Source organism: Eptesicus fuscus, chromosome 1 (assembly GCF_027574615.1).
Source record: "Eptesicus fuscus isolate TK198812 chromosome 1, DD_ASM_mEF_20220401, whole genome shotgun sequence".
NCBI classification, from domain to species: Eukaryota; Metazoa; Chordata; class Mammalia; order Chiroptera; family Vespertilionidae; genus Eptesicus; species Eptesicus fuscus.
Genome location: NC_072473.1, coordinates 43,224,331 through 43,346,226, shown reverse-complemented (window position 1 = coordinate 43,346,226; position 121,896 = coordinate 43,224,331). Strand labels below are relative to the sequence as shown.

Here is a 121,896-nt window from a genome sequence, read left to right as displayed (position 1 = left end):
ACATTTTCTTCCAGATTGAGTTGGTGTAGGGTATTCTTGGTTATCAAAATACTCATAGCTTTGGGACTTTGAAATGGTAAATATTCATGATGTGTGAGAAAGCATGATACATAATTGTACCATCTCAATTACATAAAAATGGAAGCTTAGCTGTGTAGATACACAGGACTTAGAAGGACCCGTCAAACTGTAAACAGCTTGTGATTATGGATGGCTTTGTTTTTGCTTGTGTTTTTCAGTTTCCTATATATGCACATGTTAACTTTGAAAAAAATAAATGTTACTTTAAAGGCTAAAAAAACCCCAGAAGTTTTCATCAGTAATTCTGATACACACTAAAATTTGAAAACCATTGTTCAAGATATTTTCAAACTTTTGCAGTGAGGGAGCCACCTGTGTTTTCTTTCCTTATTGAGTTGTAATTTACATACAATGGGGTGTTTTTTACAAGTTTATATCCTGTAACCCCCACACAAACCAAGGCTATTTTCAAGACCCCAGAAGGTTGTCCTGTACCCATTTCCGGTCCATTCCTCCCACCCCAGCTCCAGACAACCATGTCTGCTCTAGAATTCCATATAACTATAATTATAAATGTTCTCTTTTGTGTCTGCTCTTTTTTTGTACAATCTAATGTGTTTGAGATTCACCCATATCATTGTATGCATCAGTAGTTCATTTACTTTCATTACATGAATATACTGTAGTTTGGTCCATTCTCTAGTTGATAGGTATTTTTTTTTTTTTTTAAATATATTTTATTGATTTTTCACAGAGAGGAAGGGAGAGGGACAGAGAGCCAGAAACATCGATGAGAGAGAAACATATACTGGGGATGCGCCCGCAACCAAGTACATTGACCGGAATCGAACCTGGGACCCTTCAGTCCACAGGCCGACGCTCCATCCACTGAGCCAAAGTTGATAGGTATTTTTTTGTTCCCAGATTAGAACTACTGCAAATAGTACTGCTATTTCCTTTGGTGCACAGAAGCACTCATTGCTTGTGGATATATATCCAGGAGCACCTCCCCCTTTTTAATTAAATATATTTTATTTTTAGATCATTATAGATTCACATGAATTCATAATAAATAATAGATCTCATGTACCCTTTACTCAGTTTCCCCCAATGGTAACATCTTGCAAACTATACTCCAATATCACAACCAAGATTGACATTGATACAGTCAAGATAAGAATATCACCACAAGGATCCCTCATATTATTCTTATAGCCACACCTACTTTTCACACTTCACCCCCTTTCCTTAACCACACGCAACCTGTCCTATTCTCCATCTTTATAACACTGTCATTTCAAAAATGGAGAATTTTGAGAAGTGGATAACAATGTTATAGTAGCTTAAAAGAACACAAATTTATTTATTACCTAGAGGTCAGATAGAAGTCCAAATTAGGCTTAAATTTAGCTTAAACAAAGATTTTGGCACTACTGTGTTCCTTCTGGAGATTCTAGGGGAGAATCTATTTCCTTGCTTTTCCCAGTTTATAAAGGCTACTTGCATTCTTGGTTTATGTCCTTGTCCTTCATCTTCAAAGCTAGCAGCATAGCATCTTCAAACCTGATTCTGACCCTCTCTCATCATTTAAAGACTCCTGTGATTGCAATGGGCCCACTTGGATAATCCAGCATCATCTCCCTATCTTAAAATCCGTAATCACATCCCCAAGTCCCTTTTGTCACATAAAGTAATGTATTCACAAGTTTCATTAATTAGAACATGGATACCTTTGTGGAGCCATTATCCTGCTTATCACATTCATCTTCCTGGAAGCAGAAAGTCCCTCTGTCTTCCTCTTTAAAAATATAATTAATTACAGCTATATAGCCCCACATACAAAGCATACAAAAGACATCCTCTGGTTAAAGTTGGAGGGGACTTAAAGCTTCTTCATTACACAATACAACAAAAGTTGGGACAATCATAGTAAAAATTCTTAATCCCCTCTCCTATACTTATGTTCTAGAGCCCTAGAATTCAATTTGCTACCTTAAAATTGAAGTATATCCTATTCCCAGTGCATGCCCATCCTCTGTTGGGAACGGTAGGGAGAAAATATAGCATAGTGGTTAAGAGCACAGGTTCATGAACTAGACTTCCCGTGTTGATCTCCTTACTCTACTATTTCTAATCTCTGTAACCTTGGACAAGTTAATTCATCTTATTGGGCCTCAATTTCTACATCTGTAAAATGGGATAAAATATTCTTATGTTCAGAGCAGTGGGTCCCAAGTTTTTCTGTACCTTGTAACCATCAAATACTATACTGAAGCATGATTATAATTTGATCTGAGGACATGATCTGGGCTTCAGAATCTTTAAGATTCTAATGTGCAGTCAAGTTTGGATCCTCTGCCTCAAAAGGTTATTGCAAGAATTTAGACTTAAAGAATATGTAATTCACTTTTCCTTGTAAGTACTGGCCTATCAAAAATGGCTGGTGAGAGAGTGTGCCAGGTTCAAAATGACCTGGAAGGCTTATCTGAGTCTTAATTTCCTCACCTTCAAAATCAGGATAACCATAGATAGGCAACAAAGTTGACGTGTTTTATAAACCATAAACACTGCCTAGCAACATTTGTACATACATAACAACCCACCCTCACTTTATACCCCACATTACACCACCTTTTGCTCAAGGTAATTTATCTGACCTTCATTCGCACTTCAATAAATGTAGTAGAAGGTCGGCAAGCCTAGAGGCCTTGCTGACAAGGAGGCAGGACAGGGCTTGGCCACAGGAATAGTAGTTCAGTGATACAAACCACCCCTCAAAACAGCCCAAAAGCCTCAATACTAAGTGAGCCCAAGGAACAGTACATTGACCATGTGCAGGGTCCACCTACACAGGAAAAGTTGGCCTGAAGCTGTGAAAAGGACATAGGCTATTAAGCCAGACAGTCCTGTGCCCTTGGGCAGTAATTCCACTTCTTCACGGCCATTCGTTACTCTGTAAAATGAGGATAGTCATATCCATTCCCCGTAGGACTGAAGTGAGAATGAAATGAGACCAGGGATTGTGTTCTACAGAGTAAAAATTACAGTGAAGTGTCTTATAGTCACCCACTCATGCTAGAATGAAACATCAAGTCACAGTGAAGTCTTCCTAAATTTTATTGGCAATGAAATAGAACATGGGTTGAGCATAAACCCCTCCAAAAAAAAAAAAAAACACACACACACAAAAAAACCAAACAAACAAATTTTAAAAACCTCAAAAATACATACCCAAGAACCTGAATACAAAATCTAACTTTTCTCCCCAGCCTCTCTGGGGGTGGGTTACTGATCTTAAGGCAGCTAGATTGCCCCACAATTCCAGGTTTAAATTTAGCCAATCTACGGCATATTACCAAGAAAGTGTCACCATAATTCACAGCAATGCACATAAAACTCCCCAAGGTCAGGCGGAGGTAAGGGAAAGTGGGGAGGGATCAAAGCCATGGGCTCTGGGCTAGGGACACTGTATGCAGGGACAGTATGCCCCTTGTGGACCAAACTCTGGGGAGAAGGAAAAAAAGGAGCAATAATACCAAATGCCAAGTACTTTAAGAAGGATTGTATGACCTACAGTAACAGGTGATATCACTAATACTGAAAGCCCCTTACATTACTGTTTCTGGAAAAATATTCTTTTATAATATAGTATATGCTTCCCAGGTGTGGGAGTGGTAAGGGAATTTGGCCAAAATGACTCTGCTCTGACCTTCAAAGGATTCATTAGCAAGACATGCAGAAATTAATATTGAGTTAGATGCCACTAGAATGTATAATACTGGTAGAATAAAAAAAGGACACTCATGCAAAAGGGAGAAGGAAGAGGCTACTCCTGGTTGAGAGTCAAGGGTAGGACTGTGGAAGGGACCAGGCCAGAGCCCCCAATAGTTCTCTGGTTTACAGCTCTAAGGGACAGCACAGCTGGTAGCAAGATCTGGGTTAGAAGTTTGTTAAACATAGGCAAGTCCCAGTCACCAGCTTGGAGGTAGGTGACAGGAAGGGGCTATTAGGCACATGATGGAGTCAAGTAAACTGGGGTCCAGGCCATGGACTTCTCTTACCACACTCAGCTTCTTCTATCCACTCACCAATTGAGCCAATTGGCATCAACATCCAGGGCTCACCATACCAAGGTCTGGATGGTCCTGAAGCAGAAGCTGTGGCCTAAGTAGCCCTGATAAGAGAAGTGGCCTGGGACCCATGGCAGGGAAAATATGGAAGCCAGGTATGAATATTTCCTCCCTCTGGCAAGTCCTAGATAGGACTGGGTGAGTTTTTGGGTAACTACCCTACTGTTCTAACAGGAGGGGATTTGAATGAGGAGGAGCAAATCCCAAGAAGGGAGGAGGAACCCAGAATAATAAGGGATACTTGGGCCCATGGAGATAACTTGAAACAAGCCTAGGCTCCCATATGACCTTGGGGAAAGGATCTTCTACCCAGCCTTGCCTGGACTGAATGGCAAATAGCCTTCTAAGATGTTAGTAAAGTCCCCTGAAGGCATTGTCTTCCCCATCTCAACCTAGGGAAAAACTGAGTCCCTGAAGTCAAGGACAAGGCTTATTGGGACTGAGTCTGTAACAGGCCTGATCTGGGAGGTAGAAAGAATAACTGAACTTCTTTATAGCCTCCAATCATTATAAAGCCTAAATAACTCTAGAAGGAATGGACAGTTGACATCCTAGAGCATATAGCCAGGGCCCTGCCTCCTTCCCAAAACCCCGTGATGCTACAATTCATCAAATAACAGGACCCTGAAGAGGAAGGGAATGGTGGGAGCTACTACTAGTTTTCAACCTACTCAACAATTGACATCTAGAGAACAACAGTAAATGTAGGGAAGTTTCCCAAATCAAGTGGGAAGTGCCTCTGAGCTGTAGAAGTGGTCTGTTTTAGCAAGATAGATTGAATGGGACAGAGAGGGAAAAGAGGGTCCCATTGGCACCAAGGTGAGCTATTTCTCTGCCCAGGGAAATAAGTGAGGGCTGAGGGGCTAGGTTTCATTCCATGGCTACAGTGAACACTTAGCATGACTCCAGGACTGCTCTAGTTAGTGGCTCCAGCACAGTGTGAGTTAGGCGAGAGTATAAGAGTCTGGGGGCAAGGAAGAAGGGAGGAGGGGTCCCTAGAGGCTAGGTGCCCATTACATGGACTCAAACTCATCTATGCGCTGCTTGGTGTTGCCCTGCCGGATCTGGCGCAGGGTCTTGTATTTGTCTCGGCCCAGTCGCATGTTCTCAGCATGGATCATGTCATTGGCTGTCTTCTTGGACTCATCGAGGGCATTGGCCAGCTCTGAAGTGAGGGCCTATGAGGATGCATGGGAATGAGAGGTTAATGGCTCCCTCTAATTTTACCTCCCTTTATTTAACTAGTTTTTCCCTCTTCCCTCTCCTCTCTCCCCATTCCTCCCTTCCTCTATCTCCCTCCCCCTCTCTCCTGTCTCCTGTCTTCCCTCCTTGTCCCCGCTTTTTACACACACACACACACACACACACGCACACACACACACACACACACACACACACACAGACAGGTTTTTGAGAGACTTTTCTAGCCCTGTTAGGATTGCAGTGGTGCAAGAATAAAAAGGAAAAAACACACACAAACTTAGGGGACCAATTGCAATTAATGACAAATATCCCCCGAGAGTAGAACAATGTACCAAAGATTCAGGTAGAAATTGTGTCAGTTAAGTACTTCTTAAATATAAGAGGTAAACAGAGTATAGGTGGAGGATTAGAAAAAACAAGAGGCAGCTCAGGTTCTGATTAATAAATAAAGAGGTGGACCTGGCTGGCATTGCTAAGTGGTTAGAGCTTCGGCCTGTGCACTGGAAGGTCATGGGTTTAATTCCTCGTCAAGTGTATGTACCTAGGTTGCAGGTTCAATCCCCAACCCAAGTCAGGGTGCATGTGGAAGACAACCAATTGATGTTTCTCTCCCTCTCCCCCCTCCTTTCTTTTTTATTTTTAATCCTCACCAGAGGACATTTTTTTTCCATTGATTTTTTTTTTTTAGAGAGAGAGAGTGGAAAGGGATATAGAGAAAGAAACATCAATGTAACAGAATCACATCAATTGATTGCCTCCCACACCTGACCAGGGATAGGGATTAAATCAGCAACCCAGGTACATGCCCTTGACTGGGAATCGAACCTGCTCTAACCACTAAGCAACTGGCCAATACACTCCCCACCCCCTTCCCTTCCATTCTCTCTAGAAATCAATGGAAAAAATATCCTCACTCCACAGGTGAGGATTATAAACAAACAAGCAAACAAATAAGAGGTACCTCTCACTGAAGCTCTTACTTGAGAAAGGCTCAGGCTCCCATACAGCCTTGAGACAGGCTGCTCCACCTACCCCACCCCTCCCTGCCATGAAAATCTAGGGAAGACCATGGGCTTCTAAATCAATGCACGTAGTCTCCTTGACTCTTTACCTTCAGGTGCTTCTGCACACGCTCATTCTTCTCTGCTTCAGTGGTACGTTCCTCCTCACTGCGGTCCTTGGCCATGGCGTCAGCTCGCAGGTCAGCACTGGCCTCTGCCCCATTCTCATCCTGCTCATCCTGATCATTTTCGGCAGGCTCTGCCACATGAGGAGTACTCATGGCAGTCTTCAGCTCAGCGCGGGTCTTCTCCAAGTCTTCTTGTACCATCTGAGCCTGTACAATAACGGAGGGAGAGACGGACAAGCAATCAGAACAAGCTAACTCACAGCATCCTATGCATGCCTAGAATGGCCTAGCAGAAGGCAGGCATCAGCTAGACCAAGTCATTTTGTCTGCTTGATCCTTAGTTTCCTCAACTATATAGCAGGAGCTATTGTACCAATTTCCCTAGAGCAGTGGTCAGCAATCTCATTAGTCAACAGAGCCAAATATCAACAGTACAACGATTGAAATTTCTTTTGAGAGCCAAATTTTTTAAACTGAAACTTCTTCTAACGCCACTTCTTCAAAATAGACTCGCCCAGGCCGTGGTATTTTGTGAAAGAGCCACACTCAAGGGGCCAAAGAGCCGCATGTGGCTTGTGAGCCTCAGTTTGTCGACCACGGCTCTAGAGTATTGAAGAATTCTGGGAAGTTATTTGAGAAAGCCTTGAGCTCCTTCTCCCATAATGCCTGCTGTCAAGGAAGGCTTGAAATGGGAAGGAACCCAAACCTAAGGAATCTATGGAACTGGAATCTATGCATGTGTTACCCCTTCCCACAATGCTTTGCTCTGGGCACTCTGTCTTACCTTCTGCTGCCATTCTACAGCCTCACTCTCTTTCTTCTGTCGGGCCATCTCCAGCTGGGAGATCCGAGCTGTCAACTCTGCCATTTCCAAGGCCTATGGATAAATTGGAAGCTTATGAGAGCTTGGCTTTCTGGTGTCTCAGGACCCAGGTCCCTTTTACCCCAGTTCTCCTGGGGAATCAATGGGGAACCTGCTGCTCCACCTGGACTTGCTTGCTGTCCTGGAGGCTCTTTTTACCACTCCTTCTCCAGGAATCCCAGACCACTCCTATTCTCAATCTACTATAGCACCCTAATAACTTCAAACCATTTCATTATAAATCAGAGTTCCCAACCTAGAATATAGACCCCCTGAAAACAAATAGCATATCATCTGTCTCTTCCTCACCTTTCCAGCTCTCCATACCTTCTCATCCCTCAGCCCTCCCCCTCTCAGTATTGCCCACAGTGCATTAGAGATCATTGTGTCACTGCCTGAAGTGGCAGACCCTTTCTTGTTATCCTAGAATGCTTAGGGCTCCACTAAGACTCTTCCCAGGTCAAGTATAGGAAAGACACTCAAGTATCACAAGTTGATCTGAACAAGGGGTAAAAGCTTATACATACCCTCATACCTTGAGCAAATCTAGAGAAAGCTTCCCCCTGAGAAGTAGGTCTTAGTTTCCTGCATTCCCACTGCAAATAGCAGCGTGGACAACATATATCAAGGAATTTGGGTCACAGATTGTTAACTTCTGAGTCACAGAACCCTGAAAACTATTAGTAAAGTATTGATTCTCACCTTCTCCTCCTGAAAAAAATGTATAGGCACATAGTATTACATATGATTTTAGGGAGCAAACCCTTCAGAGAGGCCATAAAGGGTTCTCATTGTTAATCACAATTGTGAGACCTTTGGGAAGTCTCTTAAACCTCTCTGAGCCCTAATTTCCTTATCTGGACATATATTCCAATATGGGTTAATGCCATAGGGATTTTTGGAAGAGGAATAAGAAAATAAGGAAAAAGGGAAAGTTGTAACACACATTAGGTAGTCAAGTGGGAATCCCTTCACTTCTTCCTCTCTTTCCTTTGTCAATTCATCAGCTCAGATCCCCAAAGGCTAAGAAAATAGAATAAAAGTAAGGGTTAATTAGGGAAGACTGCTTGCAAAGGTTTCTGGTCCATACCAGTAACTTCTCAGCTTGCTTCTGAATGAACTATTTGCTTGAGGCCCTGCTGGAAAGAGCCGGTAGTCAGAGAGGGAAGAAAACTCAGGTCCTTCAATCCCAGCCCATTTTGTAGTTTTACCAGTTGTTCCTGGGTCTTCTTCTGGTCCCGAGAAGCCTGCAGCAGAGTCAGCTTGGCCTCTTCAGCTTCTTGACGCTCTTTGGCCAGTTTTTCAGCCTCACTCTGGGCACGTTTCCGCTCCTGTTCAAGTTCCAGAGCCCTACGGGTCTGTTCTTCCAGTTCTTGGAAGAGAAAATGGGGGAAAGGAGGTGAAGAGTGCAGAGATAAGAGACACTTATCTTCTTTCTTAGAAATGTTTCATACTAGGGCACAGCTGGAGAAAAGCTCTGGACACTCTTTTCCTATCCCATACTTTATCTATTCTGTAGCCATATATGGATTATGTGGCCTGAGTCTGCAGCTCAGGCAGAAGGGTCTCCAGCTCATAGAGTTAGGCTTTGGAAAAACCCACTCTCCAAGGTGACACCAAGTCTCACCTTGCTGAGCCTTCTTAGTCTGTTCCTCAATCTGCTTCAGCTTCTCCATCAGTTCCTCCTTCTCTCGTTCAATTTTCTCCTTCTCCTTTTCTGCCATCTCACGCTTCTTCTTCTCATTTTCCAGCAGAGCACTAGGAAAGGAGAAAGAAGGGATTAAACAGGATAGCGAGGCCACATGGATGCATTGGGATCCCCCAAATTCCCAGGCCATGGACCCTAAGTCCCCTCCCATTTAACACACTGAGTTTGGATGACTCTTCCTTATCTCCACATCCTTATCTTTACACCATAGCTCCACATGGGCCAGTGCACTCAAAGCCCAATCAGTTTGTCCAAGGCTCAGGAGATCCAACCTGGACTTTCAGTTCTGCCACTAACTAGTTGGTAACCAGTGGTTAACCTTAGCCATGTCACTTCTTTGCACTTGTTTTCAGTACTCCTATATGTAAAATGGCCTATTAAGTTCTGCCTTGGCAACCTCATGGAATTATAAGGAGATAAGGTTTTGTTCTGTTCTGGGCTACTGTGCTTCAAGTGTGCTGAATTCTGTGGCTAGGGCATCAGTCCTCAGGTCTGACCCTGCCAGTTCTCTGAAGCCCAACTCTAGATTCCTTTCCACCAGAATTTGTTGCAAATCTAGAATAAATATTTTCTTTTCTTGCGCCAGCCCTGTTCCACGACATCTTTTTTCTCCTTTGGCTAGATGTCTTTTCTTTCTCTGAGCCCTCAGAATACTTGGATTATCCTTTCTCCCATCCCTCCTCCCTATTATTTTTATCCACAGCACTTCTTACTATGAAAATTAATAAACAGAAACCTCATTTAAAATGGAGTAAGGAGGCTAGAGAGAACTCTCAAATACTTGTCACTCAATGTATACTATTGACCCCAATAGGAAGAGACATACCTTGCATCTCATACAGGAAGTGATACTACTTTACTACCTCAGAGGGAAGAATAAAAGATTCCTCCTGGCCCAGTAACTGCTCAGCCAATGGGAGACTGCCATAACTCAGCCAATGAAAAGTCATTCTTCTTCTAACTTTCAGTTTCCTCTAATGGACTCTTTGTTTAGAACAGCCTATCCAAAAAAAAAGTGTTCCTCCTCTTTGTTTCTCTGGACTTGCATATACTTCACCATTAAACTCCATGTCTTAAATTACAATTCTTGGTATTTCCCAAATAAAGTCATTTTGCTGGAGAAATATCTAGCTGTCTATTCAAAGTCAATATTGCTAGTCCACATACTGCATAATTTTTTTATTCTGTTTCTTCCTACTAGAATGACAAATTCATGAAAGCAGGGATTTTTGTCTACTTTTTCCCACTGCTCAGTAAATATTTATCAAGTGAACGAATGACACAGCATTTATACTTTGAACAGTTAGATGTATACTATTTTTCCTCTTTCTCCAACTAGACTGTGATGTCCTTGAGGAAAGATTTCTGCCAGATCCAGCTCTGTAAACAGTGTCCAATCTCAGCAATATATATATATATATATATATATATATATATATATATATATATATATATATATATATATATATATATATATTGATTGATTTCAGAGAGGAAAGGAGAGGGAGAGTGAGATAGAAACATCAATGATGAGAGAGAATCATTGATCAGCTGCCTCCTGCATGCCCCCTACTAGGGATCAAGCCCACAACCTGTGGATGTGGCTTTGACGGGAATCAAACTTGGAACCCTTCAGTCTACAGGCCAAGGCTCTATACACTGAGCCACACTGGCTAGGGCATCAGCAATTTTTTAAAGAATAAATGTTAACCTTGGTGTTTAACTTCTCATATGTGGTGTCATTTTCCAGCCTACTGGATTAGAAGCCTCCTGAAGTTCCAAGCTCTTTCTTTATGAAATGTATAGGAATCACCTATGATCTTAATTTTTAAATAACTTAATAAGGTGATAGTAACACAAAATAAAATGAACCATTTTAAAGCAAACAATTCAGTGTCATTTAGTACTTTTATAATGGTGTATAATTACTACCTCTATCTAGATCCAAAATATTTTCATCACTCCAAAGTAAAAACCCACACCCATTAAGTAGTTTTTCCCCATTTCCCCTCCCCCAGACCATGAACACCACCTACATTCTGTGTCTGTAGATTTAATTATTTTGGATATTTCATATGAATTGAATCATACAAAATGTGACTTTTTAAAATTTCTTTATTGACTAAGCTATTACATATATGTCCTTATCCCCCCATTATCCCCCTATCCTCCCCACTCATGCCCTCACCCCCCTGTTGTCTGTGTCCATTGGTTGGGATTATATGAATGCATACAAGTCCTTTGGTTGATCTCTCCCCCTTAGTCCACCCTCCCCTACCTTCCCTCTGAGGTTTGACAGTCCGATCGATGTTTCTGTTTCTGGATCTGTTTTTGTTCATCAGTTTATGTTGTTCATTACATTCTATAAATGAGTAAGATAATGTGATATTTATCTTTCTCTGACTGGCTTATGCCACTTAGCACAATGTTCTCCAGTTCCATCCATGCTGTTGCAAATGGTAAGAACTCCTTCTTTTTTACCGCAGCTTAGTATTCCATTGTGTAGATGTACCACAGATTTTTAATCCACTCATCTACTGATGGGCACTTAGGCTGTTTCCAAATCTTAGCTATGGTGAATTGTGCTGCTATGAACATAGGGGTGCATATATCATTTCTAATTGGTGTTTCTAGTTTCTTGGGATATATTCCTAGAAGTGGAATCACTGGGTCAAATGGTAGTTCAATTTTTAGTTTTTTGAGGAAACTCCATACTGTTCTCCACAGTGGCTACACCAGTCTGCATTCCCACCAGCAGTGCACGAGAGTTCCTTTTTCTCTGCATACTTGCCAGCACTTGTCATTTGTTGACAATAGCCATTCTGACAGGTGTGAGATGGTACCACATTGTCGTTTTGATTTGCATCTCTCTGATGATTAGTGACTTTCAGCATATTTTCATATGTCTCTTGGCCTTCCTTCTGTATTCTTTAGAAAAGTATCCAGTTAGGTCCGTTGTCCATTGTTTGGTTGGGTTGTTTATCTTCCTTTTGTTAAGTTGTATGAGTTCCCTATAAATGTTGGAAATTAAACTCTTATCGGAGATAACATTGGCAAATATGTTCTCCCATGCAGTGGGCTTTCTTGTTGTTTTGTAAATGGTTTATTTTGCTGTACAAAAGCTTTTTATTTTTATGTATTCCCATTTGTTTATTTTCTCTTTAGTTTCCATTGCCCTAGGAGCTGTATCGGTGAAGAAACTGCTTCAACAGATGTCTGAGATTTTGCTGCCTGTGGATATCTCTAATATTTTTATGGTTTCCCATCATATGTTTAAGTCCTTTATCCATTTTGAGTCTATTTTTTTCTGTATGTGTAAGTTGGTGGCCTAGTTCCATTTTTTTTGTATGTATCTGTCCAATTTTCCCAATGCCATTTATTAAAGAGACTGTCTTGACTCCATTGTATTTTCTTGCCTCCTATGTCAAATATTAATAAAGCATAGTGCTTTGGGTCAATTTCTGGGTTCTCTATTCTATTCCATTGGTCTATATGTCTGTTCTTGTGCCAGTACCAGGCTGTTTTGAGAACAGTGGCTTTGTAATACAGCTTGATATTTGGTATTGAGATCCTACCTACTTTGTTCTTCTTTCTCAGGATTGCTGCAGCTATTCAGGGTCTTTTTTTAATTCCAGATCAATTTTTGGAAAGTTCATTCTATGTCTGTGAAATATGCCGTTGGTATTTTAATGGGGAGTGCATTGAATCTATAGTTTGCTTTGGGTAGTATGGACATTTTGATGATGTTGATTCTACCAATCCATGAACATGGTATGTTCTTCCATCTGTTTATGTCTTCCTCTATCTCTTTTTTCAGTGTCCTGTAGTTTTCCACATATAGGTGTTTTACCTCCTTAGTTAAGTTTATTCCTAGGTTGTAGAGGGCCGCCTGAGAAGACACATGGGCATTTTCCTTAATTATCGTCAGCTGAACTCAGGGTGTAGGCCAAGTCACGCCCTGGGAACATGCTTCCCCAATGAGGCTGGACATGTTAATCAGTTCTGACTTCATAGCAGCCCAGGTGTTGGCAGGGGCGGGACTAGATATGTAAATCTAGGCCTATAAAGTAAACGCACTGCGTGGCTCGAGTTGTCATCGTTACAGCCTCTCCATCAGACAGGAAAGATGGTGTCCCACCCAGCTCCCAGCTTTATGAATCTATTTCTGTGTCTTGTTCTCTTTATTTCTAATATTTCTCAATCCCTGGCTGTCTCCATTTAGAACTGGTTCGTTCATCTCTCTTTCCACGTGGGACGCGGAAAAGGGAGATCCCTGCCATGTTTGGCCCCCGCCACATTCAGGCCCCCACATTTTGGCGCCCAATGTGGGGTATGAAAAAGGCAACAAGAGGTAAGAGGCTAGGGATCACTCCCAGAATTGCGAGCGCCACAGATTTAAGGAATTGTAAGATAAGGGGAGTGTATTGTTTGTGAATTAAATTGAATTAGCTGGGTGTTAAACATGGTTAATTCTCAAAAATGCTTTAACTATGCTGAGATCTCAAAGATTCTCTGTTAGGCGTAGTCAGATTCTTGATTTCTTTCTTAAGGTTTGTTGATGAAATGTGGGAAAAGGTCAGAAAGCAGTTGTGTGACCAATACTCAGCAAATGTCCAGAGAAAATTCCTATTTTAATTGGTGATGGCCTTGATTCAGCACAGGAGAGTTTAAGAATGTCTATGTGGGGTACAGTGGAAGGGTGCAAGTCTCTAAGAATACCATCTGCACCTCCTCTGCCTCCACGTGTAAACTACTTGTAACCAAGTAGAAAAGAATTAAAGGAACTTCTCAGCAACTGCCAATAATTCTTTATCTTAAAAAAATATTTTCTTTCATTAAAAATATAAAAAATAAATAAAAATTGAAAAAATAAATAAAATAAAAACAGTAAAAGCCAGACCATCACTGAATCTTCCCGCTAAGAAGCAAGAAGGTGGGGGAAGGGAGACACATGGTGATCCAATATGGACGCCACTCCCCAAAAAAGCCACTTTAAGGGGCCTCATCTTCGCCATTTTTAATTTTTTCCAGCTAATGACTTAAATCTTTTATAAATTCCTAAATGCATCCAGAATTTCTGTGCACATGTAAAGGGAAAAGGCCAGTTTAAAAACAAGTGCGCATAGTTTTGAGCTGAACTTGACCTTTTGCTGTATACAGAATAAAAACCCAAGACTGTTTTGGCCTTAAAAATGGCGGATATGAATCAGGCTAGAATTTTGTTGAGGATTTTGGCATCTGTGTTCATGAGGGATATTGGCCTGTAATTCTCTTTCATTGTGTTGTCTTTATCTGGTTTTGGTATTAGGGTGATGCTGGCTTCATAGAATGAGCTTTGAAGTGTTCCTTCCTCTTGAATTTTTTGGAATAGTCAGAGGATGATAAGTTTTAGTTCTTCCTTGAATGTTTGGTAAAACTCCCCTGTGAAAAATGTGACCTATTATGTCTGGTTTCTTTCACCTAGCATAATGTTTTAGAGGTTCATCTATATTTATAGTTTCAATCAGTACTTCATACCTTTTTATGGCTGAATTATATTCCATTTTCTGGGCATATAATTTATCCATTCATCCACTGATAGACATTTGGGCTGATTTCACCATATGGCTAGTGTAAATGACACTACTATGAACATGGGTACATGTAGTTGTTTGAAAACCTGTTTTTTATTCTTTTGAATAGGAGTGGAATTGTGGGATTATATGGAAATTCTATGTTTAACTTATTGAAAAATCACCAAACTCTTTTTTCACAGAAGCTGAACCATTTTACATTCCCACCAGCAATGTATATGAGTTCCAATTTTTCTACTTCCTTGCCAGCAGCTGTTATCTTCTGTTTTTATTATATCTATATTAGTGAGTATGAAGTGGTACCTCACTGTGGTTTTGATTTACAATTCCCTAATGGCTAAAGATGTTTTCATGTGCCTATTGGCCATTTTCATATCTTCATTGGAGAAATGATTACCTAGGATCTCAAGATGCAGATTTTGAATCAATAGGTGTGGGATAAAGTCTCAGATTCTGCCTTTCTAACAGGTTCCCAAGTTGATGCTGATGGTGGCTCTACCAAATTACACTAAAAAAAAACACCTATATAGTCTAGGTTTAAATGTGTATAGAGCCTTCTGCTATCGTCACTTTATTGGTCAGATAGCCTGGAAAAACCCAGAATTTGCCTAGAAGAGCAATGGCATGAGGATCATAGATAATGGAGGACTATGAAATGACCCCCCTTCCTATGAGCCTCTGAAATCCTAAGCTTCTGATGCCTGCTTCTTGGAGGGGGTGTCATCATTGTACAATAGAGCTCACTCTCGTTTTCTCTCTCTCTCTCTCTCTCTCTCTCTCTCTCTCTCTCTCAGCCCTCCCCCAGTTCCAGGATGGCTTCATGTCTATGCTGCTTTTAGCAGACTTGGCAACTTAGATAGGTTTCTTTGCCCTGGTTCTGGTCCCACTCCATATCCACATAACTTACCGCTCCATCTGCTTCTGGTGCTTCTCCTCCCGGGCCTGTGCCTTCATCTGCTGCACCTCAATGGTGTCTGGCTTGCGACGGCGCATGTATAGTTCATGGTTCCCCATGCACAGGGCCAAGATCCGTTTATTAATCCGCAGCCGGGGAGCATAGAAGACAAAGTCCTAGTGGGAAACCAGAAATTAGAAAAAGTTTGGAGGGATAGATAAAGGTGAACTTCTCTAAGTCCAAAAGCACTGGAAAGATAATTAACTAAATTTTATATTATATATGGTGAGGCTAGTTATCAGAGTGGTGATGTTACTTGCGCAGGGTCAAAGGGCAGTTTAGTAGCAAACCCAGAACTACAACCAAGGCTTGACTCTGAAATCAGTGCTCTTTGAACTAACCACAATTTCTTTCAAACTTTGCATCCTAAAATACCCTCAATCTAGTTCTAAGTCAGGAATTGATTTTATCTTCTAATTAGGGATCCTTCTGGTTATCATGGGCCTCTCTTTGAGGCCCAATAATCCATGCAAAATACACTGATGAGTGTAGCATGTATGGGTGGCTTGACTGTTTCTGTTAAGCATATTCTAGACCTAACCCCTTAAGTATTTTTTTGGAATAACAGGTTGTAAATACATACATGAATACATTAATCTCCTAAACATCAATTGTTTTGATTGTTATTGTTTTTTAAATAAACCCTGGATCTCAGCTGGCTTTATTACTTACTTTTTCTGGTAAAAGTTTTACATAGCAGCAATAAACACACAGAGAGAGAGAGAGAGAGAGAGAGAGAGAGAGAGAGAGAGAGAGAAAGAAAGAGAGAGAGAGAGAGAAATCCAGTGAGTTTGTGTTTGTTACCACAAATACCACTGGACCAAGCTGATGAGCTAACCACCAGGTCCTTTGCCACTGAACCTAAACTGCTACCATCTCACACAGCTTAGTATGCAGAGAAAGGAGCACAAGCTTTAGAGGTCAAATGATCTAGGTCAGTGGTTGGCAAACCGCGGCTCGCGGGCCACATGCGGCTCTTTGGCCCCTTGAATGTGGCTCTTCCACAAAATACCATGTGCGGGCGCGCATGTACAGTGCGATTGAAACTTCGTGGCCCATGCGCAGAAATCGGTTTTTGGCTTGGGAAAGTCTATTTTGAAGAAGTGGTTCTAATGCCAAGCCACACTCAAGAGGCCAAAGAGCCGCATGTGGCTCGCGAGCCGCGGTTTGCCGACCACTGATCTAGGTATTAATCACAGCTCTACCCTTTTTGGCTGTGTGATCTTAGGCAAATCATTCCATCTCTCTGACCTCAATTTTGTCAGTTATAAAATGGCTATGCTACTCTCTACCAGATAGTGTTGCTGAAGGTTTAGGGAGACAATATATTGTATATAAAGTGTCTAGCAGGATGAATTCAGAGACCTCAAGGCTGGAGAAGAATAGTTGAAGCCTCATGAGAGTGTCTGGCTCAGCATGGTTTTCCTACCCTACTCCCAATCACCAGCTTTCCAGTCTTGTTAGCCACAGGCAACTGAGTGTGTAAGACGTGTTTAGCAAGCACATTAAAGAAATGACTAGACCTAAATCACTTTTTTATTCTTGGATTGCTTTGGAGAGAAGTCTTTTTTTTTAAGATATGATTTTATTGATTTTAGAGAGACAGAAAGGTCGAGGTAGGGAGAGAGACATCGATGAGAGAGAAACACTAACATCAACTGGCTGCTTCCTGCATGCCTCCCCCCCCCCCACTGGGGATCAAGCCAGCTACCTGGGCATGTGCCCTGACCAGGAACCAAACTGGTGACCTTTTGGTACACGAGTTGACACTCAACCACTGAGCCACACCAGCTGGGCTGGAGAGAAGTCTTGAGAGGACATCAGCAAAGTTATACCAAAAAGCAAGTTTGGAGGATCATCTTTGGATCTGTACTTCTCCTGGCTCTGTCCTTTCTCCACAATTAAAGATAAATCAAGCATAGTGTGGGGCAAAAGTAGGTTTATAGTTGTGAGTACTCAAAACAAAGTTTATTCTTGAATTTTTATTAATTATTGTATTATTTTTCATATGAACAACTGTAAACCCACTTTTGCCACCTATATATGAACAGTTTCCACTTTCTGTGGCCTAGAGGCTTTAAAATATAAGATAGAATATACTCTTTGTTTCCACCCTGAGCCCCAGGGCAGCAGAAGACAGTGTCTAAGAGGCAGCATTTAGACTGCCTATGGCTCTCCACTCATGTTTCTCCTGAAACATAGGTAGCAGGATGGCCCAAGGCACAGGATGCCTCCTAACCATTTCTTGGCATCAACATCCCTTCCCATCACCAACCTCCTTTTGTGCCTCCTGTACACACACATACACACACACACACACCAGAAAAGGGAGAGGAAACTATAATTACATGATTACTTCTAGCATTATCCCTTGGCAAGTACGTGTTTTGGCCAGTTGGAGGAATCACTTACCGGGGCTTTTTTGTCAATGGGCTTGATGACAAATTTCTTGTCATTGAAAGAGATGTTCCTGATTTCACTCCAAGGGAAGCCTATCTTGGGAGTCAGTCTGTAGAAATGGAGACCAAGAACATCAGGACAAGGGCAAAACAAGAAGGACATAGAGGGTTGGTGCCTTGCCAACTTCTCCTTTCAGGAGGTAGATTCATTGCCTGCTCAGCTAGTGTTATGACATGCCACCAGGTCAGTTTGTCAGCATTGAGGCTGCACAAAGGACCTCCCAACATATTACTCTTTGTCCCAATCTCTCAGATTTGTTTTATTATATGTTTTGTGTGACATGGACATTGTAATAGAACCTCCTCTCCTATTTAATTGGGACTCTTCCATCCAGATTGTAAAAGTTGGGGAGAAAGTAAATAATGAGATCCAAGATTCAGAAGTTACATGGAACAATAATCTATTGATCTGCATCCTCACCAAGAGCAGACCAAAGGGGAAAAAATAAGCAAATGAGAGAAGGTTGTAGAGAGAGAGTTTATAGGCCAAAAGGCACTTACTCATTATACAAGGGTTGGATTAATTATAAATCCTGACAAGGTAGGTTCTAGGCCAGTGTTGTCCAACAGAAATATAATAAGAGCCACATGTTCTAGTAGCCAGTTAAAAATAGGTAAAAATAAACCAGTGAAATTAACTGTTATAATAGTTCATTTAACTCAGTATATCAAAAATACTATCATTTACAAATGCAAAGCAATATTTCAAAAAAATATTAATGAGACATTTTACATTCTGCTTTTGATACCAAGTTTTCAAAGTCTGGTGTGTAGTTTATGCTTATAGCACATCTCAATTCAGAGTAACCACATTTCAAATGCTCAGTAGCCACATGTATTCATAGTAGATAGTGCAAGTCTAGTCAATGCAAGATTTAAAGGCCCGAGGGAGGTTATGCAAATAACTGGGCTGGTCTAAACTAGGTAGAAAAAGAACTATCGAGGTAGGACCTAGGAGATACAGTCTTACTCTCTGGTAATCGCTAAGTGCCAGAGTGGCCCAAATAATCTAAGAGACTTCTGAGATATACCTGTCATTCTGCTCATAGATGTTGAGACCCAGAGCATCCACTCCCAGCCACAGTTCTGAGCCTTTCTTGTTTTTGATGCTGAAGTAGTTCACACCATACATCTCCAGGTCCTGGGCAATCTTCAGATACTCCAGGACAGCATCCTCCCTAAACAACAGAGTGGGAGGTTACAGAGGGAAGCCTGTGAATCAGGCCTAGGAAGAGAGAAAGCCTATCTGCTCTGCATTTTTGACAAGTATCTTGCCAATAGGGATGCAAAAGGGGATGGAAGGTAAGCAGATGATGGTAAACAGAGCACAACATGAAGCCTGAGGTCTGAAGTTCCCAATGGAAATAAGGGTAGGCTGAACCTTGCTATTTCCTAGCATGTTAGCTGCCATAGAAGCCTCTTTTACAGGCATGTTCTTAGCAGAGCCCAGATGGAATGCTGTTGGCAAAACAACAAAATTTGTTCCTCAACTAGAGCCTCCAAGTGGTTTGCCATGAAAGAGCTCATTTTGTTGCTTTCTTGGGGAGGAGCCCCTGGTGGCCCACATGCTCCCTAAGGACTCCAAGGGCCCCTCCATTTCGTTATGGTCAAAACTACTTGGGCTATCAGTTGCTATCGTTCACAAAATAATATAACTTTATACTATAGCTTTATACTGGTTCTGATTAGCCTTCTATTTCTAAATAACCCTGTATACTGTATTTCTCTCTCAATTTCCTCTCTCTCTCTCTCTCTCTCTCCCCACAACATCCTCCTGTGTTCCCCCAGTTCTCTGCCTCTTATGCCCCCAGAGCCATTCTCCCTGCAGGGGCAGTGGAAGCTCACAGTTGCTAGGTCAGGCTTACCTGAGCATGCCCCGATGTTCTTCATGCCACACCTGGATCCGTTCTTCCCACTGGTCCTTGTTGAGCTTGTGTTGTTCCAGGACCCTGGAAAGAAGATGGGTATTGAGTAGTTTAAAGCACAAAGCCCAAATTACAGGTGTTAAGGAAAGCCCACTTATCTCTCTAAGGGTTTGATACAAAGGGGTTGTAGTGTCAGCAAACTGAGGTCACACTGGAAGACTGAAATTATAGCAGGAGGTATTAATTAGACATAAGGAACTGCCTGAAAGGTAGAAAAGATACGAGAATGAACGACCAAGAAAAAACAATTGGAACACTTTCCTTCATACCTTTAACAGAAAATCCAATAATGTGCTGTGGTCCCCAAGCAGAGCAGTAATGTATCAAGAGTCTGTGCTGGTTTATGGGGCTAAAAGTAGGGATGGGCCTCACAGAGGCATGCACACTCTCTTCTAGATCCTTGTGGAACCAATAGTGTGTTTGTGAGAATATTGCTCACGGATGAAATTACAGTCTGTGGCTTTAGAACAGAGAACTGAGCCCAAATGGCTTTGAAAAAAAAACTAACAGGCTCAACCTCTCAGATCTACTAGATCATAAACAAGGTTTGTTTCAAACATACCACCTCCAACATCATGGCAGCGACTCATGGAGTCGCTGAGCACACAGGTGGAGTCTTCCTTCCAATCCAAAAAAGCCTATGAAAATGGTTATTGAATACAGTGGGGAGAAAATCCAGGGTTTAAAAATCAAGAGACTAAGATTCCAGGTCCAGCTCTGCCTCAAATGAGCTGTGAGATATTGAGCAAGTCTGAGCAAGTACCTTTGCACCTCTATTTCCTTAACAAGGAAATAAGGATAATGCCTACCTTACTTATTTTGTGTATTGTTGTGATGCTAAAACAAACATAATGAATTTTTAGATCATTCAACTTTGAAGTTTATAAAAGCAAAAAGCTCTGGACACTGGTTATCAATATTAAAAGACTGTTTGAGCTACCATATCCCTGGCTTGCATAGTTCTCTCTCTCTCCCTCTATGAACCTGATATAAGAGGTTTAAATCAGTGAAAAGGATTGAGAAAAATGGAACCAGGGACAATAGAAAATCAATCCATCTCTGGTTCTCAATAAAAGAACCAGTTTCCAGGGTAATGAAGTTCTATAATCAGGCAAATGGAGTAGGGGGAGCTTTTTATTTTGAGAGCCCAAGACACAACAACAGGGTATGGTGCTATATGCAAATGTCTCTCTCTGACTACCATAATGTCATGGTCTTCAGATAGACCCTAGTTGGGAGGAACAGATCTGACAGCCCCTGTGCAATAGGAATTGGTCAGCCTTAGGCCACAGGCCCTCTGGCCAGGGCAGATAGCCAGACACAACCTTACCTCTGTGGAAGCAACTTGTCCCCTGCCAAGTAACCAGACTTGTGAACTTCTTTATTGAAGTCACCATACTTGGATTGGACAGCATAGGAGGCCAGCAGCACGGCAGTCTCAGGTGGGCAGTAAATATCATCATTGAGAATGCCCTCCTTTACTTGCAGGAAGAACAGGCGCTGTGTGATATCCTGGATCAGTTCTTCAGATACATCCTCAGGGTAGAACTTGGCCCGGAACTTAAAGAGCAGGGGGCTTTCCTTCCGCACATCCTGAGCAGTCACCTGGGAGCAGCAAGAAGTTATGGATTCTCAAAAAAGAGACTGGAGTGGCTGTAGGGTGGGGAGAAGACACTGAAAGGCCATAAATTTGGGTAATCCCAAAGAGCCAGAGGGAAACTCTCCTGTTAATTCAGAAAAGAGACACATTATTTTCATTGGGGACACAATCCCATGTCCACAATTGCTTTCTGATGGGGATTGGTACCTGAAATAAAGATGGTCAAGGGGGGATGGGGGCGGGCTGGAAGGGGTCAATGGGGGAAAAGAGGGGACATACTTTCAACAATAAAGAATTATTTTTTAAAAAGATGGTCATAAGCCCCAAAGCCACCATCATCTGACAATATATCCAACTGTATGCAAATTCTAAGGGGATACCTAAGAAAGCACCTCTTTTAAAGCTCTCCCAACTCCATAAATTAGCAAACTAAAGACCAGGATGCATGAATAAGGCCTGGGAGTTGGCTAGGTAAGAGAACACATTAGGTTGCCTTTTAAAGACTGAAATTGGCTCCCAAGTGTTCTACAATTGTCCAGCGAAAGTCTCCACTTTTTGGGAAAACAAAACACTGCCAGCCAAAAGTTGAGGCACCTATCTCCTAGATCAGTGATGGCGAACCTATGACACGCGTGTCAGCACTGACACGCATAGCCATTTCTGATGACACGCGGCCACAAGCCAAGGATGAAACATTTGCTGCTCCTGAGGATGAAACATTTGCGACTAGAGTCTTGGAGTTAGTTTTTTCCTCAAAGTGACACACTACCTGAGTTATGCTCAGTTTTTTGGCGAAGTTTGACACACCAAGCTCAAAAGGTTGCCCATCACTGTCCTAGATACAATTAGACAAACAAGTCACAGGACAGAATGGAGACCTCCAAGGATAAAGGCAGACTGAGGATATTGAGTTGAAGAACTGCCATGTTCCTGCAGAGATGCTACTTAAAAGTAGAGAGCAGATCATCCCATTTGGAGAACAATTGAGATAGAAAATGAAGAAAGAACATCTATATGGAGTTAAGGCATCAGTTGACAGGTTGGAAAAAAGACAAGATAGGTTATGAGACCTTTGAGATTCCAGTTCAAGAGTATATGACTCTCTTTTTAACAAATTCCTAAACCCCTTGACTTTGAAAACAAAAACAAAAAGATACCAATCTCCTCCTGAAGAACCACTAATGATTAAGGTCTAGAAACAAGTCAAAATTCAAGACAGAGCGTCCAGTAGGAAGGGAAAGATACCTTCTTCCTTGGACCCTGGCCATTCTTGCTATGAGAAATTATAGTGGGAACAGAACAAGATTACATTGGCTGAATCTTCTGCCTTTATTCTGATCCTATAGTCAACAGACTTCCCAGTGGAAAACACAGATCTAGGTATTCTGGATTTGCCAGCTAGCATATGTTACCATCCCTTGAGCAAGATCTGGAAAGGAATGAATTCCAAACCCAAGAGTGGGGTAAGCAGTTACCTTCTTATTGAGTTTCAGCCAAGTGGAGAAACCCTTAGTGTCCTGGTATTGCAGACCAAAGAACCAAACTTCCCTCAGGCCAATAGTTTTCACCACCTGGAAGAGAAAACACAAACAACCACTGATTGAATGCCTAGTCTGTACCAGACACAGAGGACACAAAAGTGGAGCTCATTTGGTCCCTAACCTTAGAGAATATAAGGTACCCAGGCTCTGGCAGGAAAATACACTTGAACAACAGTCAAGAAGTGAGGTTAGCATCTATTTGCCCAAAGTGTTTCTGAGGTAGGGAATGGATCTATTATAAGCACTACCACACCCCAATAACTTTATATATATATCATCCCCTTTAATTTTCCCAAGAGCTCTCTCATATAATTATAATTAGGCCCATTTTACAAATAGTGAAAGTAAAGTTCAGAAAAGTAAAGTTTCAGTTAGTCAGTAGTAGAGTCAGGTCTGTTTGACTCCAAACCTATTCAAATCTAGTGCTTTCTTTTACTTCCCTCCCTCTATTACGCCATGCAGCTTTCCACTCCCATGATGGATTAAAAACTGAAGGTAGAGATTGTTGGCTTAACTCCTGCATCTTATTCCCCAGAGTTGCTCTTTTATCCTTAGCAACTAGGAATAATGCCCACACCCTTCAGACTGAGTCTTATTTACAATGCACTAAGAAAGAATGCTTGAGGAGACAAAGCAGGGACTGTGATAGCTATACACCCAAAGCTGTGATGTGTCTGGGAGCTGAGATGCTTCTTTACAGCCCTGATTAGAGCCCAGCCACAATTTACATTACCATTCTCACAGTGGGAATGAGGGTGGAAACAGGGTGAGTACCTCAGTATAGTAGCTGAGGAGTCCCCTGATGTTCTGGGCCTCTTGGCTGAGCAGTGGGAAGGAAAGGGAAGTGAACTAGGAGAAGACAGGTGGGATATGTTTTCAAGTCCCTGACATTAGCATGTTAATGGTTCTGGCAGGCAGCTGCACACCAGCATGTCTATCACTGGGGGTGAAGGTAATGAAGCCTAGCCACATCCTAATGAGGTCTTGCTGGCATCAGCCAGTCTTCTCTCTCTCTCTCTCTCTCTCTCTCTCTCTCTCTCTCTCTCTCTCTCCCTCTCTCTCTCTCTTTTGCAAGGGCAGAGGGAGGGTTGAAGGCAGTAGAGGGGTGAGATGAAGAAACTTACTTGGAGATAGAAACAGGAAACAAGGACACAGTGTTGCTGATGTCCTTCCCCATGAATAAATCACTATCTCCCCTCAAAACACACACATACCCTTCCACTGTATCCACAAAGTTTCTACTATGCCTCAAAAGACAGGTCCCCCAGTCACTCTCATAGCTTATAATCTAGAGCATCAGAGGCCCCAAGGAAAAAGTAGCTCACATGTATTAAGTACCTATTACATGCCACTGAAAAGCCTATTATCTCCATTTTATAAATGAAGAAGCTAAGGTTTAGAGAGGCAATCTTTCTAAAACCGTAGAGCCTAGACTAGAATCCTGATGTGTATGACTCCAAAACATGTACCCATTCTACTCTACTATGCTTTCTCTTTTAAAAAAAATATATGTTTTTATTGATTTTAGAGAAGAAGGGAGAAGGGGAGAGATATAGAAACATCAATGATGAGAGAGAATCATTGATCAGCTCCTCCTGAACGCCCCCTACTGGGGATGAAGCCTGAAACCTGGGCATGTGCTCCAACAGGGAATGGAACCTTGACCTCCTGGTTCATAGGTCGACTCTCAACCACTGAGCAACACCGCTGGGCTCTACTATGCTTTCTCTTAATGCCAAAGGCTCACAGGAACTTAAGAGCCCTAGGGTTCTCTAGTGAGTAACTACTTTGTCTCTTTTAATCCATATATCCTAGCCAGATAATGAAATTTGACCACCTCTGTGTATAGATATGGTTTCCGGCTTTCCCACCAGGCTCAGTCAACAACCACTTTGGAGAGAAGTCACATTCCCATGTCATCAGCCTTCACTGCTCACTGGGGCAGTGAAAGTTGATCGTCTTACCTTTCATATCTTAAATCAGGTGTCAGAAAACCTGAAAATCTCACTTCTGTCTCCACTTTGCTGTGTGATCTCAAGGCAGCACATTTCCTTCTCTAGCCTCATCTTCCCAATCGATCCTGCTTCCCCATCTACAATAAGTTGTGTTGCTTAAATGGGCTCTTTCTTCTCTTGAGCTTTATCATTCTATTGATTAGGTTTTCATAAATGGCTAAGAAATACAATCCCATTTACCTCTTGCTGACTTGTGTAACTAGGAGCATGTTTAGAAAAGATAAGTTGGGGGTAGGGGTATAAGACAAGATCAAAAGACTTCCAGGATGCAATGGCAAGGTGAGTCTAAGTCAATAAGCAATAAGAATTACCACCAGGTTTTAGATGGAAAATACAAAATGTTCATGTTGAAATGTGACATTGGCTTTTTTTTTGTTCAGAGGATAGAGGGAGAGTGTGTGGATAGGAAAGATTGTTTAAAGCACCTCTTATCTCACCCTAGGTATAATAGGGATCAATTAACAATCCTAATTATTTTCCACATGGTTGCAGAAGAATAGTGTGTCCAGATACAATCAGTGAGAAGTAAGTTCTAAGGAACAATTCAGCCCCAGGAGAGAAAGAGACCTACCAAAGATGCTGAAGATCAACAAATATGGCCAGGATACTAGGTGGGGGTGAGGTGGGGGGAGAAGACTCGGAACAGAGCTGGTAGAACAGCAACTGGCCTTTGCCTGTATCAAAAGCCCCACTGTAGAGGCTCAGAGACCCCAGAATTAAAAGGGAGTTCGGCAGGTACAGACTACACAACCAGTCCCAGAGGTCCCAGGAGTGAACTCTTTAGCCTCTTTTTGCACCAGGTTGTCTGGTTCACTAGTGAGATGGGTAAAAGTGTGATGAGAGGCAGATTATGGGTGCCAAAATAGTTCCAGGATCTGCAAGTATCTCTGAGGAAAAGTTGGACAAAGTAATAATTAAGTGCTATAAAAATAGATTTCAGAATCAGTAGAGAATTTTTAATCTCTGTAAGCAGTGTCTTCCCTTATGAACACTGAGAAATGAGATGTATAAACATTTTCTACTTCTTTAGGCTCCAGCGCTTGAAGAGATGAGCAATGTCTCTCAGCCTACTGAAGTCCCAAAGTGAGGTAGTAAGGTGTGTGTGTGCGGGGGGTGGGAGGGGAGGAAGGGAAGGAAATATGGTCTTAAATCAGAATTGAGGCTAAAAAAAAATAACAAAAGTATAAAACAGATGACCCTTGGACTGCAGCCTATAAGGAAATCTCAAGACTTGGAAATGAGGCCAAGCTTTGCTTGCTTTCAGGTGAGATGTCAACTCCAGAGGAAAGAGAAACCTCATTTTCTAGTGGAAGAGCATATCTAGATCCTGATTCCAGGAATAATATCTGTAACTAGGATCCTATCCTTCTACTCTGAGAAGTGGCTCCACCCCTGAGGAAAAAAAAATTCTTTCTTGGCTCCCTTTGACCCCAGTCTGCCAGCTCATCTGGCCTGAGCTAGTATTTCTCAAAGATGCCATGCAATAAAGCCTTAAGCAGCATTCAAATAAAGGATACACATACCCAGGGACCAAAAGGAGGGAGCAAAGCAGGGGATGATACAAGTAGATGACTGCAAGCCAGAATTTCTTTAAAGCCTCAGGTTTAGTCTTAATCATTTGTTGTAAATTTTACAGTCTACTATTTAAATAATGTTTTAAAAACTAAATAGATAGCATCTACAAGTAAAATTGGTGCTCCCAGATACTAAATCCCATTCATCCCACAGCCATGTGTACCTCCTAGATTCTGACACATACTGTAGGGAGTAGGGTTTCAGTTTGTAAGACATGGGTTGTGGATTATATTCAGCCCCACAATACAAATCCCTCAAAGAAACTCTGGTGTACTGTAAGGTTCAAGCAGAATAAACTGGAAAACTGGGACCCAGTGAGGGGGAGAGATTTGCCTCTGAGAAAATCTTCCCTAATTATCAGAAGTATTTGGATGTAAGAAAGAACCCCCTTTTGCCTCTCTTTCTTATGTGGAGGTTGCCTATATCTGAGGTCTGTGGAGGAAAGGGGAGATAAGGTCAATTCTGAAGCCTAGAGCACCTCCTCCCTACATACCCAATGCATCTGATTAAACAAATTAGTGACAGAATCAGCCACTTCAGAAGCCCAGAACAGTGTCAGAAAGCAAGGCTGAAGCTTCAAGAGGAAAAGTGTATGAGGAATTACTTGCAAAACTGCGTCAATGCCCAAACACCTGAAGCCCATTGAGATCCCATTACAGGCTTGGCAGCGGCTACATCAGCCACCCACCTAAAAGCAAATCAATGTACAACTGTAAAGTCCAGGAGGGGCTACTGCCATTACTACTTATGCTACTCCACACTGCCTGTGCTCAAATGGCTACCCACTCTATAGCACAAAACACACTTGGCTAGAGTTCTAAGTTTAGGGACCAAACTTTCCTCTCCTCACAATGGGAACAGGCAAAGAAAAGGGAGGTCACAGATGACACAGCTGACAAAAGATGCTGGGAAACAAAATGGTATGTGGCTTGATTCAAGGCATTATACTACTTCCTAGCTATCTGACCTTAAACAGGCCATTTTCCCCCCTCTCTAAGCCTCAGTTCCTCATCTAAAAGATGGAGACATTACAATTGCAATAATAGATATCCGTTATTTTATAAAATAAAATGCAAGGAAAAAAAAAAAAGAAAGGGCTGCTGCCTTCAATGTAGAGTCCACAAATCTTAAGTACTTTACTGAGACAGAAAAGCTACCTGGTTTCATGGCTCTCTTATCTGAACTTCCAGGGCAATTTTCACCTACTTATTTAGCCCTTAATAAGAATAACCAACATTAGAATGCCTGCTATGTACAAGGTACTTTGCTTATTTGGGGATTAAATAAACCACAAAAATCTCTGAGATTAGTGTGATTACCATTTTACTGAGGAAAGTAAAGTCCTAAGAGGTTAAATGAGCCATCCAAGTTCATACAGCTAAATAGAGCAGCAATTTTCAACCAGTGTGCTGCAAGAATTTTTAAAATATGCAAACCTGACTATTTGGTCAGGGGCACTGACCACTTTTCCCTTAGATTGTCAAATTAAAAAAATGACAACAGCCAACACAACAATGCCATCCTGTGTGAATGACTCAAAGCTATACCTATTTTTGCCCTAGCTGGTTTGGCTCAGTGGATAGAGCATCGGCCTGTGGACTGAAGGATCCCGGGTTCAATTCTGGTCAAGGGCACATGCCTGGGTTTTGGGCTCAATCCCCAGTAGGTGTCATGCAGGAGGAAGCTGGTCAATGATTCTCTCTCATCATTCTATCTCCCTCTCTCTCCCTCCCTGAAATCAATAAAAATATATCTAAAAACAAAACAACAAGAAACTACCTATTTTTCTCAGATTGGCAAAAAATATAGTGTGTGGTTTGTTTGTTTTTTTGCTGTGCTGCAGAATTTTAGTAATGAGTTTATGTGTGCCATGAGATGAAAAAGGTTGAAAATCACTGAAATAAGGAACAGAATTTGAACCCAGGGCCAACACCAAATCCCATGCTCTATACACCATCTCTATATACAACCTGAGCTTCAAAGATGTTTCCTTCATTCTAAGTGGGGGCAGAGTTGCATTTACTTTCCTTAAGGGCAGAGATGGTGTTTGATGGGTCTAGAGATCCTCCCTGAGACACACTAGACTTTCAGTCAGTATTGAGTCAGTCAATGAATAAATGAATGAATGGATGCTCTGAGATCTCACCTTTTTTCAAGAGCTTACAATCTTGAGGGAAGGGGGCAGGGCAGGTAAAGTTAGACTAGAGGCCCAGCTGGTGTGGCTCCATGGTTGAGCATCAATCTATGAACCAGGTGGTCATGGTTTGATTCCCAGTGAGGGTGCATGCCCAGGTTGCAGGCTTGATCCCCGGTAGGGGGATGTGCAGAAGGCGAGATCAATGATTCTCTCTCATCATTGATGTTTCTATCTCTCTCTCCCTTTCCCTTCCTCTCTGAAACCAATTTATATATATATATATATATATATATATATATATATATATATATATATATACACACACACACACACACACATTTTTTTTAAAGACAATTGCATTCTTAAAAAAAATGTTAGAGTAGTGCTAGAGCTAGAGCCCCTGGCTGGGAAGGAGCCAAGCAGAGGTTTCTCAAAGTGGAATTCATGGTGGTAGCACTGCCCCCTAATGTCACCTAGGTAATCAAGAGCCATCTGAAGAACTCTAGGCTTTAGACATAGAGGTAAGTGACAGAATGTTGTTATAAAACATGCTCTCTCCCCTCCTTACCTGTGAGCACATTCATAAGAAGAAACAAAGGTAAAGTGGAGGAACTATGAACCTCAATTCCATTTCCCAGCAGTCCTTAGGCCTCCTCAAGCTATGGCTTCCCATAATTGCCTGTTATTTATTGCTGGTACCAACATGGTGCTTCCTCTCCAGTTGTCTTCCTCTCTGGTCATCAGCTAGATAATTGCTTGGTTTCAGGATGGCCCCAGAGCTTTTGTCAACCCTCCCAAGGAGTCCAACTCCTTCCTCCTAGACCCAGTTCCATAGGGAGGACCTCCTTGAATGATAGGTCTCAAAGGCCAGACAGAATGAACTTCCTCCCTTATACCTCATCAATTTAGTGGGAAGAGATTATACCCCCAATAGCCTGTGAACACATACTTCTGTGGATTCCTGCCTAGACTTGTCTTGGCCCCAAAAGTGTCATATGCTCAATTCCTTCTCTGAGTTCAAATCTTTTTCCTGGAAGATTTTTTAAATAGATTTTAGAGAGAGGAAGGGAGATAGATAGATGATAGATGATAGATAGATAGATAGATAGATAGATAGATAGATAAGAGAGAAACTTCAATCAGTTGCCTCCCACACATGCCCTGACCAGGAATTGAAAATGCAACCTGGGTATGTACCCTGAGGGAATCAAACCCACCACATTTTGGTGTATGGGGCAATACTCCAACCAACTGAGCCACACCAGTCAGGGTTTCCTTGTAGTTTTACCTATGGGTTTCCTTCTGATCTCAGAGAATGACTGCCTCCCTCCTTCCTACAAGAGCTTCTCAGAGACCCCAACAAGAGAATACATCTTCTCTTGATTGTTCTCCAAGCCAAACAGCCTCATTTACCCTAAGCAGATTAGTGCGGTGAGGAAAAGCTTAAATATTGTGGTCAAATCTTTATTTTTTGGAACTCCATATTACAACTTAAAGACTAAATGGCATAGGGTGTGTTCTTCACTTATCTTAGGAAAGATCATGTGAGAATTAAAGCACTTAGCCAGGGCTACTTCATAGTAGGTGCTCAATAAGTGATATTTCTCAAAACATCACTCATCTTCCAGATGGGAAGTCATGAACTTCTTGGCTTTCTGCCTTTCCTTTCCTCAACCAGTATGAAAGATTCAAGTCTCTCAAAGGCTTTCTTTGGGAAGTAGTAGCTTTCAGAAGTAGCATATCAATCTGGCCAGGGCTCCTTACCAGCTGGGCTTCCCTCAGAACCACACCCACAGTACACAAACCAAACCAACATTAAACAAAGAATTTCTGGTCTTGTGGCTTTCTGAAATTAATAAACTTTTTTGTTTAAGGATTTTCCTGCTTTAGGCTCTAAATTATGCCTTTCTCACCCTCCACATCTATCCCCCTCCAATGCAAATGAACAAAGCCTCCAGTGTTGAGGGCAGGCAATGGCTTGAGAGGGGTAGGGTATAAAACCAGGGCTCTGGGAAGATGTTTGGGTAAAGTCTGAAGAAGCCTCTGGTTCCCAACTGCACCATAAAATCCACACTAACTGATACTCTCCCCTCTATAGCAGCTGCTCAGAATGATATTGCTTTCTGAAGCAAAGGTCCAAACAGCCTTCTAGTGTATGGACACTTTCTCCCTTTTGTTCCAGAGACACTAAGAAGCCTGTCCAGGAAGAAATATCCCACATTCCAGGTAGCTTCTCCTCCCCCACACATATGCCAACTGCTAATCATACTCAAGTGAGGCATTCCCCTCCTTTTTATATAAAAGGGCCATATGAACTCCAAACAGTGGGTTAGAAATGGGAAAGATATGAAATGCAGAAACAAATGATGGAGATAAATTTTTGAAAGATAACCAGACTTGAGAGATCAATTAGACATTGTACAGATGGGTAAACTGAGGCCCAAAGAAGGAAGAGGTTTGTGTAAGGTATCAGGGGAACTAGCAGTACAGCCAGCCCTAGGGACCAATATTTATAACTTACTATCCAGTGCCCTTTCAATTACACCAGATTGTTCCTTTAAAAGCTTTCCAATAGAAAACCTTCAGACAAGGGGAGAATGCAAAGCCAGCCTTAATATAATCAAAATGCATTCAGTAATTCCAGACTAGCACTGTAATCACTTGTGAGCTACATGAATGTCAGCATATTACTTTAATTGTAGTAAATGTGTGTTTAAATGTTCCTCTGACTAGTTTGTAATTTTACAAATTAAATATTAATGATGACCTTTCACTATTCAAAACAAAACAAACTCCAGAGAAGAAGCAAATTACAGCTAAATTCAAAGTTATATACTCTGAGGATCTTCAAGCCCCAAATCTATGTGATTAACAAGACAAGAAGTTTCATGGCATTTGGGAGTTATCATTTATTACATCTCTGCTAACCCTGGCTGGTTTAGCTCAGCTGGTTAGAGCATCATCCCGATACACCAAGATTGCAGGTTCAATCCCCAGTCAGGGCACATACAAGAATCAACCAATGACAACAACAAATTAATGTGTCTCTCCCTTCATCTCTCACTCTCTCTTCCCTATTTGTATTTCCTTATTGTTATTCACAGCTATTTCTAATTTATCCTTTTGAATTTTATGTATCATCATAAACCACTATAACAAGTTTTTGGCTAACAAGTGAGATATAAACAATATACTCTTTTCATAACCTCAAAAAGCCTTTTAGTTAGGTATTAGACCAACTTTTTTGGGGGGTGGGGGGGGGGATGAAAATACTAACCAGAAGAGGTTTAATAATTTCCACAAGTCTTAGCTAGGAAAATGAAGATTCTGTTTCCTCATCTGTAAAATGGGGCCAGTACTAATTTCTATACTCAAGGGCTTTGTGATAGTCAAATGATATAGTATACAAAATGCCTGTCACAGTACCTGGCATACAGTAAGCCCTGAACAAACATTATCTCTCATCTGTATTCATCATAAACAACAATTTTTCAGTCTACCATGTGACATCAGGGACTTGGAGGGGCATGCCCAACCAAGCTTTCCTCAGATTTCCAGCCATCCCTTCCTTCCTTTTACAAGGAGAGCTTGATAGAAACAGCCTCTTACCATCACCTTGCTCTCCTTGTCTTTCCCCTCACCACTCAGAGATATTCATAGGAATAGAATCATCTCTTTTAAATATAACCTATTTTGCCGAAACCGGTTTGGCTCAGTGGATAGAGCGTCGGCCTGCGGACTCAAGGGTCCCTGGTTCGATTCCGGTCAAGGGCATGTGCCTTGGTTGCAGGCATATCCCCAGTGGGGGGTGTGCAGGAGGCAGCTGATTGATGTTTCTCTCTCATCGATGTTTCTAACTCTCTATCCCTCTCTCTTCCTCTCTGTAAAAAATCAATAAAATATATTTTAAAAAATTAAAATAAAATAAATATAACCTATTTTGTCTTTCTTCTTTCCCTTCCCAACTCTAGGGAAGTTCTCAGACTATAGAGGGACTCTGTGGGCAAAGGAGAAAGAAAAGCAAGAGTGCTTGGAAAATGCATCAAGGTAATATATAGTCCTAACATCCTGGACAATGTCAGACCTCCACCTCACCAGAAGCTGGTGAGGAAAAGGAATAATAGCTTATCTAGAAGAATCCCAGCCACTGGAAAAGGGGACCACATTTTCACTCCTGAAAGTCTGGTCACAGGTGAGACATTCCCTTGGCCCTTGGAGAGTCTTTGAATGTTGAAAGATTCTGTGGCCCCCTACTAGCTATTATATAGTACATTCCTTCTGATAATGATGATTTGTAGCAAAGGGATACCACTTGGATTGGAAACAGGAATAACCACATCAATATCATCTCCATGGCATAACTACAGGAGATGAAACACCTTCCTATTGCATTCATCATCTTCAAGAGTGTCCTAAGTTCCAATATTCCTTTGAGGGAAATGTACATAGAGCATACAACCTCAGCAGTAATAAGTTAGTTTCTGTGTACAAGGAAACAACAATGAATATGTGACCGAAGCCATGTGGTGCAGCAACAAGACTGGAGTTTAAATCCCAGCTAGATACCAGCTGGATACAATTAAGTTATTTAATTTCTTAGCCTCATTATTAAAATGGAGAAGAGATCACTTACATTCTTCAGAGTGTGCTAACATATTTATTTTCTTAATTTCATTTTTCAATTGTAGATTACATTCTATATTATTTTGCATTAGTTTCAGTTGTACGACATAGTGGTTAGACAATCATATACTTTACAAAATGTTCCCTTGATATTTCAAGTTCCCATCTACTTACCTGGCACCACAGATAGTTACTACAATATTATTGACTATATTTCCTATGCTGTACTTTACATCCCTGTAACTATTTTGTAACTACCAATTTCTACTTTATCCCTTCACCTTTTTCACCCAGTACCCCCCAAACCCTCTTCCTTCATTTTTAGAGCATCTAGCACAGAATAATACCCCACTCGCTTCTCCATTCTGCCATGTTCATGAACAAGAATAGAATTAATCAGAGCCATCCAAGGTGCAGGTTGGCAAAGTTAAACTTTGTCTCCTTTGTTGTTATTAAGGCTGGGGTTAGCCTTTGTCTTGATCCATCTTAGAGGAGTGAGTAGGAAAAGAAATTCCCAAGAAGCAGGCATTGTAGTGGGAGCAATTAAGAGAAGTGAAAGAGACTTAAGGGCAACAGATCTGTCCGTCCCTTACCTGGTCAAACAACTGCTTGCCAGTGGTATTGGGCTGGATGGCAAACTCCAGTTCTGCATCCATGGTGGTCACACGTACATTGATCTAGGATGGATCAAAGGAGGCAAGTTAGTTGTCTGGGACTGTGCTCAGCAGAGCCTCGGACAAGTGTCTCTGCTCAACCACAGAAGAGGGATCTGGGTGCTAAGAACCTGAGCAATGTATTTTATTTGAAATATTTTTTATTGATTTTTAGAAAGAAAGAGGAAGGAAGAGGAATAGAAAGATAGAAACATTGATGAGAGAGGAACATCATTGATCGGCTGCCTCCTGCATGCCCCCTACTGGGGATTGAGCTCACAACCCTAGCGTATGCCCTGACCAGAAATTGAACCAATGACCTCTTGGTTCCTGGGTCAATACTTAACCACTGAGCAACACCAGGCGGGCAGAACCTGAGCAATTTAGATATTGGTGGCAAGGAAGGGAGAATATTGGAGGAAATAAACAATAATACAGTCCCTGCTTCCAACCAGCTTACTACTAAAGACAAAACAACATAGAAACAGAGCAATGCTTACCAAGGGGCAAACAAATTTACAGCTTACTATCAAGAGGAAGCAAGTGCTGACTGTATTTCTTCCAGGAAGCCTTCCCCACCTACTCTAGCCAGCCCCTACTCTCGTCTGCAGCATCCTCTTTACAACTCTGATTTATAGCCTAGATTATCTGAAGCACTGGTCTTTGCAACATGAAATTAAGGATAGGATAAAGAACACTGCGTTCCAGGCCTAGCACTACAACTGACTTAATCTATAACCTTGGATATATCTTATGCCCTTCCTGTACTTTAGTTCCCCTCATCTGTTCTAGGGCAGGAATGGGGATAGCGATCAGTCAAAAACACTGGGTGATATCCAAGGACCATTTTGGTACTGATACTAACTTGCATTGTTAATGCTTCTTGTATTGATGTCTCACTGGTCTCCTTAGGTGAAAGACAGGAAAGAAGCCTCAGCAGAGGTAGGTGTATTATAGAGGTGCTACCAAAGCCAAGTCAGCAGACAGAAAAGGAACAGAGAGAGGCCCAGATTTAAAACAAAAACAAAAAGAGGCAGCCAATCACAGGATTTCACAGTGAAAGGAATTTTAGGGACAAAATAAGCAGGTTTAGAGAATCTTGGGAATAAAGAGAGTTTATGGGGGAAGAATGCATAGATGAGGGCTTGGAGCCACCAAGAAGCATACATTCACAGAGAATAGAAAAGCGCCACAGGATAAGGGGAGAGGAAGACATACTTTGACAGAGAATAGAGAAATGTTGACAAATACTGGAAAGAGGGAAACATAAGTTCACAGGAGATAGAGGAATGTTGCAAGATAAGGGGGAGAGAAAGAGGAGGGTGCCACATGGGTTTTGGACTTTGAAGCTGATATTCTGCAAAAGAGTGACCAATTAGAAAAACACAGGGTCATAAAATGGGGAAAGGGTCCAATTAGAAGGGAGCATGAAGAGACAAAGAACTACAGCAATTATAAACCTTAGAAAAAGGGGCTTAGTTGGTTACCCCCTTGGGAACTCTTCCCTACATGGGAGTCTGTATTTGCTTGCAATAAATTTCCACCCTTTTACTAACAAGTCCTTTTAATCCACGAATTTTATTCTTCAAACTTTGTGAGGCAAGAACCTACAAGGGGGAGATCCACTCCCCAAACCCCACTTTCAATAGGCGCTAGCAAAAGTACCCTCTTCCTTTATGAATAGATCCCTTAGCCCAAGTCAATGATAGCTGAAATTTCATCAGTACAGATTTGTTCCTTTGGCTGAAAACTTGGTAGTTTTCAGGTAGTAATAATAGTAATAGCAACAATAAGTAGCAGCTTTCATGTATGGAGACTTACTAGTCACTATGCACTTCATATACACCACCCAATTTAATATCAACAATCACCCTGTGTAGTAGAGAGTATCATCTCCACATTGAGGATGAAAAAGTAGATATTTGTCTAAAGTCACATTACTATTGAGAAAGACATGGTTTGAATTTAGATTGAGGTCCAAACTTCAAATTTAAACCAATATGCTAAACACCTCTTACATAAAAATGTAAAATGTCTCCCACTAAAAGAAATCAAAGATCTTTTAAAAATTGTTGGACATTTTACTTAAGTAATCTATATGGCACAATGACAAGATAGCTTGTTATATAATCATATAAAATGTTTATGAAGAGTATTTCATACCCAGAGAAAATACCTCAGTAATATTAAGTGAGGAAGAGTAAGTATCAAGATTGCATGAGCTCAATTTTGTAAAATCTATGCAAAGAAAGAAGATTGGAATCATGTCTAAGTGTTAGTTAGGGTTGGTTTTGGGGTGGTGATCTTCTCCATTTTTTAGGATGCTGACTTACTATTTATACCATCTGGGGGGGTGGGGTAGAGACTAGAATTGTCAAATATGCAAATCCCCATGGAATGGGTAACACATTAAGCCTTATCAGTCTTTGACACCTCTAGGCCTTTCCTGAGCACAGGGGTCAGTTAGTGGGGGAAGTGGAGGCCAGACAGCCATTTTGCTAGCTAAACAATTCAATGAGGACCAGGTCTGGGGAACAACTTTGTAAATAAATCTCACCAGAGATCCAGGGAGGAAATCTATTTTAGGAATGACAATAGGACAGGAAAGGCCCTGAACGCAGGAACAAGTAAGGCAAGTACCCTAGTGGGAGGCAATGGGCAAGGTTAGCCACCTAGACTCAGTGTTACCCTAGGTTTCTTGCCAATCCAGTGACCTCCTTAAAAGAGGGCCTCATAAGGTAGGGGGAATGAGGCCCAATGTGTTGAAATTTGGCCTCAGCATCTAGCCTCAAATCACCATTGAGCTGGGTCAGGAGAGACCTCAAAACACCAATGACTGAAGGAATAGAAAAAAGCAGAAATGGGACAGTGAGTCTTTTAGTACATTGGACTTCATTCTCACCTCAAGGTTTCTGTCTTACTTAGAGTTACCACTCCAATACCCAAGGCTATGTTAACATATAAGATGTTGGCTAAGTGAGCAGTACTAAGCAAGAAGATATAAAAGACACATATAGCATAGCATACAGATTCATAAGTGGGAACATTTTACATCTTGACCTTTTTGTGACATGGACAGTATGGGCAGTATGGTGAATTCTATGGAAACCTTCTCAGAATATTTGTAAATATATGAAATAAAGAAGCCAATTATATTGAAATGGTTATCAAAACTTAGTATGTCCTTTATTATAATTTTAAGTAATTACCTAGGACTTGACCTTATTAGTTATTACTGCTATAATTTCAACTTTGTATTGAGCATAAATAATATTTTGAGAAATCTACAATAACTAAATTGTGATATAAAAGTACCTTTAATTTCCATTGGTGACAAAGTCACAGAAATTGCCATTACTACTTTTTTTTGGTCTACATTCGTAATTGAAAGAAGGGCTACATTTCAGTGAGAAGTTAGTGAAAACCAATATGTAATTTTCCTCCTTCCAAATCAGATACATCTGATAAGAGCTTAATATCCTTCACACTTCATATTATATCCGTGGATCCCATGGAGACCCAAGGACCCCAGGTTAAAGAGCTTCCTATAAATTTCAGTTTATCCAGTATTAATGGAACACTATGTTTAAGGAACTATGGTTTAGAGTAGAGATGTAGGACCAATTCCTGACCCCAACACACTTACTGAATAACAGAAAACTGTTATATAAAAGAAAAACATTCTGAGAAGTACTGTAGTAGAACAGAAGAAAACCTTTTGTGGAAATAAAATACCATAGTTCAGTGGTATTTGCACTGGTCTCTAAGGAAAAGATGGATTCTGAAAAAGGGAGACAGTGGGAATGGGGGTAAAAGTACCCAAATGTCCTAGGTAGAGATGTGTGATGCCCCACAGGAGACAGAGATGCAATGGCCTGCTTAAAAGCAGGCATGCAGGCTTACTCCGGGGTGAATGAGGCCGACAGAGTGAAGAGTAGGCAAGAAACTGGGAAGGTAAGTAGGTAGAGGACCTAAAAGACTATTCTAGAAAGCTTGGCCTTAATCCTGTTAGCAATGGCCAGGTAGTCTGGAGGTCCTGAGCAGAGTGGGGCTGAATCTGAATAGGAATTTTTGGAAAAAAGCCCCAAGAGAAGAAAATGAGGAAAGGGATAGGACTCCAGGGCCACATTCCACAGCATACGAGTTCCTTTAATAAACACTATTGGGAAGGTTTTTTCAAAGAAAATAAGCCAGTGTCTCTTGCATATCATGTCAGTCAGGGGTTATGTCAATTTAGCATCTTCAGGGCTTAGGTTATATGCCCAAATATTGAACAAAAATATTTGTTAAAGTAAAGGAATTAAGAAGTACAAATTGGCAGTTACAAAATAGCCATGGGGATGTAAAGTACAACATAGGGAATAAAGTCTCTTCAATAAATGGTGTTGGGAAAATTAGATAGGTACATGAAAAAAAAAAAAGAAACTAGAAAACCAATGACACCACACTCAAGAATAAACTCAAGATGGATAAAAGACTTAAATGTAAGTTGTGAAACCATAAAAATCCTAGAAGAAACCATCTCAGACATCTTCAATAGCAATGGTTGCTGATATTTCTCCTAGGGCAAGGGAAACTAAGGAGAAAATAAACAAATGGGACTAAATCAAAATAAAAAGCTTCTACAAAGCAAAAGAAGCCATCAACAAAACAACAAGAAAGCCCACTGCATGGGAGAACATATTTGTCAATGATACATCTGATAAGGGGTTACTATTTAAAATATGTAAGGAACTCATACAATTTAACAAAGGAAGACAATCCAATTTAAAAATGTGCAGAGGACCTAAATAGATACATCTCCAAAGTGGACATACAGATGGCCAAGAGAGATGAAAAAATGCTCAAAGTCACTAACCATCAGAGAGATGCAAATTAAAATGACAATGAGGTATCACCTCACCCTGTCAGAATGGCTACCATCAACAAAGGACAAGTGCTGGCGAGGATGTGGAGAAAAGGGAACCCTAGTACACTGCTGTTGGGAATGCAGATTGGCACAGCCACTATGGAAAACAGTACGGAGTTTGCTCAAAAAATTAAACATGGACCTTTCATTTGACCCAGTAATCCCACTTCTAGGAATATATGCTAAGAAACCCAAAACACCAATCAGAAAGAATATATGCAACTCTATGTTCATAGCAGCACAATTTACAATAGCTAAGATCTGGGAACAGCCTAAGTACCCACCAGTAGATGAGTGGAGAAAAACGCTGTGGTACATTTACACAATGGAATACTATGCAGCTGTAAAAAAAGAAGGATCTTGGGGGAAGAAACCAAGATGGTGGCATAGGTAAACACCTAAACTGCTGCCTCCCACAACAATTTCAAAACTACAACTAAAAGACAAAACGGACATCATCCAGAACCACAGGAAGGCTGGCTGAGTGGAAATTCTACAACTAGAAGGAAAGAGAAAAGCACACTGAGACTCACAGGAGCTGTGGACAGCAGAGGTACGGAGGTGCACGTTCGGAGAGGGCTGGCAACTGAGTACGCGGCTGACTTTCTCAATTGGGAGGGAGACAAAAGCTCCCAACTGCTCTGAACTCCAGTTCTGGGCAAGACTCTGGGGACCCAGACTCATACGGGGAGAAACTGGACTGTCTGGCAGCGGGCGAAACTCGAGGGGGGCTTTATCTCAGGGAAACTAAGGAGATGCTTAGAGGTGCTTGCAGCAATTACCACAGGACACTGAAAGGTGCTTGCAGCAATCACTGTAGGACACTGAGACCCAGGGGCCTCTTGGGCAGGGCTGACGGGAAGCCATAGCTATTTGCTCCGCCCTGAGACCCCGCCCCATGAAGCCATTGCTGATTGCTCCGCCCTGAGACTCTGCCCCATCCAAGCTGAGCGCAGAGGCTTTTGCATAGAATTGCCTTGTTCTTTTGAATTCTTAACTTACCTAACAAACTGCAGCTGAGTCAGTGAGACCCAGAACATCCAAAAAAAGGCCCAAGGCCCCGCAATAGCTTGCAGTGCTTCACAGCTGGGCCTCATCTGGGCACCTCCAAACCCCAAACAAAGAAAAGGAATCTGCAGATCTCTCCATAGCTCCTGCTGGGTGGCCTCAGGCAGAGGCTAAATTAGCACCTCCTTAGAGATCCAAGAGCCAGTGTACACAGGGGTCAGAGTGGGACCATCCAGATTACAACTCCTACACTCAGGGAGCAGACTCAGTGAGCTCCAAAGCCCCACTGAAGCAAGTCTTGCCCCATAAAGGTGTCTCCAGCACAGAAGTTCTCCCATCATAGACACAGCTGATCCTCACAGCCAATTGGCCTGGAGGTCAATTCCTCCCAGTGATACCAACAACAATCAAGACTTAACTACAACAAGACTGTGCACACAGCCCACAAAAGAGTGCACTAAGAGTGTCCACCTCAGGTAACTGGGGAGGCTGAGCAACTGGGCCCTATAGGACACCTAGCCCACAAAGCCACTCTATCAACTCAGGGAAGAAGCCAAAATGTGGAGACAAAGAAACAGGTCACAAATGAAAGAAATGGAGGAAAGCAAACAACTGGATATAGAGTTTAAAACCAGTTATAAGGTTTTTCAAGAATTTTCTAGAAAAGGCCAATAAATTTAGCAAGATCCTCGAGGATATGTAAAAGGACCAACTAGAAATTAAGCATACACTGACTGAAATAAAAAATAATATACAGAGATCCAACAGCAGACCAGAGGGTCACAAGAATCAAGTCAAAGATTTGAAATACAAAGAAGCAAAAAACACCCAACTGGAAAAGAAAAAAGAATCCAAAAATATGAAGATAGTGTAAGGAACCTCTGGGACAACTTCAAACGTACCAACATCTGAATTATGGGGTGCCAGAAGAAGAGAGAGAGCAAGATACTGAAAACCTATTTGAAAAAATAATGACAGAAAACTTCCCCTACCTGGTGAAAGAAATAGACTTACAAGTCCAGGAAGCTCAGAGAACCCCAAACAAAAGGAATCCAAAGAGGACCACACCAAGACACATCATAATTAAAATTCCAAGAGCAAAAGACAAAGAGAGAATATTAAAAGCAGCAAGAGAAAAACAGTTAGTTACCTACAAGGGAGCACCCATACGATTGTCAGCTGATTTCTCAACAGAAACTATGCAGGCCAGACAGGAGTGGCAAGAAATTTCAAAGTGATGAATAGCAAGAACCTACAACCAAGATTACTCTACCCAGCAAAGCTATCATTCAGAATTGAAGGTCAGATAAAGAGCTTCACAGATAAGAAAAAGCTAAAGGAGTTCATCACCACCAAACCAGTATTATATGAAATGCTGAAAGGTATTCTTTAAGAAGAAGAAGAAGAAAAAGGTAAAGATAAAAATTATGAACAACAAATACAAATCTATCAACAAGTGAATCTAAAAATCAAGTGAATAAAAAATCTGATGATCAGAATGAACTGGTGAATATAATAGAATCAGGGGCATAGAAAGGGAGTGGACTGACAATTCTTGGGGAAAAGGGGTGTGGGGGGTGCGGGAAGAGACTGGACAAAAATCGTACACCTATGGATGAGGACAGTGAGGGGGGGTAAGGGCAGAGGGTGGGGTGGGAACCGGGTGGAGGAGACCTATGGAGGGAAAAAAGAGGAACAGTTGTAATAATCTGAACAATAAAGATTTATTATAAAAAAGAAGAAGAAGGATCTCTTATCCTTTGAGAAAGCGTGGAGTGACCTGGACAGTATTATGTTAAGTGAAATAAGCCAGTCAGAGAAAGACAGCTATCACATGATCTCATTCATATGTGGACTCTATTGAACAAAATAAACCAATGAACAAAATAGATCCAGAGATATAGAAGCATAGAACAGACTAATGAATCTCAGAGAGAAGGCAGATGTGGGTGGGTGGGGAGAGATTAACCAAAGAACTTATATGCATATATGCATAACCCATGGACAAAGAAAATAGAGTGGTGAAAGCCTGGGGGTGGGGAACCGGTACAGGGTTGAAAGGGTCAATGGGAAAAAAAGGGGACATCTGTAATACTTTCATCAATAAAATTTTTTTAAATTGAAGTCAATAATATTGTAATAACTGTATTATAATAATTGTATGTATGGTGCCAAGTGGGTACTAGACTTATTGGGGGGTTCATCTGTAAGTTATATTAATGTCTAACCACTATGCTGTACACCTGAAACTAATATAATAATGAAGGTCAATTGTAAACCTATCTAATAAGGAGGGAATATGCTAATTGTCTGCCACACCCTCAAAGATGGCAGCACCCACAGCCACAAGATGGCGGCACCCAATCCCCTCAGCCTCACCAGGGCAGCAGTCACACAGCACCGCCGGGCCTGCCCCCAGGCGGGTCCAGCCGCTCCGCGCGCCTGCCTCCAGAGTCCACCAGTCCCCTCTGCCTCCCAGCTGCCCAGGCCGACCCGAAGTGCAGGCAAGGCTTGGATGGCGGCTGCCCAGCTTCCTACGGCCAGCCCCAGGTGCAGGCAAGCCTCAGATGACAGCTGCCCAGCCACCCAGGGCTGCTTGAGGCTCAGGTAACCAGGGCTGATTGAGGCTTGCCCTGCCAGCAGTGGCAGCAGCAGAGGTGTGATGGGGGTATCACCTTCCTCTGATCACTGGGTCGCCTCCTGCCCCTGAGGGCTCCCAGACTGTGAGAGGGGCATGTTGGGCTGAGGGACTTCCCATCCAGTGTATGAATTTTCATGCACCGGGCCTCCAGTTGAAAAATAAATAAATAAATAAATAAATAAATAATAAAAAGAATGTTTCTTAAATAAATCAATTGATAGAATAGAACCCAGCCTAAGTTAGGAATAAGCATGTCAGAGAGGCTAGTATTGTCCACATGTCATCCCACAGAACAAGGGCTCTTCTAAAGTTTTCAGTAGAGAACTAAATCTGAAGATGTCCAGCTGAATCCAAACTGGAATCTACTTTCCCAGAATTCCTCCTCAGGGTGTTTGCCATTCCACTGTGGCTACTTCTCCAGAGAGAGCAGCCTGAGGTTTCCTAAATTTCACTGTGAAGACAAATAATCTTACATTAAAAAAAGAAAAAAAAAAACAGAAAGAAAAGCAAACATAAAGGGACTTCTATTATTGCCACCACTTAACTCAAAAGAAAATGTGAGTCATGAGGACAGGGTCATGGGTCTGTGCTCCCTGGTTTTCTGTATGTCAGAGGTAAGGGGAGTGAGGGTAATAACATAACTGGAGCTTGGAGGTGATAGGGCAAAAGTTTTGATCAAAGAAGATCCCTTGTTCTCCCTTAGACTAATCTCCCTTAGACTAAGCTGCAGGCCACAAAGGGCCCACTAGATGCTCACCCAAGTGGGTACCTACTAACTTTTTGGGTCTGGCCTCTGCAATTTCAAGGAGAAGAGTTGGGAGGCAAAAACCTGAAAATAAAGCCTCTGAAGTCAGCAGAAGTTTTCAGCAGCTCCTCAGCTTGTTAAGAGTGGAGGGTCTGGACTCGGTGGGGTAACATTTCAAGATAGTCCCCAGCAGAGAACTTGTCTCTGAAGACCTAGCCACAGACTGAGGTTAAAGACTGTCTCTGGAGAACATTAAGGGTTTAAGAAACAAACAAACAAAAAGTCTGGGTGTGGTTGTAGGGGGTGTCACCCTTTCAAGCACACTTAGCCCTCTCACCCCCAGCCCAAGAACAATAAATCCACTGTTATTTATTAAACAATTGAACAAAGACACTTCCCACACCAAGCCCTTCACTGGACTAACAAGACCATCTCAGTGATTTACCATTCAAATTTCTCAACAAACTGGGATCTCTCTTGTGTCCCCAGTTTGATGGCCTAAGAAACAAAAATAATCAGGCCAGATGCTACCGCTGCCTTGGTTGCAGTAGCTGGGGTACTTTGGTCCATGAGCCTGGACAGCTTCAAATAATGGACCCTTTTTTTCCCTAGAGCTAGGAGCACCCAAATGAGCAGTACCTAGGCCACAGTGAAAAGATCAGGGCAATGTTTCCCCTCACTTGCTCCATGTCACTGAACATCAGGATGGCTCTTTCCTGGAGAAGAGTTTGGGCAAGACAGAGGAGAAAGGAGAGGGCAAGCTCAATAATGAAAAGTAACCTGCCTGAAGCACGGACCTGTGAGCCAGAGAGAATTGGTATTACTGGTGTCATCATGGGTGAGGAAACTGAAGTATATAGAGGCAGGTGACATAAGGATGGAAATGAATACTTACTGAATACCAACTATATCCTAAGCCCCATCACCCACTGTCTCAATATCACTGAAGCCACATTTACTCAGCCAGCAAGTAGTAAAGACAAAGATGGGTCTTCTGAACATTCCTGAGCTCCTTCCATGACTCCACCCACCTCTCTGATCATGTGGATTTCACTGTTTCCTTCAGATACCACCTTGGCAGCTATTTTGGCCAAGGCCCAAACATTATAACATAGGAAGCCTGGGCACATCTGGGAAGCACTGCTTGGAAGGCCCCTCTCTAAAGCAGAGCTTCTGAGTCAGCCCAGTTGGATCTGAGCTCAATGACCTCACACCCACCCCCGACCCGCCCCTGCCCCATCTGCCACCTCCTCATTCTCCCTGAGGGTCCACCAGCTCTAAGTTTTCAGTGGAGCTGCTGGTATAGAGAAAGCAAAAGTAAGTGGGTGAGAGGGGCCAGGAGCAGGACAAGTCCTACCAGGGCAATCCCAAAACTTCAGTCTCTTCACTGGACAGAGAGTAGCTACTACAGTGTCATTCAAATTGCCTATCCCAATTATTTATACTCCAGCAGCCACAATTTCCTGCTACCAGAACTGGATCAGGGCAGGGGCTGGTCTGTCTTGCCTCTTGGGATGACTGCCCTGCTTCAAGCAGCTGTTTTCCATAAGGGTGAAAACAAGGACTGCTTTGAATTTCTAGCCTAGGAAACATTCTCCTCCCCCTCCTCCTCCACTGACTCACTCACTTCCCAACAATTTAGCCTCTTCCTTTTGACTTGGAAGTGGTACCTGGCACAAAAGTTATCTGTTCTGACCTCTTCCTAACAATTTCCAGACCCCTTACAATTAGCAAGATCTGCCTGGGGTTAACTCATCCTAGGCCTGTGCCTTTTCCCAGTCATTTCTAAAAAAGAGAGCCATACCCAACCCATGTACACCCATACCTTAATGGGTCAGCAATTATCTTCAATCACTCCAACTGCTGCAAAGGGCATGGGAGACAAGGGCCCCCTTTCACTTGCTTTAGCCCAGTCCTGCCCTCCAAAAGCTCTCCAAAAATCATTTCAACTTGGAGACAAAGGCATATCGGAGACTGAGTGTTACTCCTCCAATTACCATATATTTAAAGGAGTAATCACAAACATAACTATTCCCTCTTAGAAATGAGATCATAACTACTTTGTCATTGTGGGAGGAGAGCTCAGGGCAGAGGCCAAAGCTGTAAAGGTCATAAACAGTGAGGTTACCTTAGCAAGTCGTATCTTCCCCTTTAAACCAACTTTAATCGCATGGTCTTTTGCTAAATCTCAGACCGAGGCAGGTTCCCACTCTTCCTCTCAACACAGGAAGGTCAGGGAGGAAACTAGCTCCTCATCATTTGTATTGAAGTCCAGGACATACTTTCAAAATCAGCTCGGCCAAACCATACCCCAGGGGCAAACAACATCCACATCCCTACCCCCTCACCCCAGCTCATATCTCCTTTCTAGGCACAGGGGCAGTCCCACCACCTCCTTAGCATAGCCATTCCTCCTATTTATATTTCCTCAAGATTTTAATCCATTCATCCTAGACTCCCATCTGGCTCCTCCAGAATAACACCCTTCTGAACATTTCATCCCTATTTTCCAAGAAAATAAACAGTCCAGAATCCTAAACTGTCAGATCTGAAGTTACCTCTCCTAGGTCATTTGATTCAAACTGCAATATACTACAAAAGAAACTGAGGTCTAATGAAAGAGGCACTAGCCTAAGGTAACATAGCTCCTAGGTAGTGTGAGAGCAGGGATGAAAAACTTGGCTCTTGATGGATTGGCCTATTTAATAAGCCATAGAATCACCCTGGCACTTAGAAAACATTTCAGGCTAACTACTGTTGATCTGGAAAGACTATGTGGAAGAGTCTGGATCAGCTTGCTTCCATGAAAAACTCTAAACTAACAATGCTTGGAAATCCAGACTTCAACAAAGAGCAGGCCTAACTATCAGGGGCTGAGATATTCACTACCATCTATTCTAGGGAGACTAAACCTTTTGTAACAACATAGAAGGAAACCCAAAGATCTCTTGTTTCTAGGACAGCTTCTTTTGCCAAAACTTGGGTAGCAACTCCTTGGAAAGGTCCAAGGCATAGCCAAGACCTAAGTTGGAGGTTAGGGAAGATAGGGCCGGGGTGAGAAAAGGGGGCACAGCAGGGAAAGAGGCAGAACATTTGAGGAACAGATTTATATGCAGGCAGCCAAGAACAACAGATTCATCAATTCCCATAAAAATGTGAAGCTGCTGAAATAAAAGGGAAGAGGGCCTGTCATTAAAGTAAGTCTCCTAAATGAGTGAAACTTCTCAGGGGCCACACCCAGCTGGGCTTCAGTCTCAGTTTCCTGCTTGACCCAGCTTCCTGCTTGCAAGTTTCACAGGAAGTATTTGTAGACTAGAAACAGACCATTTATAGCTGCCTGAAATGCCAGTTCTGCCTAGAGCACCAGAAGAGGGCTCCATTCTCTCTTGCTCAGTAACACACCACAGCAATCTCCAGCATCGCAGCTCTGAAGCACACTGGAGTTGATGTACACCTCGGCTTGGGTTGCACCCACTGTTCATGGAACTTCTACCCTGTCCTGTGTTCCTGAGTGTTAAAATTGCTGAAGCCATGATCAGTAAAGTATGCAGGGGCAGGGGGAGGCTTCCAGACCAAGTCAAGAAGTTCTGTTTTCAGTCCCAAAACTAGGCTAAGGCCAGCTTCCTGCAAATATTGCTGGTCAGCCAACAGCCAAACACAGTATCTGAGGAACCCACAGAAATGGAGCTTCCATCTCAGAAATAATGATCTCTGCTCTTTGAGGAGCAAAACATGTAATAGTAGAAAGAAACTTTGGAGCCTCTTTGAATTTCTTTCTGAAACACTGTTTCCTAGTCTATAAAATGGGTCTAAGAATATCAACCTTACAATAGGGTTATTACAAAATTTAAGTTAAAAATAATAGCATATGCGCCTAACCAGCGGTTGGGGACAACAGGGGTGTGGGGGCATGTGTGGGGCGGGGTGTGGGATGGGAATGGGGGGATGAGGACAAATATGTGATACCTTAATCAATAAAGAAATTTAAAAAATAATAATAAATAAATAAATAAATATATTGAATAATCAAAAAAATAAAAATAAAAATAATAGACATGTCCCTATCTGGTTTGGCTCAGTGGAGAGAGCATTGGCCTGTGGACTGAAGGGTCCTGGGTTCGATTCTGGTCAAGGGCACATGCCTGGGTTGTGGGCTCGATCCCCAGTCTCTCATCATTGATGTTTCTCTCTCTCTCTCTCCCTCTCCCTTCCTCTCTGAAATCAATAAAAATATATTTAAAAAATAATAGACATGAAGGTACTTGGCACATTATAAGTAGAATGTGATGATTACTAACCCTTCATTTTTCAGACATATTATTATAAATGTCCTACTTCTCAGGAATGATTTTAAGCAAAAACTTGTTCTACTGCAGAGGGGGCTAAGGCTGCCCAAGAAGACCTCCAGAGAGCCCTTCTAGCATAAAGGACTCATTCTCTTTGAGGGCAAACTCTAAGATGTAATTGGAATTCTAGTTGCTTAGACCATGCACATCAAATACACATACACATACCCTTACAGTATTTTTTTTCTATTAGATAATCTTTTTATAAATTTTTTTTTAATTCTTTATTGTTGAAAGTATTACTTATGCACCCTTTTTCCCCCATTGACCTCTCCCACCCTGCCCTGACCTCAATTGAGAGGGATGAGAATTTCCCCTGAAAAGCAGAGCCCTGAGGGGAGGCATAACACAATGGAACACATAGGCTACTTAGTCCTTTTTCAAAGCTGCCTTATCTTCTTTCCTTATTCTTGGCTCTGCCTTGCATTTTCTCCAATCCTACAAAAGTCCCCACCCTCTCAACACAACCCACCAGGACCTCCAGTCTCCTTCAGCTGGTATCCAGAAAAATCACAAACTGGGTATGCAAACTGGCTCATCAGATTCACTTGAGGAAATTTTAAAAATACAGATCCCTTGGCCTCACTCAGAAATTCTAATTTATTATATAAGAAGCAGGGCCCAGGCACCAGAAGTTAAGAGCCTCAGATAATTCTAAGATACAGCCAGATTTGGGAACCTCTGGCACAGAATATAGCTCCCTGAACCAACCAGCCTCTTCTGGGATGGTATTCATATGGCTGAAGGAATTCTTGTTGGAAGGGAAACACAGAAAGTAGAGAGCAACTATGGAGACATCTGGGCTGCTGGGCCTGGAAAAATAGCTCTCCAAAGTTGAACATAATCAATCTCAACAAAAGTTCAGGAATGCAATCAGTTCTGCTACTTTACCCAAACCCCTCTGGAATATTGTCCCCCTATTTGTAAAGTAGGGCAAGGATTATCTTTGTCCCTCCCTACCTAGCATCATGACTCCCACCACCACAGATATTACTGTACACTAAAACAATGTCTCTGTTGTAGGAGAAACATAACTCTGTATTCTGAAAACATGGGTGTGAGGTCCAGCTTCACCAATAACAACTTCTCGACCTTCCCACCTATAAAATGGGCATAATTATGCCAACCTGGCAGAAATTTGTACAGTGCTAATGCACTGTTTCCAAAAATTAAGAATCATTTGGAGTACTAATTTAAAAATCCAGATTCCTAAACCCCCTCCAAAATTACTGAAACAGGCTTTCCAGAGAAGCTTGGGAACTAGTAGTTTTGCCCCAGGTGATTCTTATCCTCTGGGAAGTTTATAGAAACATCACCTAGCACAGATGTTGCTGAGATGAGATAAGGGGTAGGACCAGAGGTCTGGTCTTCTAAAATTTTTCCTGGTCCACAAATCCTCATTACAGGGACCTTGAGATTAGGAGTGGGCTCTGTAAGCAGAGAGGGAGGAGAAGACTTTGGAATTCCAATCAGAAAGCTAAGTGCTTTCAGGAATGGTCAAACCCTCAGGACACTGTCCAGAGCCTTCCAATATCATCCCATGTAGTTAAGAATCAGACAGTTGGAGGAAACAGCCAGTATAGATACCTCAGAAGCCAAATATATTGATCAAAATGTTCTACTTAGGGCCCCAACCAAAGCCATTTTGAGTTTTCTGCCCATTAAACACTTCACATTCACTCTTTCACAGGAGAGCTTTCAGGCAAAGAACATATTTTAAATGCCACTTTCCCTTTCCTGGATGCTTTGGGAACCTGGGCAAGAGACATGGTGAGAGGGTCCTGCATTCGCATACAGATATGAGCAGGTTGGGGTGGGGATGATGGTGGGAGTCCAAGATAGATGTGATTAATAATGATGCACTGGAACTAGCTCACACTGGAGCTGATCACATGCATCTCTTCACAACTCCTCCTTCAAAGATGTATTGGTAGCTTGAAATCGGCCACAATAAGAGTATTTACACTGTGGAATCAGTAAACCATGGCTTCACCAGAGTTTATTATTAAATATTTATCAGCATATGAGACATATGTGAGATAAACATTGTAATGAAAAAAAACTGAGTCTCAATAAAGAGAAGCAACTGCCATCTTCTAGTTGCATGACCTTGTCCAAGAGCCAGGTCTGTCTTACTAGCAAGAAATCTGTGGCTCTGTATCAGTTCTCCAGGGGATTAGGAAGCCCCTCTTGTCAAAGAAAAAGTGGCTGACCCAAAGGGATTCTCCATCAACTAAAGGCAAAACAAGGGCACCTGGTGTGCCTGGTGTACTACCAAGGAAAGCTGGGGGTAAAGAGCCCTGAACTGAAACATGAAGGCAACAAGACGTGAAGGCAATATCCCCACCAGAGGAAAGAGACTGGAGTGGGGCAAGGAATGGTTTGGAAAGCCTCAATGGAAACCATAGCACATCCTTAAGGTCTCTTCACAAATATGTGAAAGAGCCCTAGCCAGTTTGGCTCAGTGGATAGTGTCGGCCTGCTGATTGAAGGGTCTCGGGTTCAATTCCAGTCAAGGGCATGTACCTTGGTTGCAGGCTCCTCCCCTCAGCTTCTAAAGGTCCTTTCAGCATTGTGATTCCAAGAAAAGGGAGCCTGACAATTCCCATGGTGCGGAACTGTGAAGAAAGACCAACACAAGCAAAGCCCCAGCCCTAAACCCCGGAGAGCCCCACAGCCTCTGGTGACTGAATTCAACTCTTCAGAGGCTCGTGGAAGAGGCAACCAATCAATGTGTTTCTCTCACATCGACATTTCTCTGTTTTTCCCTCTCTCTCTAAAAATCAATGGAAAAATATATTGGGTGAGGATTAAAAACAAAACAAAAAACAAATATGTGACAGAGATTGTGGGTTCTGGAGGGAAGCCCTGGAGCACTTCATGACCTAGATCTCTTTAAGTCTCAGTTTCCCTAAAAGTAAATGGGAGTAACAATGCCTACCTCACCAGATTGTTGTGAGGACAACCTTAGTTTTACTTATAGGAAAGGACCTAGCTTGGCACTTAGCATGTATTAGATGTTTGATAAAATTTTGTTCCTTTCTCCTGCAACTTCATTATCCAACTCAGATGCTTACAGAGCCTCTGGCTTGTTGTTACACAAAAATAATCCTAGCCTCATGTGCACTGTTCTTTGTAATTTAAAAGGTATTTGTCCACATGCGTTCTCTCACTAAATCCAACTCTGTATGGAAGGCAAGGCAGAGATAAGCACCATTTTATAAAAAGGTTAAATAGAGGCTCAATGAGGTAAACAGCAAATTGCTCAAGTATAAAGGAGACAAGACTAGAATCCAGGTCTCCCCAGCTACCAGTACACTGTTGTTTGCCTTTCCAGGTTCCTTTATTAAGGTTACAAGAGGGTTCTTCCAAAGGCTTACCTATTATTTATTTTATTCAAGAAATCTAGTGGCCTCTGGCTTTTAGCTCTGTTTCAGGGTACCATAAGAGGGTCTCTCCTTGGGATGGGAGATCAGACAGCACAGGGTGGGAATAGTCTTTTTGTGGTGGAGGGAGCGATAGCATTAGCTGAGAACAACCAGCCAAGAAACAGTAGGCCATAAATTTGTTCTGGTTTGGTCCCAGTCACCTAGTTCATAGTGTCCCCAACTATTGTCTTGCTCAGTGGTTTTAAATTTTGTTACTTTTCCAGCAGCTCCTTGCCTCTTCACTCTCAAAAAAACAAAAGCAAAAACAACCCCCCCCAAAAAAAACTTGCAAGACACTTCAAAACATGGAGTACATAAAAGTAGAACTGTTCTATTTGAAGGAGGGGCTACAGCTCCCGAGGTAGTTCTGCCAAATACAGTTTGCAAATCAGCTTGGGGGAAGGGGAAAGTTCCAAGTCTAAATTTCCAGAATTCTACTTATCTAATTCTGCCACTGATTCCTTATAGGGCCTCTGTTTCCCCATTTGTAATCTGAGATGGTTGTACCAATCAGCTTCTAAAGGCCAGCATTGTGATTCCAGGAAAAGGGAGCCTGGAAATTCCAAAGGTGGGGAACTGTGAAGAGAGACCAACACAAGCAAAGCTCCAGTCCTAAGCCCTGGAGAGCCCCACAGCCTCTGGTGACTGAACTCAACTCTTCAGGCAGTTACTCAACTACTGAGCAAATGGTGTCTGGGCGGGTGGGCAGACAGGCAGGAAGACAGGCGCCACACCCTCCCTTGCACAGGAAGCCAGCTACATCCTCTTTTCCCCACCCCAGGCAGAACATCTCCAAAGGTCCCCAGAAGAAGTAGTGGGGGCAGGGAGAAGAAGAGGATGGGGCCTAAAAGGAAACTGAACATGCAAATCACCTCAGTGTGCTAGGAAGCCATCTGGGGGGAGAGGAATGACTAGGACCCTAGGAAAGAACAACAAAGTAACCCCATTCTATACTGGGGCCCAGCTCCCTGGACAAAACCTAGTCAAAATGGCTATGGCTTCAGGAGTCATAAGGCATAGGCTGGTACAGTGGGTACTGGGCCCACTCACTCCTTGCACTGAGTTTCTGTAGTCTGAAGAGCTGAGCCTCATTCACAGGTACATACAGTTCTTTCTTAAGGTAAGAACACAGACAAGCCGTGGGTGGGTTGGGTGTATACATGAGTGAACACTAGAAAATACAGGGACTCTTCACGCCTCTCAAAGCCAAGGAGGCAGGTATCAATTCACATGACCACACCACCAGCCCATTTTCCCCGTACCCGCCCCCATACCCTGTGACTGGGGCCCAGCCCTCCCCACATCCTGTTCTCAAAGAACACATGACTGCCTAGGGAAAGATATTGTCATTTACCACACTTCCCCTCTCTGAAGGAGGCTTTGGTTGACTGAGGAGAGGGCTGGAGTTATTTAGGCTGAATAATCTGCAGTAAATCTCCCAGTTTCACAGACAGGGACAGGAAGGGTAACCAGTTAACACTCGGAACACCTTTCACAATCTGACGATCCATGCATAGAGACAGAGGGTGATGGTCCAAAGTACTTCTGGAAAAACGAATTTTTTGGAAAAACACAAATTGGCAACTTGTCCGACATTTGGAAACTGGAAGACAACATGCCAATGCTCTTCCTTGATTAATGAGGCAGAAGATGCAAAAATACAATAAACTTATTTTTTTAAAGGTTCCCAGGTCCTGGCCGGTTTCTCAGTGGTTAGTGCATTGGCCTGCAGACCAAAGGGTCGCAGGTTTGATTCCAGAGTTAAGAGCACGTACCTGTACCTCGGTTGCAGTTTCCCCAGCCCCAGTGGGAACACATGTAGGAGACAACCAATTAATGTGTCTCTCTGATGTTGATGTTTCTCTTTCCTCCTGCTCCCTCCCTTCCAATCTCTCTGGAAATCAATGGAAAAAATATCCTCGGATGAGGATTAAATAATAAAAATAAAAGGTTCCCACCATCACAAGTCTCACTACTCATAGTTTTAAAATGGCAGTGTCAGCATTTCTGTTAAAGCAGCATGATTTTCAGTTTTAATGGGCCTAGAGTGACTTTGGCTACTCGGCAAAAGAAAATGATGTCAATCCCATATGAACAGCTCCCCCCAAAATATCAGAGGAAGGGATGGTGAGGTGGTATCACAGCCTGAGCCCACTCATTGTTCGGTTTCCCTTCACTCCTCTTTGAAGAGCTGACTCTCTGACTCCCCTTTGTCTTCCCTTCCCAAACTATAAGCAGCTGATCATTCATCTGAATGTGGCTGAACATTCATGAATATTCAGGAGGGCCTCCTTAGTCATCCATGGTGAGAAGTCAGAAGGCAGATGCCATTCCACAGTGCTGACTAACTAAGTGCAGACCTTCAATGCAGCATGATACTTGGCTAGGCTTGTATAGAGGACCTTGGCTGACCACCCTGAAACAGGATGACTCCAGTCCCACTCAGCCTGTTGCTAATCTTGCAGTCCAATCTAACTCTTGGCCTCATCAATGACAATCTTTATTACATAGACCTTAACAAAATACCGACAATTAGCAACTGCCTCTGGTGAACATGCTGAAGACTGAAAGAGTGGCCTTATAACTATCCTAAGTATTTCTGTTCATAGCTACTAATTCAGTCTTCATTTTTGTCATGATCATCTTTCATAGGAACAGAGGTATAGAGAGCCCAAATAATGCCTGTGAGCCCTGTGGGTTCATGATTGTTTTGGAAAAGTCCTGGGATAGAACACTAAGAGAACAGGAACATGATACCCAGCTTATTAGTTTTGGTCCCTATGTAGATTGCTATAACTTCTCTAAAAGATAGATTTGCATATTTTGAGTTGATGAAGCCACATCTTGCCCTTCCAGCCACAAACTAAGTTACCAATTTACTAAGACTGGCAAAAATTGCCTGGTCGGCATGGCTTAGTGGCTGAGCAATGACCTATGAACCAGGAGGTCACAATTCAATTCCCCGTCGGGGCACACGCCCAGGGTTGCAGGCTCGATCCCTGATGTGGGGCATGCAGGAGGCAGTAGATCAATGATTATCTCTCATCATTGATGTTTCTATCTCTCTCTTCCTCTCCCTTCTACCATAAACACAATTTTTGCACTCCCTAATGCTGAGGTGAGCATTCATGAAACCACTCCCACTCCCACACACATACATGTATCAAATAGCAGCAGGAAAGATGCACACCATATCTCAGCAGCCTCCCTAATGGCCCAGGCAACAGATATTGCTCCATAATCTAAAACAAGCCCTACAATTTTACCTACAATTCTAGTAAGGCCTAGAAAAGCAAATAGGGCCACCTCTTATCTACCTTATGTGCTTTAGAAAGTACCTGCATCCCTGACACAGTCATGCTGGTTCATATAGCACCAAGTTATCAGACACCCAATATAAAGCAGGCCTTGAGGTGATTCTAATCCTTACACATGCACCTGTGTAAAAGCGAGTGTGTGAGAATATTTGTTGTTTGGAGCAAGCAAAAAGCAGACAAATGAATGTGGAATTAACCATTCCATATAGCAAGGGCCATGATAGAGGTAATCAGAGGAAACTGGAAACATAAAGGGGGTCCCAGGAAATAATGGAAAAGACAGAAAGGCAGAAGGTTTCTAGAGGAAGAACCAACCTGTCCTGAAGGATAAATATTTATACAAGAAAAAGGTATTAAAGGGAAAGAGAAGCTCATGGTGTTCAGGGAAGAGAAATATCATGTACAAAGACTCAGAGGCAAGAAACACAATGCATGCCCTCCAAATGCCATAGGGAAATATACAGTACAGTAGGTCCTTGAGTTACATCAGAGATCCTTTCCTACAGCGCGATGTAACACGATTTTCACCGTTAAGTTGCAACCCACTTACATAAGCACCTACATCACGCACATGGAGCACATACACAGCAGTAATGAAGTGAAACAGTAAAAAAAAAATTAAAATAAAGATAACAATTCCTGACCTTTACTTGTGGTAAAAAAAAATAATAAAAAACATAAAGCACATATGTACATATGTCGAAATGATGAAACTTTTTTTTTATAAATAAATGGGAGATGGCAGCATAACCTCGCAATGACGTACGTCGAGTGGGACGTAACCCGAGGGCTGCCTGTATGCAAAAACCCTCCTTTCCCAGCTCCCTAGGCCTTTCCCCAGAGTCTATCAGAAGAGAATAAAGTTGAGACATTTCTGCCATCGTATTAGGCACTAGCTCAGATATGGGGAAGAGGTGTGTCACAGACAGAGACAGAAACCCCTGAAGACCAAGCCTAACAAGGTGGTCTAATATACAAGATATAGGTAGGAAGCTGGTTGTTTTACACAGAGCCACTGAGGCACCAGCTTAACTTAATGAGCACTCCCTACCCTAGCTCCCACAAAGCTTGGAGGAACCATTCTCCAGATTTCAAGGGAAGTCTATCACAACCTACTTTCAGTCCATATGGAAAACCTGTCTACCTACAGATAGACCTAGAAGAGTGACCAGACTAAGAGAGCTCCCCTGCACCCACACCCCATCACACACACACACACACACACACACACACACACACACACACACACAGAGACAGAGAGAGAGAGAGAGAGAGAGAGAGAGAGAGAGAAAGAAAGAGAGAGAGAGAGAGAGAGAGAGAGAGAGAGAGAGAGAGAGAGAGAGGAAGTGAAAACTACCAGTACAGCAAGGGCTTGGGGTGGATCTCAGACAGTGCTGCCTGGCTTCTTCAAAGGGGCATGATTTCACAAATTGTTTTGCCCTTTAGAGTAAAAGTTCCTCTAATCATTTTTCTTCTCTGCACATCCTCTATTCTTCACACACTATAACCATTTTGTCTAACCCAGGTCTCATATACCTCTTTTTCTTTTCCCCATTCGCTCCCCAGAGCTGGGGTTCCTCTTCACAAAACGAGAGAGAGAGAGAGATATTCTCAGACTATTTCTCCCTGATTAACTGCAGCAGAAGGCACAGTGAGGTTTGTTACAAACTAAGCCAGTCATTGGTATCACTGTTTTGAATATTGGTTTCCTCGTCTATTAAAAAGTCATACAGAGATGGTGCAATATAGGGAGCACACTTACAAATTATAGGCAAAGCCTAACTATGGTCCTAAAGTGCTTTGATTTAAAATACTTAGAGGAGGAAAATATGATGAAAGAAATTAGGAGAAATTTATTAAGCACCTTCATTCAATATGCCAGGTACCCTTCAAGGTGTACTTTCACAGTCATGAGCTCTTTTCTCTCTCGTAAATCCCAAAGAAGTGAGTATCATTATTATCCCTATTTTAAAGATGGAAAACTAAGGTTCAAAAAGGTTAAATGCCTTACCCACGGTCATGAAGCTATAAATAATGGTTGAAAATAATTGTACATAACTCGCCTACTTCATTTATCTCATGGCTGCTACTGTCCTTTCTCTCAAGTCAGGCTGATCAATGCTGACCAGATTCCCACCCCAAAAAGTCACAGGAAAACCTAAGGCATCTCTATTTGGAATGCTCACCATTAATTGTCACCTTAAAACTATTTAAGCTAATCTTACTCACTGACTCTCCACAAATAATGCTTCAGTCCTTAAGGGTCAGAAATATTTGTGCATATTCAACAAGTCATCAAGTCTTCTACACAGTTGGGGTCAGAGGGACAGGGCTTTGTGGACATTAGGGAAGGGAAGAGGAGGAACAGCCCTGGTGAGTTCTGTTTACACCCTTGTGTCCTGGTTACCCCAGGTCAGAAAGCTCAATGGTTGAGTCTCCCAGACCTAGTAGCCTGAAGTTAGGTGGCCATCCACTATCCTAGGTATGTTTGGGGCAGGGTAGGCATTGCAAAAAGAAGAGAAGGCATTCCAGAGCAGGTATCATGTAATTCCTCTTAGATCCCTATCTTTCCAGGAGAGTGACACTCTCTTGATTCCAGTATTCCCAAAGACTTGACATTAATAGGCATAGGTGCCTGAAAAGGCATGTACCCACACAAACACACAACATCTAAGATACCCCCTTTCCAAACACTGGGTGTAAGGGCTACATATTGAGCTGGGAATGCCTCCCTGTCTGGGTAAGCTTATCACTAGAACTATGGTATAGTATCACCCCCCCCCCCCCCCGCCACTACTCCAAACAGTCTCAGTATCTTGCTCCAAAAGTACCCAGGATTCCTTCTGTTCAGGCATGGTCTCACAAGAACACAAAGGAGGGACCTTCTCAAAAAGCCAGGTTTGATTTTGGGATGTTCAGCAAATCCAGGGATGAAGTGTGGGGGGAGGAAAAGAAGAGCTAACCTCAGCTCCAGAATCCCTTGGTGAGTGCAGCTTTGGACTGTTGTATTTTTGTTTTCAAATCTCCCTAATTACTATCAACAACAGCTGCATACTTATCAGATTTGGGGCTGTAGGGGATGAAAGCTAATCTTACTGAGGAAGAGTGAGCTAGAGAAAAGCATCATCCATCAGGTTCTTTCCACTCAGGGAAGAATACAATTCTAATTCTAATCCCCAGTGACTATGACTCCAAATGTACATGAGGAGGAAGAGTGGTTTGGTTAGCTAATAACCAACATGGAAGGGAATGGCTACAAGCAGCTCAATCATAAATTAGAATTCAAAGGCCTAACATGTGCCTGGCTCAGAAAAGATGTGACTATAAAGGAGTCATGAATTTATAAGAAGTTGGTATACAATAAGTTGGGAATATAAAGACTACCAGAGGTTAAACTGTTTTTGTGTGCTACATATGATCTCTGTTGCATATTCCTCTTTTTTTCTTTAAAAAATGCTTTTTAAATTTTGACTGTTCTAATACTTTAAACAATAAATATTTAAAAAATAAAAAAAAATGTGACTGTTCCAAGAAAACACCAAATGGTAGATGACACTAATGCGGCTAGAGGGCCCAGAAGCCTGATAGGCCCTGCTGTGGCTTCCATAGAGGATTCGGAAGCCTCATCTGGGGCTGAGGTTGGGGCCAGGCCAAGGATGTGGAGCTCACAGAGGCAAGGCAGAGAACAAGGAGTGGATCCCCATCACTAAGCTGGGCCACCTTATCAAAGACATGAATATCAAGTCTCTGGAGGAAACTTATCTCTTCTCCCTCCCTACCTATCAAAGAATCTGAGATCATTGACTTTTTTCCTGGGGGCATTGAAATTATACCAGCATAAATCCACACTGGCCAGAGGACCCAGTTCAAGGCATTTGTCATCATGGGCGACTATAATGGACACATCCATCTGGGTGTTAAGTGTTCCAAGGAGGTAGTTACTGCCATCCTTGGAGCCATCATCCTGGCCACACTCTCCATTGTCCCTGTCTCTGTGCAGCAGGGCTATTTTTTTTGGGGAAAAATCCACAAACCTCACACCATCCTTTGCAAGGTTAACTGGCTGCTGTGGTTCTAAGCCAGTGTGCCTCATCCCAGCCCTCGGAGCACTGACATTGTCTCAACCCCCATGCCCAAGAAGCTGCTGCTGATGGCTGGTATTGCTGACTGCTACACCTCATCCAGGGGCTGCACTGCCATCCTGGGCAACTTCCCCAAGGAGACCTTTGGTGCCATCTCCAAGACCTACAGCTCTCATCCCGACCTCTGGAAAAAGACCATGCTCAGCTAGTCTCCCTACCAGGAATTCACTGACCATCTTATGAAGACCTACACCAGTTTCTGCAGAGGACCCAGGCTCCAGCTGTGGCCACCACATAATCTTATACAATAAAAATAAAAATAAAGTGAATTAAGCCCGTTTGAAAAAATATGAAACTTATTCTTACAATGCATACAAAAACAGGTCTAGGAAGCAAGTTTGCCAATTGCTAGACCAAATACTGGCAGGCTAGTTAACTCTACTCACTCTCTGCAAGGCCTCAAACCCAGACATTCTACTTTCCATAGAAGCAAGGGTCTTACCTAAAAGTTAGCCAGATAACTGGCCCAGACAATCAAACACAGTAGCCTTGTCCCTACCTAAGTAAAGGCATTGGTAGGAAAAGTAAGTGAAAAGCTTAGACCACTAGACATCTTCTCCAAAGACTCCTTCTCATACCAGAAGCCCCTGTGCCAATCTGATCCCCTCAATAGTAGGCCCCAGGCCAGGGGCTGATCTCTAGGCCTCTGGCTCCAACCTCTGGCCTTGAAGAGCAAGAGGCACACACTAAGAAGAAAAAAAAATCAAAAGAAAACCATCCTATCTAGCTTATTAAGGATTTAGGAAATAAAGGGATGGACAGATGTGCCTGTTTCCCTCTCTATTCCCTTAAAAGGGTTTGTAGAATAAAAGGAAATCAAGTTGGAGATGCAAAACTCAATGGTAGGGAGAGTGGAGAATGAAACTAATGCCAATCATAAAGCTCCAAGGTTAAAGACTTCCATTAATATCCAAAACTGCACACAAGCCTTTCTCTCCTCTGGACTAGGTCTAGGATCCTCAGGGTCCAGTTAGCACTTCTCTTATAAGGAAGTGATAAGAAAAAAAAACAAACATTCAGGAATGCCCACCTTCTAACCTCCCACACCAGACCGCTGCTCCTCATACTTTCCCCTCTAGTAGAAAAAAAAAAAGAAAAACATGTACATGTGAAAGTATGTGTACCCTAAAAGTCAACTACTAATTAAGAGGTATGGGCTTCTGGATACAAGGCACAGATGGCCAGTGCTCACATGCAGCCCTTTCCACCCTATTAGCTTCCAGATTCTTCCTGCTGGAGACAGACGGCCTCTAGGAAATTTAGTCTGACTCAAGGGAGGGTATAGGAGAAAAATGCCTTCAAACCAATTCAGCAGCTACTGAGCACCTTCACACCGTGGGGCAGGGCATTGGGCACTGAGAATAGAGAGATTATAACAAGCCCCTATTTCAAGGGGTTCCCCATCTAGTAGTGAAAAGATGTAATTATTGGATCCCACAGAATGCATTGTGTGCCAAATCTACCCTAAAACTCCAAGTCACCTTTCTCCCCAAATAAAAATTTCTTTTGGAGGCTGGTGGGAGAAAGAAACCAAGATGTGCCTGGCCGGCGTGGCTCAGTGGTTGAAACAAGAGGTCAAGGTTCGATAACCGGTCAGGGCACATGCCCGGGTTGCACGCTCAATCCCCAGTGTGGGGCATGCAGGAGGCAGCTGATCAATGATTCTCTCTCATCATTGATGTTTCTCTCTCTCTCTCCCTCTTCCTTCCTCTCTGAAATATATAAACCAAGGTGTCCCCCTGGTGCTGCCTGGTTCTCCACACTAAGTACGTTCTTGTGCCTCTGGGAGAACTTGGAAAAAGTCTTTTTTCCTACCATAAAAGGAGCTTATTCTCTAATTGGGGTGCCACAAATAAAACAGTGGGGGGGGGGCAATAAAACAGTGGGAAAATAATCAAATACCTCACTTTGATATGTGCCAGGGCTTGTGGGAGAGCTTGGTGCACTGTGAAAAGTATAGAAGCACCAGGGGCTGGGCCTAGTCAGGTGCAAAGGCCATCCAGCTGAAGCAGGAAGCAGAGAACAAACAGTCTTCATTTCCCAAGCACCTTTCCTTGAATACAGAGCAGCATCCCAGCCCAGCACTTCATATAGAGCTGAGGAATGCCATCACTAGGTCCTTGGGATCTTACTTACCAACTCCCTGTAATGTTTCCACTAAGTGAATGCCTTGTTGCTCACAGCATTACTCACTTCCCATCCTGTCCTATCTCTCCCCACCACCACCACCTCTGATCTGCACATGCCCAGATAGTGAATTTATGCTCTAAAGAGAGGTGCTTACCTCCCTTAAATCCAGTTAGTTACTTTGAACCCTACCCCTTCCTCCAGCACTTGGTGCAGGGGATGTATAGCTCATCTAAGCCCAATGACCAAGTTTCAAGGCTGCCCAATTGAGTTCTCAAGGCCATCATTACCTCCAGCTATTATAGTGAAGTAGAAAGAGCCTTGAGTAGAGACTCAGCTGAGCTCAGCTGTAACCATTCTGTGTTGCCATGGGCATAGGCCTCCCCTTTATCAGACTCAGTTTTCTTGGATGTAATATGGAGAGGCTTCGATTAGGAATGTAGTTATCAATCCTGGCCCAACATCAGAATACTCTAGGCCCAGTGGTCAGCAAACTCATTAGTCAACAGAGCCAAATATCAACAGTACAACGATTGAAATTTCTTTTGAGAGCCAAATTTTTTACAACTTTAACTTCTTCTAACGTCACTTCTTCAAATAGACTCACCCAGACCGTGGTAGTTTGTGGAAGAGCCACACTCAAGGGGCCAAAGAGCCGCATGTGGCTCGCGAGCTGCAGTTTGCTGACCACGGACCTAGGGGAATACTTAAAAAATAGTGATGCCCAAAGCCAAAACAATTATCAGAATCTACCTGTCCTTCCACAAGCTAGCTAAGACCAACTGCATAGGCAAGCTGGACTTCCCCAGTAGATGACAAGACTAGGAGCCTAACTGGCTCAATGCAAAACTCAGCCCCCTATTATAAGAAAGGAAGCTCTAACAGTTAAACTCGACCTTCATTCTGGCCCACAGGGTCACTAGAGTCATAAGTTCCAATTTCCTCCTTTTCCCAATATTGCTTCAAATGCACAAGAAATAAAATATATCAGCACTAGTAAATTCAACTTCAAATCCTTTGACATCAAGCAAGCTTTATAACTTTTCCCTCTTCTAAAGGACCAGGCTTATTGGCCATTCTGAACTGTGTCTATCCCTTTGCCATATCTGATCTCTATGGCCCAACTATAAGGATCTCACACCCCACTCAGAGAGGATGATGACAAGGAAAAACTGCCCTTCCTGCTTCCATAGCCTTTGGCTGCTCTAGTGACAAATTCCCATGTGACTTTGACACATTCCTGAGGGCTTAGCAACTACTTGACCAGAGACTATCTGGCCAGGAACTACACTTAAACTGTCTATCTCATGATGTCATCCTATTGCCTATTTCTGGCGGGTTCCCTAAGAACTGCCTTTCCAGAGCACTTCTTCCCTCCTCACCCAAGTCAGGCCTGGACTGATTCTTGCCACCCTAACCTGCATATCCCTCCACCCAGTTATGCTCCTGAACATTCCAAAGCTCTGTCTCCCCTCCAAAAGCCAGACATAGATGACAACTCCCAATCTCTTAGAGTTGGTGGAGTTGCCATTTGGCCCAGTTCCCCACAGAATTAGAACATTTGTGAGATGTATACCACCACTCCCTACCCATGGTGGGGTAGACCAGCCTCCACTGTTGGGGGAATGTAACATTTCTGAATAAATCACAGACTCTCAGAATAGTAATGGCCCTCAGAGATTAGCCAAGCCAATTCCTTATAGAACAGACCATGGTCACAGAAGTGGCAAGGGATTGGCCAATATTGCCCTGGAAAGCTAGCAGCAGAGCCCAGACTAAACTTCAGCTCTTCAACATAGAAGAGTGCTCTTCTATGATTCCCCAATACCTCCTCCACTCAACAACAAATTTGGACCAATGCCCATGCTCCCACCAAGGTACAAACAAGACCCTACATTAGCTAGGTCTAAGTAATCCCCAAACAATTCTCACTTCATAACAAGCAACATTTATGTGTCCAGGAGCAAGGCAAAGCCAAGTAAGTTATTGGCTCAACCAGGTGGAAATCTCATCTAGCCTTGAAGGCAATGGTATGACCCCAGCAAGAAGGGTCAGCTTCAAAACAAGAGTCAGACCAGCCCCCAAACAGGCAGAACACAAACATGACATCGACACACAGCCTCAACTACTAAAATTCTACCTAAACTTTATTCTTGGCTCATGATATTTTTGAAGAAAACTAAAAGGAGGTTGGGGAACTATTGGAGCAGGGGAAAGGACAAATGTTTAAAGTTGAAATATCCCTTCTAGCCTCAGAATCCTGGACTAGCATGTCTAGACCTTAAGTCCAGGCCTTTGTGAAACAACATGTCTCCTTTCTAAACCCCACCTTATGTGGAGTCTAAAACCAAAGTATTCTGTTTCCCACTCAAATCCTATCTCCCTTATTCATTGGCTGAGCAATTTTTGCAGAGTCACTTAACTTCTTTGAGTCTCAGTTTCCCCATTATTAAAAAAAATGGGTATAATAATTCCTAACCTGCCAACTGGAGTTAATATCAAATGACACAATATTAGGGGTAAAAGGACTTTGACAACTATAATGAATATCACAAATGTAGAGAATTATCTGTTTTGGGATTTTTTTTTTTTTGTCCTGACATAGGGTGAGAAAAGCTAGAAACACTGGAAAATCATTGCAATGTCAGCCAACCTGCAAAGTGATTCCTTCAATTCACATCGAACAGGACTGTTTTAAATAGAGAACTACTTGGAAAGCAGGAAGCCATCCCCTAAACTTATACCTCTATCCTAGCTTCCTAACCTTAGCATCCCATTTTCTGGGCTGTTCAACAGAAGAACTTGTCCAGAGAGGTATCTAATAGCTCTTTCAATATTTCTTCAGTCTTGGCTCTTCCTGACAAAAGCTGAATCCCAGTGGAGTCAGGGGAAGAGAAAACTGTTCAAACCCTCCCTGGAATAGTAGTCCATATAGAGCAATCTCATACATGGGCTTTTCTGCCTCCACTCTTTGAAGGGTTGACTCCCTCCCACTCCCAGTATCATAAATGTGTTACCCCTGCTTGAGTTTACACCTAGAGGGATGATCAGTGGGGGTATAAAGAAGCCATCACTTTCTTTGCTCCAGAGGCCAAAGTTAACCATTTTCCTTCTGGTTAAGGTCAATTATCCGCATCACTTATTGATAACTCAGCTGTAGCAATATACCCACTTTATTTTGCAAACATTTAGAAATATTTATATAACTAATTAAATATTATTTGGACTATGAGAATTCAAAGGAAATTTGCATTCCCTGGACTCACATGGCATAGAACAGGCTGTCCACACGTAGTTGAGAGTAAAGAAAATTTTGTTATAGATAGTTGAAAGATGCTAATATAACAATGCATAATTGATCCCAAATCCTATATAATAAAAGGCTAATATGCAAATAGACCAAACAGCAGAACAACTGAACAACTGATCACTATGACGTGCGCTGACCACCAGGGAGTGCGCACAGAACATGGCAGGTGGGCATCAGCCACGGTGGGATGGTGGAGCAGATGAGCAGGGGTGCCAGACCAAGGCTGGGCGCTGGTTGCTGTCATCAGGGCGAGCCTCTGGTGGTTACTGAAAATTCTTTGTTCCCGTGTGCTGCAGTCCTACCTGGTGCTCGCACCTGCTGTCAGCGCCGGCCCTGCTCCCACCTGCTACCAGTGCCTGGTGCCGGTCCCTATCGCTCAGCACGGGCCCGATCACCCCTGAGGGATTCTCCACCTCCCCCTCCCCCTGAAGGGTGATCAGGGCAGCAGCCACCTCGCACACCTGCTTTAGGTGTGGGCCCCACTCGCACCCACTGCTGACACCGGCCCCAATCGATCCGTGCCGTCAGCAGGTGCAAGTGGGGTGGCACTGTCAGGGAGTGGGAGTGGGGCTGCTGGAAGACAGGGGACCAGGGGCCGTGGCGGGAGGGAACAGGCCGGGGCACAGAGGATGGAACTGAGACCCGCCCCTGTGCCCACCGCAGCCTCAGGGCCCACAGTTCCTTTCAAGGTAGATGAATTCATGCACTGGGCCCCTAGTTGTCCATAAATGAGCTATTACACAGAAGTGAACTTTTCCTGATAACTAAGTCTTACTCTTTTTAAGAATCATATCTATCCTTAATGTTGAGGTGGAAGTCTTTCATCCATTGACACACTCTACTGGCTTCATCAACAGAGGCTATTAAATCATGATTTAAGCTTCTCTGAGCACCTGAATACTGTATGTTTAATTTTCTACAGAACTAACATTTGAGGGCTTTCCAATGCTCTCTCATCCAAGTTTCCCACCAACTCTGAGGCCAGCATTATCATCCCTCCTTTACCAATGAAGAATAGGAGGCTCAGAAAGGTTAAGGGACTTCCCTAATGTCACAGAGCCCATCAGCATTAAAACACAGAACTTCTTACAAGCCTGGTCTAAAATAAATCTGGAGATACTTTGGACAAAAGCCTTCTGAAGTAGCCTGATGTAAAGCATGGACCTTACAATCAATATTACTGTACCCAGCAAAGTTGTGATTTAGAATCAAAGGACAGATAAAGAGCTTCCCAGACAATAACCAGTATACCATGAAATGTTAAAGGGTCTTCTTTAAGAAGACAAAAAAAGATTAAAACTATGAATAATAAAATAGCAATAAATACATATGTATCAACAATTAAATCTAAAATAAATAAATAAATAAATAAATGAATGAACAGAATAGAAACAGACTCATAGATACAGGGAACAGACTGTTGGTAGCCAGATGGGAGGAGGGTTGGGGGGCTGGGTGAAAAAGGTGAAGGGATTAAGAAGTACAAATTGGCCCAGCTGGTGTGGCTCAGTGATTGAGCTTTGACCCATGAACCAGGAAGTCATGGTTTGATTTCCAGTCAGGGCACATGCCCGGTCGCAAGCTCGATCCCCAGTGAATGGATGATTCTCTCTCATCATTGATGTTTTTATCTCTCACTCCCTCTCCCTTCCTCTCTGAAATCAATTTTTAAAAAAGCACACATCTTTTTAAAGTACAAATTAGTTGTTACAGAACAGTCATGGGGATGTAAAGTCACAGCATAGGGAATATAATCAACAATATTCTAATAACTATGTATGGTGTCAGATGGGTATGAGATTTATTGGGATGATCACTTAATAACACAATTGCTACTCACTAGGGTGTACATCCTGAAACTAATATAATATTGCATGTCAACTGTAATTGAAAATAAAAATTATTTTCCAAAACGAATGTCAACCTGGCCAGTGTGGCTCAGTTAATTGGAGCATCATCTCATGTGTAAAAGAGTCACGGGTTTAATTCCCAGTCAGGGCACATGACCAGATTGTGGGTTCAATCCCTGGTCACAATGCATGCTAGAAGCAACCGATTGGTGTTTCTCTCTCACATCAATGTTTTTCTCTCACATCAATCTCTCTCTCTCTCTCTCTCTCTCTCTCTCTCTCTCTCTCTCTCTCTCCTCTCTCTCTCTAAAAAAAGAATGTCTTTCCCTTTTGCTTTTTGGGGTCTGATCTCAGAGCCTTTCTCTCCCTGACCTACAAGGATTCAGAAAGCTCCAATTGCTCAAAACCTGTTTGTCCGAAGCTTCCTGTTTGTCTAAAGGGGAAGGCAATAATGCCCAAGTGGGCAGTAGGCCTGGCAGAGTCAAGATCAATCTCTGGTGGTGGGAGGCTCCAGGATTAAAGGCTGGGCAAGCAAAAGCTCTGCTCCACCCACTGTGAAAATATGAGAACTAAGAAGACAAGAGAAGGGTGGGGCATGCCCTGAGTGAGCAGAAGAGAGCCGGCATTACTGGTAATACTGCTTCTCCTTGCCGGGGCCTGGCTCTTTTAACACAATCAATATCCTCAAGCTATCAAGCGTCTAAGGAGCAGCCACTAGGCTAGATTTTTTTCTTCATATTATATTGTACGGTTATTTGTACATCACAAGTTTCTATCTTCTTCAACTGTTCGACTGGATGACTCAGCTATAGCTGAGTGTTTTGCAATATTCTACTTTCCTGCCACCTGGACTAGATTCCTGGTGAGTATGGTAGGGGATTGAATATAATACAGCTCCAACACTCTTCTTTGGGGAAGACTGGAAAGCTTCATTCTTTAACCTCAGATAGCTATGACAGCCAAAGATCTTTTGAGATCTCAGTCAGGTACTGTTTGGAATCAAACTATCCCAAACTGGCAAAACCACAGAAGAGGGAGGAAGCCATGTTAAGCACAAAAAAAGTGGTATACCCTACTTCCAATGACTCCACTAAGATCTTTTAGGCACAGTGAAATAAAAGCAATCTCTAGATGTGGGGCCTACTGAGCTTAGAAAGGGGGACAGTTTTCATCCTACCATGCTTTATCCTAACAGAAGTGTTATGACTCCCATCTTCTCCAGAAAGGCTTATCTTTCAGGCAGGCAAGCACCTTATAACATCTTCTTTATTTTCCACTTGATGAAGAATATGGGCCCTTTTCATTAAGTGTTCCATGCATTTGACAATTTGCTTATTGTTCCATTTAGACATTAAAATATGATTTGACATGAAAAGATGGCCACCACATAGTAGAAAAAAAAAAGTTTCAGAACAGTATGGATTTGTCTTTTATGTGTGTTTAAAGTTATCTATATATATTCTATATATATAAAAGCTTAAGTGACCGGATTATTGGATGGTAGCTATGACACATACTGACCACCAGGGGGCAGACGCTCAATGAAGGAGCTGCCCCATGGTGGTCAGTGTGCTCCCAGAGTGGGAGCAATGCTCAGCTGACAGACAGGCGCCAGACGCTGGGCTCACTGCTGGCGAGCATAGCTGTGGTGGTACAAGCCTCTCCCAGGGACACTCCCCTGTGTGTCCTGGCAGCAGCAGGTGCTGCGGGGTCGGCAGGCGCAATGGGGCTAGGATGAGCGAGAGCAGCGCGGCGCCCAGCATGGGCTCGGGATCCTACCTGGCCACCTGCCACTTCCCACACTACTTTGTGTTGTGTGGGATCAACGTGGACAGCAGGCTGGAACCCAACAAGCTGGCAGGTAAGATCAGGCTGTGGTGGCACAGAGGTCCACTGAACCCCACAGGCCAGGCCAAGGGACCACACCAGTGCATGAATCCATGCACCGGGCCTCTAGTATGTATATAAATGCATTTAAAAATAGTTCAGTCCAGCCAGTGTGGCTCAGTCTATGAACCAGGAGGCGGAGGTTTGATTCCTGGTCAGCGCACATGCCTGGGTTGTAGGCTCAATCTCCAATAGAAGGCATGCAGAAGGCAACTTATCAATGATTCTCTCTCATCACTGATGTTTCCATCTCTCTCCCCTTCTCTCTTCCTCTCTGAAATCAATAAAAATAAATAAAAATAAAAAAAGAAGTTCACCATAGAGGGGATACATGATGATGGGGGAAAATTTAAATTCAATTTCATTTAAAAATAAAAAGTTTACATAACTGGTTAATAATGATGATTCTCCCTGGAGAATACAGTCACAGGCAGAAGACAAGGGATTTTATATTTTCCAGTGCTGTTTCATTTCTTACAGCAAATATGTATTTGTTCCATAATGAAAGAAAATTACAAATCAAAAATTGTAAAATAAAGTCTGCCTGTATTTAAGTCTGCCCTACCAAACAGCACAGACTACCTACTAACATTCCTTGTATGGTGTCTAGCTCAGCACTGTAATAACAGGAAAAAAATCCTTTAAAGACAAGATGACCATCACAGGGAATATAGTCAATAATATTCTTTTTTGTGTGTAAAACAATGTTTATTGAGCACCTTTTTGTGTGTGAAACAATGTTTATTGAGCATTTATCTGGGAGGCTGGCACATCTGAGAACTCAACTGATTATCTAGGCAAGTAGCTATGGTATCTATATATATAAAAAGAGGTAATATGCAAATTAGCCAGGACGCCTTAAGGCATCACAACCGGCTCAGGAGGAGGCTGTATCACGACTGGCTCAGGAGGAGCTATGCATGCAGATGGATGGGAGGGGTCTGTGTGACGCCCCCAATCCCAGCGGCGGTGGGGAGGCTGGGGCTGGGGGCGGGCCGGAGCGGAGACACAACACCAGGGCTGGGAGTGTGATCCCAGCATCTGCAGCACGGCTCGGAACATGCCCCCACCCCAGCAGACACAACACCAGGGCTGGGGGCGTGCTCCGAATGTCCGCGGCGCAGCTTGGAGCATGCCCTCACCTCAGGGGACCCAACACCAGGGCGACCTGTGTGTGTGAGCTGCAGAAGAAACACCTTTTCTGACTGCTCATTGACTAAACTCCCTGTACGCCACCACTCGCAGTATTCTTGGTAACCTGGGTAATAAGAATCCAAGAAGGTGATCTAGGGTTTTTCCACCTCACTCCTGGAGGAAAAAATGAAGATCCACTGCTAGAGGGGCTAAGAAATGTCATATCCTTCCCTATCCAGTTTTGCTCAGTGGATACAGCCTTGGCCTGATGACCACAGGGTCCGGGTTCGATTCTGATCAAGGGCATGTAGCTAGGGTGCAGGCTCCTCCCTGGCTGAGGCCCAGGTCAGGGCTCATGCAGGAGGCAACCAATCAAAGTGTCCCTCTCACACTGATGTTTTGTCCCTCTCACACTGATGTTTCTCTTTGTCTTTCCTCTCTCTTCCCCACTCTAAAAATCAATGGAAACATATCCTCAGGTGAGGATAAAAAAAAAAAAGAAATAAATGTCATATCCTATGAAAGACAAATCTTGAAAATGCCTAAAGAAAGTTGTCATTTTTTTGTGGTGAAGGAACTGGAATCCATGTTGATGAAAACACCTTGGCGGCTGTGGTAGCTGGCAGTGGCAGCAGCAGCAGGGTGATGGGGGTGGTGCCTTCCCCTGATCAGCCGGGTCACCTCCCACAGAGGGAGGCCAGAGTGCAGCTTAGGGAGCAGGCCTAAGCCATCAGTAGGACATTCCCTGAGGGCTCCTGGACTATGAGAGGAGGCAGGCTGGGCTGAGGGACACCCCACCCCAGTGCACAAATTTGATGCACTGGACCTCTAGTAGTCAATAAAATTCTAATAACTGCTAGTGGTGCCAGGTGGGTACTAGGGAGTTTACTTCTTAAGTTATATAAATGTCTAACCACTATGTTGTACACCTAAAACTAATATAATACTGAATGTCAACTGTAATTTAAAAATAAAACATTTTTAAATAAATTAAAATAAATACAGACAAAATGACCTTCAGAGGCCCTTGCTATTTTAGGGCACAGAACCCATCTAGTGGGCCTGAAACCTATACCTCTCAAATGCTGGCCACACCCCTCTCTCAGAAATGGGTGGGAGGAAGAGTACCTCCTATTGCTCCCAAAATTTGCCTACTTTGACTAAAACATGCCCAAATCTGCAAAGATATGCAGCTCTGGTTCCTAAGGCAGTCTGGGTGATGGTGGCAATAGCAACAACTGCAGGAGAACACAGCTGCTGAGTGCCCCAACCTGAGACCTACAGGACTTACCTGCTGTCCTCCCCTGATCTGTGCCTGGCCCTGCCCATCCCTGAGCACAGTAGCCAACTCAATCCCTAAACCTCAGGAGCACAGAACTCTCAAGATTAGGTTAAACAAAGTAGCTCTACCTCCTGGCCATGCCAGAATGAGCAAGTCACATACAAAAAAAAAAATTGAAAACTGGGTAATGCTTCAAATATGCACTCTAGGGCCAAACTCTAGGTTGCTTCACAAAGGCAGATAGAAATGCTTGCACAGCTGCCTGTTAGAATCCACTGAAATGTTTGATTCCAATATTGCTCCTTGGCTTCAACACTACTGTATTGTGTAAAGACATGGGAAAAGGGACTGGAAACTGGCTGTGAACAAGCTGGACACTTACAGGTAAACAGGCTTTCCAAGGTGCATAAGAGAGATAACTCCTCCCCATTCCTTGGCACTACTCAACTCCATTCTGCCAGGGCCCAGCTGGGTCCACATTAGGTAATTTCTAGTGGGCCACTAGAATTGTTGTTTGGCTTTCTAGAAGACCTAGCCAAAGGAATCTGTTAAAGACAATTACAACTTGGCAATAGTAGCTATTAATGTATCTATTCAACCAATATTTGTTGAACACCTCTTCTACACTAGGCACTGTACTAGGTACTTAGGATACAATGGGTAGTAAGAAATCATCCCTGTTATCAGGAAGCTTACATTCTCTGTGGGCTAGGCTGATAGAATGAAAAGCATAAACACTTGAGAGTCTTGAAGCCCAGACCTGCTTCTGCCCCGATTCATAAGTGATCTTGAGCCAGTCCCTTCCCCTGGTTGTGTCTTATAGTTCACTAACAGATATTCCATAGATTCAGGTAATTTGTTTCCTTTATCCTGTCCAATAAAAGAGTAATATGCAAATTGACCATACCCCACTATACCCACAAGCCACGCCACCAGCCAATCAGGAGCGAGTATGCAAATTAACCCAACCAAGATGGCTGCAGGCACGGAGCGAGCAGGAGGTTTGGGTTTCCCTGGCAATGGAGGAAGCCAAGCTTCCTGCACTCCCTGGCCAGCCCAGGCCTCAGCTCAAGGCTACAAATTTTCAATTATCCTATCTAATAATAGAGTAGTATGCAAATTAACCGTACCTCCGCGACAAAATGGCGGTCCCCATAGCCACAAGATGGCGGCGACCAGTACGCTCAGCCCTGCTGGAGTTCCCCAGTCCCAGGGAGGGCTGCTGCTGAGAGCCGGGCAGCCCGGGTGTCCGGCTGGGAGGTGTCCGCGCCCCCACACTGCCATCGCCTCCTGGAGGCCGCCCGGGGTGTCCAGCTGGGAGGCGTCCGTGCCCCCATGCGGCCATCGCCTCCCAGAGGCAGCCCGGGGTGTCCGGCTGGGAGGCGTCCACGCCCCCATGCCGCCAACCCCTCCCGGAGGCCGCCCGGGGTGTCTGGATGGGAGGCGTCCACGCCCCCACGCCGCCAACCCATCCCGGAGGCCGCCCAGGGTGTCCGGCTGGGAGGCGTCCACGCCCCCACGCCGCTAACCCCTCCCGGAGGCCGCCCGGGTGTCCGGATGGGAGGCGTCCGCGCCCCCACGCCGCCAACCCCTCCTGGAGGCTGCCTGGGGTGTCCGGATGGGAGGCGTCCATGCCCCCATGCTGCCAACCCCTCCCGGAGGCCGCCTGGGGTATCCGGATGGGAGGCGTCCGCGCCCCCACGCCGCCAACCCCTCCGGAGGCAGCCCGGGGTGTCCGGATAGGAGGCACCCAGGACCCCACACTGCCATCCCCTCCTGGAGGCAGCCCGGGGTGTCTGGCTGGGAGGCGTCCTGACCCCACACCGCCAACGCCTCCCAGAGGCAGCCCGGGGTGTCTGGATAGGAGGCGCCCAAGACCCCACACTGCCATCCCCTCCTGGAGGCAGCCTGGGGTGTCTGGATGGGAGGCGCCCATGACCCCACACTGCCATCCCCTCCTGGAGGCAACCCGGGGTATCTGGATGGGAGGCATCCGCGACCCCACACCACCAACGCCTCCCAGAGGCAGCCCGGGGTGTCTGGATGGGAGGTGCCCACGACCTCACACTGCCATCCCCTCCCAGAGGCAGCACGGGGTGTCTGGATGGGAGGCGCCCTCAACCCCACGCCGCCAACCCCTCCGAGAGGCAGCCCTAGGTGTCTGGCTGGGAGGCACCCGCGCCCCCCAGGGAGCGAGTCAAGTACTGATGATTCTACCAAAGGAAAAGTTTAGAGAAAGAGAGGATAGAAAAGGAATAGAAGGAGAAAAGTAAGAAAGGACAAAAGATGAAACATCAAGAAAAAGAAAGAGAAGAAAAAAAGGAAGAAACAACCACAGGATATCACCTTTCCAAGTCTCATGAAATTCCTGTTTAAGGAGTTTATTTTATGACTCTTTTAGTTTGGGTTTACAATTTTACTGTTTTGTCAAGACCACAGCAGGTACACTGTCCAATATGGTTTTTTTTTAAATAAATTTTATTGATTTTTTACAGAGAGGAAGGGAAAAGGATAGAGGCTAGAAACATCTATGAGAGAGAAACATCAATCAGCTGCCTCCTGCAATATGTGCCCCCAACCAAGGTACATGCCCTTGACCAGAATCGAACCCGGGACCCTGAGTCTGCAGGCCGACACTCCATCCACTGAGCCAAACCAGTTAGAGCTGTCCAATATGTTAAAGAAAAAACCCTATCTAATAAAGAGAGAATATGCAGGGGAGGGCATTTGGGGGTGACCGGGCTGTCAGGGGAGAACAATCGGAGATGATCTGGCTGGCAGGGGAGCAGTTAGGCGTCGATCAGGCTGGCAGGGGAGTGGTTAGGGCAGTGATGGCGAACCTATGACACGCGTGTCAGCACTGACACACGTAGCCATTTCTGATGACACGTGGCAGCATGCCGAGGATGAAACATTTGCTGCTCCTGAGGATGAAACATTTGCGACTAGAGTCTTGGAGTTAGTTTTTTCCTCAAAGTGACACACTACCTGAGTTATGCTCAGTTTTTTGGCGAAGTTTGACACACTAAGCTCTAAAGGTTGCCCATCACTGGGTTAGGGGGTGATCAGGCTGGCAGGCAGAAGTGGTTAGGGGCAATCAGGCAGGTAGGCGAGCAGTTGGGAGCCAGCAGTCCCGGATTGTGAAAGGGATGTCTGACTGCCTCTTTAGGCCCGATCCCTGTCAGACATCCCCCGAGGGGTCCCATATTGGAGACTGTGCAGGTTGGGCTGAGGGACACCCTCCCCCAGTGCACGAATTTCGTGCACCGGGCCTCTAGTAGAAGATAAATCCCAACAAAAATGGCTGCAGCCACAGAGCGAGCAGGAGGCTTGGGTTTCCCTGGTGATGGAGGAAGCCAAACTTCCTGGCTGGCCCTGGCCTCCACTCAAGGCTACAAAGTTTCAATTATAGAAGATAAATAAATCCCAGATCCCAGGGTCTCCACTTGGGTCGCTAGGGGACGTAGCCAGCCTGCAAACCACCACAGGCCCCTCGCCCAGGCCACCCCATGCCCCATGCCCCAAGAGAACCCCCACTCTTATCTGGGACATCCTTCAGGGCAAACCAACTGGCCCCCACCCGTGCACCAGGCCTCTATCCTATCTAATAAAAGAGTAATATGCAAATTGACCATCACTCCAACACACAAGATGGCTGCCCCCATGTGGTCAAAGATGGCTGCCACAAGATGGCCAGCAGGGGAGGGCAGTTGGGAGGGACCAGGCCTGCAAGGGAGGGCAGTTGGGGGTGATCAAGCCTTCAGGGGAGGGCAGTTAGGGCTGACCAGGCCTGCAGGGGAGGGCAGTTAGGGGCAATCAGGCTGGCAGGGGAGCGGTTAGGCATCAATCAGGCTGGCAGAGGAGTGGTTAGGGCAGTGATGGGCAATCTTTTGAGCTTGGTGTGTCAAATTTCGACAAAAAACTGAGCATAACTCGGGTAGTGTGTCACTTTGAGGAAAAAACTAACTCCAAGACTCTAGTCGCAAATGTTTCATCCTCAGGAGCAGCAAAGGTTTCATCCTTGGCATGTGGCCGCGTGTCATCAGAAATGGCTACACGTGTCAGTGCTGACATGCATGTCATAGGTTCGCCATCACTGGGTTAGGGGGTGATCAGGCTGGCAGGCAGAAGTGGTTAGGGGCAATCAGGAAGGCAGGCAAGCGAGCAGTTGGGATCCAGCAGTCCTGGATTGTGAGAGGGATGTCTGGTTGCCCGTTTAGGCCCAATCCTACTGAGATCGGGCCTAAACGGGCAGTCGGACATCCCTCGAAGGGTCCCAGATTGGAGAGGGTGCAGGCTGGGCTGAGAGACACCCCCCCCCCATGCACAAATTTCATGCACTGGGCCTCTAGTAAAAGATAAAATCTTTGTGTGAACTATAGATTTTTCAAATGGGTAGGACAGCAGCAAGAAGCCATGGGTAGTATGTGGAGAAAAAACACCTCTGATGAAGGAGAATCTTCATCCTAAGACCTTGAATATGGCTTGGATGTTCCCCATAAGCTGTTTGCCCAACACAGGTGGTATGGGCAAGCCTGGACACAGAGACATGTCCTTCTTACAGTGCTTAGTAGGTTTGGGGCCAGACGGCCTGCAAAGTGCCCAGTTTCACTGCAATTTCTAGAAATACTTCCACCTCCACCAAAAGGGATGTTAGGAAACATTCAATTGATGCTAAAGACCTGAGAACACCTCCCTCCCCAGGTATTTGTGGCCATTCTTGAGGAGAGCTGTGCTGGGACCAGTTGGAGCCATGCTGCTCAGATGAGTGGGGAGATGGGACTTCCTTGGATACTTCCCACTAAAATCACCATGCTGTGAGGCACCTACAGGAATGTTTTCTCCAGGAAACCATAGCATTTAGCATTCTGGTTTCAGAGGCTTGATAGGAAACAAACATAAAACAGAACTTTAAGAGTCCAACTGGAAAAAAATTCTGGAGTATCCTGGGCCTACCCTTCCACCCTTGTGCCCCACAACTAACAGAGCACTTTCAGATGCATTATGTCTTGATCTTTACCATAATCCTAAGAAGTAGGATGCTATTACTCTTTACATTTCACAGATGGGAAACTTAATATGTGGAATGGTTTAAGAAGTTTGCTCTGGTGGGTCAAGGCCAGCAAGTCTCTCTCAGGCCTCTCCTCCCTCTAGATGCTAATGCACTCTTCCCTTCTTCAAGATGTATGTTCTCTATTACTAGTACCTAGTATGCCCTACCAGGTGCTCATCCAACATGGTTGAATCCCTTATATATATTATTGCTAGTTCTCTCTTTCCATATCTGTCACTGATTATATACTCTTCAAAAGTCTGCCCATCCCTAACCACTTCTACCTGGACAACAATCCCTTCTTGAAGTAGGGGCGTGTGGGAGTAGAAACTTGCAAATACCCAAGTTTACTAAAGGAGAAATCCTGGGAGACCAGATGGCTGCAATACCACTTGTTAAATACAATAACAGACATTCTTACAAAATACACAGGCAGCCTGGCCAGCGTGGCTCAGTCGTTGAGTGTCAACCTATGAACCAGGAAGTCGAGGTTCAATTCCTGGTCAGGGCACATGCCTGGGTTGCGGGCTCAATCCCTAGTGTGGGGCATGCAGGAGTCAGCCAATTAATGATTCTCTTTCATCATGATGTTTCTATTTCTCTGAAATCAATAAAAATATATTTTTTAAAAATTTAAAAAAATACAACAGTCACACAGATGATGGTATAACTAATACTATCTGGGAGTATTAAAGAAAGCTTCTAATGCAGGTGACATGGAGTGAGGGAGATAAAGAAGAGACACTTGATATTTCAAGCTGAAAGAAAAAGCATATGCTAGAGCCAAAAGATATAAGAGGTATGGCTTACTTGGGGAAACTTGATCCCATAAAGCTATAGCATAACATACATGTGAGGAGAAGTAGGAACTGAGTCTGAGTAAGGAGATAGGCTAAAGCCATGTATCAAAGGGTTCTTCCTATATACCATACTAAGAGTTTTAGATTTTCGACAGATTGCTTGTTATATAAAAAAAAAAAAAAAAAAAAAAAAAAAAAAAAAAAAAAAAGAGTTTTAGATTTTCTCTTCCTCATATTCACTGCAGGGTTATAAATACTGGCAAATGCTGGGAGCAATATAAATTTCCCCCTAAAGGGGAATGGTAAAGTAAATTATGACAGCCATTGGATGGAATTTTGTGAAGCCATTAAAATGTTCATTTTAAAAAACTAAATAGCATCTACCTAAGCTTTTATTGATATATTAAGTAGGGATAAAGAGGTAGGATTTTTTATGCACACCATGATTGCACCATGGAAAATTAAGGTACATTTATGAGCTATGATAAGAAATACACATAAATAATAATTGTGTTGGCTGCAGTGGCACAATGGTTGAGCATTGACCTATGAACCAGGGGGTCACTGGTTCAATTCCTCAGGTTGAGCCCGGGTTGCAGGCTCAGTCCCCAGTGTGGGGTGTGCAGGAGGAAGCCAGTCAATGATTTTCTCTCATCATTGATGTTTCTCTCTCTCCCTCTCCTTTTTTCTCTAAAATCAATAAAAATACATTTAAAAAATAGTAATTGCTATGCACTTATATAAGAGTTATTCTATTTGATAAATTTTGTCATATGCCATGTTGGGTTTTACAAAAGGGTGAAATAAAATAAAGAATTCTTCTTTCATTTGATTCCTCTTCCCATCTCCCCTACTCTCCCCTCTACCTGCTTGCCTACTCTCCCTCTATAACAATCATTCTAGTCTACCACCTACAACTGGAATCTTTAACCCATGCGAGGTCCCTAGAAATGAAATGCCATCAAGGTAGTTGTTTCAAGCAGCAAGCTCCTGCATGGCCCAAAAGCTGTTCCAGCTCAATGCTAGGGAAGAATCTTCCATTCAAAAACATTACCTAGCTCTACCCAAATAAGGCCTCTCGCTAAATACTGGCCTAGAAACTTTTTCCTAAGAAAGGAAGACAGGTGCCAGAAGACTTCTATCTTGGCTCTCCTTCCAGGGGGCTCAGGGGAGATAAAGATCATGTTTCTGGCCAACCATTAGGTGGCTGAGACAGCCTGGGATTCTTGATTCACAAGCAAGCACTGTACAAAATGTCACTAAGGAGGAAGAAGAAGGGTGAAAACAGATCCAGCCAAGGGTACACCATGTACAAGAATGTGCTTATGCACCATGAGACCATCAGGCCCTCACAGAAATTTCTCTCCTTTGATCTATAAGTCTAACTTCAAAAGAAGTCATATTCAGCCCAGCCAGCGTGGTGGTTCAGTGGTTGAGCATTGACTTATGAACCAGGAGATCACGGCTCAATTCCAAGTCAGGACACATGCTCAGGTTGCAGGCTCAATCCCCAGTGTGGGGCGTGCAGGAAGTAGCTGATCAATGGTACTCTCTCATCATTGATGTGTCTATCTCTCTCCCTCTCCATTCCTTTCTGACATCAATAAAAAAAAATCTTTTTTTTTAAAAAAAAAGAAGTCATATTCACAAAATACAGGATCATTTGAAGGCTGAACTAGGCATGTGGCAACCTCCCTCACTAGAAATCCCTCCCCTTCACTCCACCCAAGCCCACATCACCTAGCTTCCCCCATCCAAGAGCAACAAAGACATCAGTGACTCAGACAGAGGAAGAAGAGAAGCTTAACAATTTAAGACTCAGCCAAAAACAATTTCATAGCACTAAGGAGAGGAATGTTGTGGGGGAAGGAGGTAGAGGAAGTCAAATATCATTTGCATTCAGTTTGGGTTTGTTTTTTGGTCTCCCCCTTCCCTGCTAAAACAGTGACCAACCCAACCCAAGGGTCTTCTATTCTTCCTGGAGTTACCAATGACCCAAAATAGCCAGCAACTGTGGTTTGCTGGCTGGACTCTAAGGCCCCACCCCAAATACTCAGTCAACAGTTGCCTCTACAAGTCAGGATGCCCACAGTGAGCTCATTAGTAGGTGGATCCAATACCTCTAAGCAGAGCTCACTGAAATAGAGAGGGATACTCACACATTGATAGCTGGGGAGTAGAGGGGGGAACCACACACCCAATGCCATTCTAAAGAGAAGAGGGCAAATTCTCCAAAAGTTCACTGCTTTCTGTTCTGTTATACCCTTTCCAAGAACCCCTTATGACTTTAAAGACTGGGCACAAATAATCAGGAAGTCAGAAAAGGCCAATGATTTTAAAGAAAGCAAAGGCCCGTAAAAATGACTTGCCCAAGGTCACACAGGCAGAGACTAAAAATCAGATATCCTGATTCAATGTTCCACTATTCTTTTAACATTTCTACTAAACAGCATTTTGAAAGTCCAGACAAGTGCCCCAAACTGTGTCAAAAGCTCAGCCCAGCCATGGTGGCTCAGTAGTTGAACATCAACCTATGAACCAGGAGGTCACAATTTGATTCCCAGTCGGGGCATATGCCCAGGTTGCAGGCTCGATCCCTAGTAGAGGGTGTGCAGGAGGCAGCCAATCAATGATTCTCTCTCATCATTAATGTTTCTATCTCTCTCTCCCTTCCTCTCTGAAATCAATAAAGATAGCACAGCCAGTGTTGCTCAGTGGTTGAGCATCAACCTATGAAGCAAGAGGTCCCTAGTTCGATTCCTGGTCAGGGCGCATGCCCAGGTTGCAGGCTCAATCCCCAGTGGGGGGGGAATTCAGGAGGTAGTCAATGATTCTCTCTCATCATTGATGTTTCCCTCTCCCTTCCTCTCTCTGAAATCAATACACACACACACACACACACACACACACACACACACACACACACACTGAATGGCCAGATTATTATGATCTCTGAATGCATAATAATCTGGCCACTCAGTGTATATCCTATATAATAAAAGGCTAATATGCAAATTGTCCCCTCGACCAGGAGTTTGACCAGCAGGCAGGCTGGCCAACTGCCCATGTCCCCTTCCCCTGGCCAGGCTAGCTGGACCCCACCCATGCACGAATTCATGCACCGGGCCTCTAACACACACACACACACACACACACACACACACACACACACACTGAGTGGCCAGATTATTATGCGTTCAGAGATTGTAATAATCTGGCCACTCAGTGTATACTAAAGGCCCAGTGCATGAAATTTGTGCACAGATAGGGTCCCTAGGCCTGGCCTGCAATCAGGGCCAATCTTCCCCGGCTGCCAGCAGCTGGCCCTGCCCTCCTCCATGAACACACCCTCTGTGTGTGGAGTGACTGGAGGGGTAATCGGGGACCCCTCGCTCACACCCATCTTGGCCTGGCGCTGCCCGCATCCACTGCCACTCACCCCCGGTTCCCCATTCCCCATTGGGTTATGGGAGCCTACTGGCTGGGAGAGGGACCAAGAGGTTGGCCGACAGGCCCCAATTGGGCAATCGGGGCCTGCAGGCTGGGGGCAGCTCCTGCATTGTGCGTCTGGCCCCTGGTGGTCAGTGCACGTCATAGTGACTGGTTGTTCTGCCAACCGGTCGATTTGCATACTATCTATACTAATAAAAGAGAAAGATGCAAATTGACCATACCTTCATGACGCCCACCAGCCCATCAGGAGTGAGTATGAAAATTAACCCAACAAAGATGGTGGGTTAATTTGCATACACAGGCAGCAGGGGGCAGGATGCAGGCATTCTGCACTGCCCCCGCAGCTCAGGGCCTCTGGGCAGCGTGGGAAGGCGGGAAGGCGGCTCTAGCCAGAGAGAAGGTGGTGCCAGCAGCCAGGGGAAAGAAAGCCCATTCTTGCACGAATCTTCGTGCATCAGGCCTCTAGTGCTTTTATATATAGATAGATATGAAATCAATAAACATATATATTTTTTAAACTCAGCTTTTCCAACCTAGGGCTAAACTGTTTAGGCCTAGGGATGAGAGGCAGAGGGACTTTGGACCCAGCCCACTCAGAAAAGCCAAGTGAGAAGCCTAGGTGTACAAAAGGCACACACAAAGAACTTACCAACTGAAAGGCTTTACCTACTCCAAAGGAATAGTTTCAGTTGCTAAGAGCCTCTGCCCCTCCCTCTCTGTCCCACATTCTGAACTTTTTCAGGCAAAGCAAGATTATTCCTAGGCTATCAGAGATCTAGGTAAGAAGCCAGAGTGGAGTGACCAGGCTGGGTCAAGAGGGCAAGAAAAATAAGAAATTGGGGTAGCCCAGCCAGTATGGCTCAGTGGTTGAGCATGGACCTATGAACTGGGAGGTCACAGTTTGATTCCCAGGTTCAGGGTTGCAGCAGGGGGTATGCAGGAGGCAGCCAGATCAATGATTCTCTCTCATCATTGATGTTTCTATCTCTCTCTTCCCCTCCCTTCCTCTCTGAAATCAATATAAATATATTTTTAAAAATAAAGCAGGGTAAAGAAATCACTCATTCCAGAGCTCACCCATCTTACTCTCTCTTCTCCCACTCATCCTCCAGCCCCATCAGAATCTCACCTCCTGCTCTAAACAGGCCCTAAGCAAGGAGAAAAGTTTGCAGGTGACACCTTATAAACTTGAGGAAGGCATTCCCTGTACCAAAGGAGAACAGAGGACTAGTTGAGATGGCGAAGGGTATTTAAGTGGGGAGAAAATAGCCAAATAAGGCATACTTAACTGGTAAGGAATCATCAGGAAAGGTTCCAGAAGCTGACGTAGCAGGGAGGAAGCCTTTAGTCATTGGTTTCCTCTGGCAAATGGCCTAAGGCCAGGCGGCAAACTCCCAACCTTAGGAAAAGGCCCAGGCTATGGCACAGAGAAAGGTAACTAGGCTAGATTTTTCCCAGGACAACTTCATGCCCTGCTGGAACAGCTCTCCAAGTACCAATAGGGAGGTGCAGTGTAACCCTGAAGCAAAAGAGCAAATTCTCACCAAGCATATGTATGGCCCAGGTGCCAAGAGAAGTAAAGCACCTAGAGAAGGGGGCTTTACTCTACTATGGGTACATATTTCTGATATTATTTATATTTTCATGTAGAGAAAAAAAATCAAAGGCAAAGAGGTTAAGTGACTTTTATTCTCAGCAAGGAAACTGCTATGAGTTCGTCAGTCTCCCAGGAGTATCTACAAGGAGGTCTGGAGAGGAATGTAGCTCACTTAAAACACTTGAAGATAGCAAAGATTTGTACAACTTAACTACTGACACCCACATTGGCTGTTACCTTGACCCCCACACTCCAACTCCATACCACAGATTAGTCAACCCCAGTTAAAGATTACAACAGGTAAAAGCCTCTGGTTGTACTTCATCTAAACTTCAGGCTGAGATTTCTGAGAAAGGATTGGGGGGTTGGGGAGATTAGACCATGATAGTAAGGTCAGGGATCTTATCTAAACACATTTCACTGGAGAAAAACAAGCCTTAATCCTTCCCAGGTATTTAAGGGAGGTCAGGACTAAGGAGAAGGAAATGCTGACAAAGCCTAATAGACATGCCTTGCTCCCCTTCCCAGTCCCTGGACCCTGTGACCTCCCAAATATATATCCCGGAAAGGATTCCTCAGAATTATACTGTGTCTGTATCACCAAATACCCACATTTCAACTTTTCTTTTATTAGGCCCTGATTGATAGATACCCTAGCCATACAACTTATCTATCAAATTCCCACAAAGTAGAAAGGTCACTGGAGATGAAAAGAGACTTCAACCTTCAAAGTCACCAATCACAGGAGCTACCTAACAAAACATTACTACAAAGCAAGCACAGTGGTAGGTCACCATACCAGTGGCCTAGAAGCTATCTCAACACTTACCTTATGCCACAAGAAGTCCATTGAAAAGGGCACCAAATCTAATTCTGTCATCAGGCACAGCCAACAAACTGTGCCTGGAAAGTAACCCAAGTTTAATGTCCAGATGCTGTAGATAGGCCCTAGCCAGAAAAATGCCATACTTCTTAACCTATCACAATCACACACTAAGAAATCCTCCCCCCATTTCTATCCTATCCCAAATACCTCTCATAGCAAAGACAGTAGGAGAATTGAAAGCTGTTTTTAAGCTGTGGACCTAGAGAATAATCACTAAGCTCTATTCCTTGGTTTAGCTCACATGGAAACATGAAGGAAGGAGCCTCTCACATACCTTCTGGGGCAACAAAGATAACAAAATTTGTTTTATTTAACTCACCCAATTCTGGGAAACCCAAGGTACAGTCTCCCCCAGCAAAACCCTTCAGAAGATTTGCCAGTTGAGACAGAATTGTTTGCTCCACTTGACCCCAGCACCAGTAATCTGGTCTATGCTCACATGTACTCTGTGGTTCCCTTGAAACAATCAGCACCTCAAGCCTTCCTTTATTTCATACAAACTCACTTTCAAGAGAGCACTGGCCTAGGACCACCTGGTTTATGCCCACATAGCAAAATCACATCACTCTCCCACCCAGAATGGCCACTGCCCCCAAGTGTACACATAGTTCAAGGTCCTGTTCATGTCCCAGTAAACCCCCTTCTTCCCAAAATCTCTAGAAAACAACATTTAATGTGTATATATTTTTCAAACTGTTTTTAAGTGAGTGAGCCCTAAATCTCCTACTAAATAGGGGATCTGCAAAGGCAGCAATTGTATCCTCCATTCATTTACCCATATTCCTTATAGTAAATAGAACCTAGTAACCACTCAATAAATGGTGAAAATGCAGCTGCCTGCCTTTTTTCTTACCCATCCTACCTAGAAAAAGGTTGGGCATATAGCAGTTTCATAAATAATTATCATAGCTAACATTTGCATAGCACTTATTAGATGCTAAGCACAGTTCTAAGCACTTTACATGAATTGCCTCCTTTAGTCCTTACAATGAGCCGGGGATAGGTACTATTATCTTCACTTTACAGTTGAGGAAAATGAGGCACAGAAGTTAAGTAACTTGCTCAAGGCTACACACTTAGATAGTCAGAGCTTAGATTTGAGCCCAAGCACTCTGGTTCCAGAGTTTGTGCTTTTCACCACTACTTTATGCTCCCTTTCTATAAAGGCTTGAAAAAAACTTTTTTGGCTAGCTACCTGCCCCAAGCTTAGTCTATAACACCTAAAGGTGACTAGTGAGGGTTGAGCCAGGAGACTGCAGTCTGTATTCAAATGGTTGCTACAGGAGCAAATATTGTCACCAAAGTGGAAAGTACCATAAAATCCTAACCCAAGAACAGCTCAAGCTGGAGTACTGAGTGAGAATACAGAAGTCAGAGCTCAAAATTTTAAATAGTAGAGAAAAAGCGGGGAATTTGGGTGAGGGGCAGGAAGGAAGAGAAAAAAAGTCATTCTGAGGCCCCAGAAGAACTGAGTCACCCACTGACTAAAACCTGTTGCAGCAGAAGCTATTTAGGGGAAATCCATTGCAATCATCTTGTTAAAATAATCGCCACAGAGCCAATTCTCTGGAAGTCTGTGTCCCCTGTGTGAAAAGAATCATTCTTCCAAGAGAAGCAAATCTAGTCAGAGACCACTGATTTGGGAATCAGGAAAGCCAACCTCTCCTACCCAAACTATTACAAATTTTATGTGATCCCAAGCAAGCTGAGTGGCCCCCCTACATATGAATATGGAAAATAAGTAATGAACACTATAAAGACTCTTAGGACAGTGTTGCCCTATCTCAAGCAGGAAAATGTGGTTAGTCTCTTCTCCTTACCTCCCCTCAGTGCACATATCCACCTTCTACCACCCTTCACAGTCAAATCAGAACACTTACCTTCTGGAAAGTGCTATGAAGAGTCCCAACGGCATAGTTGCAGCCTGAACCATTTCCATATAAAGTAACCTGAGGTCAGTTCTACATACTCAGAAGAATTTGTTCTTCTCTTCCCATGACCATAATACCACTATAGTCAAGTTATCCTCAGCACAGAGGAAGAAACATTAAGCGCCCTGCAGGGAGTGCCATGTAGAAGTCAGACATTTGAAGTTCCTCCCCTATACCATGTGCCAGACAAGTTGGATATTAGTCCCAACCCTATTACCAGTTTAATCAAATCACTTCTCTTTTCTGGGCTTTGGTGTCCCCATCTAAAACATAAGGTTGAACTAAAATTTTGAGTACCAGCTCAGTTGCTCTGTGGTTCAAAATACTCCTGTGAGAAAACCCAGAGCATCCAGAACAATGGCTAAAAGGAAGCTTAAGGCTAAGAACCATGTGATTTCACTCATATGTGGGATTTAAAACTGAAATCCATAGACACATAAAACAGTATGGTGGTTACCAGAGGGAAGGTTATGGGGTGTAGTAAAGGGTAAAGGGGTCCAAATATATGGTGACAGAATATTTGACTTTGGGTGGTGGGCACACAATGCAATATACATATCATATATTATAGAAATGTATATTTGAAACCTATATAATGTTCTCATACAATGTCACCCCAATAAGTTCAATAAAAAATAAAAGAAAGCTTAAGAGTGAGAAAGTTCTTGGTCATCCTAAGTACAGATGCATTTGAAATGCTGTACCCCAGAAAAGCTAGACCTCAGCTCACTGGTACAGTTTATGCCCACCAGCTTATTAATGTCTAACAATATATATAGCTACCACATTTAGGAGGTTAAAAGGAAATTTGAAATATAACTCAGTAGTTTCCTGACCTGTCAGCAGAACTACCAGGAATCTATGCTACCCTTGAAACAATGGTTTCTTAGGCAGTAAGAAGAAAGGGAGGGAAACACATTAAGTTTTCAGTATTTGTCTGAGGCTCTTTAGTCAACCCACAGCCTTCATAGTATTGTCTCATTGGTTTCTTTCTTGTTACTCAGTGTTCTTGTCAGAACTACTAATGAAATAAACCAACTCCCTAGCTAGAAACTCTCCATCCTGAACTCAGTACCCAGGAAGAAACAGCATTCCGGAAGTGTAAGGGTACAAGAACATATATTTTAGCAAGTGCTGTTCAACTATGTATTGCCAGCATACATTGCCTGGAACATAGAAGACACTCAAATTTTGAGGAAAGAATGTCTCAAGCACATAGTACTGAAAGGGTCCCTGGAGTATATCTATTACTAGTACAGTTCCCTCATGATAAGCTGGAGAGACAGAGAGCCTAAAGCAGGGACTTGTGTAAAGGACCACTTATTTGGAGCTGTTTACTGAAGACAGGGAAGAAGTTCTTACATGGAAAAAAATTATCAAATCAGTGTTTCTTGCCATTTCTTAATACCACCCTTCCAAATCAATGGAGTCCTGAGCTAATCCTCCATATCACAAATAAAAACCTGGAATTAAAGTTTTTCAGCTCTACCAAGCATGAAGTGGGAGGAGGGATGAACAGCAAATCCAGTCAATCATGACAAGAGCACCTCCTTCACTTGACCAGTAGATTTCCCCAAAAGAGACCACCCTTTATTCTATTTTTTTTTCTATGGGGGCACAACAGTAGGGTGGAGTAGCAGGGAGAAAAGATTGTGAGTTGGGAAAGACATAATGATAAACTCAGTTCTATCTTTGAAATATCAGAAACAGACTGTTCTAAACCAGTTATGATGCCAATTTTCAGTAACTCTAGTCATGAAATGCCCAACCCTAGTAGTGTTGGTATACCAGATCTCCCCTCTGGAGATCTTGAAGCTAGAAATTCCAGTGAGGGGGACTCTCAGGAAAATATAAAGGGATCTGAACATACTGTTGCCAAGCAACACTATTAGAACAGAGATCAGAATATATGTAGCAGGTCATCTCATCTCATCCAGAGAAAATTGCATTTGGAGTCAGGGAGATAGACCAGATGACCTCTAAATGTTCCTTCCAGCTCCAACATTCAGTAAAGTCTACTGAGAAGAGGAAGAGAGATAATAGTAAGGACACTCACAAGCCCAGCTGGGATGGCTCAGTTGGTTGTACATTATCCTGTGCACCAAAGGGTTGTGGGTTCGATCCTGATCACGGATATGTATAGAAGGCAACTGATCTCTCTCTCTCTCTCTCTCTCTCTCTCTCTCTCTCTCTCTCTCTCTTCCTCCCCCCTCCCCTCCCTCTCTCTTCCTAAGCATATCCTTAAATGAGGATTTAAAAAAAAAGAAGAAGAAAAAGCTATTAAAATAAGCTATTGTTAGGCAGCTAGAGAATAATGGAAAGTTACCATACTAATGGTCACCCACTCACAAAGCAATCTTCCCCTTCTCCAAGCCTAACATGAAAGAGCATAGATTATTTGGTGCCTTCAAGGGTCCCATAAAATCTCTCCTGTCCCAACATCCCCTCTGTGCCCAGAGGGCTATTCAAGAAGAAGCCTAAAGGAAATCTCCAAGATGGTCCCTACTCTATCTCTATCACTTATGCTTTCACAAAGGGCCTAGTAAACTGGAAAACCAAAGAAGTGGATAGTGAAGGATCCAAAAAGTTACCCTTCTCTCACATAATCTCCATTCCTGATCTGTTGCCCAGCCCTAAAGTGTGCAGGCAAGGCTAGTTCAAGGGTTAAAAGACTGAGATTTTTCCTCCTATTCACCAAGTACCACTTTAGTGCCACTCGAGTGGCTCAAGCAATGCTAGGAATGGCAGGAGAATAAACAGTCCACACAGCCCCTGTTAAAGTTTAGCTGAATGCAGATTCAGAAGCCTTCAAACACTTCAAGGAGCTGGACTTTATGTCTGCTGACATGGATGGTCCTATCAATGACCACTTGATTACCTTTCCCCTTACCTATTTAGCTAGGGCTAAAAAACCAGCAAACTGAAGAAGTTTTACCAAGATTGACCCTCTAAATAAGAAGAGGAAGAGAGAGAAAAGTAAGAACTTTTCTCTTAGAACAAGTTATTGTTATAGGTGGCTAGAGAATAATGGAGAGTTAACAGACTACTGGTAAAAACTACCTCTGCCACCCACTCCCAGAGCAATTTTCCCCTCTCCAAGCCTAACATAAGAGAGTATAGATTAGTTGGTTCTGGCTTTGCTACTGACATGCTGCATCATTCTAGCTTAGCCCCTCCCTATCGAAGGTCTCAGTTTACCCATTTATACAATGAGAAGAATTGGACTTGACAGTTGTAAAGAACTTATTCCACTCTAGCAAACCAAAAATTCAAGAACACCTTGAAATTCAAAACAAACTCTTTTTAGAGAATCCAAGAATATCCCAAAGACTTTGTGATCTAAAAACAGCCCTAGCTGCTTTGGCTTAATGGATAGAGCATTGGCCTGTGGACTGAAGGGTCCTGGGTTCAATTCCAGTCAAGGGCACATGCCTGGGGTTGTGGGCTCGATCCCCAGTAGGGGGCGTGCAGGAGGCAGCTGATCAACGATTCTCTCTCACCATTGATGTTTCTATCTCTCCCTCTCCTTTCCTCTCTGATATTAATAAAAATATATTCTTTTAAAAAAAGACTGTGATCTAAAAACAGTTAAAGAGGGTAGGAAGGTGGGAACGGGTTATTTGTTTGTTTGGTTTTTTTGGTTTTGTTTGGTGTGTTTTTTTGTTGTTGTTGTTTTGTTTTGTTTTTGCAACTTTCTTATCATCACCAGAAAGTGTTGAAAGCACTTTAAGTTTTCCATTCTGGCTACTAAAGCAGACCCAGGAAACTGGCAATTAAAAGCAGAATCCAAGAATTGGCAGGGAGAGAGTGCAGAGGGGCATGTTTTAACAGATTTAAGGGAGGCTGGACTGACTGTAGGAGACAATTGGCTGCAAAAGTTAAACCAACTCTGGTCAGACTATAGATATGGTTCATATGAATGAATGGATTTGGTTTTTCCACCATCCTTCCCTATCTGTCATACTCCAGAAATAGCCTAAAGTATACTAGTGAAGAAGGAGCTGAGAATGGGAATTTTCTACCTTCATTAAAGCCGCTAGTATCACTTCTCAGACTTTTGGCTAAGGTCAAGTGTAGGTATCTGTTCTTGTCAGTTTAACATTAAAGCTACTAGCTGGTGCACAGAGAACTAGGGTGTGCCCCTGGACACCTCAACATTGAGATGAGGAATGAGAAAACAGGAGGTACCTTATGGTGCCCCCAACTCTCACCAGGAGACCACACAAATGCCAACATTGGTTACCTTGCCCAAATTATCTACTTCCTTTTATCTGAGGACCATGAAGGCCTGAGAAAAGGTGGCAATTTTCTTTGGGAAAGAGAGGGGACTCAACTTCAAGAACCTAATCATTGAGTCAGAATAGAGGATCCATGTGATCAGCATCACAAAGCCTGGACCCCAAGGTAGGTTCTTTCATGTAGACCTAAATAACCTCATTAGTTGAGATATAGAGAGCATGATATTAGATAGACAGTTGCTGAGATCCCTTTCAAGTTAAGAGTCTATGGTCTTAACAGGCATGATACCATTCCTTGAGCAAAACAGTATGGAAAATTATCCAAATCATCCAGTCCATCAAAATTCAGCCCTCTCCTTCTAACCTGATTCAAGTTTTAGTCAGTCTCCATAAAAATGCCTGCAGTATTCAGGTACATTCAGTACCATAGGCTTGACCTCAAACAGCTCCTATTCATCCTTCTCCACATCCAGGAAAAGGATAACCATGCCATTTTCTTTGCCACTTTTGACTAAGGATGGAATGGTCAAAGGCCACTTTGAGACAATTTCTAGACCCATCAAGTTGTGTTTCAATGTAATATATTGCAGAATTAAAAATGAGAAATGGACCTAGCTGGTTTGGCTCAGTGGATAGAGCACCAGCCTTCGGACTGAAGGGCCCCAGGTTCGATTCTGGTCAAGGGCATGTGCTGGGGTTGCAGGCTCGATGCCCAGTAGGGGATGTGTAGGAGACAGCTGATCAATGTTTCTCTCTCATCACTGATGTTTCTATCCCTCCCTGTCCCTTCCTCTCTGAAATCAATAAAAATATTTTTTTATAAAAAGAATGAGAAATGCCTCTAGAGAAGAGAGGTAATGGGACAATCTATTCTCAGAAATCCACCCACCTATTTAGGCAAAGTCACACCTTAAAAGGATTCAAGGAGTCAACCACAGAGAGATAAACCTAAGGAGAAGCTCCTGGAAGGTTCTTTATAATCCTCTGTCTTGGCAGAGACAATGGTATATTTTCCCCTCTCTTTTCAAAACCATTCTCTCTCACTTTGTGTGTGGTGGGGAGGGCAAGTGTTAAAAAGCCAGATGTCATAAAACCACAAGCAATTTAAGAGAGAGAAATAGCAGAACTGTGGTAGGCAATTAGACAGACATGAGCAGAGGAAGGACGGTGGGCTAGGTACATTAAATCACCAGTGAAAAGCCCTGGATGCCTAGCAACAGACAACTGTAGGGTGGGACCTCGTCCCCAGGGTGACCTTTCCTCCCCTAGCATATATGCTGGTCATTACGTTTGGACCCCCTGACCTTTCCTCCCTAGAAATAACATCTAGGCCTCAGTTGTATTTCAGCTCTAAGCCCAGAAAAGCAATAAAACCAGCCAAGGCTGACCTCAGGACCTGCCCTGGTGCAGACCAATCAATCAGTGGAGACCTAGATACTGAAACAACACACCTGGAAAACTGTTGAATATTCTATTGAGATCTTCCCCTAGGACCTCCCCTAAAATCTCTACATTTAATCCTCCCCTTCCCCCGCCATGGGATGTGGGATGGAGGACCCAGTAGCTGTCTCTCTGGGGAGCACACCCACACCTTTGCCTTTGCCTTTCTTTGGCTTTGCCTTCCCCCTCCCCATCCCCCAGGTGCATCACCTTTACCTTCCTAACTTCTAAGCTCCAAGGGCCCTTCCTTTGCCTCTATAACTTATTTCCTACGCCCATGTCTTCTATGAATTACTTTTTCTACCTCTGTAATTTTATAAATAAATGGTCTCATAGTTTGAGTCTTGGCTCTGAATACTTTCTTAGCCAGAACTCAAGTACTGAGGAGGTTGCTGAAACCAGGTCTGATCTGACCCCACTGGTCTAACACCTGGTGCCATTCCTGCTGCCACCAACAGAACCACATACTTTTTGAAAACTTAGTGTTTTTGAAGGACAGGGTTTAGTAAGGGCAAGAATGACTTGGCAGTAAGTCTGGAATACAGCAACGTGGCAACCAAAGCTCAACACACACCCAAAGAACTATGCCCCCCCCCAGCCCCTCTCATCCAGAGACACCCCCCCCCCCCAGCCATTCTTAAGGCTACTAGTCACTATCTCAGCTCTACAAAGATCAGGCAGTCCTAGGGAGAGGGTTCCAGGAGAACTGCATAGCCTAGGCCAGCCCAACAAGCTGCTTGGCCTAAGGGACTCAAACTAGGGTGGTCAACAGGCCTTCCTGGGCAAGGGAAGAGCCCCAGCAGCCATTTGTCATGACTTGCACAAAAGCAAGCAGGGCTCATTATTCAGGCAGACTCCTCATCTGCCCCTCCCTCTTGGGCACCCGGCCCCCTTAGGCCCCAATCCCAAGAGTCTTCAGTTCTTTTCATAATAGCCAGTGGGATGGAGACCAGATCCTAGAAGCTACCACCACTCTAGAAAGGTGTGACCCCACAGGAGGGAATAATCTACACAGAACAGTCCAGAGGGGAAAGGAAGAGATAGAGAGCCATTAAATAATGGGAAGGGCAGGGATTTGGGGAGTTGGAAGAAACCAGTCTTCTTCTCCCCTAGGAATAGGGCAGACCTCCAGCCCTCAGACTGATGCCTAGTGAAGTGTTATGACTACTGCTTAAAAGCAAGCAGCCTGCAAGTAGCCCCTACTAGTGGGAAACAGCTGAGACTGCCTGGGGAGTCTATGGGAAAGATGAGTCCCGGTGCGGGGATCCACCCTTAACATCTCCTTCCTCCTTGCTTCTCAGTTCCCAGGGCCCCTCTTAGACAGTGGCAGCCTCGCCCAGAAGGTCCAATTCCTGGACTGGGGGACGTGTTCTCTGGACCAGTCTTTCTCCCCCACTCCCATGGCCTGTCAGGGACAAAAGGAGAACTTGGGCCCCCAGGAAGCCTTCCCTACTGTCTCATTCCAGAAGCAGGGAACTGGAGTCTAAAAAACAGGCCAACCCCGCCCAGTCCACGCTTCTAGTCAGGGACCACCTCACCCTCCCACCCCCACACGAGGGCGCGACATACCAGGTCTCCGCTCCCACCCCTCCCCACCCCAGGCCTCGGTTGAGGGCGCGGCATCCAGAGCGGGCGGGTGGCTGGCCAACCGCCCCCCCACCCCCGCCCGCCCCAGCTATCATCAAGGGGCTACAAGGGTCAGCTAGAGCCTCTGGGGCCAGCAGCGCCCACCCCCTGCACTCACCGTCTTGGGCATGGTGACGGCAAAGGCGATTGAGTTGGCAAAGTTTGGCTGGGAGCTGTAGGACAGCGTTGAACGCGCAGTACACAGGGCTCGGACTCCGGGGACTGAGGGCTCGGATTGGGTCCCTCGCTAGCCTCGGGGCAACTGCTCAGCTTCCTGCTAACGGGCCACGACTTCACAAACCCCACCCAGGAAAGAGCCGCCCCCGTTGTGCCGCCCGCTCCTTTATGTGACCGGGCTTCCGTGCTGCTCCCCGCCCTCGCGCCCGCCTCCCTGCCGGCCTCCGGCCTGGCCCCGCCCAGCCCAACGCCCTAGCCCGTCACACAGACCACTTGGAAGCCGGACTGGGCTTGGGTTTCCCAAGGGGGGGTGCCCATCCCCCACCCAGCCCCACCCTGCTCCTCTCCCATCCCCTTCACAGCCTTTAGTTCCAAGTATCCGAGCCATCCAAAGGAGGTCCCAACACTGGGCCGCACCCTGGCAGAGATTTCAGCAGCCTCTGACTGCAACTTTCCACTGATGGGGATCTCGCTACCTATCAAAATTGCTTGATTCCTTTCTAGACAGCTCTGACTTTGAAATTTCTTCCTGTTTGTATCTGAACTCTTTTTCTCTGTGTCCTCTGCCTGCGAATCTCGCAGCTGCTCCCTGGGGCCACACAAATTCCCTTCTGTCTGTAACAACTCTTCAAAGATCTGGAAAACCCATGTCCCTCTGAAACTTTTATTTTCGATTGGCTAAACTGCCTCAGCTCCTCCAACACCTCATCCATTCTCTTCTGTAGGACTCTACTGTATATCCCTTTTTCCTATCATATTTCCTCCTCATCCTTGCTCAATCTTCATTTTCTTCAGAATTGGGCTTCTCCCAATATCTGTCCTCTACTAATTCCTTTCCTTCAAACCCCGTATCCACCTTCTTTAAATCAATGTCCTGATCCTTTAGCTTGTCCCCCAACACATTCACCTATTTACATGATTCACTTTCTGTTAAGGCTAGAATTCCCCAAGGTTAGAGACACTCCTAGTTCATTCCCTTGGGATATATCTGCCAACACCTTCTCTACTTGTCAATATCACAGAATCCCAGGACAGCAGTTTCTGGACTGTAGCAGTTAACTGGTTGTCTGAGTTTTAGTTTGAAAGTGACTGGCCATGGTCCTTTTTTCTGCTATCCACTGGCAACTGTTCTGAGTATCCTTTGTGAAGTAGAGCACTACATACCTCAGGGATGATGAGCCAACTTGAGGCAATCGAAAGGATATTTGAGAGATGTGGTCAGGACACCTGGCTTCTAGTCATAGCTTTGACATTATCTGACTGTATGGCCTTAGTCAACCCCCTTCACTTCTCTGGGCTTGAGTTTCCCCTTCAAGCCCAGAGAAGAAAGGGCTAGACTCCTGGGCTTCCAAGGTCCTTTCCCACTCTGACATTATAAAATGATGGGAGCCCTAACTGGTTTGGCTCAGTGGATAGAGCATTGGTCTGCGGACTGAAAGGTCCCAGGTTCGATTCCAGTCAAGGGCATGTACCTTAGTTGTGGGCACATCCCCAGTGGGAGGTGTGCAGGAGGCAGCTGATCGATGTTTCTCTCCCATCGATGTTTCTAACTCTCTATCCCTCCCCTTTCTCACTGTAAAACATCAATAAAATATATATTAAAAAAAATAAAATAAAATGATAGGAAAGGGAATAGAGTCCCTATGAAAAACATATGAGTTTAGCAGGGTTGCTTAAAGACTTGTCTTACATTTGTACTCAGCAATCAGTAGTCCTATTCCCTGCTTCTTGGATTTCCAGTGTTCATGAGTCAATGTGCCTCAGTTTCTCTCCTGGCTGCCATGATTCATTGATGTGTGCTAAAGTCCATCTCCTGGAGCTGAGCAGTTGACCTGAGGAAGAGCAGCACTCTTCAGAAAGCCTCAACAGCAGGGGTAGCAATGGCAGCCAATCACATTCTTTAGCATTACCATGGCCCTTTTCTCCCAGAACTTCAAAGAACTCACTGATTCCCTCATTTATTTTCTCCTAGGGCCCACAAGGGCCTGGAACTATGCTAAGTGCCTAAAGGGGAGGGGAAGTTAATTAAAGTCTCCAACTTTCATTCTGGGAAGTGGAAACCCCCTGTGTGTCATTCCCCATGTCCGATGCCAACCCTACACACACACACACACACACACACACATACACACACACACACACACACACACACACACACGAGAGAGAGAGAGAGAGAGAGAGAGAGAGAGAGAGAGAGAGAGAGCTGGTTAAGGAGTGCCAACCAGCTGAACACACTACTGAAAGGAAAAGGGGGCACTAGAGTCCAATTGGGTGATGGGAGGTCAGATGGTGGGGAAGCTAATGAAGTTGATGGAAAGAGGGGCTGAAAGAGAGGAATGTGTTTAGCACTCTGGGGAGGAAAAGGGTGGGATTGGAAGGAAATCATAGACTATCAAAGACTGTTTAGTCCAGCCTCCATTAAGGTCAAGGAAACTGAAGATCGGAAAGAGGAAAGGATTTACGAAGATGGAGCTACCAATGTGGAGAATGGATTCCAGGGGTAATAGAGAATACAAAGAGTTCAGTGAAACTATTGAAATAATACAAGAAAAAATTTTTGAAGGCAAGAATAAGGGAAGTAGTGCCTCTCCCTCTCACTTCACCAGATAGAAGCTGGTTATGGTGATTATGGTCAAGTAGCTGGATATTGCTTGAAGGTTACACTTGAAACCCTCTGGCTAGGAGGGACTCATCTCAGAACATAGGCATCTAGGGGTTTGTTCTCTTGTTCTTCAAGATGACCAGGGAAACACACCTTTGTTTCCTACCTTAAAACAAACAAACAACAACAAAAAAAACACTTCATGCCTATATGGCCAGAATTTCTGATCTCTACCCACCTCAATCCTTACCATGATCTCATGTGAAGTGAGAGTTAGCTCAATCTTCCTAGGATAACAGTAATCTCTACAATTAGATTTAGATATGATGAGATATATGACTGTGTTTGTAGAGACAAGACATGGGATTAAGGGCTAAACACCTCCATATATGTCTGCTACCCTCGGTGAGGGAAGTAAGAGGTATGAATACAATTGGGTTTTCAGAAGAGCTGAATTTAGAATGGTCAAGGAGCAACAGACAAATATTTTTCAAGCAGTAAAGCTAGATGAGGGCCAGTATGAGCAGAGAGTGGTACAGAGACATTCTGGATCTGGATTCTAAAGAAGCTGGGGGCATCTAAATCAGGGATTAGGAGATGCAAAAGGAGAAGATTTTACATAAGTTTTAGGGCCAGGCATGGGGTCCAGGTGAAAAGGCTCAGAATTCCCAGGGGGCTGAGACTTTTCTGGAGCTGCAGCAAGTTTGAGTGTCCAAGTCAAAGAAATAGCAAGCAGAAAATGCATAAGGCTCATTTATGTGAAAGCCTATGCCAAACTCAAGAGAGAAATGAGATTGGACTTGTAATCACCTCCAACCCAAGACTTAAGTTCACTACAATAAAGAAGCTTCTGCTTTCTAAATGGCATTCCTCTTTCAGAGGACACAATAGTTCAGGAGAGGCAATACCTGAGAGATATTGGATAGGAAACAGTTTTGAATCCCAGGGATACTTTGGATAAAGAAGCACTGCCCCCAAATCATTGGATGGTAACAATTTTTTAAATCATATTTTAATTTTCAATTACAGTTGACATACAATATTATATTAGTTTCAGGTGTACACCCTAGTGATTAGACATTATATAACTTACGAAGTGATAAAGAGAGAAACATCCATGTGAGAGAAACATCTATGTGAGAGAGAAACATCATTTAGTTGCCTTCCATACATGCCCTGACTAGGGACTGAACACACAACCCAGATATGTCCACTGAACGGGAATCAAACTGGAAACATTTTGGTGCACAGGAGGATGCTCAACCAATGAGCCATGCCGGCTGAGCGTTGATATTTTTTTAAGAGTTGAAAGGAAGGGAGGGAGGGGATAGAGAGAAAAACATCAATGGGAGAGAGACACATCAACTGGTTGCCTCCTGCATGTGCCCCCACCAGGGCCAGGAATCAAACCTACAATTATGTGCCCTGGATGGAGAATCAAACTTTAAACCCTAGTGTGGAGCCCTAGCCAGTTTCCCTCAGTGGATAGAGTGTCAGCCTGCGGACAGAAGGGTTCTGGGTTCGATTTTGGTCAAGGGCACATGGCTGGGTTGTGAGCTCCATCCCCTGTAAGGGGCATGCAGGACGCAGCCAACTGATGAGTCTCTCTCATTGATGTTTCTATCTCTCTCTCCCTTTCCCTTCCTCTCTGAAATCAATAAAGATATATATATATTTTAAAATAAAATAACATAAACCCTTCAGTGTGTAGACCAATGCTCTAATCACTGAGCTACACCTCTCAGGGTGCAATTTGTACTTCTTAATCCCGTCACTTTGTTCATCCAACCCCCTCCCACCTCCCATCTGGCAACCAACAAAATGTTCTCTGTATCTCTGAGTCTGTTTCTGTTCTGCTTGTTCATTTATTTTGTTTTTTTTTTTAGATTTAATTGTTGATAGATATGTATTTATTACCATTTTATTGTTCATATGTTTGATCATTTTTATCTTTTCTTTTTTTAAAAAAATTTTCCCCTTCATTGATTTTTAGAAAGAGAGGATGGAAGAGGGATAGAGAGATAGAAACATCAGTGAGAGAGAAACATCATCCATAGGCTGCCTCCTGCATGCCCCCAACTGGGGATGGAACCTGCAACCCAGGCATGTACCCTGACTGGAAACTAGTAACCTCCTGGTTCATGGGTTGACAACCATTGCACAACACCAGAGATGCTTTTCTTCTTTTTAAAGAAGACACTTTAACAGTCTAGGTAATACTGGTTTGGTGGGAGTGAACTCCTTTCTATTTTTCTTGTCTGGGAATCTCTTTGTCTGTCCTTCGATTCTAAATGATAGATATTCTGGGTATAGGAATCTTGGTTGTAGGTCCTTGCTTTTCATCACTTTGAATATTTCTTGCCAATCTCTTCTGGCCTACAAAGTTTCTGCTGAAAAATCAGCTGACAGTCTTATGGGAGCTCCCTTGTAGGTAACTAACAGCTTTTCTCTTGCTGATTTTAAGATTCTCTCTGTCTTTAACCTTTTGCATTTTAATTAAGTGTCTTGGTGTGAGCATCTTTGGGTTCATCTTGTGTGAGACTCTCTGCACTTCATGAACTTGTATGTCTATTTCCTTCACCAGGTTAGGAAAGTTTTCAGAAATTATCTTTTAAAATAGTTTTTCTTTTTGTTTTCTTTTGTCTCTTTTTAATTTTATTTTATTGTTTAAAGTATTACACATAGTAGTACATGAATCTCCTTTTTTCCCCCATTGACCTTGCCCCAGCCTCTCCTACCCCTTTTGCATGCCCTCATCCCACCCCTCCAAGTGTCTTGTGTCCATTGGTTGTGCTTATATGCATGCATACAATTTCTTCAGTTGATCTCTTCTCCCCCCTCCCCAACACTCCCCAGCCTTCCCGCTGTAATTTGACAGTCTGTTCGGTGCTTGACTGCCTCTGTATCTATCATTTTGTTCATCAGGTTATAATGTTCTTTATTTTCCATAAATGAGTGAGATCATGTGGTATTTTTCTTTCATTGCCTGGCTTATTTCACTTAGCATAATGCTCTGCAGTTCCATCCATGCTGCTGCAAATGGTAAAAGACCCTTCTTTTTTAAAGCAGCGTAGTATTCCATTGTGTAGATGTACCACAGTTTTTTAATACACTCATCTGCTGATGGGCACCTGGCTGATTCCAAATCTTAGCTATGGTGAATTGTGCTGCTATGAACATAGGGGTACATATATCCTTTCTGATTGGTGTTTCTAATTTCTTGGGATATATTCCTAGAAGTGGGATTACTGAGTCAAATGGTAGTTCCATTTTTAGTTTTTGAGAAAACTCCATACTGTTCACAGTGGCTGCAATAGTCTGCATTCCCACCAGCTGTGCACGAGGGTTCCTCTTTCTCCCCATACTTGCCAGCATGTGTCGTTCGTTGATTTGTTGATGATTGCCATTCTGACAGGTGTGAGATGGTACCGCATTGTTGTTTTGATTTGCATCTCTCGGGTAATTAGTGATTTTGAGCATGTTTTCATATGTCTCTTAGCCTTCGTTCTGTCTTCTTTAAAAAGTATCTATTTAGGTTCATTGCCCACTTTTTTATTGGATCATTTACCTTCCTTTTATGAAGTTGTATGAGTTCCCTGTAAATGTTGCAGATTAAAATTTTATCGGTGATAACATTTGCAAATTTGTTCTCCCATACAGTGGGCTTTCTTGTTGTTTTGTTGATGGTTTCTTTTGCTGTGCAAAAGCTTTTTATTTTTATGTAGTCCCATTTGTTTATTTTTTCTTTAGTATCCATTGCCCTAAGAGCAGTATCGGTGAAGAAATTGCTTTGGCATATATCTGAGATTTTGCTGCCTATGGATTCTTCTAGTATTTTTATGGTTTCCTGTCTTATGTTTAAGTCCTGTATCCATTTTGAGTTTATTTTTGTGTATGGTGAAAGTTGGTTATCTAGTTTCATTTTTTTGCATGTATCTGTCCAATTTTCCCAACACCATTTATTGAAGAGACTGTCTTGACTCAATTGTATGTTCATTCTTCCTTTGTCAAATATTGAGCATAGTGGTTGGGTCAATATCTGGATTCTCTATTCTATTTCATTTGTCTATATATCTGTTCTTGTGCCAGTACCAGGCTGTTTTGAGAACAGTGGCATTGTAATACAGCTTGAAATCTGGTATTGAGATCCCACCTACTTTCTTCTTCTCTCTCAGGATTGCTGTGGCTATTCGGGGTCTTTTTTTATTCCAGATGAATTTTTGGAGAGTTCTTTCTAGGTCTGTGAAACATGCAGTTGGTATTTTAATGGGGAGTGCATTGAATCTATAGATTGCTTTGGGTAGTATGGACACTTTAATGATGTTGATTCTACCAATCAATGAACACGGTATCCTCTTCCATCTATTTATGTCTTCCTCTATCTCTTTTGTCAATGTCCTGTAGTTTTCTGAGTAGACGTATTTTACCTCCTTAGTTAAGTTTATTCCTATGTATCTTAATTATTTTGGTGTGATGGTAAATGGGATTGCTTTTTTAGTCTCTCTTTCTGTAAGTTCATTATTGGTGTATAGAAATGCCATAGACTTCTTGGCATTAATTTTGTATTCTGCTACATTGCCGAATTCATTTATTAAGTCTAATAGTTTTTTTATGGAGTTCTTAGGGTTTTCTATGTACAGTATTATGTCATCTGGAATAAGGACAGTCTTACTTCTTCTTTTCCAATTTGGATGCCTTTTATTTCTTCTCCTTGTCTAATCGCAATGACTAATACTTCCAGTATTATGTTGAACAGGAGTGGTAAGAGTGGGCATCCCTGTCTTGTTCCTGTTCTTAGGGGAAATGGTTTTAGTTTTTGCCCATTGAGTATGATGTTGGCTGTGGGTTTGTCTTATATGGCTTTTATGATGTTAAGGTATGTTCCTTCTATTTCCACCTTGCTGAGAGTTTTTATCAAAAATGGGTGTTGGATTTTTGTCAAATGCTTTTTCTGCATTAATTGATATGACTGTGTAGTTTTTATCTCTCAATTTGTATATGTGATGTATCACGTTTATTGATTTGTGGATATTGTACCATCCTTGCATCCCTGGGATAATTCCAACTTGATCATGGTGTATGATCTTTCTGATGTACTGCTGGATCCGATTTGCTAGAATTTTGTTGAGAGATTTTGACATCTATGTTCATGAGGGATATTGGGCTGCAATTCTCTTTCATTGTGTTGTCTTTTCTGGTTTTGGTATTAGGGTGATGCTGGCTTCATAGAAGGAGCTTGGAAGTGTTCCTTCCTCTTGAATTTTTTGGAATAGTCTGAGAAGGATAGGTTTTAGTTCTTCCTTGAATGTTTAATAAAACTCCCCTGTGAAGCCGTATGGCCCCAAGCTTTTGTTTGTTGAAAGCTTTTTGATGACTGTTTCAATTTCTTCTATAGTTCTTGGCCTATTGAGATGTTTAGATTCTTCCTGATTGAGTTTTGGAAGGTTATATTTTTCTAGAAATATGTCCATTTCCTCCAGGTGGTCCAGTTTGTTGGAATAGAGTTGTTCATAGTATATTTTAAAAATCCTTTGTATTTCTGTGGGGTCTGTTGTTACTTCACCTTTTTCATTTCTGATTTTGTTTATTTGGGTCCTCTCTCTTTGCTTCTTGGTGAACCTGGCTAGAGGTTCATCAATCTTGTTTATCCTTTCAAAGAACCAGCTCTTAGTTTTGTTGATATTTTGTATTGTTTTGTTGTTTTTTTGTTTTGTTTTGTTTTTTTTTTTTTTTGGTCTCTATGTCGTTTATATTATTTCCTTCCTTCTGCTTACACTGAGCTTTTCTTGTTGCTCTCTTTCTAACTCTTTGCGTTGTAGAGTTAGGTAATTTATTACCATTGTTTCTTGTTTTTTGCAATAGGCTTGTAGAGCTATGAACTTCTCTCTCAAGATTGCTTTCGCTGTATCTCATAGGTTGTGGATTGTTAGGTTTTCATTGTTGTTGGTTGCCATGATGTTTTTTATTTCTTCTTTGATTTGTCTGGTAACCCAGTCATTGTTTATTTTTTTATTAAGGTATTATATGTGTACATATCTTACCATTGCTCCCCCCCAAACCCACTCCCATACATGCCCTCACCCCCCAGTGTTTTGTGTCCATTGGTTATGCTTATATGCATGCATACAAGTCCTTCGGTTGATCTCTTATCTCCCCCACCTCTCCCTAAACTTCCCGCTGTAATTTGACAGTCTGTTTGATGCTTTACTGCCTGTGTATCTATCTTTTTGTTCATCAGTTTATAATGTTCTTTATTATCCACAAATGAGTGAGATCATGTGGAAATTTTTCTTTCATTGACTGGCTTATTTCTCTTAGCAAAATGTTCTCCAGTTCCATCCAGGTTCCTGCAAATGGTAAGAATTCCTTCTTTTTATGGCAGCATAGTATTACATTGTGTAGATGTACCATAGTTTTCTGATCCAGTCATCTGCTGACAGGCACCTAGGCTGCTTCCAAATCTTAGCTATTGTGAATTGTGCTGCTATAAACATAGGGGTACATATATCTTTTCTGACTTGTGTTGCTAGTTTCTTAGGATATATTCCTAGGAGTGGGATTACTGAGTCAAATGGGAGTTCAATTTTTAGTTTTCTGAGGAAACTCCATACTGTTCTCCACAGTGGCTGCACCAGTCTGCATTCCCACCAGCAGTGCACAAGGGTTCCTTTTTCTCCCCATCCTCACCAACAGTTGTCGTTTGTTGATTTGTTGATGATTGCCATTCTGACAGGTGTGAGATGGTACCTCATTGTCATTTGGATTTGCATCTCTCAGATGATTAGTGACTTTGAGCATGTTTTCATATGTCTCTTGGCCTTCCTTCTGTCTTCTTTCAAAAAGATTATATTAAGTTGCTTATAGATGTTGGAGATTAAACCTTTATCAGTGATAACATTTGCAAATATGTTCTCACATAGAGTGGGCTTTCTTGTTTTGTTGATGGTTTCTTTTGCTGTGCAAAAGCTTTTTATTTTGATGTAGTCCCATTTGTTCATTTTCTCTTTAGCTTCCATTGCTCAAGGAGCAGTATCAGTGAAGAAGTTCTTTCAGCATATGTCTGAGATTTTGCTGCCTGAAGATTCCTCTAGTATTTTTATGGTTTCCCATCTTATGTTTAAGTCCTGTATCCATTTTGAGTTTATTTTTGTGTATGGTGCAAGTTGGTGATCTAATTTCATTTTTTTTGCATGTATCTGTCCAATTTTCCCAACGTGATTTATTATAGAGACTGTCTTGACTCCATTGTATGTTCATGCCTTCTTTGTCAAATATTAATTGAGCATAGTGGTTTGGGTCGATACCTGGATTCTATATTCTATTCCATTGGTCTCTATGTCTTTTCTTGTGCCAGCACCAGGCTGTTTTGAGAACAGTGGCTTTGCAATACAGCTTGAAATCTTGTATTGAGATCCCTCCTACTTTATTCTTCTTTCTCAGGATTGCTGTGGTTATTCGGGGTCTTTTTTTGTTCCAGATGAATTTTTGGAAAGTTCTTTCTAGGTCTGTGAAATATGCCATTGGTATTTAATGGGGAGTGCATTGAATCTATAGATTGCTTTGGGTAGTATGGACATTTTAATGATGTTGATTTTAACAATCCATGAACATGGTATGTTCTCCCATCTGTTTACGTCTTTCTCCATCTCTTTTTTCAGTGTCGTGTAGTTTTCCATTTATAGGTCTTTTAACTCCTTAGTTAAGTTTATTCCTAGGTATCTTAATTTTTTTGCTGTGATGGTAAATGGGATTGCTTTTTCAGTCTCTCTTTCTGTAAGTTCACTATTGCTGTATAGAAATGCTGTAAATTTAATGGCCTTAATTTTGTATCCTGCTACATTGCCAATTTCATTTATTAAGTCTATTAGTTTTTTGATGCAGTCTTTCGGGTTTTCTATGTACAATATCATGTCATCTGCAATTGAGAACAGCTTTACTTATTCTTTTCCAATTTGGATGCTTTTATTTCTTCTTTTTGTCTAATTGCAATGGCTAATACTTACAATACTATGTCAAACAGGAGAGGTGAGAGTGGGCATCCCTGTCTTGTTCCTGTTCTTTGGGAAAATGGTTTTAGTTTTGGCCCATTGAGTATGATGTTAGCTGTGGGTTTATCATATATAGCTTTTATTATGTGGATGAATGATCCTTCTATTCCCACCTTGTTGAGAGTTTTTATCAAGAAAGGGTGTTGGATTTTGTCAAATGCTTTTTCTGCATCAATTTATATGACTATATGATTTTTATCTTTCAATTTGTTTATGTGATGTATCACATTTATTGATTTGCAGATATTGTATCATCCTTGCATTCCTGGGATAAATCCTACTTGGTCATGGTGTATGATCTTTCTGATGTACTGCTGGATCTGATTTGCTAGAATTTTGTTGAGGATTTTGGCATCTATGTTCATGAGGGATATTGGCCTGTAATTCTCTTTCTTTGTGTTGTCTTTATCTGGTTTTGGTATTAGGGTGATGCTGGCTTCATAGAAGGAGCTTGGAAGTGTTCCTTCCTCTTGAATTTTTTGGAATAGTCTGAGAAGGATAGTTTTAGTTCTTCCTTGAATGTTTAATAAAACTCCCCTGTGAAGCCGTATGGCCCCAAGCTTTTGTTTGTTGAAAGCTTTTTGATGACTGTTTCAATTTCTTCTATAGTTCTTGGCCTATTGAGATGTTTAGATTCTTCCTGATTGAGTTTTGGAATGTTATATTTTTCTAGGAATATGTCCATTTCCTCCAGGTTGTCCACTTCATTGGAATAGAGCTGTTCATAGTAATTTTTTAACAATCCTTTGTATTTCAGTGTGGTCTGTTGTTATTTGTCCTCTTTCATTTCTGATTTTGTTTGAGTCCTCTGTCTTTGCTTCTTGGTGAGCCTGAGTAGAGTTTCATCAATCTTGTTTTTCCTTTCAAAGAACCAGCTCTTGGTTTTATTGATCTTTTGTATTGTTTCTTTGGTCTCTATGTCGTTTATCTCTGCTCTGATCTTTATTATTTCCTTCCTTATTTTTACACAGGGCTTTTCTTGTTGCTCTCTTTCTAGCTATTTGAGTTGTAGAGTTAGGTAATTTATTACCATCATTTCTTGTTTTTTTTTGCAGTAGGCTTGTAGAGCTATGAACTTCCCTCTCAAGACTGCTTTTGCTATGTCCCATACATTTTTGATTATTGTGTTTTCATTCTCATTTGTTGCCATGATGTTTTTTATTTCGTCCTTGATCTCTCTGGTAACCCAGTCATTGTTTAATAGCATGCTGTTTAGTCTCCATTTGTTTGACTTTTTGGGATTGTTTTTATTGTAATTGATTTCCAGTGTTATGCCACGGTGATCTTAGAAGATGCTTGATATGATTTCTATCTTCTTGAATTTGAAGTGACTTTGCCTATGTCCGAGCATATGGTCTATCTTTGAAAATGACCCATGTGCACTTGAGAAGAATGTATATTCTGTGGCTTTGGGGTGGAATGTTCTAAAGATATCAATTAATTCCATCTGGTTTAGTGAGTCATTTAGGATTGATGTTTCTTTGCTGATTTTTTGTTTAGAGGATTTGTCCAATGGTGATAGTGGGGTATTAAAGTCTCATACTATGATTGTATTGTTGTCAATCTCTCCCTTGATATCCTCCAGGAGTTTTTTTTTTTTTTTATGTATTTGGGTGCTCCTGTATTGGGTGCGTATATGTTTACCAGAGTTATTTCTTGGTGTTGGAATGCTTCCTTTAGTATTATGAAGTGGCCTTCCTTATCTCTTGTTATGTCCTTCACTTTGAGATCTAATTTTTCAGATATAAGTATTACTTCCCCAGGTTTTTTTTTTTTCATTTCTATTTGCCTGGAAAACCTTTTTCCATCCCTTCACCCTCAGTCTGTGTGCATCTTTTTTTCAGAGGTGGGTTTCCTTTAGACAGCAGATATATGGGTCTTGTTTTCTAATCCAATCCATTACCCTATATCTTTTGATTGGGGCATTTAATCCATTTACATTTAAAGTTATTATTGATAGGTACTTATTTGTCGCCATTTTTATTCTTTACTTCTGTGTTCCTTCTTCGCTTCTTACTTTTTTTTAAATTTATTTACAGCAGACCCTTTAGCATTTCTTGCACTACTGGTTTGGTAGTAATAAATTCCCTTAGTTTTGTTTTGTTATTTTTGTCTGTGATGCTCCTGATTTCACCTTCAATTTTGATTGATAGCCTTACTGGGTACAGTATTCTTGGATTCAGACCCTTCCTTTGCATGATTTTGTATATTTCATTCCATTCCCTTCTGGCCTGATGAGTTTCTGTTGAGAAATCAGTTGCTAGTCTGATGGGGGTTCCTTTGTAGGTAACTTTCTGTCTCTCTCTGGCTGCTTTTAAGATTCTTACTTTGTCGTTGGTGTTTGCCAATTTAATTATAATGTGCCTTGGCGTCGGTCTTTTGGAGTTCATTTTGCCTGGGACTCTGTGAGCTTCTTGGATTTGTGTGAGTTTTTTCTTCCCTATATCAGGGATATTTTCTGTCATTATTTCTTCAAACAGGTTTTCTATTCCTTCCTCAGTTTCCTCTCCTTCTGGAATCCCTATTATGCAGATGTTGTTTTGTTATGTGTTGTCCCAAAGTTCCCTTAGGCTCTCCTCATGCTTTCTAATTTTTTCTTCTAGGAGCTGCTCTACTTGGGTATTTTTTCACACCTTGTCTTCTAGCTCACTGATATGGTCTTATGCTTCTTCCCAGACATTGTTTAATAGCCTGCTATTTAGTCTCCATGTGTTTGATTTTTTTTTTTTTTTTGGATTTTTTTTATTGTAGTTGTTTTCCAGTTTTATGCCATTTTGATCTGAGAAGATGCTTGATATGATTTCTATCTTCTTGAATTTGAAGAGACTTTGCCTATGTCCCAGCATATGGTCTATCTTTGAAAATGACCCATGTGCACTTGAGAAGAATGTATATTCTGTGGCTTTGTGGTGGAATATTCTGAAGATGTCAATTAATTCCATCTGATCTCGTGAGTCACTTAGGATTGATGTTTCTTTGCTGATTTTTTGTTTAGATGATTTGTCCAATTGTGATAGTGGGGTATTAAATTCCTCTACTATGATTGTATTGCTGTCAATCTCTCCCTTAATATCCCGCAGAAGTGCTTTTATGTATTTGGGTGTTCCTGTATTGGGTATGTATCCGTTTGCCAGAGTTATTTCTTCTTGTTGGATTGCTTCCTTTAGTATTATGCAGTGGCCTTCCTTATCTCTTTTTATGTCCTTCACTTTGAAATCTAATTTGTCAGATATAAGTATTGCTACCCCATCTATTTTTTTTTTCATTTACATTCATCGGTAAAACCTTTTTCCATCCCTTCACCATCAGTCTTTGTGTGACTTTTTTTCAGAGGTGGGTTTCCTTTAGACAGCAGATGTATGGGTCATGTTTTCTTATCCACTCAGTTACACTATGTCTTTTGATTGGGGCATTGAATCCATTTACATTTAAAGTTATTATTGATAGGTACTTGTTTATCGCCATTTTTATTCTTTACCCCTGTGTTCCTTCTTCGCCTTCTATTTCTTGTCTTTACAACAGACCCTTTAGCATTTCTTGCATTGATGGTTTGGTGGTAATAAACTTCCTTAGTCCTTTTTTGTCTGTGAAGCTCCTGATTTCACCTTCAATTTTGATTGATAGCCTTACTGGGTACAGTATTCTTGGATTCCGACCCTTCCTTTGCATGACCTTGCATAATTCATTCCATTCCCTTCTTGCCTGATATGTTTCTCTTGAGAAATAAATCGCTAGTCTGAGGGGGATCCTTTGTATGTAATTTTCTGTCTCCCTCTGGCCACTTTTAAGATTCTTACTTCATTGATGGGTGCTTGCCAATTTAATTATAATGTGCTTTGGCATCATTCTTTTGGGGTTCATTTTGTTTGGGACTCTGTGAGCTTCTTGGATTTGTGTGAGTTTTTTTCTTCCATATATCAGGGAATTTTTCTGTCATTATTTCTTCAAACAGGTTTTCTATTCCTTGCTCAGTTACCTCTCCTTCTGGCACCCCTATTATGCAGATGTTGTTTCGTTTTGTGTTGTCCCAAAGTTCTCTTAGGCTCTTTTCCTGCTTTTTAATTTTTTTTTATAGAAGCTGCTCTACTTGGATATTTTTCTCCTACCTTGTCTTCTCGCTCACTGATGCAGTCCTCTGCTTCTTCTAGTCTACTGTTAATGCTTTCTATTGAGTTCTTTATAGCAGCGATGTCATTTTTCATTTCTTCTTGGTTCTTCTTCATTTCCTCCTGGTTCTTACACATATTGTTGAATTTGTCTTCCATTCTTTTCATCCACCTTATGACCATTTCTCTGAATTCTTTCTCTGACAGTTTGCTTACCTCCATTTTATTTACTTCCTTTTCTGGTGATGCCTGCTTTTCTTTCATATGTGGGCTGTTTCTTTCTCTCCCCATGGTCTCTCTTCTCCACATGTCTGGTTATGTAGTTCTCTCTCTCCTGCATTGATTTAAAGACACAAAATACAACACAACAGGGCACAACGCACAAGGCACTGAATATAAATATATTCACGATACTAATAACCCCAAATAAAGGTGACCACCAGATAAAAGAGAATTAGGGGATAAGAAAGAGAGAAGAGAAGAGAAGAGAAGAGAAGAAGAGAGAGAGAGAGAGAGAGAGAGAGAGAGAGAGAGAGAGAAGGAGTGCAAAAATGAAATTGTGAAAAGGAAAGTAAGTAAGAGAGAAAAGAAAGAGAATAAAAAAAAAGGTGGGGAAATAACTATTTATATGGGGAGAAAACTCCAATAGAACAGCCACTAATACCAACAAATTCCAGCAACAAATACCTAGAGATGAATGCAAACTACAAACAACAACTAATAGCAAGCAAGGTGAGGGAAAACAGAAGCAAAAAAACAAGAAAAAAAAGAATAACTGAAAGAATCTCACAAACAAGCATTAAAAAACCAATATAATCAACAATCAAACAAACAACAACAAAAGGACATAGAGAAAAAAATTGGATAGTGAAGAAAGAGAAGAGAGAGTTGTGTATGGACTTGGAGCAGGGGATTGGAAATTAGATATATAAATAGGGTGAAATTTTAACAGGGAGTAAAAAGAAGAAATAGGGAAAATCTAAAGCAGTAATATGGTAAGAGAAACAGGTCAACAAAAGGGGAAAGTGAGGAAGAGAGTGTTGGCATAAAGGTAAAGTTGAGATAGAGTAAAATGATGCTAAAGGAAAGATGAAAAGAGAATATAGAACACTAGTCCCAAAATAAAATAAAGAGAAAATAAAATGACACTTTTTTTAAAAAGGTAAAATAGTAGTAGTAATAATATTGATGAAAAATAAAAATGTAATAATTAAAAAGGTAAAATCAAGTGAGAAAAAAAGGAAAAAATTTAGTTTCTTAAGTAAAAGATGAAAATAAAAATGTTCAGTAGTGAAGGTCATTCATTTCCTCTACTGTTCTGTTTGGCTTGCCTGTTTCCTAGTTAGGACAGTATTGAAGTTCCCTGTGTTCCACTGATCCTCAGTGTTGTAGGCCACAGTCCAGATTTTCAAGCAGACAGTACTTCTTTGTTTCTTATACTCCTTTATTTGTGTTTACACAAGAGTCAATTTGTGATTCAACCCCTGGGTGGCCGTGTTTCTGGATTGACCTCCAGGTCTATAGTTCCTCTCTAGCTAGTGTTTAGATTTTGTTTTCCCTGTGACACTTAATACCGGTTTGGGGGAATGGGCTGCCCCAGAGTTGGTTCTCTGAACCTTTTTCCCCACTCTGATGCTCAGGTTCCACAAAACAACTTTCCCCTGCAGTCTCTTAGTGTCCCCAATTGGGTTATCCTATGTATTAGGATTAGTAATCAATAGCAAGGATTAAAAAGAAAAAAAGAGAGAGAGAGAAAGGAGCCAGAGTAAGTGCGAAAACTCCGGTGCTGCGGCACAGTCTGTGCAGTCTTTTTTTCCCCTTGGGTCTAAGCAACCGACACACTGTTAAAATTTTTAGGCTGCCCTTTTGTGCCCAGTTCAGCTATGGGTTGCTTTTTAGAGTTCCCTTCTGTTAGCAGCCCTGCGGATACCCTTCCACATTCGTGGATCACGCCAGCCCCAATGGCTGCGGAATTTTCTGGGCACAGACTTCCCCGCATCCTCCAGCTCCTGCCATGCCCGTTTCTCTCTCCTGCCCAGTCCACATACCTCACCTTATCCCAGGCAAAATCTGACCTTTCTGTGAGGAGGCACAAAGCTCCTCCAAATCCACGTGCTCACGCTACTTGGGGACCAGTGTTCCCGGGTTCACAGCTGTTCCCTGGGTGCCATTGTTGTATATTCCCAACATTTTCAGGCTTCCAATAACATCCACTCTCCCCTTCAAGATGGCGTGGTCTCCACATCGGAGCCGGTCACTCCGGGAGGGATCCCAGCAGCAGTGGAGGCTGCCCAGTCAGGGAACCCCGTCTGGCAATCCCCCACAGTCCCCTGTAGTATAGCTGTCCCTCAACTCACAAACAAACACTCCCTGTGGGACCACACACTCTCTCTTCGTTCTCTCACTCACGTACTATCTTGCAGTCTGCCTTCCCATCTGCAGCCATCCTCCTTCCCCTGTTTTGTTTTGTTTCATTAATCGTCACCCAAGGATATTTTTCCATTGATTTTTAGGGAGAGTGGAAGAAAGAGGGAAAGACAAAGAGAAACATCAATGTGAGAGAAACACATCAATTGGTTGCCTCCTACATGAGCCCCGACCAGGGCCCAGGCTGGGGAGGAGTCTGCAACCGAGGTACATGCCCTTGACCATAATCAAACCTGGGACCCTTTAGTCTGCAGGATGATGCTCTATCCACTGAGCCAAACTGGCTAGAACTTAAAAATAGGTTTTCAATTTCTTGCTCTTTCCCTTCTCCTTCCAGCACCCCCATGATGTGAATGTTGGTAGGCTTGAAGTTGTCCCAGAGGCTCCTTACACTATCCTCATTTTTCTGAATTATTTCTTTTGTGGTTCTGATTGGGTGTTTTTTGCTTCCTTATATTCCAAATAGCTGATTTGATTCTTGGCTTCATCTGCTCTACTGTTGATTCCCTGTTAATTGTTCTTCATTTCAGTTACTATATCCTTCATTTATGACTGGCCCATTTCTGTGTTGTTGAAGTTCTCACTGTATATATCCAGTATTTTGTACTCTGCAGCTAGTAGATTGCTTATCTCCATTTTGTTTACTTCTTTTTCTGGAGTTTAGTTCTTTCATTTGGGACATGTTTCTCTGTCTTCTCATTTTGGCAGCCTCCCTGGGTTTTTTTCTATGTATTAGATAGATTTTCTATGTCTCTGGGCTTGGTAGAGTGGCCTAATGTAGTAAGTGTCCTGTAGGATTCAGTGGCACAGCCTCCCCATTCACTCAAGCTGGGCACTCCAGGCGCACCACTATCTCTGTGGGATGTGTACACCCTCCTGTTAGAGTTGAGCCTTGATTGCTGTTGGCACACCAATGGGAGAGATTTAGTCCCAGGCTGTTTGGCTGTGAGGACTGACTATGACCACTAATCATCATGATGGATCAGTTGTGCAGGGGATGGCCCCACAGAGCAGGACTTATTTCAACTGGACTCTAGTGCCCACTCAGTCCATCCCTTGAATATGCCACTTTTGGAGGGCCTTAGATGGTTCTATGGTGTGGTCTAAAGCTGTCCACCAGGTGCAATGGCTCTGGAGCCTCCTGGGAGGTGCAAGCCAAGGTAAGCTACCACCTGTGTTCTGCCCAGGGTCACCTGGCAGTAGGTACAAAGTGATCTTCAGATGCCTTCTACTTGGGCTGGGCTTGGAGGTGTCCAGGAAAGGCCAAGCTGTGAACAGCCTGGGACCACTGGGTGAAAGGTACAGGGCATGCCAAGGCCAGATGCTGCTTGTTTGAGAGATTTTTAGGAAAGTGTGAAGCATGAGCCAACACAGGCCATGCATATGGAAAAACCTCTGGAAACATTTTGAGTGGGCCCAAAAGTTGGTGGGCTAGGGTCTCAGGGAATCACCAAGGTGGGGCAAACAGTGATAACTAGGTTGATGGAGATTCTGGCATGGTGCTGATTATGTGCGGGAAAAAATAATGGCCTCTGCCAGGACTTCTTTCTGGGATAAAGCTGCCCCTTCAGCTCTTATCCTGATGCCAGACACTTCAGTTTCTCCCTGTGTGTCCCTGGTGCCTTTTGAACTGCTTCCTCAGTGAGGCCGAGTAAGTCTGTGCTGAGACCTTTAAGAGGAACTTCCTGTGACTTCAGCAGCCTCCATCTCCTTCAGCCTCAATCCACACTGTTTTTTACAGCCAGAAGTTATGGGGACTTCTCTTTCCAGAACTGGAACCCTGGGATGGGGGTCCTGGTATGGGCTGGACCCTTTGCTCCTCAGGGGGGACCTCCTAGATGGTAACAGTTGATAGTTCTTCACTCAAACTTTCTGAGGGCTTCTATTCATTTTCATCACTATTGGAAAGTCCTACTTTATATCTAAATTAGACCTCTTCTGCTTCACTCAGTACAATTGTTCTTAAATGATGCTTGGGGGAGGAATTAACTAAGATTCTGATGTTATTCTTCTCATTCTTAGAAGAGAAATATGGTGTGAAAGAAGAAAAAACATTAGCTCTGAGGCCTTCTCTCTCTCTTCCTTCTTCCAGGTCAGTAGCCAAAGCATTAGGCTAGCTGTTGCCTTTTCACAAACAAGAGAACAGGCAGAAGAATATAGCACTTTCTCCCTCAGGCAAAGAAGTCTTCTTGGTATAATCCACAGCAGTAGGGAAATCTTACTTTTAATCATCTTCAATCTTCCATCCATTTATTGGAGACAAAAGCTAATTTGAATGAAAGAGCAAAAGATACAACAGCATATATCATGTGCTGAGCAGTGATGAGGCCATTTAAAAATTTAACAAGGATCTTGCTAGGTGAAAATGAGGAAATTGAGGCTCTGAGGAGTAAAGTGACTTATCCAAAAGTCACATGGTTTATTGATGTTGGAGCAGGGATTTGGACCTGTGACTGGCAAATCCAAGAAAGGAGATGCATTTTTAAGATTCATACCACACTTGCACCTCAGTGGTCAGACTAGACAGCTCGAGATAGCAGGTAGCTAATAATAAACAGCAGTGATACGGCAATGTCAAATACCTGGTAATATTTATTATTAATCATACTAATGGGCCACCGTGAGAGGAAAGAGTTTCTCTCTGACTTTTCCTCTGATAAGGTTGGAAGCTTTTCAAGAGCTTCCCCCAGCCAGCCAATATAAATTCAATTTGAGCCAGTCTCCTTTTGCAACATGAAATTAGCCCTGAAGAGAAGGTCCCTAGTCACTCAGTAGAGTCACTAGCCCCCAGCCCTGCCCCCTGTGACCAGTGACCAGAGACCACTCATATGTGGCCAGTCTGCCTGTGAGGTGCAGAAAAAGAACAGCCCCCTCAGACTATATGGCCCTTCCATGAATAGCTCACAGTTCAAACTTGATGCACCTAGAAGAAACTATCCATCTGTCCACCCATCCATGCCTCCATCAGTGACCAGGTGCCTGCTAGGTGCCTAGTTCTATGTGAGGTTCTGCAAGGAGTGCTCACCCTCTTCCTTCCCAGGAGCTCTCCTTCCCAATGGCTCTGTCTGCTCCTCGTTTTGCTGTTAGTACCGTCCTTTGTGTGAACCATGTCATCATCTTTAACTGTCCCCTGTCTGACTCCTGCCAGATGATCATCAAGCCCTGCTCTCTGTCTATTTGTCCTCACGGCTTCTCTCCCTCCCATCTCCACTGCTAGTGCTCTAGGTCAGCCCTCAGCTACTCTCCCTGCTTTCCCTGCCTCTAGGCTGTCTCATCCAGGCCATCCTCCACACGGGCACCACAGTGATCTTCAAAAAGGCAGCCTTCATCTGTGCTCAGTCATCAGGTGACCCTTTCCACCCAACACACACACTTAACCTTTGCAGCCTGTTCTCCACGCAGCTCCTCAGCACAGCCCTTTCTCTTTGAACCAGGCTTGTCTCACCACATGTACACAGCACAGTGTGCTCACTTTTGTCTCTGCATGAAGTCCTCCTTTGATCTCTCCTGCCATTCTTGTGCTTTCTTCCTCCCCCAAGCTCCAGTAGTGCCTGAGGTCCTCAGTGCTCATCTGGTATCCCTTCCACATCCTGCTTTGTCTTGTCAAATGCTGCTTTTTTTTTTCTTTTTAGCCATTCCAGGCTGGCTGTAGTTGTTCCCAGAGAGGGATCACACTTTTGTTCCACTCAGAAGCCCAGCACACTTCCAGGCATATTTTTGGAGTTCAGGACAGATTGCTCAGCTAGGCCAAAAGGTATGACATTCTCATGCCCTGTCTGAAGGTCTATCTACTTGTATTTTGTCCAGATTCTCTAAGGACCCAAGTTTCCCCTTATACTGTGTCAGTTTCTCCTGTTAGGAGACAAAACCAACAAATGAAACAGAGTCTCCTACTCCTATATCCTTTTTTCTTCTTCCCCCCCCCCCCGCCCCCGCCCAGTGTCTTCCTGGGCCCAGATGTGCCTCTCTTTGACTATATGTTTTCTGTATGCTCTCATGCCTGCCTGTTTATGTGTCTATTTGCATATATGTGTGTGCATGGGCCCAATGTTTATTTCTAAGATATTGATATATAGATTCATCAACCTAAAATAATTTTTCACATTTATTAACCCACAATCTCTGACCAGAAAATATTAAAACATTCTTTTATCTAAGAAATGTAGGTCTCAAATATTTCCAACTATATTTTGAGAGCCCTTCCATTCCTTCCCACTTCCCAAAGACACTTTGCTTATGTTCAACAGAGCCACATGTGAACTTATAGGTGAGAAACCACTTGTGGATTTGTTTCAATGGGGAAAATTCAGGGCCTTCTACCAGTACTATGTGCCCCTCATAATATGTGGATTTGTTTCAATGGGGAAAATTCAGGGCCTTCTACCAGTACTATGTGCCCCTCATAATTTGTTTGATATTAATATATACATTTAGTACTATGTGCCCCTCATAATATGCCCCTCACCTGTGGCTCCAGAGAATTGCTAATTGGTGGTATAATGACTTAGGGGAAGAGTAGCCATTCTCCACTTTCCCTTACCCACATATTACTCCCAAACCCCTCAGACTCAATTTTCCAAGGCTTTGGGTTTAGGGCCAAGAGGGCTGGCTCTACTTTCCTCAGGTAAACAAAACATCAAATGTGCTGCCAGATGACTGGGTCCAAAGATATCTAGCCAATTATTCTGAGTGTCAGAATGTTTGACAGAAGAAAGAAAGCCCTATGTTTAATTCATAGAAACACCCAATCATAGACCTGGCCAGGTGGCTTAGTTGGTTGGAGCATCATCCCATACCCCAAAAGGTTGTGAGTTCAATCTCTGGTCAGGGTGTATATGGCAGGCAACTGATTGATGTTTCTCGCTTACATCAATGTCTCTCTCTGTCTCTCTATCTCTCTCTCTCTCTAAACCAATAAAAACATATCCTTTGGTGAGGATTAAAAAAGAAAATGTAACACCCAATCTTAGAGCTAGACTGGTTCTTCATCAATGCCTAACTTCTTCTCTCCCATATCTCATATCTCTAAGATATACTTTGTTTGATATTAATATATACATTTAGTTTCAGAAAAAAAATGAAAATGGGAATCAGAATCCTAGAATAACTGATGTTGAATATCATCTAGGGGCTATGGGTCACCATTTTATATGTAAGGAAACTAAGGCCAATAAAAGCAAATGGACTTGCTCAGAGGAAAACCTAGCTCTCCTGACTCCCAGGCCAGTGTTCTTTCTGCTGGGTCACCAAACTCAAGGATAATAAAGATCAATCAAGTTAGAAAAAAAAAAAAGGAATTGTCTTATAGTTCTGTTGCTTTGGGGACATCTCCTGAAAATAGAAGCTCTGTGGTTCTTAAGGAAGGAAATACAGGTACAGAGCCTGACTGATGGGTCTCCCTGCAAATAGCAAACCTGGACAGAGTACCTATGATTGCTCAGGGAAGGATCTGAGACCCAAAAAACATGCTAGCTTCTCTTGTCCAACTACTGATCTGGAAACTGGGCGGGCGTGTGTCTTATTTCTCCTTTTACATGAGTTCCAGATTTCCAACAAAAGCTCCTGAAGTTAAGGTCATAGCTTGCATTTTCTCCTCATCTCCCAGAAGCATCCCCAGTTCTAGACCTCCTGATTGATGATGCATGCCATAGAGATGAGATCAACCTGGCTTCCTGGGCACAGACTTCTGTGTCTATTCACCCACTGCTGTCTGTGTACTTGAGTTACAAGTACACTAGCTCTCTAGTGCTTCACATTCTGATTGTTTCCATCTTCTAGTGAGCTGGATCAGCATGTATACCCCACGGATCATAGGGTTTCCTAGTGTTTGGGTAGGGGGTTACTTCTCATCCCTAAGGCTCTGACTTTATAGACTTTATGGGTAATGGAGGTAGAGGTAATGAAAACCCTTCACTTCATTGCATTTACTCATTTATTGTCTCATTTACCTCTTCAAGGTGTTCTGCTCCTACCTGAGCTCTCCCACTTCCTAGGCAAGGCTGGACTTGGGCTACTTCTACTTCCTGTTCAGTGCCATATTTTTTTTTCACTTTAGGGCTTTTGCAGATGCTATTCCTTCACTCAGTACACTCTTCCTGGAACACTCTTCCTTTGGTTATTTGCATAGCTGGCTCCTTCCCTTCCTTTAGATTTCAGCTTAAACATATAACTCCTTTTCTTGCCCATTCTTTATAAAATAGAATTCCCTTTGCCTGCCCCTATAAAAACAAAACAAAACATTTATTCTCAGTCTCATAAATGTGTTCCCTCCACAGCACTTACTATAGTTTGTATTAATGTATGTAATAGTGTATTTTATCTATGTACTTGTTTAATATCTACCTTCCTGTGGTAGGCAGAATAACAGAATAATGCCCCCACTCAAATATGTCTACATCATAATCCCCAGAACCTTTGAATGTGTTTTATTACATGACAAAGTTGCAGGTGGAATTAAGGTTGATAATCAGCTAACCTTAAAATCGGGAGATTACCCTGGATTATCCAGGTGGTCTCAATGTCATTACAAGGGTCCCCATAAGTGGAATAGGAAGGCATGAAAGGAGGTCAGAGTTATTTGATCAGGATTCAGATCATTTGAATATAAATGAAGGTACCACAACTCCAGGAATGAAGATAGTCTCAATAAATTGGAAAATACCAGGAAACAGATTTTCTACTAGATCCTCCAGAAGGAATGCATCCCTGCTGACCCATTTTAGACTTTTGGTCTCTAGAACAGTAAGAGAATAAATTAGTGTTGCTTTAAGCCACTAAGTTTGTAGTAATTTATTACAGCAGCCATAAAAATACTGTCACACTCCCCATTAGACTATATATATATATATATATACATATATATATATATATATATAGTCTAATGGGGAGTGTGACAGTATATATATATATATATATATATATATATATATATATATATATATATATATACTAGTAGCCCATTTGCAGGAAAATCCTGCAAGCGGCTGTTGTGGCCTTGTGCGCTGCTGCTGCCGCAGCCTTTGCAGCCACCGCGCCTGCACCCGCTTGCCACTGCCGCCCGCCCCGCTCCGCCCTGTTCCACCCTGCTCCGCCCCGCCCGGGCTTTCCCTCTGACAGCCACCTTGCTTTCCGCTTTTCCTCCCTCTTCCTTCTAAGTTGTCTTCAGTCTTCACTCCTCCCTCGCTCAGCGTATGCAAATTAACCGCCATCTTTGTTGGGTAATTTGCATACTCACCCTGATTGGCTGGTGGGTGTGGCTTTGGCTGGTGGGCGTGGCTTGGGCGTAGTGAAGGTGCGGTCAATTTGCATATTACTATTTTATTAGGTAGGATAATATAATATATATATATATATATATATATATATATATATATATATATATAAGCCTAAGCAACCGTTTGACTGTTGACCATTTGACCAATAGCTATGACATGCACTGACCACCAGAGGGCAGTTGCTCAACACACAAGCATGGAAACATGGAACAGACTGATGAAAATCAGAGGGAAGGGGGAGGGGAGGAAGAGATTAACCAAAGATCTTATATGCATGCTAGAGGCCCGGTGCACGGATTCGTGCACCAGTGGGGTCCCTCGGCCTGGCCTGTGGGGATTGGGCAGAAACCGGCATTCTGACATCCCCCGAGGGTTCCCAGATTACGAGAGGGCACAGGCCAGGCCGAGGGACCCCACCAGTGCATGGCACCGGGCCTCTAATGATTTTGATAAGGGCAGGAACTATGTTTGGCTCAACATCACAGGACCAGCATGCAGTATAGTGCCTCGCACAAAATAGGATCTCAATTAATATTGGTTGGTTTAGATACATAGATGAAGCCTGGGCATGCACATGACTTACATATCATCTCTTCATAATGCCCCTCATTATGGAATAGCCTATCCAAGTGGCTGAGCCCAAGGGAAGCCAATACTTTCCCAGCCAGTGTTTGGTAGTATAGAGAAGTTGGAAGCCTGGGAACACTTACATTTTTTTATTTCTCAGAAAAAGAGGAATCTGGCTCTCTAGACACCAAACCTTTTTTTTTTTTTTTTTTTAAATAATAGCCTTATTTTTTAACCTACCACCTACCTCCACTGCTTATACAGAATCTTTCATACAGTGGACCTATCTCTTTTTATAATTACAATTGACATACATTACATTAGTTTCAGATGTACAACATAGTGACAGTGACAGTGGATCTATCTTACCTTTTCCCTTAGACCACTTCCTGAGCATTTCAACTTTTCTCTGCTAAAGTAATACATCCAGCCTTTTAGCAACCACTTTTTTCCTCCTAGTGAAAGGGAGCAGCAAATTGAGTAGAAATATCACAGTATTTGGCATCCCAGTATAGGTTTAAGTGCTCACTGGGCAACTATGGATGGTATAACCTTTGATACTCTCTCCCAGTCCACAGCCAGTCCCAACTCTCCCTTTAAATGCATCTCAACTTCTCTAGTCAGGCTGGTGTCTTCATTGCCCATGTCCACCCCCACCCCACCACACACACACACACACACGCACACACACACACACACACACACACACACACACACACACACACACAACAGCATTAACTACAGTCAACAGCCAATATTTATTGAGTGCTTATTATGTGTCAGGCACCTTTCTAAGCACCTGATGTGCATTAATATCTCTCTTAATCTTCAGAACAATTTTAAATCATAGATATTATTATATCCACATTGTAGATGAGGAAGCTGAAGTTGAAAGAGATTAAGTAACTTGCTCAAAGTCATTGACACCTGAAGATGGCTAGATATGAGCCCAGATGCTCTGATGCAGGACCCACATTTTTAACCACTACACTCACTCAGTAACTCTATATTTACACACACACACATAAACACACAACCTTCACATTCACACCTTAGAGATTTTCTCTCACTACACCTTCCTTCTGAAAAGTGAGGATGGGCAGGAGGAGAAATGATACATCAGACAGGAGCAGGATCTACAAAGTCAAGGAAGCAAGAGAGATCCCAGAAATTTAGAGACTTGTGATGATGCTAGAGCACAAGGTCATGTGGCAAAGAGTTTCCACCTCACAGATGCCTCTAATTCAATATATTTAAAAACCTTCTGATCTTCTCTCTCAAACTTATCCTCACATGTCCTTCTTCCCCACCCCTTCATTTTAGTCCATTTCCAAGTCCTACCAATAGATTTCTTAAATATCTCTCAAATCTGCCTACTTCTCTCCATCCCTACTGTCACTGCCCTGGTCCTGGCCTAGTAGAATGGACAACTGAGCCAAGTTTCTATATGATCTTCCCATATCCTTTCTGGATCTTCTCCAATCTATTCTCCACAAAGCAGCCAGAGGAATCTTTTCAATATGCAAATCTAATCATGTCACTTTCCAGCTTAAAAGTCTTTGATGACTTCTTCCCTTTGCTTTTATCATGCAGAATAGAATCTTTGTCAGGACCTTTAAAAGCTGGGTATGGTCTGGTTCCTGCCTATCTCTCAAACCAACTCTCCCTGTTACTTTTCCTCCCAGATACATTGGCCCTCTTTCTGTTTTTGAAATGTATCATGCTTGTCCAATCCATCCCATACAAAGATTGTTGCATATTATTTATTCTGCAGGGGCTACATGCTTCCCCACACCTACAATTTACCTAGTTAACACTAACCCAATCCTTCCTTTAGATCAAATGTTAATTCTTGTAGAATTTCCTGAAACTTGGGCCCCCTGGCATATGTCCTCAAAGAACTAGCTAACCTTCTTCTAGAGAAATAACCACAATTTACAAGTATACATTTACAAATTTGAGTCTAACAATGATTAATATCTGTCTCCTCATGTAGACCATAAGTTCCATAAGGGCAGGAACAGTGTCTATTTTTTAAAAATATATTTTTATTGATTTCAGAGAGGAAGGAAAAGGAAGAGAGAGATAGAAACATTAATCATGAGAGAGACTCATTAATCAGCTGCCTCTTGCATGTCCTCTACTGGGGATCGAGCCTGAAACTGGAGCATGTGCCATGACTGGAATCAAACCTGGGACCCTTCAGTTCACAGACCGATGCTCTATCCACTGAGCCAAACCAGCTAAGCCCAGTGTTTATTTTTTTATCACTATTGAATGCCAGTACTTAGCATGCTGTTTGTCACATAGTATAGTTGGTACTCAATAAATGTGAATAAGTGAGAGGTGGTAAGTTTACAAAGGGTCCCCCACCTCACTCTTGGAATCTTTGATGTTATCCTCATGGAAATGAGGATCTGCTGATAGTTTTAAAGCAGGGGAGTGATTGGATCAGGTTTTGCTTTTGGAAAGGATAATGATGCAAGACAGAAGAATACAAATTGGAAAGAATAAGATAAAATGTGGGATATAGAACTCAGTTTGGAAGACATTGTAATAGTTCAAGGAAAAATAATGAAGAATACAAATGATCTGAGGTAACTCAGCACAGAAATGCAGTACAATTATATAAACAAAAAAATAAAAATTTAAATCAGGATGACAGACATCAGTATCAGGAAGTCAAAATTGAGAAACCCTGCTGAGAAAGGAGGGGGGATAAGTAGGAATAGAGTGCAGCTATGGAAGCTACTAGGCCTCACACAGTTGAGCTGTGAATTTGACTCTGATCATCTTGGAGTTTGTGTGAAAAGGGAGACATGGTCAGTCACATAGTTTTTGTTGTTGTTGTTTTTAAATATATATTTTTCTTTATTTCAGAGAAGAAGAGAGAAGGTGAGAGATAGAAACATCAATGATGAGAGAGTATTATTCATCGGCTGCCTCCTGCATGCCCCCTACCAGGGATAGAGCCCTCAACCAGGGCATGTGCTCTTGACTGGAACTGAACCTGGGACCCTTCAGTTTGCAGGCCAATGCTCTATCCACTGAGTCAGACCAGCTAAGGCCAGTCACATAGTTTTCACTATAGAAAAGAAAATGCTAGGAAGGAAGATGGCAGCTGGCAGGATATCAGGGAGAAAGGCAGTGTGAGAGAGTGAGAAAGCAAAAGGGGAGTGGGTGGATGTGGTGTGTGTGTGTGTGTGTGTGTGTGTGTGTGTGTGTGTGTATGCGCGCGCACGCAAGGGACAGTTAGGTCCTGCAAGATTTCTGTGGCTGGTGGACCCAGCTCTCGTTGACATGGAGCCCCCACTACCACTGCAAGCACTCTCTTGAGGTGGCACTGGCACAGAAACCACACCATCTTGAAGGGCAGAGAGGCTGTGACTAGGAACCCAGACTGCCATCAGATGAAAACCAAGACTCTATAGCCACTCTGGACAAAGACCTGCTACCACAGCTGCAGATTCATGGACACGAAGACTCAAGCCACACTGGTCTCAGGCTCCTGCGAGTCCCAGAGGGCATTCCCCTCCTGCCTACCCACCACCAGGGTATAGGTCCCACACATCCCAAGCCACCCCTGACTGTTGGCATGTGTGGCTCCTGCCAGCCTCTAACTGTCAGTGTGCGACTCCCACAGCACTGTGGCAGCTGCAGTCTCCCAAGAACCAAAGCCAGTCCCGACTGTCTGCGCACGGGGCACTGCCAGCCATGCTTCCTGGGCACTGGAGCCAGAACTGACTTTCTATGAATGCACCTGAGCATGGCTCTTGCCAGCTGTAACTCCCAGGCACCTGACCTGGCCCTGATTGTTGGCATCCACTGCTCCCACCAGCCACGTCTCACAGACACCCCAGCTGGTCCCTGACTATTAGTGGCTGTGTCTTCTGGGCACCCCAGTCAGCCCCTGACTTGCAGCGTATGGTTCCTGCTGACCTGTGAGGCCAGGCCGCCCAATACCCTGAGCCCACCCTTGACTGTCAGGGTGTACTACCCTTCCACCAAGCCCTCCCCACAGCTCAGGCCCTTGCACAACTCGTTGACTGGACCCTTCAGTGACAGCAAAAATGGGGAGACAAAAAGCAATCCCCAAAGGAAAGAAAAGGAGGAATCACTCCCCCTGCCAAAAAAAAGGAAATAAATGAAACAGAGGCAGGCAATATGTCAGAAAAAGAATTCAGAATAATGGTCACACAGTTCATATACCAGATGGATGAGAAAATCAAGAACCTATGTAAAAATCAAGAAGAAATAAAAAATGATATAGCTACAATAAAACACATGATGGAAGGTTTCAACAGTAGACTAAGAGAAGAAGAGGACCAAATTAGTGGTCTAGAAGATAAGGTAGAGAAACAAGCCCAATCTGAACAGCAACTAGAGAAAAAAATTAGAAAGCAGGAGAGCCTAAGGGAGTTTTGGGACAACATGAAACAAAGTAACATACATAAAAATATAATGGGGTGCCAGAAGGACAAGAAGGGCAGCAAGGATTAGAGAACCTATTTGAAGAAATAATGGCCGAAAACGTCCCTGATACGGGGAAAGAAAAAAGTGACACAAGCACAGAAAGTCCCAAATAAGTGAACCCCAAAAGACACACCCCAATACACATTGTAATTACAATTGTAAACACTGAGGTAAAAGAGAGAATTTAAGGGCTGCAAGAAAGACACCGAGAGTTACCTACAAAGGATCTCCCATTAGATTATCAAATGATTTCTCAACAGAAACACTTCAGGCCAGAAGAGAATGGAATGAAGTATACAAAGTAATGCAAAGCAAGGGACTGAATCCAAGAATACTCTATCCAGCAAGACTATCATTCAAAATTGAAGGGGAAATCAGAAGCTTCAAAGACAAAAAAAAAAAAAAAGGTGAAGGGAATTTATCAATACCAAGCCAGCAATTCAAGAAATGCTAAAGGGACTGTTGTAAAAAGAAGAAAAACAAAAGTGGGAAGAAAGAACACAGGCACAAAAAATAAAAATGGCTACAAAAAATACCTATCAATAATAACTTTAAATTTAAATGGACTAAATGCTCCAATCAAAAGACATTGAGTGGCTGAATGGATAAGAAAACATGACCCATATAAATGCTGTCTACAAGAAACCTACCTCAGAACAAGGGACTCACACAGACTGAAAATGAAGGGATGGAAAAATATCTTTCAGGTAAATAGAAATGAAAAAAAAAGCTGGGGTACCAACACTTATATCTGACAAAATAGACCTCAAAGTGAAGGTCATAACAAGAGATAAGGAAGAACATTTCATAATACTAAAGGGATTGATACAACCAGAGGATATAACTCTGGTAAACATTTATGCACCCAATGCAGGAGCACCAAAATGCATTAAAAAATCTTTTGGAAGAAATCAAGGGAGAAATTGACAACAATACAATCATAGTAGGGGACTTTAATACCCC

General features: G+C 42.9%; 1 protein-coding gene and 2 pseudogenes across 1 annotated transcript; 2 read left to right on the top strand and 1 right to left on the bottom strand.

Moving 5' to 3' along the window:
• Window positions 1-3,120: 3,120 nt before the first annotated feature.
• On the bottom strand, window positions 3,121-91,592 carry MSN (moesin). Its single transcript, XM_008159488.3, has 13 exons — window positions 91,378-91,592; window positions 34,050-34,133; window positions 23,041-23,136; window positions 21,296-21,570; window positions 19,906-19,989; window positions 19,072-19,218; window positions 17,994-18,090; window positions 15,534-15,697; window positions 8,973-9,103; window positions 8,557-8,717; window positions 7,268-7,360; window positions 6,466-6,690; window positions 3,121-5,329 (listed from the first exon to the last, which is right to left on the bottom strand). The coding sequence occupies exons 1-13, from the start codon at window positions 91,387-91,389 to the stop codon at window positions 5,165-5,167; spliced, it is 1,734 nt and encodes a 577-aa protein (XP_008157710.1). The 5' UTR covers window positions 91,390-91,592; the 3' UTR covers window positions 3,121-5,164.
• Window positions 58,158-58,883, top strand: LOC103302455 (40S ribosomal protein S2-like; annotated as a pseudogene).
• On the top strand, window positions 87,997-88,148 carry LOC114228992 (U2 spliceosomal RNA; annotated as a pseudogene).
• Window positions 91,593-121,896: the final 30,304 nt, after the last annotated feature.

What these genes read in the sequence shown, in the direction of transcription:
- MSN (XM_008159488.3), bottom strand. An exon ending in ATCTATGAGCAGAATGACAG is followed by an intron (nt 18,091 to 19,071) that starts GTATATCTCAGA and finishes CCATTTCTACAG; the next exon opens with ACTGACTCCCAAGATAGGCT. An exon ending in CTGTAGAATGGCAGCAGAAG is followed by an intron (nt 6,691 to 7,267) that starts GTAAGACAGAGT and finishes GTTATTGTACAG; the next exon opens with GCTCAGATGGTACAAGAAGA.